General features: G+C 39.2%; 2 protein-coding genes and 2 pseudogenes across 3 annotated transcripts; 3 read left to right on the top strand and 1 right to left on the bottom strand.

Moving 5' to 3' along the window:
* Positions 1-2,512: 2,512 nt before the first annotated feature.
* On the top strand, positions 2,513-28,806 carry NOX1 (NADPH oxidase 1). Its single transcript, XM_036840476.1, is given in 15 exon segments — positions 2,513-2,557; positions 5,885-5,945; positions 5,948-5,979; positions 9,138-9,191; positions 9,193-9,249; positions 9,492-9,579; positions 9,917-10,062; positions 10,166-10,347; positions 10,434-10,566; positions 21,458-21,552; positions 22,277-22,510; positions 22,726-22,888; positions 23,313-23,459; positions 23,655-23,779; positions 28,256-28,806. Coding segments are annotated over 15 exon segments (1,689 nt in total). The 3' UTR covers positions 28,383-28,806.
* On the bottom strand, positions 28,799-53,789 carry CSTF2 (cleavage stimulation factor subunit 2). Of its 2 annotated transcripts, XM_036840474.1 has the most exons (15): positions 53,689-53,789; positions 52,453-52,531; positions 51,942-52,111; positions 50,760-50,896; positions 50,145-50,264; positions 49,914-50,051; positions 47,443-47,566; positions 43,315-43,377; positions 40,728-40,787; positions 39,940-40,081; positions 38,976-39,151; positions 38,533-38,810; positions 34,965-35,075; positions 33,761-33,886; positions 31,377-31,586 (listed from the first exon to the last, which is right to left on the bottom strand). In XM_036840474.1, exons 1-14 carry the CDS (start codon positions 53,744-53,746, stop codon positions 33,764-33,766), a joined length of 1,779 nt encoding a protein of 592 aa, XP_036696369.1. In that variant the 5' UTR covers positions 53,747-53,789; the 3' UTR covers positions 31,377-31,586; positions 33,761-33,763. The 2 variants fall into 2 exon arrangements, with proteins under 2 accessions (XP_036696370.1, XP_036696369.1); XM_036840475.1 differs by lacking the exon at positions 40,728-40,787 and having other exon boundaries at positions 28,799-31,586; positions 53,689-53,761.
* Positions 53,790-55,224: 1,435 nt separating this feature from the next.
* Positions 55,225-68,066, top strand: LOC118888326 (annotated as a pseudogene).
* Positions 68,067-90,422: 22,356 nt separating this feature from the next.
* Positions 90,423-96,255, top strand: LOC118888324 (annotated as a pseudogene).
* Positions 96,256-121,896: the final 25,641 nt, after the last annotated feature.

The raw sequence follows: 121,896 nt of genomic DNA, 5'->3' as shown, positions 1-121,896 counted from the left end.
CTTCCCTCTCTCTCCTTAGATCAGAGGCCTCATCCCCCACCCCCCACCCCTCCATCAATACAAGATAACAATGGAATTTAATCATAGCCTCTGGGAGCACAGCTTTTTAATTCCAATGGTAAGAATTTCCTACCCTATGACAGACTAATGAAAAGGCTATTTTTTAGTAGGGTGGGGAAGAGGAATGTCATTTTGAATTTCTCAAAAAATTATACAACATAGGAGACTGCCTGCCTGACTTACTTATACTTTCTCCTCTACCTCTCATCTGCTTTGGTCTCATTAAAGGCAACATTTTATTATTTTAGAAGTGGAACCATGAATCTGTCATATTACCATCCATTTCATATTTATGTACAAAGAGTTGCAATTCCATAGCAAGACAAGCAACAGAGATCTGAGTGAAGGTTTCCCTGTTGATGACAGTACATTATTTGGTGCTTACAGAAGGTAAAAGGATCCTGATACTATTTGACCAATATTTCACCCAATAATTTTTCTATAATTTCCTCATTTAGGTAGAATTGAAACTAGTTAGCTAAAACTACGTATTTAAGCTTTCAACCCACAGCACAAAATACTTTATAGGGCAGCCTATTCTCATGCTCATTTTTTTTAACGTCTTTATTGGAGTATAATTGCTTTACAACGGTGGGTTAGTTTCTGCTTTATAACAAAGTGAATCAGTTATACATATACATATGTTGCCTCCTCCCATGGGCACACCAAAATTACAATTATTACAGAGAAACTATTGATTCGAAAAACAAAAGACTAGCAGAAAAGATCTTCTACAATTAAAGATATAGAGAAGGAACCATAATGAGACAGGACAAAAGATGAAACATCAAGAAAGAGAAGAAAAAAAGAAAGAAACAAGTTCATACTATCACCTTTCCAAGAGGGGCTGAAGCCAGGTTGAACTTCTGATTTCCAAAACTTAGTCTTTTGGTGTAAGGTGGCCAAACAAGGATGCAGAGCCAAGCACTGTGAAACCTACAGACACATTGAAGAGCTCAGGGAATACGACGTCTTTCCCACCATGTCAAAACTCCTGAAACCAATCTCCACATCCTCTGTAACCACACAATAAAGACTTGGGAAATCACACCAGAAAGAAAGGAAAAAGAAAGGAAGGAAGGAAGGCCAGAAACTAGACTAGGCACTTCTCAAAGAAGAAAACTCACTCAAATGGCCAACAGTTGAATTAAAAGATGCTCAACTGGGAGTTCCCTGGTGGCCTAGTGGTTAGGATTCCAGGCTTTCAATGCCATGGCCCGGGTTCAATCCCTGCTCTGGGAACTGAGATCCCGCAAGCTGTGGGAACTACACGTGCCAACATGTATGAATCTCAGAGACACAATGCTGATTGAAAGAAGCAAACCACAGGAGCATATATACATACAAACAGTTAGATTCCATTTATTTAGAGGTTCAAAAACAGGAAAAACTAAACAATATGTTGTTTAGGAATGCATTTAGTTAGTGAAACTGTAGAGAAAAACAGGGCAACGATTACTCCAAATTTCAGGATAGTAGTTACATCTGATGGGGGAGAGACTGGGGAAGAAGGGAAACCGTGATCACAGAGGGACACACAGAGGACTTTAAGATACTGGAAGTAAATATTCAATTTTTTAAACCTGGGTACTGAGTACATAGATATTCATTCCTTAAAATTATTTTTAAAATTACATATATATGTTTTATACATTCTTCTGTGTATATTTCACCATTTTAGAAAAGGAAAAATATCAGTGCCCAGAACTGAACACACAACTCTAGCTACTCCATCATACTAGAAGACAATCACCTCTCTCGTTTGGAATACTTTGCCTCTGTTTTTTTTGAACCGAGGTGTTCATTTGTACCTGCTAAATTTTCTTTTATTCTATGTGGCCATTCTTTTCACTTGTCCTTCCAACCAGTCAAGCGCTCCCCAGAGCCAGATCATCTTCCAGGACAACTGGAAAACAAAGTTTCTGAGCTAGCCAGGCTGAGGTCCAAATTGCAGCAGGCAGCTGCAGCAGCTCTTCTGAAAGCCCACCTTAAAGCAGCTTCCTTAACCTGCGTGCGTTCTGCCCTGCTTTTCCTGAGATCATCTGTTTATAGCCTCAGCCTAAAATCTTCCTTATGAGAAACCTTAGCGAATGTCTTATCAAGGAAGACAATGCCTCACATTAAATCATGTTGATAAGTTGATGGGAGAGAACATTCTCACCCAAGAAGATTGTCATTTCCTGAAGGGATAAAACCTCACCAGGGAAAACACCTGTGGTACTTATAGGTAGGGCTGGTCTACCAAAGCTGATAACATAGTTCTGACCAGAGGAGGAAGGCAGAGTGCATTTATTCATTCCTGAAAGCTTTGTGGGTAGGTGTGCATCTTTCACATCGTAAAGATTCACAGCCCCTGAGCTGGACAGAGGTGCCAACCCTGAAGAATCTCTCCAGAATCCAAGTTGCTGAATCTTCCCTGCTGCCTACAGAGGCTCCAAACCACCACTTGACAATGGGAAACTGGGTGGTTAACCATTGGTTCTCAGTTTTGTTTCTGGTAAGTGATGTTTCACTTTCTAATAATTACTCTTAGAGTAAGGAGACGTTATGTTTGTTAATATTTGCGAAGTTACTTGAAAGGGAAAGATTCCATGCCAATATTGAGCTCATCAAGGCCAGTTATCAGCTGAAAGGTCCAACTCTAGGATTACATATATATGTTTTATATACTTTTCTGTGTATGATATATTTCAGCGTTTTAGAAAAGGAAAAAAAGTCCAACTCCAGAAATTGATTGGTAAAGAGACAAAAATATAAACCACAAATATTTGGAATTTCAATCTGTTTTCATTTTTTGTGTTCTCTTTTTCTCTTCCATTTCACTTCTAACTAGTGCCATGGAGCATTCATTTCTCTCCATTCTTATATTGCTCACATCAAGAAATAATAAAATTGAATATTTGAGATAGAAGTGATCTTAGAGATTATGGTCCAGTGCTGTCCACTAGAAATATAATGTAACGTCACATATGTAATTTTAAAATTGTCTAATACCTAGACAATTGAAAAAGGTAATAGGTGAAATTAATGTCCAGTAATATATCTTTTTTAACCCAATATATCAAAAAGTTATCCTTTCAACCTGTAATCAATATGAAAATATTAATGAGATAATTTATATTCTTTTATTTTTACTGTCTTTGAAATCTGATGTGTATTTTATACTTACAGCACATCTCAATTAAAACTAGGCATATTTCATGTGCTTAGTAGCCGCATGTGCTTAGTGGCTACAGCTTTGTCTAGTGCAAAACCAAACCAACTCTTTGATTTTATAAGGGAAAATAAGACCCAGACGTCACACAGTGAATTGATTGCAGAGCCATCACTCAAATCTAGCTCCCCAGGGTTCAAGCCAGAATGCCTTTACCACACCACATATGCACAATCCCCTTCTAATGCACTCTCTAACTGAACTCTAGTTTCAGTTCTGCTATTAATTGAGTGACCTTGTTCAAATTATTTATCCTCTCTAGCCTTCAGGTCACCTGTGTGTGTATGTGTGTGGGGGTGGATTAATGAAAACTAGATTAGATATAAGTGTGTTTCTAGCTCTAAAATCCTCTGCATTTTTTTAATAGATTTCCTAAGCACTAATTTATTTATTTATTTATTTATTTATTTATTTATTTATTTTATGGCTGTGTTGGGTCTTCGTTTCTGTGCGAGGGCTTTCTATAGTTGCGGCAAGCGGGGGCCACTCTTCACCGCGGTGCGCGGGCCTCTCACTATCGCAGCCTCTCTTGTTGCGGAGCACAGGGCTCGAACCCGTGTCCCCTGCATTGGCAGGCAGATTCTCAACCACTGCGCCACCAGGGAAGCACCCCTTCTGCAGTTTTTATTTCTCTCTTAGGTTTTGCTTGGAGAGTTCATCACCCCTGGTGGTGATGATGATGTAACTAGCTTTGATTTCCCACCTTGCACCAATCCCCCTGGCAGGCTCACACTTCTTGTTATCTCTGACATACACTCCTTTGAACTATTTTTTTTAATGAAAAATAAATTACCCCCAAAATATTTTTACTCTTCCTGCCAGGTCTTCTACTCTTTCTTTTCCATTCATAGTGGAGGAAATTATAGTCAAGGTGGGGAATGGAATTCCTTACTCTCAGATGTCACTGTATTTCATCATTCATCTTACCTACAGTTGATGATGGGCCGACACGGAGGTCTTTGCCTCTGTGTCCCTCTCAGATTCTGAAATATTTCTGCTCCCTCTAAATAAGCTTCTCTCCTTTGTCTTCTGAACTCTTGAAGTATCTGTGGCTTTCACCTCTCTTTTTCCATTAAGGTCAAATGATCTCTGGAAGACACACAACTCTGGAAAGGGTGTGTGGGCAAAGAATGCAGGAAGAAATTGATTGGTAAAGCCAGTCTGGTGATGACACAGGCAGAATTTATTGAGCTTCTACTATGCACCAAGCATTGTATTAATCACTTCACATACATTATTTCATGTAAGCCTCACAGCATTGCTGTGGGGTAGATATAGTTATTGTCCTCATTTTATAGGTGAAGAAATGGAGGTCCAGAAAAGTTAAATCACAGATCTAAGGTTACAGAGCTAGAAAGTGGTGGAGCTAGAATTTGAGCCCAAGGAGTTTGACTCCAATATCACACTTCGAATCACTATGTTATGATGCCAGAGGTGTGTGAGTGGTCCAGACCTAGGGAATCTGAATGGGCCATGTTCTAGGCTAAAGGCCCTCTACCTGTGGGGCTGAGATGGTTCTGGACCATCCTGGGGCCATGGATATATATCAGAGGCATCCCAGTGCCCTAGAGTCCTGATCAATTACAGACTAGCACCTTCAAGCTTGGGCTAAAGCCCACCTGGTTGTTCTCCAAGGCAATGGGCGGTAGGTTCCAAATTTCCCCCTTTGCCAATGTAGAGACAGATCTTGGGACAGACAAAAGAAGTCTTAAGAGCTCAAATGAGTCCAAAGCAATGATAAGTTAGTTTGAAAAAAGAATCACAATCTAAAAACAGGAAAGTGTATGTCAGGAAAGTGTATTAAAGAGGCAGGCCCATCTGGAATGGTTTAGTCCCTTCAGATGGGTATTGACACAGATGTTAAATTTATTTTCTATTTCTTTAGAAATCCATTTATTCACATATTGCCATCTTTTAGGTGCAATAGTTTGAACGCTCCAATCCATAAGTTGGCAAATGTTTTCTGTAAAGGGCTAGGTAGTACATATTTTAGGCTTTGCAGTCCATATGTTCTCTGTCACAATTACTCAACACTTCCATTGAATCACAAAAGCAGTTATAAACAATACAGAAATAAGTAGGTGTGGCTAAGTTCCAATACCACTGTATTTATAGATACTGAAATTTGAATTTCATATAATTTTCACATGTCATGAAATATATTCTTCTTTTGATTTTTTCCAACCATTTAAAAATGTGAAAACAACAAAATATAAAAACCATTCTTAGCTTGTAGGCTGTACAAAACAGGTGGTAAGATAGATTTGGTCTATGAGCCTTGATTTGCTGACCCTGGTCATTAGCATCTAATGCATGTCTTGAAGTCCTAACTGACTCTGAGAGTAAGTTGACTCATTTAAAATGAAAACAGATATGGGAATTCCCTGGCGGTCCAGTGGTTAGGACTCTGCACTTCCACTGCAGGGGACACGGGTTCTATCCCTGGTCAGGGAACTAAGATCCCACATGCTGCGTGGCACACCCACCGCCCCCAAAATGAAAACAGATAAACACAAGATAGCCAAATGGTAACACTATTTTCTACCCCTTATCTACTCTTTCCCGTACCCAAATTTCACTTTATCCCTTGCTTAATTTTTCTTCCTCTAGGCTGCTTGGTTGGGGCTGAATGTTTTCCTGTTTGTGCATGCCTTCCTGTCATTTGAGAAGGCAACAAGTACTACTACACAAGACAAATCCTGGGGGTGGGTATCACAGTTGTGATGTGGGAAATCTCTGTTTTTTCTTATCTCTGACACTGGCTTCTTTGAGACCCAATGCACTCATTTCGCCTAGAGTTAGGGTTGCCAGAAAAAAAATACAGGATGCCCAGGTAAATTTGAATTCCAGAAAAATAACAAATATTTTTTTTGGGGGGTATAAGTTATTCCACATATTGCATGAGACAGGGGCATATTAGAAAATTATTCATTTTTTAAAAATCTGAAGTTCAAATTTAGCTGGGTATCTGTATTTTTGTTCTTTAAATCTGACAGCCCTATCCAGGGCACACTCCCCGGATCCAATAATGAAAATACACAGTAAAGAAATATTGAGCAATTTTCAAACTGGTTTCCACAGAAATTCAGGTATCCCTACAGGGTGTGAGGGGAAGGCTAACTGGGCAGTGTCTCTACTTCAACCAAAGCAGCCTTTATCTGTCTTATGGATTCCTGCTTATGATTTTAAGAAAGAGTTTGGTTGAAAACAAATAAACGAACAAGTTGAAAACCACCGCTGTGGACTGATCTCACAGAAGAATACCTATCAAACAAGAGGGCTACTTGGGGTGGGGGGTTTTGTGAAGTGGGTGGTGTTGCCAAATTCAAAGCCTGTAGAAAGGTGGGGTCAGGTCAGAGTAACAGGATGGAGAAGGCTGGGGAAGGAGCAGATCAAGGACAGAAGAGGAAGGGTGGGGGTGGGTATGGCACGTTGGTGTATGGCGGTTCCTTAAAAACTGAAAATAGAACTACCATACGACCCAGCAATCCCACTACTGGGCATATACCCTGAGAAAACCATAATTCAAAAAGACTCATGTACCACAATGTTCATTGCAGCTCTATTTACAATAGCCAGGACATGTAAGCAACCCAAGTGTCCATCGACAGATGAATGGATAAAGAAGATGTGGCACATATATACAATGGAATAGTACTCGGCCATAAGAAGAAACGAATTTGAGTTATTTGTAGTGAGGTGGATGGACCTAGAGTCTGTCATACAGAGTGAAGTAAGTCAGAAAGAGAAAAACAAATACCTTATGCTAACACATATATATGGAATCTAAAAAAAAAAGGGTTCTGAAGAACCTAGGGGCAGGACAGGAATAACGATGCAGATGTAGAGAATTGACTTGAGGACATGGGGAGGGGGAAGGGTAAGCTGGGACAAAGTGAGAGAGTGGCATGGACATATATACACTACCAAATGTAAAATAGATAGCTAGTGGGAAGCAACCACATAGCACAGGGAGATCAGCTCGGTGCTTTGTGACCACCTAGAGGGGTGGGATAGGGAGGGTGGGAGGGAGACGCAAGAGGGAGGGGATATGGGCATATATGTATACGTATAGCTGATTCACTTTGTTATAAAGCAGAAACTGACACAATATTGTAAAGCAATTATATTCCAATAAAGATGTGTTAAAAAAAAAAGGGCTTCCCTGGTGGCGCAGTGGTTGAGAATCTGCCTGCCAATGCAGGGGACAGGGGTTCGAGCCCTGGTCTGGGAAGATCCCACATGCCACGGAGCAACTAGGCCCGTGAGCCACAACTACTGAGCCTGCGCGTCTGGAGCCTGTGCTCCGCAACAAGAGAGGCCGCGATAGTGAGAGGCCCATGCACCACGATGAAGAGTGGCCCCTGCTTGCTGCAACTAGAGAAAGCCCTGGCACAGAAACGAAGACCAAACACAGACAAAAATAAATAAATAAATTAATTAATTAATTTAAAAAAAAAGAATTCATCCCATACAGATAGCCTCCACAGAATATGGAACTGTGAAATTGTAGTCCTATGTTCTTCAATTCACTTGTCAATTTTAGCTTTAAGGAACCTCTGTGACTCAAATAAGCAAGCAGTGGGAACCAATGTGGAAATGCAGGATCTTTGAGATGAGCAGAGAAAATTTACTCAGAAATAGAACAGGGCATCTCTACCAAAAACAGTTGGAGTGTGACTCAGCAGAGGGAGAAAACACAGGTCATGTGGAAGAGTCAGAAATGGAAAACAGTAGGGTAGCTCATGTTCATTGCACTGCCTGACATTGTAAGCTATTATGGATGGTAGGCAGATCTTGACCTGGCTTATTAAACCAATGTCACGTTGTCCCAGGTTTAGGTTGTATGGAAAAATAGCTTTTGTGCTGAAAAGATAAAGAAAAGGCCGAGAAATTGTTAACTCTATCTCATATTCTTTTAGCAAGTCATTGACAGGCACACATGTAAGGCTGACCAGTCAGCTGAAGTGAACAAAAATTGCCTGGTTGCTGTCACCACTTTCACTGCTGCTGTGAAACTGTCACACTCCATTGTCTGCAATCCCAAGGAGCTGACTCAGAGACCAGTTGTACAGCTGAGGAGAGAAGTCAGAATTAGCTACCACAGAGTTGAACATATTCTGTCTAGCCTATACCTAATCAAGCCTATTTCTGGGCTCAATACTTCTTTGAAGCACTGATTCCTTGTCTCCTTTTCTAGCAGCTTCTACTGTTGGATCAGATTGATCTTGATGTATGCTGCCTGGCCACCCAAGGAAATCAGGTTGGAATTTTGTTCTTAGAAGTTCTCCCTTCTCAAATCTCTACCTAAGTTTAAAATTTTTGCTCTGAGGGGTTCATTCATTTTGCCAGTTTTATTCAATTATTAAAGAGATCTTAAATATAAATGGTTAATTTTTTATTGTTTTTATTACATGATTATTACATGCTTATAATTGCAACATTAGAAAATATAGAAAAGAGGAAAAATAGTTACCGTCTGTAATTATAACTCAAAATATCTAAGCTTTATTTAAAGTGCAAATAAAATATATATGATCTTCAAGATTGTTTTACAAGTGACAAACTAAAATCATAATTGAGTGTATTAAGCAAAAATCCTCATAAAGTATTACATTCATAGAATTGATTTGTTAACATTAAATCTTGTTCTCTTTCATATTGATAAATATATAGTCAAACATTTCCAAACCACTGTCATGAGGATTTCTCAATTCAATGTTAAGTTCAGCAAATTTTCTGTCATTTGTAAACAGAGATTTTGGACTGATTGTCCAGGTCTCAGGCAAGGGGACTGGGCCCATGCTCACCTGCAAGATGAGGAGATGAAGCAGCTAATGGTTTCTTCTCTCCTCTGTTCTAGTCGGCATTGTCCTGGGCCCGAGCCTCTGCTCGCAACTTGCATTTTAACAGCATGCAGCAAGATCCTGCTTCCCGTGTGTCGAAATTTGCTGTCCTTCCTGAGAGGCACCTGCTCACTGAGTCCCAGCCACTTGTAGGTCAACTTTCACATTAAAGACAAGAGACTCTTGACGTCTCAGTAGGACAGCTCAACACCAAGCCCCTAGGAATGGAAGCCAGGGGTCTCCTTTGGTAACCAAGGGGGTGAACAAGAGTGGGTGTGTATTGGCATACTCTATGTAAGACATGTTGGTTATGGGTTAGCAAATTTCATAAAGCTGCCTGGATACACCTCATCTTGATCATTTTACATTTGTCGTTTTGTAGGCGCACCCTGGGAAAGCAACTGGATCACAACCTCACCTTCCACAAGCTGGTAGCATATATAACCTGCCTACACACAGGTAACTGGGCAAACGATGAAACTGCAGGCTCCCGGACATTCAGAATCTAGTTTCATTCATCCACGCATATAAACATTCAAAATATATTTATTGAACACCTGGCACTATTTGCCAGGCACTATTCTAAACCTGCTTTCATGGAATTTACATTCTATTCCTTTGGGGACAGAGTGAGTATAAAAAAGATCTTGATTCTCTCTGTAATCATTATTGGCCACCTTCTGTGTACTCACCATTCTGCTTGGCACTGTATATAGGATCCTCCTCTTCTAGTGGGGCATGCCTGCCATGATGTTTCTGAGACAACTCTCACATTCCTTTCCATCTTTTCATTTAGCTATTCACATCACCACACACCTGTTTAACTTTGAACGATATAGCAGAAGCCGACAGGCCACAGATGGATCCCTTGCTTCCATTCTCTCCAACCTATCTCATCAGGAGAAAGATTCTTGGCTAAATCCCATCCAGTCCTCAAACACGGTGAGTTGACTCAAGGGCAAAGCACCTGGAATCTGGTCATGAGCAGGAAAGGCATGGTGTCCCTGGTGGAAATAGTGTCAGGCTGAAATTTCTCCTTTCATAGACAATGGAGTATGTGACATTCACCTACACTGCTGGTGTCACTGGAGTGATCATCACAATAGCTCTGGTTCTCATGGTGACTTTAGCTATGGAATTTATCCAGAGGAGTTATTCTGCGGTCTTCTGGTATACACACCATATTTTTATCATGTACTTCATTGGCTTAGGGATTCATGGCCTTGGGTAAGGTCCTCAAACTCCCATTTTCATGCCCCAATTCCTGACCTTGCGTAATTCTTTGCCACATATTGTCTTTTTGTCTGTCTCAGTGGACTTGTCCGGGATCAAACAGAAAAGAACATGGATGAGAATCATCCTCACAAGTGTGCAGAGTTTCTTGAGAAGTGGAGCGATCCTGACTCCCACTGCAAGCCTCCCCAATTTGAAAGGCTCCCCGCTGAGGTAAGACCAGGACAAGGATAGTAGATTCCTGTTAGGAGCTGTTATTGTTATTGTTATTATTACTCTTCTTATTATAACCATTATTAGCTCAGCCTGGTGCTGGCTCCTATGGAGGACATATGCTATACGTTATTCATCTTCTGACTGAAGGCTTGTACCCTTTGACCAGCATCTCCCCATTTCCCCCACCTTCCAGCTCCTTACTACTTTCTGTTTCTGAGTTCAACTTTTTTTCTTTTTTTTAAATTGAAGTATAATTGACTTACAATATTATATTAGTTTCAAGTGTACAACAGAGTGATTTGGTATTTTTATACATTACAAAATGATCACCATAATATGTTACCATCTGTCACCATACAAAGTTATTAAAATATTACTGACTATATTCCCCATGCTGTACATTACATCCCTTTGACTTATAACTGAAAATTTGTACCTTTTAATCTCTCTCACCTATTTCACTCATTGCCCCCCTCCATCTCCCCTCTGGCACCACCAGTCTCTTCTCTGTATCTACGAGTCTCTTTCTGTTTTGTTATGTTTGTTCATTTGTTTTGTTTTTTAGATTCCACGTGTAAGTGAAATCGTAAGGTATTTGTCTTTCTCTGACTTATTGCACTTTGCATAATACCCTCAGGATCTGTCCATGTTGTTGCAAATGGCAAGATTTCATTCTATTTTATGGCTGAGTAATATTCTATTATGTATGTACATATATATAATATTCCATTATATATATATATGTCACATTTTCTTTATCCATTCATCTATCAATGGACACTTGGTTGCTTCCGTATCTTGGTTATTGTAAATAATGATGCAATGGACATAGGGATGCATATATCTTTTCAAATTAGTGTTTTTGTTTACTTTGGAAAAATACAGTTGACCCTTGAACAACTCAGGGATTAGGAGTGACAATCCTGGAAAGACAAAAGTCTGTGTATAACTTTACAGCTGGCCTTTATCCATGTTTTGGCATCAGCAGACTCAACGACCCACAGATCTTGTAGTACTATAGTATGTATTTATTGAAAAAAATCTGCATATAAATGAACATGTGCAGTTCAAACTCATGTTGTTCAAGGGTCAACTGTACCCAGAAGTGGAATTGCTAGCTCCTATGATAGTTCTATTTTTAATTTTTTGAGGAACTGCCATACTGTTTTACATAATGTCTGCACCAATTTACACTCCCTCCAACAGTGCACAAGGATTCCCTTTTCTCCACATTCTCACCAACACTTATTTGTTGTCTTTTTTATAATAGCCATTTTGAAAACTGTAAGGTGATATCTCATTTTGGTTTTGATTTGCATTTCTCTGATGATTTAGTGATATTGTGCATCATTTCATGTGTCTGTTGGCCATCTGTATGTCTTTTTTTGAAAAATGTCTATTCAGGTCCTCTGCCCATTTTTTAATCGGGTTGTTTGTTTGATGTTGAGTTATATGAGTTCTTTGTATATTTTGGATATTAACCCTTTATTGGATATATCATTTGCAAATATCTTCTCCCATTCAGTAGGCTGTCTTTTCGTTTTGTTGATAGTTCCCTTCACTGTGCAAAAGCTTCTTATTTGATATAGTCCTATTAGTTTATTTTTGCTTTTGTTTCCCTTGCCTGAGGAGACGTATCAAAAAAATATTGCTAAGACTGATGTCAAAGAACATACTGCCTGTTTTCGTCTAGGAATTTTACGGTTTCAGGTCTTACATTGAAGTCTTTAATTCATTTCGAGTTTATTTTTATTTATAGTGTAAGAGAGTAGTCCAATTTGATTCTTTTCCCTGTAGCTGTCCGGTTTTCCCAACACCATTTATTGGAGAGGCTATCTTTTCCCCATTGTATGATCTGGCCTCCTCTGTCATAGATTAATTGACCATCTAAGTGTGGGTTTATTTCTGGGCTCTCTATTCTGCTCCATTGACCTATGTGTCTGTTTTCATGCCAGTATCATACTTTTTTGATTACTGTAGCTTTATAGTGTAGTTTGAAACCTGGGAGCTCTAGCTTTGTTCTTCTTTCTCAAGACTATTTTGGTTATCCAGGGTCTTTTGTGTTTCCATACATATTTTAGAATTATTGTTCTAGTTCTGCAAAAAATGCCATTAGTATTTTGGTAGGGATTGCATTGAATCTGTAGATTGCCTTGGGTAGTATGGTCTTTTTAGCAATAATAATTCTTCCAATCCATGAGCACGGTATATCTTCCCATGTATCGTGTCCTCTTGAATTTCTTTCATCAATGTCTTATAGTTTTCTGAGTATAGGTTTTTTATACCTCTTTGTTTAGATTTATTCCTAGGTGTTTTATTCTTTTTGATGCCATTGTAAATGGGATTGTTTCTTCATTTCTGTCTCTGATAGTTCATTTTTAGTGTATGGAAACACAACAGATTTCTGTATATTAATTTCATACCCTGAAACTTTACTCAATTAATTTATTAGTTCTAATAGTTTTTTAGTGGGGTCTTTAGAGTTTTCTATATATATTATTATGTCATCTACAAACAGTGACAGCTTTACTTCTTTCTTTCCAATTTGGATACCTTTTATTTATTTCTCTTGTCTGCTGTGGCTAACAATTCCAATACTATGTTGAATGAAAGTGGCGAGAGTGGGCATCCTCATCTTGTTCCCGATCTTAGAGAAAATACTTTAAGGCTTTCACCAGTGAGTATGATGCTGGCTGTAGATTTGTCATATATGGCATTTATTTTGTTGAGGCATGTTCCCTCTATACACATTTTGTTAAGAGATTTTATCATAAATGGATGTTGAATTTTATCAAAAGCTTTTTTGCATCTATTGAGATAATCATATAATTTTTATTCTTCAATTTGTTAATGTGGTGTATCACATTGATTGATTTGTGGATATTGAACCATTCTTGCATCCCTGGGATGAGTCCCACTTGACCATGGTGTATGATCCTTTTAATGTGTTGTTGGATTCTGTTTGCTAGTATTTTGTTGAAGATTTTTGCATCTATGTTTATCAGTGATATTGGCCTGTAACTTTCTTTTTTTTGTGGTGCCTGGTTTTGGTATTAGGGTGATGCTGGCCTTACAGAATGCATTCAGAATTGTTCCTTCTTCTGTGATTTTTTGGCATAATTTGAGAAGGGTAGGTGCTAACTCTTCTTCAGGTGTTTAGTAGAATTCACCTATGAAGCCATCTGGTCCTAGACTTTTGTTTGTTTGGAGGTTTTTTTTTTTTTACTACTGATTCAATTTCATTACTGGTAATCAGTCTGTTCATATTTTCTATTTCTTCCTGATTCAGTCCTGGGAGATTGTATGTTTCTAGGAATTTATCCATTTCTTCTAGATTGTCCATTTTATTAGCATATAATAATTTTTTTATAGTAATCTCCTATGATCTTTTATATTTCTATGGTATCAGTTGTAAATTTTCTTCTTTCATTTCTGATTTCATTTACTTAGGCCCACTCTTTTTTTCTTGATGAGTGTGGTTAAAGGTTTATCAGTTTTGTTTATCTGTTCAAAGAACCAGCTCTCAGTTTCATTGATTATTCTTCAGTCTCTATTTCATTTGTTTCCACTCTGATCTTTACTGGTGCTAAGCTCTTTTAGCTTTTGCATGACTGTAAAACTCTTTATCTGTTCTTCAAATCTGAATGATAGCCTTGTCAGGTAGAGTATTCTTGGTTGTAGGTTTTTTCTTTTCATCACTTTGAATATACAGTGCCACTTCTTCTGGCCTGCAAAGTTTTTGCTGAAAAGTTAGCTGCTAGTCTTATGGAAGTTCCCTTGTACATAACTAGTTCCTTTTCTCTTGCTGCTTTTAAGATTCTCTCTTTATCTTTAATTTTGCCATGTTAATTATAATGTGTCTTGGTGTGGACGTCTTTGAATTCATCTTGTTTGGGACTCTCTGTGCCTCCTGGACCTGGATGTCTGCTTCCTTCCCCAGGTTAGGGAAGTTTTCAGCTATTATTTCTTCAGATAAGTTCTCTGCCCCTTCCTCTCTCTCTACTTCTCTGAGACCTGTATATTGCAAATGTTAGCATGCTTGATGTGGTCCCAGAAGTCTCTTAAGCTCTCCTCATTTTTTTATTCTTATAGGCTTTTTAATATACATACATATTCAGACATATGTATCTAGTTTTTTGTGGCTTTTAATAATGGAACAATTCTGTAGTACTTGTTTGATTCCTGATTTTCAAGAAAACCATATATCTTGAGCATCTTTTCAGGTCAATATAGACCTATATCATTTTTTTCTCCTCATTTTTTAAAATTCTTTTTTCTGTTTAGCTTCAGTGATTTCCATTACTCTGTCTTCCAGTGTGCTGATCTGTTCCTCTGTATCATCTAATCTACTGTTGATTCCTTCTGGTGTATTTTTTATTTCAGTTATTTTATTTCAGCTCTATTTGGTTCTACTTTATATTTTCTAACTCTTTGTTAAAACTTCTCAGTGTTCATTTTTTATTTTCCTGAGTGTGTTGAGCATCTTTGTGATCATTACCTTGAATTCTTTATCAGGTAGATTACTTATCTCCACTTTGCCTAGTTCTTCTGGGGTTTTGTCTTGTTCATTTGTCTGGAAGATATTCCTCTGTCTCCCCATTTTGCCTAATTGTTTATTTCTGTGTATTAGATAGGTCAGTTACATTTCCCGATCTTGGAGAAGTGGCCTTATGTAGGAGACATCCTATGGGGCCCAGTAGCACACTCCCCTCTGATCACCAGAGCTATATGCTGTATGGGTGCCACCTATGTGAGCTGCATGGGCTCTTCTGTTGTGATGAGGCTGACTACTGTGGGCATACTGGTAAGCATGACTGGCCTCTGGCCACATTGGCTGCCAGGCCCTGCCTCTTGTAGTGGCTGCCAACCTGCTGGGTGGCTGGGTCCCTGTGTGGCTGCCTTCATAGTCTGGGGGTCCTAGGGCTGGTGCCAGATTGCTGTTGGGTGGGACCATGTCCCAGTGTGACTGTCTTTGCAGCTGGGGGAGCTCCAATGCTGGCCCACTGGTGGGTGGGTAAGCTCCCAGCACTAATAGGCTAGAGGGAGGACTCCAAAATGGCACTTGCCAACACCAGTGTTCTAGTGGTAGAACGAGCTCCCCCAAATGGTTGCCACCAGTATCTATATCCCAGAGGTTGGGCTCCAATGACCTCCTGCCTCTCCAGGAGGCTCTCCAAGATCAGCAGGTGGTCTGACCCAGGCTCCTTTCAAACAGCTGTTTCTGCCCTGGGTCCTAGAGCATGTGAGATTTTGTATACACCCTTTAAGAGTGGAGACTCTATTTCTCACAGCCCTCTGGGCCTCCCAAAAAGTAAGCCCCAGTGGCCTCCAAAGCCAAAATTTCAGGGGCTCGTGCAAAACCGCAGTCTGGGGAGCCCAGTGTGGGCCTCAGACCCCTCCCTCCTTGAGGAGAACCTCTGCAATTGTAATCATCCTCCCGTTTGTGGGTCACCCACCTGGGGGTATGGGTCTTGACTATAACACAACTCCACCCCTCCTAGCCATCTCGTTTTGGTTATTTCTTTATATTTTTAGTTGTGGAAAATCTTTTCTGCTGGTCTTCAGGTCATTCTCATAGATAGTTGCTCTGTAAATATTTGTAATGTTTGTGTGCGTGTGGGAGGAGGCAAGCTCAGGGTTTTCCTACTCCACCATCTTGGCCACAGCCCGCTGCCTTGTGATTTTATAAAATACCAACAAGAACCCTCTGAAGGAAGGTCCTCTCCTCAACTCCTGGATGGGGAACCTGAGGCTCGGGGAGCTTAGTGCCCTATTTTGCCATATGTCATTGGCAGAGGTCACACGGGAAGCCCCCTCAATTTATTTTTAAAACCATTCTTGAAGTTGGCTTTCTTTGGTATTGTAAGAACATGCCTGGAAATTATTGTTAGATAATGGATGATCAATAAACTGGATTCCAGGGAACTTAAGGTGTGCCTCAAGGTAATTGCCATGGATATTACGCTTTACCTTTGCTTGTTCATAAAATATGTTAGATTGAGGAAGAAATGGAAGGGAAAGGTTGATTTGTGGTGTCTTAAAGTGCTCTGAGGATGATTAAAGTCTTTAAATCATATGCAGAATTAAGAGCAATAGCTCTGTCCTCATGTAGAAAGAGAAAAATGTTTTTTGAAAACCCCCTGTGACTTCCTTGGTGGTGCAGTGGTTAAGAATCCGCCTGCCAATACAGGGGACACGGGTTCAAGCCCTGGTCCGGGAAGATCCCACATGCCGCAGAGCAACTGAGCCCATGCACCACAACTACTGAGCCCGCGTGCCACAACTACTGATGCCCACGTGCCTAGAGCCTGTGTTCTGCAACTAGAGAAGCCACCACAATGGGAAGCCCACGCACCACAACTAAGAGTAGCCCCCGCTTGCTGCAACTAGAGAAAGCCCACTCACAGCAATGAAGACCCAACACAGCCAAAAATTAATTAATTTTTAAAAAAAGAAATAAAGAAAGAAAGAAAATCCCCTAAAGTTGACATTGCAAATCAGTTGGGAAAAAAGATACATTATTCAATACTTTTCTTTACAATAATAGGATAGACATCTAGGAAAAAAAGCTGTCTCTTTATTCCACACTTTACAGTAAAATATGGTCAAGGATGCATGGATCAAGGATTTAAATGTTGAAAAAAAAGAAAGAAATCATAAAAGCACCCTAAGACCACATGCGAATCTTTTTCTAATACTGGAGTGTTAGTATAAATACTCTAAATAATATTTTTAGAAAGCTCGAAGCCAGAAAAGGAAAGAAAATATATATTTTTATTCAAATTTATTTATTCTCTCCCTCTCTCTCTCCATCCATCCATACATATATATTTTTTTATGGCAAAAAAAAAAACCATCATAAATAAAGACAGGTAACAAATTACTGAGTAGGAAAAGTATTTACAGTTCACAGACCGTGAATTAATTTCCTAATATACAAATATAGAGGTCAATAAGAAAAAGTCTAACAACCTGATTTAAAAAAAAGATGTAGAAGATATGAACAGAGTGATCACAGTAATAAACCTAACAGATTAGCAAAGATCAAAGAGTTTGCTCATGTGCTGTGTTGGTAATGCTCTCAAGCATTGCTGGTGAGCATCTAAAATATGCTTGCAAATGTGTTAAATTACATGTATTATGTTATTCATTGAAGCATTGCTTGATAGAACAAAAGATTGGAAATAAGTGCCCATCAATAGGGGACTAGTTAAATTACAGGACTTTCCTACAATGGCATACTCTGTAACCATTGAAAATAAAAAAGTAGCTTTCTAGATGTGAATATGGACCAGTCTCTAAGATGTTAAATGAAAAAATGTCAGGGCAGTATGTATGCTCTGCTACCATTTGTACTTAATGTAATATTATCATTTAAATGCATATTCTCCAAAAGGATTCACAAAATAATAATACTGACTGCCTTGGGGAGCTGAGGGGAGCAGTGGAAGGGAGATTTACTTTTTATTGTATACCCTTTTGTACTTTGAAATTTTGTGACATATACGTGTATTACCTATTATAAAAATAATTTTAAAAGGACATACCTGATATATGTTAATAGCACATTTCATTTCTAAAGTCAGTGGAACTTGCAGGCTATGACCAGACACCTTTTATATTATTTGATCAGTAAGAGGTCCTTAAAGACAAGAAGCTATAACGCTTGACTAGTCCCTTACTAGCTAAGGCAATTAATCCCCTGTCTTACCTTGCACATCAGCTTCTATCCCTTTCCCATCTATTACCTGAGATAAAGGTATAGTTGGCCTATTTGGAGGTATACTTAGAACTCAGGGGTTGCTTTGAATAGTCATGTAATACCACAAGGGAGAGAATACCAGTTTTGCCATCTGTTTGAATGTATTGGTTTGTTTCTTCCATAAACACACACAAAAATACTCTCTCCACATTCTCCCCATTTAAAAATTATAAAAATAATACATGCTTATTGTAGAAAGTTTGGAAAACACAGAAAAATATTTAGAAGAAAATTAAAATTTCACAGAATTTTATCACCTAGAAGTAATAACTTTTTCCTTTAGTCTATATCATGGATCCTTTCCTATATTGTCAAGCATTCTACTGAAACTTTTTTTTTTTTTTTTTTGCTGCACCACACAGCATGAGGGATCTTCAATCCCGACCAGGGATTGAATCCATGCCCCCTGCATTGGGAGTGTGGAGTCCTAACCACTGGACCACCAGGGAAATCCCTGAAGAATTTGTTTTAAAAATGCCATATGTTATACCATTTTTGTCATTTTTTTCTACATGATCATTTTTAATGACCTTGAGGGTATTATGCTAAGTGAAATAAGTCAGACAGAAAAAGACAAATACTGTATGATCTCACTTATATATGGACTCTAAAAAAAAAGGCTCATAGATACAGAGAACAGATTGGTGGTTACCAGAAGCAGGGATTGGGGTGTAGGCGAAATGGGTGAAGGTAGTGAAAAGGTACAAACTTCCAGTTATAAAATGTCCTGAGGATCTAATGTACAGCATGGTGACTATAATTAATAATACTCTACTGCATATTTGAAAGGTGCCAAGAAAGTAGATCTTAAAATTTCTCATCACAAGAAAAAAAATTTTTTTGTAACCATGCATGGTGAGAAAGGTTAACTGGAATTATTGTGGTGATCATTTTGCAATATATACAAATATTGAATCATTATGTTGTGCACATGAAACTAATATATGTCAGTTATATCTCTATACAAAAAAATAAATAAAAATTAAGAAAAGACAGTTTGGTATTAGCCAAAAAAATCTGTATGATATGCCACTTTTTTTAAAAAATAAATTTATTTATTTCTTTATGGCTGCGTTGGGTCTTTGTTGCTGCACGCGGGCTTTCTCTAGTGGCGGTGAGCAGCAGCTACTTTTCGTTGTGGTGCGCAGGCTTCTCACTGCTGTGGCTTCTCTTGCTGCAGAGCACGGGCTCTAGGCACGTGGGCTTCAGTAATTGTGGCACACGGGGTCAGTAGTTGTGGGTCGCGGGCTCTAGAGCGCAGGCTCAGTAGTTGTGGCGCACGGGCTTAGTTGCTCCACAGCATGTGGGATCCTCCCAGACCAGGGCTCGAACCCGTGTTCCCTGCATTGGCAGGTGGATTCTTAGCCACTGTGCCACCAGAGGAGTCCGATATGCCATTTTTGTCATTTTTTTCTTAGTAAATAAGGGGTCATGACTATACTTATATACTTTGTGCACACCTTAATTATTCTTTTATGCTCCATTTCCTAGAAGTAAAATTCCTGTGTCAAAGAGAAGGAATGCTTTCAAGGCTGTTGAGATATTTTGCCAAATTGCTCTCTGGGAAGATGCTACTTATTTGTACTTCCCCCAGGTGCACATGTGAATGTGTCTATTTCCCTGCATCCCACTTAATGGTGGGCATTATTGTTTGAAACTGCTTTCCAATTTGAGACGCTAAAATGCTATTTTGTTTTAATATTCATTTTCTCTGATTACTTTCAAAGCTAACATTTTTTTCCCACATTGGTGATTAGCCACTTTTTAAAAAAATTTATTTTTGGCCACACCCCACAGCATGCAGAACTTCCCCGACCAGGGATCAAACCCGTGCCCCCTGCACTGGAAGCACAGAGTCCAAACCACTGGACCACCAGGGAGGTCCTAGCCACTTCTTAAATATATTTCTTTCATGTCTTCTGAATTCAGCTGGGGATTTTTTCCAAATAAGAAGTAGCATCAAATTGTATTATACCCAATCTCCGATTTACTGGCCGCGTCTCTGCCCCTTTCCTCCCCAGAGATACCCAAGAAAGTATCTTGCCTGAAACAGCATAAGAAACCTCATTCCACACAGTTCCAATGTATTGTGATTGAGCAGTTGGGCAAAAAAGAACATGACTTAGCACTGCTAGGAAATACATTTTTAGTAGCTCCTGTGCATATAGAAGCAAACTGCTGCCTTTGAGAAGATCTCAGGGATAGAGAGGCTGCTTTAAAAAAAAAAGTATACAAGATAAAAAGTGTTTTACTATGTTAGATGTTTTGAGCACCTGAAAAAAGAGGTGATGGATAAATACCAAGTTTTATATATTACTGTTACCAATAGTGTCAGCCACACCCTTTCCCTTTTTTGTTTGTTTTGTTTTTAATCATCTGCTGCTATTTCACATCTACCTTCTCTGGTGGTTTTTCAGATTGGACAAGTTGTCCTGGAAGATAGTCTTAGATTCTTAAAATTAAACTTTAAATATAATTTAAGAATATATATAATTACCATGTATTTTATTTCTGTGCTCTTCTCTTGCTTCCTGGTGAGACCTGTAAGATTTCAGGAAATGATCTGCTTTATGAGTAACAGATTAGCAAACAAAACCATTGTGGATTACTCCTTGCCATTTCCGGCTTCAAGCTTTGGTGAAATTAGCGGCTTAATAATGATACACATCAGAGAACTCAGTAAGTATTTATTGAATGAAGGAACGAACTGCTACACAAACAAATCCTAGAGAAGAGATTAATGTGTAACCTCACTTTTTTTTTTTTAAATTGGGAGGGTTTGTTTTTGTTTTTGTTTTTTAACTTTTGGGTTTTATTTATTTATTTATTTATGGCTGTGTTGGGTCTTTGTTTCTGTGCTAGGGCTTTCTCTAGTTGCGGCGAGCGGGGGCCACCCTTCATCGTGGTGCGCGGGCCTCGCACCATCGCGGCCTCTCTTGTTGCGGAGCACAGGCTCCAGACGGCGCAGGCTCAGTAGTTGTGGCTCACGGGCCCAGTTGCTCCGCGGCATGTGGGATCTTCCCAGACCAGGGCTCGAACCCATGTCCCCTGCATTGGCAGGCAGACTCTCAACCACTGCGCCACCAGGGAAGCCCTAACCTCACTTTTTATTGTCTCTGTGTGCAGTCTCGGAAGTGGATCCTTACACCAGTCATTATTTACATCTTTGAAAGGATCCTCCGATTTTATCGCTCCCAGCAGAAGGTTGTGATTACCAAGGTAAAGAATATGCACTTTCTTCTTGCTCTGCTAAGAGTTGTGTTCTTCCTGATTATAGAAATAAATTGCCACGTTGTCACCTTGACGGGAATAAAAAAGAATTTGAGGGCAATATATTTGAGTTCCTCCAGAGCTGGACAGAGCTGGAAAGAGAGGTTTGGCAGAAGTCATCAGCATGGGTCTATGTCAGAAGCTGCAAACAGGCAGTCTGCGCCATATCTAGCCCACAGACATATTTTGTTTGGCACACACCCTGATTGTTTAGAAAGTCAAATTGGTTGCTAACATTTAGAAATCTGGATGGAGGCTTTCACATTTAAAAAATGGCATTTCTTGTTGCTTTTCCAGCCTACCCAGTTACAGCACAGGGAATTATATTCAATATCTTGCAATAACCTATAATGGAATATAATCTGAAAATAATAACTGAATCACTATGCTGTACACCTGAAACTAACACAATATTGTAAATCAACCATGCTTCAATTTTTAAAAGTGGCATTTCTGGCTTCTCTTGAAGAATCAGGCAACCTGATAATGCTGAGTCTTGGCTCCGTAGTGCGACCATTGTCTGGACTTGGTAACTGCTGCCCCCTTTAGAAAAGACTTGTGTTCGCAATTTACAGCCATCACCAGCTCTCCAGCTTTACTTATTTACTTTATCTGCCTGCCCCTGTCGCCATTTGAATTTGCCTCCTTTGGCCTCTGTGCTTTATTCATAGGATGAGTCATGCACCCATCCAAAGTTTTGGAATTGCAGATGCACAAGCATGGCTTCAGCATGGAAGTGGGACAGTATATTTTTGTTAATTGCCCCTCAATCTCTTACCTGGAGTGGCATCCCTTTACCCTGACCTCTGCTCCAGAGGAAGACTTCTTTTCCATTCATATCTGAACAGTGGGGGACTGGACAGAAAATCTCATAAGGGCTTTTGAACAACAGAATTCACCTGTTCCCAGGTAGGTCCTTAAGAGCAGCAGAGACCCAGACCAGAACACAGACAAGCAGAGAAGAGAAAGCAATTCTGCATTGAAACTTAAGTCTGGTACAATGGAGTATGATTAAAATAAACAGGTAGCAATCAGCTGTGGAACAGCTCTGCCTCTGGGAGGATTTTTGAGGTTGTGGGTGGAGGTGAGACTTCACTTGCCCTTTGTTTTTTGCCTTCTGCCAGGATCAAGGTGAATGGTCCCTTTGGCACTGTCAGTGAGGATGTCTTCCAGTATGAAGTGGCTGTGTTGGTCAGAGCAGGAATTGGGGTCACCCCCTTTGCTTCCATCTTGAAATCCATCTGGTACAAATTCCAGAATGCAGATCACAACCTCAAAACACAAACGGTATGCTCCCGAACACCACTTATCATCTGGTCTGGGCCTGATAGGTCCATTGCTTTCATGGGCTAAGCTCTTTACAACTGGTAAGAGAGTAACCCCTCCCTGGAGTTATGAGAGTGAGTGATCACTTCTCCCTGCCAAGGCATCCGCTTCTACAGACTTACCATAAGAACTGGGTCTTCATTTTCAACTGGAGTTTAAAATCACCTTGAACTAAAGCTGACGTTGGAGTTCTCTTTCCATAAGGGGAGTTGTTAGGACTCTGGACATTAATGCCACCTGAGGTCTGCTGTACTGTAGAGGTGATTTTTTCAGGTCACTCTTAGACTGGATCAACAAATATAGTGTATACGTACATAATCATGTCACCATAGTGCACATTGTAAAGGGCACTTAATAAGGCTATATTCTCTCTTGCTGATTCCAGATCTATTTCTACTGGATCTACAGGGAGACAGGTGCGTTTGCTTGGTTCAGTGACCTATTGGTTTCCCTGGAACAGGAGATGGAGAAATTAGGCAAAGTGGGTTTCCTAAACTACCGTCTCTTCCTCACCGGATGGGACTGCAACTTTGTGAGTTCAAACAACAGACTAATTCCCAAGATGCAAGATGAATGTCACACGAAACATAATGCATGCTGATTAGAAATAATCATTTCTTATGATTTCCTACCTGTTCTCACCTTCACACCCAAGTTTAAAAGTGGCTGAAGGAAGAGGCAGCTATCAGGACCTGCTTTTTCTAACTTCCTATTTCTCTGACTCCAGGCTGGTCATGCGGCATTAAGCTTTGACAAGGCCACTGATATCCTTACAGGTCTGAAACAGAAAACCTCCTTTGGGAGACCTATGTGGGACAATGAGTTTTCTACAATAGCTACCGCCCACCCCAAGTAAGTGTATTCTCCTCCAGTTACAGAATTGATTTTGCAGCACTGATTGATTTTGCAGATTTAGGTTTAGGAAATGTATTACAGCATGTTGAACACTCTTGGGAAAGATCTCTGGGGCCAAAACTATTTGCACCAATCTTAGATTCTTGCTTAAAAGTGAGGAAATTTCCTGTGGCGTTTCAGCGAAATAAGGGTCTTGATCTTGTAATTGATGAGAAGACATTTGTTGTCCCCACATTCATTCAAACAGTGAGGCAAAGAGACTCAGTTCTGGTTGTATTACCAAACAAAATAGAGAACGGGAACAATTCAAATGCACTGTTTTGGGCCAAAGCAATTCTGAGGAAAAAGAACAAAGCTGGAGGCATAACCCTCCCAGACTTTAGATAATACTACAAAGCTGCGGTAATCAAAACAGCTTGGTACTGGCACAAAAGCAGATATATAGATCAATGGAACAGAATAGAGAGCCCAGAAATAAACCCACACACTTACGGCCAATTAATCTTCAACAAAGTAGGCAAGAATATACAAAGGAGATAAGACAGTCTTTTCAGCAAGTGGTGTTGGGAAAGCTGGACAGCCTCATGTAAATCAATAAAGTTAGAACACTCCCTCACACTATACACAAAAATAAACTCAAAATGGCTTAAAGACTTAAATATAAGACATGACACCATAAAACTAGAAGAGAACCTAGGCAAAACATTCTCAGACATAAACTGTAGTAATATTTTCTTAGATCAGTCTCCCAAGGCAAAAGAAATAAAAGCAAAAATAAACAAATGGGACCTAATCAAACTTAAAAGCTTTTGCACAGTAAAGGAAACCATAAACAAAATGAAAAGACAACCTACAGACTGGGAGAAAATATTTGCAAGCAATGCAGCTGATGAGGGCTTACTTTTCAAAATATACAGACAGCACATACCACTCAATATCAAAAAAAACAAAACAAAACAACCCTATCAAAAAATGGCCAGAAGACCTAAACAGACATTTCTCCAGAGAAGACATACAGATGGCCACCAGGCACATGAAAAGATGCTCAACATCGCTAATTGTTAGAGAAATGCATATCAAAACTACAATGAAGTTTCACCTCACACCAGTCAGAATGGCCATCATCAAAAAGTCTACAAGTAGTACATGCTGGAGAGGGTGTGGAGAAAAGGGAACCCTCCTACAGTGTTGGTGGGAATGTAAATTGGTGCAGCCCCTATGGAAAACAGTATGGAGGTTTCTTTAAAAAACTAAAAATAGAGTTACCATATGATCCAGCAATCCCACTCCTGGGCATATATCCAGAGAAAACTCTAATGTGAAAAGATACATGCACCCCAATGTTCACAGCAGCATTATTTACATGGAAGCAACCTAAATGTCCATTGACAGATGAATACATAAAGAGGATGTGATACACACACACACACACACACACACACACACACACACACAATGGAATACTACTCAGGGACTTCCCTGGTGGTCCAGTGGTTAGGAATCCACCTTCCAATGCAGGGGACGCGGGTTCAATCCCTGGTTGGGGAACTGGGATCCCACATGCCACGGGGCAACTAAGCCCGTGTGCTGCAACTACTGAGCACGCGGGCCACAACTAGAGAGAAGCCTGAGCACCGCAATGAGGAGCCCCCATGCGCCGCAGTGGAGGATCCCACAAACAGCAACGAAGATCCCGCATGCCGCAACCAAGACCAGACACAGCCAAAAAATAAATAATAAAATAAATAATTAAAAAATAATAAATTTCTTTCAAAAAAAAAGGAATACTACTCAGATAATGCCATTTGCAGCAACATGGATGGACCTAGAGATTATCGTACTAAGTGAAGTAAGTCAGACAAAGACAAATATTATATAATATCACTTATATGTGGAATCTAAAAAAATGGTACAAATGAACTTATTTACAAAACAGAAACGGAGTCACAGACATAGAAAACAAACTTATGGTTACCAAAGGGGAAAGGGGAGGGGGAGGGATAAATTGGGAGTATTGAATTAACAGATACCACTATATATAAAACAGATAACAAGGATTTACCATATACCACAGGGAAGTAATAACCTATAATGGAAAAGAATCTGAAGCTGTACACCTGAAACTAACACAATATTGTAAAAGTCAACTACAATTAAATTTTAAAAAATGCATTGTTTTGGGCCTTAATGACCTCTACTTAAAGTAACAAGGGTTTGGAGTGTATTAACTAGTTAACTGATGACCTGACCTCAGTTTTCTGAGGGGTTCTGAGACATGCTAGAGCATGAAAATCAGTCATAAAATCAGCCATTCCAATGGGAAGATTAAGCTGATCGTATTAGGTAAATCCCTGGAACAAGTTGGCAGGTGAAGATCAATTCCACAAACATTATTGGTTACCTTCTATAGGGTACAGCACACACTATTCTAAAAGATTTGGAGGTTGAAAGAAAAATAGGATATGGTTCTTGCCTTCAAGGAGCACACATTTTAACAAGAGATGCATATAATCAACTCAAGCAGAATAATGCACTCCATGAAGCAGGTACATGGACACGGAGGAAAAGTCTATGCCCATATGGGGTGATCAGGAAAGGCTTCAGGAAGGCAGTGGAGAGAACACTTAGTGACTCGGATTCAGATGATCCTGGGTCCTACTGCTAGTTCTGACACTTTCTAGTTCTGGGACCTTGAGCTACAAAGCCCTCTGATCTTCAGATTCCTCATATGTAAAATGGGGGTTTATATTAGCAAGCGCCTGCTCTACTCACTTGCAGGATTGTCGTGAATAATAAGCAAGACAATACATAAAAAATGTTCTGTAAACTGTAAAACAGCATGTAAACAAAAGAGATGATGTTAATTATTGTGTCGGGTTGATCATAGTTGAAGTTGTATTAAGGAATGCATACATTATGTGGGAAGGGAGAAAGATGAGCCAGGGAAGAAGTAGGAGAATGTGTAGAAGCAGTATCACAGAAGCCAAGGGAGGAAATATTAGAGGAGCATTGTCAACAGGGTTGGAGGAGTGGCAGGGTCCAGGAAATGCTTATTTAGTTTAAGGATGATCTAAGCATATTTATGGACAGATCAGGAGCCAGTAGATAGGAATAAAATAAACATACAAAAGGGGAGAGAGGGCTAGGATGGCCATAATAAAAGGGCAATAACAAGAGTTGGCGAGGAAATGGGGAAATTGTAGGCAAGTTCCTCCCACGTTGCTTATGGGAATGTGAAACAGTGCAGCACTTTAGGAAAACTCTGGCATTTCCTCAAAATGTTAAACATAGAGTCATCACATGACCCAGCAATTTCACTCCTAAGTACATACCCAAGAGAAATGATATGTCCACACAAAAACTTGTATGTGAATGTATGTAAAATAGCCAAAAAGTGGTAACAACCCGTGTCCATCAACAGATGAATGGATAAACAAAACGTGGTATATTCACACAAAGGAATATTATTCAGCTGTAAAAAGGAATGAAGTATATTACATGCTACAACATGGAGGAACCTTGAAAACAGTATGCTAAGTGCAAGAAACCAGACACAAAAGGCCACATATTGTATGATTCCATTTATATGAAATGTTCAGAATAGGCAAATCTAGAGACAGAAAGTATACTTGATTGTCTAGGGCAGGGAGTGGGGGCGGTTGGGAGGAAATGGGGAGTGACTGCTGATGTGTATGGGCTTTCATTTTGGGAAGATGGAAATGTTCTTGGATTAGATCGTGGTGATGGTTGCACAACTTTGTGGTTATACTAAAAAGCACTACCTGCACACTCTAAAAGGGTGACTGTTAAGTCATGTGAATTATGTCTCAAGTAAAAAAGAGGGGAGAGGAAGGTATGAGGGAAGGAAGGACAGGGTGAGACCCAAAGCCTAGTTAGAAAGATTATCCTTGGCAATAAGAACCACCACCTCTTCAGTGTGAGAAAACACTGGATGGATTTAATGGCAGCTAACATATGCACTTGCTATGTGCCAGGCATTTTTCTAATTGCTTTACATATATTATTTTTGTTTAAACCTTCAAACAACCCTGTGAGGTGGATACTATTTTTATCCCATTTTACAGGGGGGAATATTGAAACACAGAGAGGTTAAGAAACTTGCCTAAAGTCACACAGCTGGGACAAATGTCAGAACAGGGATTGGAACCTAGACAGCCTGGCTCCAGAGTCTAGTACTCCATCAGTGCACTGCACTCCATCTCCTGAGTGTCTGTGCTCAATAGAACAGGCAAGGCTGAGTGCTGAGAGGGTTAAGGGTTGGGAGCATATTTGGGGCTTGCAAGCGGAAAAGGTGAGAAGACGAACATGAAGAACATGAAAAAGTCAATAACTGAATTTTTATGTAAGGTTGTTGGGAGTAGTAGAGGCCTAGCAGAGGCGGAAACCATTCCCACAAACATTGTCAGCAGCCTTTGCTGCATTCTAACTCTGGCTACCATTCTATTCTTGCAGGTCGGCGGTGGGAGTCTTCCTATGTGGTCCTCAGACTTTGGCAAAGAGCCTGCGCAAATGCTGTCATCAGTACTCCAGCCTGGATCCTAGGAAGGTTCAATTCTACTTCAACAATGAAAATTTCTGAATTATAAGAATAAGGATGGTAATCTGCATTTAGCCTCTGTATCTTCAACAATTTACTTGGTCTGGTCAGGTTTGGGCAACCACTTAAGGACAGTAACATGTTTCTTTCAAGCCTTGACTCCCTGGTATTCTTTTTTGATTGGGCTCAACTTCTGTCATCACTGAGCTTCATGGACCTAAGAACTTCAGAAGTCACAATAACTGCAAAGCCCATGGATCCTTTCTTGGGAAAACAACTGTAAATCCTTCTGGAATGCCATGATTGAAGCAAGGCTTGATAGGAGACGTGGTTGACAGTTACACAATTTAACCCCAGGTGATTTTGTTGATTCCAAGTGTTACTGTCTCCTGGACTCTGGGTCACATTCTCCTCTCCCTCCCACCCGCAAAGAAGATTTCTAAGTAGGGTGATTTTTTAAAATAAAAATTTATTAAAGAATTAACGACAAAACATAATAATAAGCATAAATAGTAAAACAACGAACATAGAATTACCAAGAACCCAATCCCTATATAACACTATGTACATTCTTACTGCTAAACATGGTCTTATCCAGTGTGAACAGCAATTTATGCTTTACTTATTTTTGCTTGTCAAAAAATGAAGGATTTTCTTCTTTGCTTAATGAATAAATCTTTTGTTACTTTACCTAGGCTCTCCATTTGGGGAAGAAAATCTTGAAAGTATGCTAATCGTAATTGAAATGGTATTATAATTGAAAGTCAGTTATGTTGTCATTAGCTTGCATTGTTCTGTTGGAAATAATTGTGAAAACCTGAACTCCATCTTAGGATGATTATTTAGTCAACAAGGACTCTTTATTGCCATTTTTATCAAGGGGGTTTATTAATGTCTAGTCTTCAAAAAAGATAATTTAAAATTTTGACAACACATTTTTTGGCTCGTACGTACCTATTCATTAAGGAATCATTCACCTAATGACATCAGCAAAATGCCTTTTCTTTCTCCTATCGAAATGCTTTTTATTTCTTCCATCCACCTGGCTCTGGGATGTCAGTAGTCACAGTGAAACAGTAGAAGGAAAGAAGATCGGGGCCCTTACAAGAGGAAAAATAATCCACATTTTGTTGTGCCCAAAGACAATTCAAATCACTGGATTTACAAGAATGTTTTTACTGAATCAACATTATAGCACCTATTTCTCTACCATTAAGTGAGCAAAAATGAATAAATGACTGTTTCTAATTATCCAGAAACCTACATGACTTGAAAGATTAGTAAAACCAATTTTTTCAGTCACTAGTTTGAACAAAATAAAGGTAGGTCATGAACTCATGGTAGCTAATTGTGTTTCATTTATTAACTGGACATCAGGAAAAAATACTAATGGATGTTTCCATGGGAATAGATTGGGATACCCCTGCTGTTACCAATTTCCCGGATTTCAGCTAATTTAAATTTAATAAGGCTTTAGGAACATGCACAATGGAACCTTGATGATATGGTTCCTACTAGACAACTGCTGACCAAATTATAGTTTGATCTTCAGTGAGTCTGATTTGGAATCTTAGTGTTCTTGAAACTTATAATGAGTTCCTAAGGAGAAAGGCTGTACTCTTAGTCTTAATGTCTAAATATATTGACACTTCAAGATATGACTGCTGCTAAAATCAACAACATATCAAGGCCTAGAATATTCATGGAAGTAGGCAGAAAAGGTAATGATAATAAATCCTACACATAATCAACATCTAAGCCTGAACTGGGGATGAGCAGGATACCCAGAAAGCTCCTCAGCTGTTTTGAGCAAGTTTTTCTTCCTAGGTTGTAATATCAAGTATCTTATTCAGCAAATTTTTGTTGCAGTAAATGTTTATATATCAGAGTAGAAAATCCCTCAATTTTAATGTCTCTCATAAAGTTGATTATCTTTGCATTCTTTTGCTTCACAGGTAAGCAATATGCTATTACATTCTCTAAGCCTATGGCAGGCTTTTAATTCACTTGACCATAATCCTAACCCAGAGGCTAGGACTCTGAGAACATAAATAGGCTCAGGAGTAGTTCCAGTGGAACTTTACTAATTATTAAGGCACCTCTTAACCTCTTGAGGTTGGCCTGATGGAGAGAAATCATGTTTCTCTTTAATGCCACTATGAGAGAGAGAATACTAGGCTGGAAGAGCAATAGGTTAGAGCCAGTGGCACTGATTATGTTCACACCTATTTGAAAGGAAGCAGGCAGGGGCAGGCCTAATGGGCAATCTGACAGCTCTGACAGCTTATGCTCTACATTTGGTCCTCTTAAAATAAATGAGAAAAATGTAAAAGTTTTAGAGTTTCTATGTTTTAGTTTCCTAGAATAAATTTGGTTACTGGGTAGGGCTGTAGGTTAGTAATTATTTAGAAGGCAGGATGAAATGTATTTTGTTTGATTTCTGTTCAGTGTTTATTTCACCTTGAACATGTGAAAAATTAGTGGCTTTCTTAACTTTTAAGGTTGACTACCCAGACTGAAGAGTTTTAAAACAGACAAGAAAATGTCAACAGTCTCTTGTGTTGTTGACACACTCAAACCAGTGATCATACATCATCTTTGTCTTAACTCTGAACTATGCGTGTGAATAGACTTGGTACTGACCAAAAAATACATTTTGATACTTGGATTTTTCTAAACTAAATACACTGCTCTCCTAGGTAGGCTCTTTGCATTGTTGGCCTTCTGACCATTTTACAGCTCTAAGCACATGCTATTGTCTCCCAGTAGACTCAGAAGTTCTAGCAAGCTCTCAAAGGGCAAATATTATTCCTGTTGGAAGCAAACTAAGCAAAAACTAAGTTCCAGAAAACACTGTTTCTGAGAAATTCTCAAATATCATCAAGAAGAATAAATGGTTAACTTAAAAGGAAAAACAGAGCTATGGCAACATAATATTAAAGTACAATACTGCAGTAAGGGTAGAAAACACATGTTAAGGTTTCACCCTTTTAAAAGCAAAAAGGTCATGTATATCAATTTGCAGTATACTAAAATTGTGTTCAAAGTTTATTTCAAGTCACAGAAAACATACAAACTAAGACAACAGAATGAACTGATTTTGTTCTGAGAGAAGGTGATGGGAGTCCTCCACCTGGCACCAATTTGAGTCATTCAAGGGTTAGGATGAAGTATCCATCTTTTTGCAACATTTCAACAAAGGTATGGAATTAATTTCCAGATTTGTCGCCAGGTAGTTTTGAAAACCTGTAAGGAAAAGTTGGGAGAAAGCCATCAGAAGTGGAGACAAAGTTCTCTTCCCCAAACATCAGGAAAAAAAAATTTAAAGGTGGGGGAGGGAGGCTACACATATGAGCAAATCACCAGGGACAGATCCCTAAGGTGTCTGCCTCTTGCTTCCCCAAAGTAATCATCCCTTACAGCGGAGTTTCTCAACCTCAACACTACTGACATTTAGGGCCAGAGAACTCTTTGTTATTGGGGGATGTCCTGTGCATTACAGGATGTTTAGCAGTATCTCAGGTCTCCACCCACTGAAAGCCAGTAGCACGCCATACCCCCTAAAGCTGTGATAACCAAAAATGTCTCCAGACATTTCCAAATGTCGTGTAGGGGGCAAAACTGCCTCTGGTTGAGAACCACTGACCTGATGGTAATGGTACATAAGCCTGTCAGTGACAGCAGAGCTGGATCACAATGAGCAAGGTATAGGACGGAGGGAGAGCCAACATCTCGGCTACAGTATGCACAAATACCAGCAAATACACATTAAAACCTTCCCTGCATAGAACTACATACACAGAACTGCACAGAACTACGTGTGCGTACACACACACACACATACACACACACACACATATTAATGCAGGTTTAGTAAAAATGGTAAAAGGTGAATAAGGTCTGTAGTCTAGTTAACGGTAAGGTACCAAAGTCAATTTCTTCCTTTTGCGCTATAAACCAAAAAGGTATGTGTACAACAGCTTCCCAAGATGTTATCATTGCGGGAAGCTAGGGGAAGGGTACACGAGGTTCTTTGTAGTACTTCCCCAACTTCCTGTGAATTTTTAATTATCTCAAAATAAAAGATAAAACAAAAAACCTTGCCCTGTGGTTTATGTGCAAGGCTTTAAAATGAGATATCTTATAAGCAAGAATACACAATGAAAGAACTTTCAGAAACATTTTTACCTCTACTATCCCAAAACATAATTTCCTCACATTGTAGGGAATGCCTTCTCTGGCATAAATACATTAGGAAAAGTAAAAGAGAGGAATAGTTGTTTTTTTTTATATATCTATTCCTCTGAATATAACAGGTCTATACTTTTATAGGTCTATAATAGTCTATACTTTTACTGAAGAAAATTGAATGCCTTGGGTATCTGGACTAAAAGTGCTGGTCATACTGAAAGTCTACTCCATCCATCTACAACAGCTTCCCATTAAAGTTCAGTCATTTAAAGTCTAGATACAGATATAATGCACATTTCCAGTTTGGATGTTTTAACAACATTACAAATATGGATTAAAATACAATATATTTAGTAAAGACTGCTAGTTAGTGTAAATGAGTTCACTGTCATATCATATGATAATACATGGATGGGAATTATAATAAAGATGGAATAAAAAGCAGAAATTCAAAATGTGATATTCCAACTGATATTGGGACAATGTACATTTTAAACTGTTCTTAGAAAGCAGAATTGTTTATGAAGTACAAGATGTTGGGGAAAAATTTTTTAAAAAGAAACGCCAATACATGTAATCAATTTAGGTCACATGACTATGTTCCTTTTTACCTGACTGATGAGCAAGAAAAATAAGGGCAGCAGTGTACAGCAACCTCTAAAATGTACAGGGACTGATGGCGATGGTGGACATTCACTACCTTAAATTATGTGCTGTAATAGTTTAACCTCAAAGTATTCAATGTAAAATAAATACTGGAAACTGAATGCTTATACGTTTTATTGAAATGGTTTGTATTTTCTTCATTTTGATGGGGAAATATTTTATTTATTTTATTTATGTTATTTTATTTTGGAATAAAATAACAACTGATTCTGGAGGAACATACGATCAAACTATATTTAGGGGTTATGTCTAGGGAATGAGATTGAGAGGGCAGAGCTTTTACCCTGAACTTTCTACATTTCTGTATTTGATTAATTTGGTTAAATTGATCATACGTCACTTTTGTCATTAGGAAAGAAAGGTTAAATTAGATTACAATCCATTCAATAACTGAACAAATGCCTATTGCCTTCCCCTGTCATGATAGGGACTGAGCTACTGAAGGGTGAAGGGTCTAGCCAAGAGGAGTGCAGGCCTTGGAGAGTCCTGTTGGTTAAGCTTGAAAGTATATATCCCAAATGCACGAGGAGCTTGTCTGACTCAGGCAGGGTAAGTCTGCTCACCTTTTAAGGCGCTCCAGTAGATTTCTGTATTTGTTCCTTTAAGATCAGGATACTCTGCCTCTGCTCAGGAGGCAGCATGGCGATCTGGTCTGCAGTTAGTTGAAGAACCTGCATGATCAAAGCAGCCTGTGCAGAGGAAAAAAAGGTAGTGAGTTTTAATGATGGCAGCTAAAAAAACACCACCAGCTTCTGTCCAAAAAGGAAGGATAGAGGAAGGATAGTTCACACACAAAAAACAGCAGGCCAAAAAAAAAAAAATCAAACCAAACCAAAGAAAAAACCAAAACCAGCTGGTGAGAAAAGGCACGATGAAAAACACAAGTACAATGCCTAAGATCAGAAGACTCAAAACAGACACCCTCATGAACCCCAAATTCTTACAGACTAAGGTGACACCTGTGAGCCCTGGGAAGTCTACAGTTTTTAATCCTGCTTTAAAAGTTTCTCCTGGGACTTCCCTGGTGGCACAGTGGTTAAGAATCCGCCTGCCAGTGCAGGGGCCATGGGTTCGAGCCCCGGACCGGGAAGATCCCACATGCCATGGAGCAACTAAGCCCATACACCACAACAACTGAGCCCGTGCTCTAGAGCCCACGAGCCACAACTACTGAGCCTGCGTGCCACAACTACTGAAGCCCACGTGCCTAGAGCCCGTGCTCTGCAACAAGAGAAGCCACCGCTATGAGAAGCCCGCGCACCACAACGAAGAGTAGCCCTCGCTCGTGCAACTAGAGAAAGCCCGCGCACAGCAACGAAGTCCCAATGCAGCCAAAAATAAAATAAATTAAAAAAAAAGTTTCTCCTTTTCACAAGTTTTAGCTTTTCCATCAGATATGAGCTCCCTACAATGGTCAAATATAGAAACAGAAAGATATGCTCATGGGGAATCTGCTATTGTTTTTAGGGATAAGGTAAAAAAGGGAGGAAGAAAGGGATTTGGATTTCCAGGTCAATCAGGCCTGCACACAAAAAATCTACTGGCAGATGAGTCGAAATGTAAGATAAGCTGCCATTCACATACATCCATTTAAGAATTTTAGGACCAAGCCCACAGATTTTCAGGTGACAAGATCATAAAGAGTTCTAAGAGTAAAAACATCATTTCCAAAGGGACTCTGAAGACCCAGGACCTCCACATGGTGACTGTGAAAAGAGGACTCCAAAAGACTTGTGCATATGGAGGCAGCTGGACAGCATTACTTACCTTCTCATGGTCCTGCGGAGTGACTTGGTTCTGGCCAGGACTAAAGCCACCAGGCTGGCCTCCACCCTGAATGCTCGCTCCTTGCATGCCTGCTCCCTGCATGACTGGGACCTATGTGCACAGAGAGAGATGAAGAGAGATTTTCGGTACTTCTCATTTAGGTAACCAGAAGCCAGTAATAACAGCAATGTGAAAAAATACCTGATTGTGGATATGAGTTAAAAAAGCAAATTAATGACTCTGAAGATCATTTCCTACTGTTAGCATCAGCAGAAGGCAGGGTTTAGCCAGAGATCAACTAGCAAGTTGACACATTTCTTACAATAGCTCCAGCATCATCAACAAGTATCACACGGCACAAGTGGATACCATCGAATCAAGCAAAATTCAGCCACATAAGCACAGCGGAAACTGAGAGCATTCTAGAAACTAGCACACAGTGGAAACAGAAACGAAAGCCGACAGAGTCTAGAATAACGTATGCTGGTCCACTGGGGAAGCTACATTCACAGGGATACCGCCTACCTCTAGTTCAATCAGACACAGGCCCTATGCCACAAGTAAGGCAGAGATGATCATAAGGGCAGAGGCAGAGAGGAGATGCGAAGGCCTCCAGGGAAAGGACTACTATTAGCCCAACATTTGCTTTTTATAACTTTCCTCAGAGAATATGCAGCAGTTGCTTTCTGTTACATACAGACCAAGAAGCACGACTGACCTGAGTTAACAAAGTGCAGTTATATCATGCTTACTGGTACTTAAGATCTTCGACGGGTTCAATGTTTTGGAAGACAACCAGAACCCAAGGAAAAGGCCTCAGAGCACCTAGAATAACTGTTAAAAGGTCCCTATGCTGGATTTATGTTCACACTCAGGCATTCACCCAGAGCTTAGGTGGTACTCTTATTAAATACAAATTGTTAACAAACATGTTACCTGCTTCCCCAGCAGATGAGAAGCAGCAAAGCATGAAAGAAATGTGGATAAACCATTAGGAGCAGATATGACAGCAATGTGAAGAGCCAGGTGACAAACTGACAGTGAAGGATACCAGAAACCAAAACAGGAGATGCTATGCTTTCTATCATAGCCTATACAATAATGGGTACATTTAATGATGACCCTGAGTAATCAAAAATGATCAAAATAATTTTTTGTATCCTGTTTAAGAAGAGAAGGAAGTATAGTACACTTTATAAATGATTTTTCATTACAATAGTTTAAAAACTTGGTTGAATAATTCTATTATCTGGAACATTCATTTGGATGCATTAACTAATTTCCCAAAGACACCAGAGACATGAAGCATTAGTACAGCTTTGTACAGATTGCTAGAATATTATCACTTTCTGTTCTTTATCAATACTGAATCCGGAGACCAGTCTGAACCTTAATGAGCTGTTACAGACCTGAAAAATGGATGAGAATAACCTTTTTGAAGCTTCAGTCAATACTAATTTGAGGTACTGTAATGTGATCTAACCATTTAATAATGGCCATTTAAAGTTTCCAGAAGAGCCTGTTCTAGGCTCTCAAGTAATAATACAGCTGACCACATATCCAGGTTTGCTAAGACAGTCCCAGTTTAAGCTTCTGCTCCACAGTAATTACTAACAGCACTCTCAAATGTGTCCCTGTTTGGATAGTAAGTTATATAATCACCCTAGTAATAATAAGCCTTTTACCAACAAGTTTCCAACAAGGTGGACTGAAGTTAATTTCAAAATTTGATTTAAAATTATGAGTTAAGGACATAGGTTAAAAAACAAGGTGCAGAACAGTGAAAGGAGGAAAAAGTAAGAATACATGTATATTCATATTTGCAAAAATAAGAATATATATCCTTATTTGCTAGAAAGATACATTATAATAAAAGTGATTATAGGAGATGGGGGTCACAAGGGAGACAGGTATGAGGAGGAAGTGAGGTTCTTACTGTGTATCTTTTGTACATGAGTGAATGTATTTTATATATTTATTTATAAGTAAACATATTAAACAATTTTTAAAAAGTTTGAAGATAAAATTATTTTCTCTACCTCAGATCTAATTGGCTTTATAGAATCTACTAATGAAAACTATAATAAACGTAATATTAGAGTAATGAGTTCGAGTACTAGCAGATAAAGGAGCAAGAAATTATTGATACATGGTCTTCCAACCATTATTTTCGACATCTTTCTCCAAAGAATTATTGACAGAACTATATAAGGACATCATGTAGTTATTTGTTATTTATCTCCCCACTAGAATATAAGCTCCATGGGGGCAGGACTTCGTTTTGTTCACACTGCTATATCCCCAGTATCTATAGCTCTGTCTGGTACATAGTAGGTGCTCAATAAATATGTGTTGAACGACTGACTGAAAGCATAAAACCCATTTTTATTATGAGGCTACTGACCATAGAGGGTATGATAAAAATCAAAGCCCACAAACACATTTTTTTTTAAAGTGAAACTTGAAAAACAATAGAAAACAGTTTTTTCCTACACATACCAGAAAACAACATATTCATATTTCATATTAGAGAGGAGGGATAGACACACATATACAACGTGCAGATAACAAGACAGAGTAAGAGTAGCATAGCGGAAAAAATAGTGGGTTCTATTCCTTGCTCTGCCACTTTTTAGTTGTGTGAATTTGGATAAGTCACCTGAATTCTTGGGTCTCAGTTTCCAAACCTATAAAATGAGAGAACTGGGTGACTGACATGTTCCATTCCAGCTCTGACAATACAGTTCTCTCTCTTGCGCATACACACACACACACACACACACAAGGGGAAGTAAGGCACAGAAGCATATGGAAGAGAGAAGAGATAAAGAAGTACATAGAGGAAGGAGGAAGTCACATCGAGGAAAAATGAAGGTGGAAGGGTTAGAGTGAAACGAAGGTGTTAGCGGAAAAACAAAACAAAACAAACCAAACTCAGAGGGAAGATACACATGTACTACCTCCCCACAACCAACTGGAGGGTAAAAAGGATGGAGATGAGAACACATAGACAATCATAGACCACCATTACACGTAGCTGGAGAAAGCCAAATAAAGAGAAAGAAGAGATAAGAATTTAGTTGCACAGCTTTTAAGACAAGCATTAGTAAATTGCCTTTCAACTCCACTGTTCACTTTAGGCTATGTGATGAAAGTAAATTAAAATAGATTTCTGCAAACCTAAGATCAGCTAAATGACCACTAATAGCTCTTCATATGCTCTAATGCAGTGGTTCTTAGGGTTATACATTTGAATCATTTGGGGGAGATTTTTCAAATTATCCATGCCTAGATTCTACTGATGTGCTCTCTATCCCCTAAAATCAGGGATTCTGCTCTGAATGGAATTTGAAATTGTGGGACAAGGTTACACTTTCGGACTATAATCCTGGTAGTCAGAAAACCACCACCCTAAGGAACAGAGAAACTAAAGGAAGGGAGATTCTAATCTTCCCCAAAGAGCTGAGAAAACAACCCAAATCAGAAAGCAGTAATAATCAGCCTCAATAATCAATTCCTGAATAGATCAAGATTTCACACAGAAGTGAGAAGTGAGTGTTACATATACCTGTCTGGATCCCTGGGGGCCAACTGTCCCCATGTTAATTGGACTGGGACCCTGGATTCCACTAGGTATAGGGCCTCTAGGGCCTGGGACTGGGCCCCTTGTATCCATGTTTCTGGCCTCCATCCCTCTGACGTCCATTGCACGGGCCTCCATTGCACGGGCCTCCATTGCACGAGCCTCCATCGCACGGGCCTCCATCGCACGGGCTTCCAATCCTCTAGCATCTAATCCTCTTGCCTCCATCCCTCGTGCATCTATGCCTCGGGGATCTCTTCCACCTATAAAAACAGTTGCAAGAAAACCACTGGGTAGCTACCCACCTTTACTGCAAGAATAACCAACAATCAAATAAAGCATTCTGTATCCCAGATTGGAGCCTAAGACAGCACGTTCATCATGAGCCCACAACTACCAGTCAGTCTTGTGACGTGGTTTCCCCTTACCTCTGCCATCCAATGGTGGACCCCTCTGATCTAGCATGGGTCCTCTTGGCTCTGCCATTAAAGGTCTGGGCTCAGCTAATGGCCCTCCCCGCATCTCATGTGGGGGTGGGCCACGGCTGTCATGGCCAGGGACATGGTGCATGGGCGGACCCTGATGAGGTGGTCCCAGGTAACCTCTAGAGACGGAGAAAAAAATGTTATATTTCAAAACAGAACAAAACAATAAGAAAAAAGTGTCAACCAGAAGATCAGTACAATTAGATAAAGAGCTGATGCAAACATCAGTCTACAAATGCTAAGAGAATAACACAAAACAGGTCAAAGAAAAGCTACTGAGATGTAAATCCATGTATTCTAGAATTTCGTATTTGGTCAGGGCACTCAAATTAAGGAGGAATGAATGGATATCCATTATATATAATGAATACACAGTAGGGTGCTTAAGAACATGGGTTATTGTATGGGTTCAAATCTAGGCTCTATCATTTATTAGCTGTGTGATCTTGGGCACATTTGCTTAACTTCTCTAAGTCTCAGTTTCTTCATCTGTAACATGGGACTGATATCAGTATCAATCTCACAGGGCTGTTGTGTGGATTTAGTGAGATGATCTCAGTAAAGTACTCAGAGCAGATTGAGAGGCATAATCCCCACTAATATCAATTATTATTATTATTGCTATTACTAGTATTACTACTAACAATAAGCAATATGAGTTTTTCCTGTTTAGACATGTGTGCTAGAATTTCCAATTTCTGAGGATGGAGTAGCAATGGTTAGTTCAAAATGACATACTCAACTACATAGTTCTGCCCAGGAAGTGCTTCATCTTGGACAGTGGCCATGAATATTTATTTATCTTTTGAAGTAAGCAAACAGGCACAACTGGTATGAAAAGACTTGGTTCTCAAAGCAAGGGGAAATTCTGATTCCTCCAGTCTTTTCCTTCTGTGTCAGTGCTTACCTAGGCTCTACCTCTCCAGTTACAGAAAGTAAAGTGCCTCCGCGTGGGTCATTTGGAGCATCTCCCAACAGACCTCGAGGAGTTGGGACGTTGGCAGGCAAGGGCCCACGCTGCATAGCTGCTCTGGGGTCTTGCATCGGCACTGACAGGGAAACAAACGGGGAGGTACTGCTGTGAAGGACATGTAAGGCAAGAAGAAATGACTCTATATACCACTGACAACATAGTTCAGACCCCTTAGAGTGGGTGAAACCTCACCACAACAGACTTCTCTTGCAGCTCAAGAACAGAACCAGGGTGTAGGCAGAATCTGTTCCATGTCAGAGGTATGGATGGAATTATGTAAAGAATAAACTGGGGAGCAACCTGCCAAGGCCTAGCACTGCAACCTGAAGAAACTTAGGCTTCTGGCTTTGCTTATAATCAATCTTACTTCAAGGACCAGAGTCACAAAAGAGAGGTAGGGTCTTGGCATATGTGAACACTGCCATGGCTCTGCAAGAACCTGCTGTCTCCTGACAGACTGCTATTCCATCCAAGCCTCCTGACACCAGTAGGGAGGGAGTACAGCCTCAGACAGATGCCCATATCATCCATGTTCTCTGCCCTGTGTGAAGAGGTCAATCTTAGGCTTGTGGCCCCAAAAGGAAAAAATGAAAAAACAAAAAACCCAAAACACTACCCTTTTGGGTTCCGAACGTGAGGATGACTGCCAAGCAGCCCTTGACCTCTCAACGTCCCACCCTGAACACCACAAGCAAAAGGAAACCCGCAGATACAATGGGTACCTTGAACTCGCTCAATTGATGCAGGCCCGGTGGGTCCCACGGGCGAGTGCTGTAGGGTTCCTAGGTGAGCAGTAAGTTCAAAAGGAGAAAGAACAGACACTTAAAATAGCTTGCGCACACATGCAGAGGCACACAGACACTGGAGATTTACACATGTAAGTTAAAGAGCCAAGAGTTCATTAGCTTGCCCTGGGCTACAAAATCTTCCTAAACTATATGAGCTTCTTTGGGATCTGAAACTGTTCTGCTTTGATGAGATTGCTTCCTAAGGTAAAACGTGTGGGCCACTGATTTTATCTGGGCAGGAATAACCAGCCACTTTCAATTTACACCTCTCCTACTAGGATTCCCCTTAAATCTTATGATACTATGAAAAAGAGAAACAAAATATAAAAAGGATGCTTCTGAAACTCCAGTTAGGCAAAGAAGGTAAACATATTTTCATAAGCAAAAAATGAAAGAAATTGCACTGAATCTGGAAGGCAAGATTTATTCTGGAAAAGCCCATTAACAGAAGTGGCACAGTATTATTTTTGTCATAATTTAAAGCACAAAAATTTCTGCTATCAAATGGGGAAATGCAGTGAATGAACTTTAGACAAAGAAAGAGAATATTACTCCTCAAGAAGTACTCTGCCACTGTAAGTTTTTGATAAACAAACATCATGACATCAGCAAATAAAGACTAATAAGATGACAAGGGCGCCAACACTAAACAAAGGTGGCAGAAGGCAAGAAAAAGTCTCTTCTTAAGCATCTCATTGTCTCTTTTCAACATTACAAATGTGTAAAAGAAGCATGGATTGCAGGAAAAGAATGACAAACTGGGTACAAATGAAAGATTCTTGCTTCCTCTGCTGGGTACTAAAGGAAAAGTATAAAAGAAAAGTCTCATTTTGTCTCTTCATGAAGACATCCTTGATATACCTTCAAAACTCAAGTCATTTCCCTTTGTTAACTTTTGACCAGAAAGGTGAAGATAACTGTATCAAGAAGGAAGATGTCTTTTGGAAGTATGTATTAAACAAAGTTTGATTTATTGATGGCTGGGGGAGAGGTAGAAGTATGGCTGAAACTTCTAATTCCTTCTCACTACTGCAAAAATACTTTGGGGCACATACACGATCTACTGATAGCGGCCAAGGGGGGTGGGGCACAACAGCATAAAAGCATGGTCTGCTCAGATGAGATGTCTGGACGAAGAGCTTGTTCCACTGTCAATTGCCTGACAAGATTATTAGCTCTGTCACTTAAGCAGCCAATATCAGTATACAAACCATAGACAAGGAGTATAGTGCATAGGCCTATATCTTAGTATTTTGCTTAAAAAAAAATGGGTTTTGGGGAATTCCCTGGCGGTCCAGTGGTTAGGACTCAGCACTTTCATTGCCGTGGCCCAGGTTCAATCCCTGGTTGGGGAACTAAGATCCTGCAAGCCACATGGCGTGGCCAAAATAAATAAATTTAAAAAAGTTTTTTTAATGGGTTTTACTTATAGACCATATGCTAATAAGAAGTAACTTAAGCTTCCCTACACTTGTCCAAAGCAGTTCTTTCTCATCACAAGGACACAATGAATAAGAACAGAAGACATTGGAAGGAAACAGAAGCAGTGTGATTGACAGAAAGAGGATAGATTTCAGAGTCACAGACTTTGGAATCTTAGCTCTGCCACTTATTAGCTGGAAAAGAAGACGAATGCACCAAGCCCAGGCCACGTTACTCAGATACCAGTATTTACTTACCATGTCCCCTTGAGGAAGTAACTCAGAACTCTGAGCTTCCAGCTCTTCACCTGAAAACTGAGGTGCTGCCACCTAACTCACAAGGTTGTTTATGAAAATTAAAGTGCATGGCCTATAAGATGCACTCAGTTTTACTGTTAGTTCCTTCTGTTTTCTCACTCTCTCTCTTCCTGATGTTGGTTTCAACCGAATCACTGCATTTTCTTTTCTTCAAACTCCAGTAACATAGAGAAATAACGTGGACATTTTGGAGCGGCTGCCACTGTGGTATCCAGTGTTACTGCCACAGTATAACATACACTTACCAAGCAGGCTTCACAGATCTTTGACCCCCTCCCAGTTTTCTCTGGGGTTGAAATTTAGTCTTCCACATACCCAGTCACATATTACATGGTCATAATTAAAATTCCTTACTCAGATCTCCATAGAGGGAGTGAGAACATGTTAAGTAGAGGCATTAAACTATCAGGAAAAGGCGACATAAATTAAATAGAAACAAAGGATCCATTTGCTTCATCATCAATTCTTGTAGAGCTGGGCTCTGAATCACTAGAAGTCAAGACAGTGCTGCCCAACAGAATTTTCTGCAATGATGGAAGTGTTCTATATCTGCAATATCCAGTATGGTATCCACTAGCCACACGCGGCGACTGAGCACTCAGAATGTGGCTACTGTGAATGAGGAACTGAGTTTTACATTTTACCTAATTTCAATTTAATTCAATTTAATTAATTTAATATTTGAATAGCCACATGTGGTTAGTGGCTGCCATATCTGATAATGCAGATATAGAACATTTCCAAGTCTAGTCCACATTAATCGGACATTAATATTTATTTACCTTGTCCCCGCTCCATGGACACTGGTCCATTTCCTGGCATTCCAACCTGGGCCTGCATTCCTCCTAGAAGATAAAGGGCAGGAAAGAAAAACAGAAATTAGGACAGTGGGGAAAAAATCTGGACAGTGGCTGAGTTAACAAATTTCCTCTTTCTGCCCCACAAGCAGAAACCTATAAAGGAAGATCATAACTACCACTAAACAATGCAGTTATACAGAAGATGGAGTTTGTTACTGTACTTTAGCCTTTGATGACAGAAAAGTGAGTTAAAGAAGAACTCGCAATCTCACTAGTTACCAAAACCTTGGCAGGGAGTTCTGTAATATAGAACAACGGCACTTACCCACGTACCTCCTCCCACAGGAGGCACTAATGTTTCCAGTGTACTTTGTAAATGGGTGGGTATACTGTTGCAGTTTTGACAAAGATTTGTGGGGGCACGCCTGGCATTTTATGAGAAGCCGACAGGGATACTAGATGTCCTGCAACATATGAGACAGTTCCGCAAAATCAAGGATTACCCTGTCTTGCAAAACTTTCAAACGTCTTGCTAAACATTCACACAAATGGAAACTTTTTTATAGTCATCTGAACTTAAAACTTGTCTGTTTTATTTGTAAACAAAGCGCTTTGCCCAGTTTTTACACACACACACACACACACACACACACACACACACACACACACATTGAATTTTCCAAGAATGCAATTACTGAGTAAATTATGGGTATTGTATCTTGTTTTGTTAAGAACTTTACCAAGAGTTTTCATTTTCACCATTCAGAAAATCACATCATCAATGTCAACAGTCCTTGTGGTATCTGAATTGCCAAAACAACATACCTGGGTCTGTCTTTTAGTTTTATAGTATTGGTGCAAGCATCTGACTGCTATTTATTGTTTTCTAGTGTAGTTTTGCTTGAGTACTTGCGTATTTATAATATTCTTTTACTATAAATTAATTTCCTTTTACTTCTCCTTTATATTATAGTTAGGGTAACTATACTGATTTTTTTTGGAAGCCATGTTAAGTATGCTATGTCACCTGTGCATTTCATTTCAGGATAGTAAAGGGTCACTGCAAGATATGTTACAAAAAGGAGCCACTGGGTCTAATAGTGTTGAGAATGACAGGTCTACTCTAACCAGCAGGGGAATGATTGCTATACAAAGACTAGACATGTACCATAAGTCCTTGTCTGGTCCTTCCCACATAGCAATAATTCTGTTTTCCTCAAAGGAACAATATATGCTGCGAGTGGGGAGAAAAGACAAGCTGAACTGTTTGCAGTTCATTAATACTCACCTAAAATACCCAAGTACAATACATGTCACATTCTCTTATCCCACTTAACATGCCAGGAACCAAAGAGCCATGAATTAAGAACCTGAGTCTCTGCTAGCCCTACCAATGCTACTAAGTAATTGTCATTTTGAACAACTGATTTGATAAAATTAACATACCCTCAGGCTTCCGCATCTGTAAAGTGAATGAGTTTATCTAAACAGTGTTTTCTCAGAATGTGGTCCGCAGACCAGCAGCGTCAGCATCACCAGAGACTTGTCAGAACTGCAAAGCTCAGGGCCCTACCTCAGACCTGCTGAACTGGAAAGTCTGGGTGTGGAGACCAGCAATCTGTGTTTTAATAAGCCCTTCAGGTGATGCTAATACACACTAACATTTGAGGTCTAAATGATTTCAAAGCTCTCTTCTAGCCATAACATTCTATGATTTATTCAGACCACTCATCAAAACAATACAAAAATTTAGGATCTGAGGAAAGCAATGGCAGAAGGCAACATAGGTAATTTATCATACTACACTATCACATAATGGCACTTTTATCTATATGGACTAGCTTCCCAGAAGTGGAATTGGTGGGTCAAAGTGTATATGAATTTTTAATGTGAGACTACTTTCTTAAAAGGCTGAAAAACTTCACATTTCCACCAGCAATGTATACTACCACTCTCCCCACCAATATTAAGTGTCATCTCTGAAACTTTTGCTAGTATGATGGGTTTAAGTAAAGTGAAATCTCATTATTTAATTTGAAATCCCCTGAATATAAATGAATGTTTTTGTTGCCATTTGGATTTGCTCTTCTATGATGTGCTCTTCTATAAAGTGCCTACTCATTTCCTTTGCCTACTTTTCTACTAGTTTGTTCCCCCTTCTCATCAACTGCCAAAGAGCTTCGTACAGGGTATCTCAAAAATTGTAGTGAAGTTTTAAGTTTCGATAACTTCAGAACTATAAATGCTACAAACGCATAAAAAATATCACTTGAAAATTCAATTATTTAAGTTCCTTTTACACTTACTTTCAACTTTTGTATTTATTAATTCCCTCTTCTTGGTACCTTGGTTTTTTTAAAAAATTATTTTTCTAATACTTTAGAACGAGTAGAGTTCCTTTATTCTTTAATAAGGCACTTAAGGGTATTCATTTTCTTTTAAGTACTTCTTTCACTATTTCCTGCACTTTTTTGTATGAAGTGTACTACTTTTTGTTGTCTTTTAGATAATTTATAAATTTTTTATTTCCTCTTTAATTCAAGGATTACCAAGAATATGTTCCTTAACTTTACAAGTAAAGGTTTTTTCCAGTCACCTTTTAATTATTTATTTCTAACTTTATTGGCTTATAATCAGAGAATGCAGCCTGTAAAATCTCTACATTTTAAAATTTGTTTTTATTTTATGGCTAAGTACAAGGTCGTTTTTTAATGGGGGGGAGTATATTCTCCAATCAGAAGATATAAGGCTCTCTCTCTATATTAAATCAAGCTTATTGATTCCATTATTTTATTTCTCAACATTCTTACTTATTTTTTGTCTACAGATTTTTTTGTCAAAGTGTGGTCTACAGATGACAATGATCCACACTGTATGTTAACAGTTCGTGACTGTTAACTACAGAAATGGAGAGTAGACACTTTTATAGCAACTTGACATTGCTGTGACATCCAAGTGCATGACGTGTACTTGTCTCACTGAACAGGGTATAGACCAGTTTGGGTGTTTTTCAACTCATGTAATGAGCTGCATATGTCATGGGTTGCACACTTGTCATGTGTAGTAGGACCACATTACAACTTCTGATATTTTAAGGTAAGCTAGGTACCTATAACACAAAAAAATGTATAAAACACAGAATCTATTTCTTTCAATGAAAGATAATTTAAGTTTAATGGTAACTCTATAGGATAAGTGAAAATCGTGAGTTTGCTGAAATTTATTTGAAAATCCCTTCTCCCATTCCCTGTCAACTTAGCTCTTTAGACTGGTTTCTCTATAAACCAGAACAATTTAAGGCCAAATTATTGCCCATTAGTTGTGTTGTAGTCAATCTAACCCAGATTAGATAAATTAACAAGAAGTGAGTTTGTTGTACAAAAAACTTTAAATACTGATACACGTCATATGTTCATACTGGTGTTTTATATGAGGAATCACTTATTTCACCCATAACTTTTTAAGTTATGATTGTTAAATGACGAAAAGCTACAAGCGTAATATTAATTCCTATATACACAATTTTAGTGAACATATTAGTTTTTAGAATTCTTTGCTCCTTTTGTTGTTTGGTCTAATTATATTTCATGAAATCCAATGTTATGTTTGTTACATATAATAACAAATGTGACCAGGCATTTTGCTTCTGGTTTTTTTCCCGCATGTATTTTTTAACCTAATCTGACAGTCTGGCTTTTAGCGGGAGAATTCAGTCCATTCACATTTAGCAGAATAATGACTATATGAGATTTTATTCCTTCTACCTTAACTCTATGTTTATTATTACTTACTTCACAATGTCATTTCCTTTTCTCTGTATTTGCTGGCTTGGTCTAGTTTCCATTCATTCTATTTTTCCCCTCGTTAACTTGGAATTTTACTGTACTTTTCCAATTTACTGTTCTTTCCTCTGCTCTCATAATCAGACATATAGGATGTGTATATGAGAAATCAACTATTTCTTCCACCTAGGATATATACTGCCTAGCTATACATTAATTTAATATCAAGATCTCGTTGCCACATAATAATTTGGCTACACTATGCCATTTGCTATAACAAAACTCTAGCAAAATACCAAAACGGTGAAAATTCTAAATGAAAACGTACCTCCAGGAGCTAAGGAACCAGGCCCAGGTCCTGTTACAGTGGCTGGTATCTGCCCTGGTGCTGCAACTCCAGCCTGCAGAGAAGCTTGCATCAGAGGAGGTGCGCCATTGACATGCATTCCACTCTGACCAAGAGAAAAACCAGAGTATGTATATGCCTCTGTGAAGACTCAACACACAAAGTCTATGACCTTAAACAACTCTTCAAATTGACATCCCCAAATATTCTACCAAATACCCTTTTCTGACAGCATGACTCATGCAGCATTAGATTTATAACACACTTTGAACAGAAGCTGCAATACATGCAATGAGCCTGGTTACATAGAGCACGATTACGATAGACCATATTATAAAAGCAGAGATTGACAAGTCTTATCTGTGTGGTGAGGCCATATATAGCACCTATTTGTTGACTTAGAGACGAGGGCCTGGCATAAAAGTTTTTTAAAAAAATGCCTTGAATGCAAGAAGAAAGAAATGAGGACTTTAAAAAAAAAAACCAGAACTGCTGGTAGTCTACATTTTTAAGATGGAAAATTTTCTTTGACCAATCTTTTCTCATCGCTGTCCTCAGAAATAATTCTAGTTGGGAGGGGGATGTAAAATTTTTCTAATGCTACATTAAAGCTCCTGGAGAAAAAGGGAATGTTATGTTTTCATTTGTGCATTCCCAAAAGAACTGAGCAGTCCCTTGGAATAGAAAAATAAAAACTAAGATATATATAAATGTTTTAAAAATCACATATATTCTCAGAGAACACAAACAAAACTCTAGAATAGAAAAGAGGAAACTGTATAGTGAGGTGGTTAAGAGAAAACAGGCTATGATGTCAGACAGAATCAGGTTCAGATACTGGATTTGCCACTTAGATTGTTATTTTTGGAGCAGTTAACCTCTCTGGACCTTAATTTATTTCCTTTCTATTTCTGAAAAAGTATTTATTGAATCAGAGCAGGGGATGGTAAACTATGACCCATGGGCCAAATCTGGCTCACTGCTTGGTTTCATAAATAGTTTCACTGGAACACAATCATGCACATTTGTTTATGTACTGTCTGTGGTTCATTTCACACTCCAATGGCAGAGCTGAGTAGTTAAGACAAATTCCACGACCTGCAAAGCCAAAAATTATTTACTATTTGGCCATTTAGAAGATGTTTGCTGACCCTCACCATAACTTTGTATGAGCCATCCAAGTTGTTTACCTCTGCCAATCTAACAGGTGAAAAATGATAGCTTATTGTACTCATTCACATTTATCTTATTTTGAGGTTGAGTACTTTTCATACATTTAATATATATTTGTATTTCCATTCTTATGAACTGTTCATGTCCATTGCATAGTTTTCTACTGGGTTATTGGTAATTTTCTTACTAATTTATAGGAGGTGTTTTTTAATATGAAAAATTTCAGACATATTAAGTTGTATAGAGAATAAAATAACCATACAGCTTAGGAAACAAATCACATATATAATTGAAATCTCCTGTATGGTCTTCCCCATTGCATCCTGTATCCCCTTCTTAGACAACCACTTAAGAATTCTTATAGATGTTTCGAAATTTTATGTAAACCATTACATACTAAACTTATTCTTTGCAACTCACTCAACATGTTCTTGGGATATGTACAGACACATACATCCTGTATTTTGGAAATATTTCCACATTCACTTATTTTCACTTCTGTATGGCATTATGTTTTTGAGTTACCTGTGTTGATACCATGTATCCTAGTTCATCTTAACTGCTATATGAAACTACATTTTTGAAAGTCATTCATGGTGACACATGTAGTTTATTTAACTGTTGTAGAGTATTTCATTGGATAAATATACCACATTTTCTCCATTCTTTCATTGCTGTACATTTAGGACGTTTCCAATTTTTCACTATTAAAATGTGGCAATAAACATTCTTGAATATGACTAACGGCCCTTAGGTAATCAGCCTGCTGTCCATCACGTGTGTGGCAAATACTTTTTCCCAATTTGTCATTTGTCTTTGGTGTTTATTTCTTTTTCTCTGTACAGAAATTTTTCAGTTTTCAAATATACCAATTTTTCATGGCTTCAGGGTCTTGTGTCACACTTGGAAAATAAGCTTTACTTTCTTCATCAGTAAGAATGGAGATGTGAAGAGTGCCGACCTCATACAACTGCTCTAAGTATTAAATGAGATAATGTATATGGAATAACAAAGTGCCAACCACAGTGCCACACATGCACATACACACAAAATCAGCTTATAAAAAAAGGGCATAAAGGAAGGATCTCTGTTTTACAAACTTGGCACTAAATCTGTATTCATTCAGATGTCATGTACTCTGCAACCCTGTTAACTGCTTTTATGCCTGGAAACTGAAATTATCATCTCTGGCTGCTCACCATTCTTCTTCCAATATATCCTCCTAAAATGAAAATGACATTTTCAAGGCAGTTAAAAAATGTTAAGGGATAAAGTCCTACCAAAGACTGGGCCTGAGGGGCCTGAGGATTCTGCTGGTTCATCGACACATTGGATCCTGAGCCAGGTCCGGCGCTGTGGACTGTCTGAGGGTTGCCTGCAATCAGTGTTGGGATATTTGTCTGGCGGTGCAGAATTTTCTAAAAAGTGAAAAGACAAATCTATGAGCTGTCTGTTTCCACCCCACTCAAGGTTTACCCTAGCATTTCCATAAAAGAACCAGAAGCACTCACCAAGGCAATTTCTGGATCCACAATTCTCATCACTACCTGGGCCTGTAGCAAAGCATAAGCCAGTTGAGGGTTCTGAAGCAACATGTTTCGTGCTTCCTGAGGACTATTCTGGACACAGAGCTGTGAAGATAAACAGATTCATCATCAGGTTCAAAACTTATTACTCAGAAATTGACAGTGATTTAGAGCTATTCCCATCTGAGAAATGTAATATTCAAGAGGCTTTTAAAGCTATTATCAGTTTTTACATAGCACACAAAATCTTGGTCATGGCAGGCAAGAGAAGGAAGAGGCATTTCAAATACCATAATACCACCATTTAGGAAAAAAGCCACATTTTAACATCTACATTTGATATCTATGGGCCACAAAAACCCTGCCAGATTGTGTAGGTGTGTCTGTGTACAAAAAATGGAAAGCTCTTTGTACAAAATATACAATACACTGTGCACATATGGAATACTGAAGGTGCAAGAAATGTTGGTCAACAGGCACACTTTCTATTTGAGCTCAGGAAATCATTTCCATTAACTCAATGTTAATTTCCATTAACATCAATGACTCCTTGAAGAGTTGATATGTTATGATTTTCCATAACCTAATGCCTCCTCTTACCTTCATTTGTTTCATCAGCTCAAACATCTGCTCTGGTGGAAGACTGGCAACTGCTTTGCTAATGGACTCAGGGGCATCCTCAGGACTGATGGTCTCTCCATAAGGTGACTCAATGACAGGGGCACCAGTGCCAAGGCCTGATTGGGAAGAAAGTACAATAACATTAAAGAGGCAAATTAAAGAGCTAAATCATTTCAAGTATCTACTTTCCAGGGTTGCTGTAAGGACCTGTTGATAACTTTAAATTTTCTGGAGCTTAGAAATAAGTGACTTCAGGACTTCCCTGGTGGCGCAGTGGTTAAGAATCCGCCTGCCAATGCAGGAGACACGGGTTCAATCCCTGGTCTGGGAAGATCCCACATGCCACAGAGCAGCTAAGCCCGTGTGCCACAACTACTGAGCCCACGTGCCACAACTACTGAAGCCCACATGCCTAGAGCCTGTGCTCCACAACAAGAGAAGCCACCACAATGAGAAGCCTGTGCACTGCAACGAAGAGTAGCCCCCGCTCAGTGCAACTGGAGAAAGCCCATGCGCAGCAACGAAGACCCAACATGACTAAAAATAAATAAATAAATAAATATTTTTAAAAAAGAAAAGAAAAGAAATAAGTGACTTGCAAGTCTTTTATTTCTGTGGAGGAAAGTGACAAAGTATATTTTCTACTCTCAAAGGAAAGCTGAGACCAGGATTGTATAGGTGAGCAATGTTAACATAAATTAGGGACTAGGGATATCCATTTCCTTTCACAAGTCATTTCAGAAGCAAAAGTTTCAAATAGAAAAAAATTCTAATTTCAAAATGGAATTTCTGGATCTATTACCTCATGAAAAAAGCCATGAGAATGCCTCAGTATCCCCATCAGTTACAGATCTGGCAACATAATTACAGGAGTGGCAAACACTAATGACAGACATAGTTAACATAACTAATGGCGTGGTAAACCTGTAACTCATCTTCAACTGGAAATGAACTCCTTGGCAATGGAAGGACTTAAATCAACTTTACCTTATTTCTCAAAGATACACACTTCCCTAATACAGGCACCTCAGGTGGGTCAGGTAAAGAAGCTGTGTGGCTGATAACCATTTCAGCAGATGCTAAAACATATCATTAAGTGGAAAATCTTCATTGTTACATCTTTACTAACTCATGTTGCACACAGCTTGGGTTTATACTCACTCTTCAGCTCTTCTTTGTTCTTTTCGCTGGCAGCATTGTCCACTCGAAGTGCTCTCCCACTGAATTCACGCCCATTTAGGTTTCGCATGGCACTAAGTGCTGTCTCCTGGTCTTGGTATTCACAGAAGCCATAACCTTTTGGCTTTCCTGTCTCCCTATCATATACCAACCTGGAGAGCAGAACCAAGTGTCAGGCACAAATGTTACATACACACAGGGTTCCCACTAACGTTGCCATGTTCTAATTTGATCTACCGTAAGACAAATAACCTTATCGCTCTGTCTCACTGAAATATTTTTCACACATCTTTTTAAGTGAAAAATATGTATCTTTTAGTAAAAATGAATGTGAACTGTATGGTATGTGAATTACATCTCAATAAAGCTGTTACAAACAAACAAGAAGAATGCATGTGAAAACTCACCAGTAAAAGCCTTGCCATTATTACTAAGGGCCAAATTTCTGGTGATTTTAAAGAAACTCCCACCAAGTGGTAAAAGGGGATCTCACCTGAAACTAACAACAGGTCCAACCTCAGAAAAGATGTCCTTTAATTGCTCTTCAGTAGCCTCATATGGAATGTTCCCCACTAAGGAAGAAAATAGATAACATATCAAAATTCTGAGTTTGTAACCTAGATCTTTAGTGAGAAAGTATCTACATATATCACTGCAAATTTAACAACTGGTTCAAATACAGTTGTTACAAATACAGCGTTCCTCCAATCCTGGTTCCAGGGTACTCCCTTAGGCAAGATTTCAATCCTGTCTGCTGACTTTGTTTACAAGAGAAATAAACCACTTAGACTAAACACAAAAGGTGTAGGCACTCCTAAGTGTCAGTTCTCAGACTTAACTGACATGTGTTAGATTTTCCTTAACTATGGTGAAAATAAATACTTAGGCATTAGTATTTACCTGAAGGTGTTTAAGTCTTATCAATAACTACTAAAAATGTCAATATTATAATTTTTAAAGCCGGCTCATATGTCCGTATTTCTACATATACATGCACTCAAAGGAGAATGACCATGAATGTACTGGAGGATGTTTAAAAATTGTTGTAACTCAACTATACTTCTGTAAAAAAAAATTATTCTGAACTGTTTTGTCATGTTCCTTCCAAAAGATGCTTTAAAATCACCACACATACTTTAAAATAAACAACTTATTTTGGTTGAAAAGATTACTCAGAATAGACTCCACCCTCTTTAAAATTTCTTCCATGAGGTCTTAGTCGTTCATTCATTCATTTATTTACAATCCACCTTAAGACGCCGGGTAGTCGCTACCACTAATGACGAACTAAAATGTAACGGGTAAAAAGCAGAGGATGAAAGCCCTTATGAGAGGGCGGGAAGTGGACACAAGGATCTATACCCTCAGCACACAACCTGTATTCTGGGACAGGGGGTGAGAAGTAGTACGGGACAGTTGCCATGAGCCCTCACTTCTGGATAATAATTGAAGCTCATGAAGAGAAACGCATATAAGCTGAACGCTGGTTTAACTTCCTCAGCCACATGGTGAAAAGGCTGCGAAACCTCGGGGGAAGGGGAGCATCACTTTGCCCACGAGTCCACCAGGCTGGCCACCCCACGGGATAGGCAGGTCGAGCTGCAAGCCCGACCCATTACCAGCTCCCGCGGAGATTTGTGAGGTGCAGGGGAGCATTGCTCGCCGATCCCTGTCTTTTTCTGTCCCTCCCCGATGCTTGGCTCCACCGAATTCCTCTAATTCCTCTCACCGAACACCGAACGTAGAGAACGATCCACCGCAGGGTCTCTCACAGTCAAACCCGCCATCGCTCTCTCCCAGTGGCTTCCGGTGCGCCAGAGCACACTTCCGTACGGCGCGTGAGCCCAGCGCCAAACACGCTTCCGTACGGCGCGTGAGCCGGAAACTCCTGGGCCAGAGGGACGCAGGGTCCCTCCCCCGGCGTTATCCCGTCAGCAGCCGGCACGCGTTACGTCCACGAGAGCGCTACTCCCCCAGCTTCTCCCGCGCTGGGCTCCCGCCTGAGAATAACTTGGTTCTGAGCTGGAGCTCGGCTGATTTGAAGGCTTTTAGTATGTAGAATTTCTTATTACTCATTTTTTTCTTAGGCTAACGCAAGTAATTGTCGACCACAATAATGAGGCGGCGGCGGCTTTACCATGGTAACAGGGAAGTCATATGATAAACAACCATGGCATTTTCACTTTAGTCCCGCCCTGTTACGGGAGGGAAACGCTTGGCCCCGCCCCAGCGGCGTGCGTTTTATTCTTTTGCAAAAGCTGTGAACCTTCGGGGCGACATGAGGAAAGACAGTCGCGGCAGCCTAGAGAATGAGGGGCGCTCAACGTCAAGGCGCCTACATAGCTGAGGAGATGGGGAGGTAAACGCAGAAGAGACCCCTAACCTGCTCTCGTGCAGCCTCGGGGCTCCAAGTGTTTCGTGGTGGTGAGGGGGCGGGGCGGCGGAGGACGTTGGCAGGCAGGGTATCAGAAAACTTCGGAACAGAAAATATCTTTGACCGGTTATACGCAGGAAGCAGCTAAGACATGATTTTAACTCGGGTTGCTTTGGCTCCAGAGGCTGCATGTTTAAGTGCTGTATCTACTGCCTACCAGTATAACTCAGAATTTTTAATGGCGTAACTTTTTTTTTTTTTAACCGTTTTTGGAAAAGAACTTAGAGCATAGGGCCTGGTGATGGTGGATCACTGTCTCATAATAATGAACCACCGAAGAATAGGTTGAGGCGCTTAGCCAGGGCTTGTTATGCCATCAGCCATTTGTGGAGAATGGACTGTTGGTTCTATCACTTCATCAACCACCCCTACTGGTTATAAAAGAAGACATGTGTACAAGGGGTATTTCCTAAGCTTTTGGTTTTTTATATGTGTATTTCAGTTATAGACCATGTGCCTGTGACCCCATGTCTCATTGCTGTTGTCCATGAGGGTCTTTCCCCTTAATTGCTACGCTCCCAGAGTGACACATTCCTTTTGCCTCCAGGTTGTAGCAAAATGAAGACAGAAGGTGTTGTCTGATGCTGTTGTAGGTATTATGACTGAACCTCAGTTAACACAAGGAAATAGGTGCTGTATGAAGAGGTAGGGGAAAAACTAGGAAAGATGCATTTCTACACAAATGGGACTAAGTGTTATTTGGGGGCTTTGAGCAGAAGAGAAAGGGTATGTAGTGGAGAATCAAAGAATTTGGGAAACCACAGGCAAGATTTGTGGGGCATTGGCAGAAAGTTTTGTGGTAAAGTCCTGAATTCTTATCCAGTTTTGTTAATGGCACTAAGAATATTGGATAAGGTACCAGTGAAGCAAGCAAAGACATTCAAGATTGTGAGGGCACAGAGACTTGGGTTATTTCTCCTGGCCATAAAAGGTCATACTTCCAAGGCTGGAGTAAGTGCTGCTTATGTTTGGTCCACATTTAAATTTCCTCAGACAGTCATGGAATGAAATCTCCCTTTGAAAGGCAGAAACCTATGGATAGACAACATTTCACAAAAAAGATTCCAAAGAGAACTGTAGCATTACCCAAGTTAGGAGGAATCCTCAGTGGTGCCTGCAAGACATAAGGTAACTTGGGGCCCTCAGAGAGCACGTGAATGTTGACACAGATCCTGGTCAGTATCTGGCTATAGGTACCAATTGGCTAGCTTTCCAGAAAGAAACATCATTCCTAGGTTTTGCACTACTGCATTATCACACTGGTTCTGCACCAATATTTATACTTTCTGAGAATGTTTGAGGGTTCAGCTTTGAGGCTACTCTACAGATAATTGTCTAACCCATCAAAGCTGGTTGTTCTGGTCTTTCAGCTTTAGCATTTTCATTTTTTATTTCTTATGTAACTACTTCTGTTCTCAATTCATGCTCAGTGAATATATTTCCTGTATTCCTTTCCCAGAATCCTGTTCCTTCAAAGGAGGTTCAGGATTGTTCACCTGCTCAAAGGCTGCCTCATTAAATATGTTGCTTGGTAGCAGGCCAGGGAGTTGGGTGGTCAGTTGAATTGGAGGATTTCCTTTGTTCTTGGCAGTGGCATGCTGACCTCTTGCTGCTGAATGAGGACTGTTTCCAAACCAAGCATTGGGGAAAACTGAGTAAGAGGAGGAAGTCTTTTGAATTTTTTCTCTAGGAACCACCAGGCTTGTCTGAAACTTGTCTATTTGGGGGCTTGTTCTATTTCAGAACCAGAACTCTGGGAGACCATTGCTTTGGCACGTGGAATTCAGGGCCTAGCAAAATGAAGGTGGATATCACTGGATAGCACTTAAACCCCAACAGTATGCTGCTAGGTGAGCATGGCTCGGTTAAGCATGTGGATAATGGCATCAGGCTGGGGTAAACAGGGTGGTGATTAAAAAGAGCTAATATTTGTGAAGGGCCATATAGATTACAAAGCTTTTTTACATAGATCTCACTTGATTCTCACAAAACCTGGGAGATGGTTTTAGTATGCTATCTTTTTTATTGTGGTAAAATATACATAACAAAATTTACAGTTTTAACCATTTTTAAGTGCATAGTTCGGTGGCATTAAGAATATTCACATTGTGCAACTGTCATCACTATCCATCTCCAGAACTTTCGTATTTTCAAAAACTGAAACTCCATACCCATCAAACACTAATTCCCCATTCTCTCCTCCCCCCCAGCCCCTGGCAACCACCATTCTACTTTGTCTCTATGAATTTGACTATGCTACATACCTCATATAAGTGGAATCATTAACACTTTTTCTTTTTGTGATTTGTTTATTTCACTTAGCATAATGTCTTCAAGGTTCATTTATGTTGTAGCATGTATCAGAATTTCCTTCCTTTTTAAGGCTGAATAATATTCCACTGTGTGTACATACCACATTTTGTTTATCCATTCATGCGTTGATGAACACTTGGGTTGCTTCCACCTTTTGACTATTGTGAATAATGCTGCTATGAACATGGGTGTACAAATATCTGTTTGAGTCCCTGCTTTTAATTCTTTTGGATATATACTCAGAAGTGGAATTGCTAGATGGTGTGGTAATTCTATGTTTAATTTTTTGAGAAACCATCATACTGTTTTCCACAGTGGCTGCACCATTTTACATTCCCACCAGGAATGCACAGGGGTTCCCATTTCATCCTCACCAACATTTGTTATTTTCTGGTTTGTTTTTTGTTTTTTTGATAATAACCACCCTAAAAAGTATGAAGTGGTATTACATTGTGATTTTGATTTGCATTTCTGTGCTATACTGGAAAAACCTACTGTTCTCCTCTCCTGTGTGTCTCCTTTACTTTCACATAGAACACTTTACTTTTGACACTTCTGGTCACCAAATGTGTGGTGGGGGATTTTCCCCACAACAAGCAATTCTCTGCGACACCAGCTGGGTGTCGTACAGTTTAACTCAATTCTGACACTATCTACCTGGAGATAGCATCAGATTCACAGGTTAAGGGCTCAGTCCCACAAGACTGCTTTCCACCCCCACTTATGCCAATCGCAAGCCCAGGTTATCACCTGTGTTTTTGACCAAGTGGCTATAAATCAGAGGTTCCAACGACTCCCTCCTTGGGTTCAGTTAATTTGCTGGAGTGGGTCATAGAACTCGGGAGAACAGTTACTTTTATCAGTTTACTAAAGGATATGACAAAGGATACAGTTGAACAGCCATTTGAAGAGATATATAGGGTGAGTTCTTCAAGGGTCCCAAGTGCAGGAGCTTCTGTCTCTGAAGAGTTGGGGGTGCATCATTCTCCTGGTATGTGGATGTGTTCATCCACCTGGAAGCTCTTTGAACCCCCTACTTTGGGGATTTTTATGAAGGCTTTATCACATAGGCATGATCAATTATTACTCCATTTCCAGCTTCTCTCCCCTCTCTGGAGGAGGGGGAGGGGGCAGAGCCAAAAATTCCAAGCTTCTGATCATGGCTTGGTTATTCTGGTGACCAGCGCCCATCCAGGAGCTCACCCAGAGTTGCCTCATTAGAACAAAAGATGCTGCTAGTGCTCTTATCATTTAGGAATTTATGAGGCTTTTAGGAGTCCTGTGTAAGGGATGGGGTCCAAGACCAAATATTAGAACAAGAGATGCTCCTAGTGCTCTTAGGAAAAGGTTTTAGGAGCTCTGTGCCAGGAACCAGGGACATAACCAAATATATATATTTTCTGTTATCTAACACCTAAAGATTAATGAGGTTGAATGTCTTTTCATGTGCTTATTGGCCATTTGTAGATCTTCTTTGGAGAAATATCTATTTAAGTCCTTTTCTCATTTTTTAATCTGGTTGTTTGGTATTTTTGTTGTTGTTGAGTTGTAGGAGTTTTTAAAAATACATTCTGGGGACTTCCCTGGCGGTCCAGTGGTTAAGACTCTGTGCTTCCACTGCAGGGGGCACGGGTTTGATCCCTGGTTGGGGAAGATCCCGCATGCGGCGTGGCCAAAAAAAAAAAAAAAATATATATATATATTTTGGATCCTAATCCCATATCAGATACATGATTTCCAAATATTTTTCCCATTCTGTGGGTTGTCTTTTTACTCTGTTGGTAGTGTCCTTTGGATACACAAAAGTTTTAAATTTTGATGGAGTTCATCTTATCTATTTTTTTATTTGTTGCCTGTGCATTTGGTATCATTTCCAAGAAATCTTTGCCAAAACCAGTGTCATGAAACTTTTCTCCTATGTTTTCTTCTGAGAGTTTTATAGGTTTAGCTCTTACATTTAGATCTTTGGTCCAGTTTGAGTTAATTTTTGTATATGGTTTAAGGTAAAGGTCCAACTTCATCCTTTAGCATGTGGATATCCAGTATTCCCAGCGCCATTTGTTCAAAAGACTGCCCTTTCCCCATTGAATGGTCTTGACACCCTTGTTGAAAATCATTTGACCATTGACCATATATGTGAGCGTTTATTTCTGGACTCCCTGTTCTATTCCATTGATCTATATGTCTGTCTTATGCCAGTGCCACACTGTTTTGATTATCGTACAATAGATTTGTAGTAAGTTTTTAAATCAGGAAGTGTGAGACCTCCAACTTTGTTCTTTTTCAAGATTGTTGTAACCTCAAAATCCCTTGGGATTCCATGTGAATTCTAGGATAGATTTTTTTAAAAATTTCTTCCAAAATGTCATTGGGATTTAATAGGGATTGCTTTGAATTTGTAGATTGCTTTTGGTGGTATTGACATCATAACAATATTGAATCTTCCAGCTCATGAACATGAATGTCTTTCTATTTATTTGTGTATTCCTTAATTTCTTTCAGTAACCTTTTGTAATTTTCAGCATAAAAGTCTTTCACCTTCTTGGTTAAGTTTAATCCTGAGTATTTTATTGTTTGATATATATATATATGTATATATATTTGACATGTAACATTATATTATTTTCAGGTGTACAACATAATGATTCAATATTTGTATATATTGCAAAATGATCACCACAGTAAGTCTAGTTAACAGTCATCACCACACATAATTACAACTTTCTTGTCTTGTGATGAGAACTTTTAATATCTACTCTCTTAGCAACTTTCAGGTACACAATGCAGTATTACTAACTATATTCACCATGCTTTACATTACATCCCAGGTCATATTTATTTTATAACTGGAAGTTTGTATCTTTTGACCACCTTCACCCTCTGGCAACCACCAGTCTGTTCTAACTATGAGGTTTTTTTTTTTTTTTTTTAGGACTCCACATGTAAGAGAGCTCATATGGTATTTCTCTGACTTACGTCACTTAGTGTAGTGCCTTCAAGGTCCATCCGTGTTGTCACAAATGGCAAGATTTACTTCTTTTTATGGCTGAATAATATTCCTTTGTATATGTATACTACATTTTCTTTATCCATTCATCCATCCATGGACACTTAGGTTGCTTCCATATCTTGGCTACTGTAAATAATGCTGCAATGAATATTGGGGTGCATATATTTTTTAAAGTTAGTGTTTTTGTTTCCTTAAGATAAATACCCAAAAGTGGAATTGCTAGATCATGTAGTAGTTCTATTTTTAATTTTTTGAGGAAACTCCATACTGTTTTCCATAGTGGCTGTACCAATTTACATTTCCATCAACAGTGCACAACAGTTCCCTTTTCTCCACACCCTCACCAACACTTGTTATCTCTTGTGTTTTTGATAATAGCCATTCCGACAGATGTGAGGTGATATCTCATTGTGGTTTTTGATTTGCATTTCCCAGAAGACTAGTTGTGTTGAGCACCTTTTCATGCATGTTGACCATGTGTATGTCTTCTTTGGAAGAAAGTCCGTCCATTCAGATCCTCTGCCCATTTTTTAGTCGGATTGTTTGCTTTTTTCCCTTTTGATTGTTATGAGTTCTTTATATATTTTGGATATTAACCCCTTATCAGATATATGATCTGCAAATGTTTTCTCCCATGCAGTAGGTTACCTTTTCATTTTGTTGATGATTTCCTTTGCTGTACAGAAGCTTTTTGGTTTGATGTAGTCCACTTGTTTATTTTTGGTTTTGTTTCTTTACTTACTCTTTTTGATGCTATTATAAATGGAATTGTTTTCTTAATTTCCTATACAGATTGTTCATTCTTAGTGTATAGAAATGCAAGTGGCTTTTGTATGTTATTTTTTTATACCTTAAATATATATATTTTTTAATTAAAAATGTGTAAAAACATTACTACAGAAACATTACCTAAGTTCAGAAATGAACTGAGTTATTATTTGTAAGTGGGTCCTTCAATATGATTTTAATATTTGGGAAAATATAAATATGTTTTAGTAATTCTGATGAAATTTAGAATTCCAGTATTTTGGGGTTTTTTTGTTTGTTTTTGTTTTTAATTTTTATTGGGGTATAATTGATTTACAATGTTGTGTTAGTTTCAGGTGTACAGCAAAGTGAATCTGTTATACAAATACATATATCCACGCTTTTTTAGATTCTTTTCCCATATAGGCCATTACAGAGTGTTGAGTAGAGATCCCTGTGCTGTACAGTAGATGCTCATTAGTTACCTTTTATATATATATAGTGTGTATGTGTCAATCCCAATCTTCCAATTTATCTCTTCTCCCCCCTTACCCCCCAGTAGCCATAAGTTTATTTTCTACATATGTAACTCTATTTTGGTTTTGTATATAAGTTCATTTGTAGGCTTTTTTAATTTTAATTTTAATTAATTAATTTTTTAAACATTTTTATTGGAGTATAATTGTGTAGCCTTTTTTTAGATTCCACATATAAGCGATATCATATATTTGTCTCTCTCTGTCTGAGTTACTTCACTCAGTATGAGAATCTCTAGGTCCATCCATGTTGCTGCAAGTGGCATTATTTTGTTCTTTTTTATGGCTGAGTAATATTCCACTGTATATATATACCATATCTTCTTTATCCATTCCTCTTTTGATGGACATTTAGGTTGCTTCCATGTCCTGGCTATTGTGAGTAGTGCTGCAATGAATATTGCGGTACAAGTAACTTTTCAAATTATGGTTTTCTCTGGATATATGCCCAGGAGTGGGATTGCTGGGTCATATGGTAGCTTTACTTTTAGTTTTTTAAGGAACCTCCATACTGTTCTCCATAGTGGCTGTATCAGTTTGCATTCCCACCAACAGTGTAGGAGGGTTCCCTTTTCTCCACACCCTCTCCAGCATTTATTGTTTGTAGGTTTTTTGATGATGGCCATTCTGACCGGTGTGAAGTAATACCTCATTTTAGTTTTGATTTGCATTTCTCTAATAATTAGTGATGTTGAGCATCTTTTCATGTGCTTTTTAACCATCTGTATGTCTTCTTTGGGGAAATGTCTGTTTAGATCCTCTGCCCATTTTTTGATTGGATTGTTTGTTTTTTTGATATTGAGCTTCATGAGTTGTTTGTATATTTTGGAGACTAATCCCTTGTCGGTTGCTTCGTTTGCAAATATTTTCTCCCATTCTGAGGGTTTTCTTTTTGTTTTGTTTATGGTTTCATTTGTGTGCAAAAACTTTTAAGTTTAATTAGGTCCCATTTGTTTACTTTTGTTATTTTGTACTCTGCAAGTTTGCTGAGTTCATTTATTAGTTCTAATGAGTTTTTTCAGGGGGAGGAATATTTAGGCTGTTCTCCATATGAGATCGTGTCATCCGCAAACAGGTAATTTTAGTTCTTCCTTTCCAATTTGGATGCCTTTTATTTAATTCTCTTGCCTAATTTCTATGGCTAAAACATCCTTTTCGATGTTGAATATTATTTATCTGAGAGTGTCTTAATTTCTCCCTCATTTCTGAAGGACAGTTTTGCCAGATACAGAATTCTCAGTTGACATTTATTCTTTCAGCCCTATAAGTATATTATCTCACTTCTTCTGGTCTCTGAGGTTTCCACTGAGAAATTTGCTGATCATCTTATTGAAGATCCCTTGCACGTAAGAGTAGCTTTTTCATGCTCCTTTCAAGATTCTCACTATAGCTGTTGACAGTTTGATTATAATGTATCTTGGCGTAGGCCTCTTTCAGTTTATCTTACTTAGAGTTCATTGAGATTCTTGGACTTGTGAATCCATGTTTTTCCTCAAATTTGAGAAGTTTTCAGCCATTATTTCTTCAAATAACCTCTCTGCTCTTCTTTTCTTTCTTTCAACCTCTGGGACTCTCATAATGCATATGTTGCTTGATTATGTCCCATTAGTCTTTTAATCTCTGTCCACTTCATTCTTTTTTGCTCCTCAGACTTGATAATTTCAAATGATAACTTCAGCTTCACTGATTGTTTCTTCTTGTCAGTCTATTGTTGAACTCCTCTAGTGAATATTTTAGTTGAGTTACTATATTCTCAGCTCTGGAATTTCTTTTTTGTTCCTTTTTATAATTTTTGTTTCTTTGTTGGTATTCTCATTTAAAAAATATATTCCTTTCCTCATTCCTTTGGTTCTTTGTGTTTTCCTTTAGTTCTCTGAGCATATTTAAGATAATTGTTTTAGTCTTTGGTACTTCTGGTGCCTGTGCCTTTTCAGGGACAGTTTCTGCCACTTTATTTTCTTCCTTTGAATGTGGCATATTTTCCTGTTTCTTTGTATGCTTTGTGATTTTTTAAATTGAAAATTGGGTATTTGAAAAAACAGCCTTGCAGGTAGGCTGTGTGCTGGGGAAGACATTTACTAATTAGCAAGGCTTGCTCTGGGCCTTGGAATCAGCCTCATGTGAAGGCTTAAAGTCTTCTTGGACCTTTTCTAGGCGTACATCTCGCCTAGGCCATTGTGTGTGCTTTTTCAATTCCCTTAAATACGCATCTGTTTTTAAGTGTCTTAATTTCCAAAAGACTGTCACCACTGCTTCTTCTGGGGGCCATTGATGTTCTGTTGTGTTCTTCCACCTCTAATCTCTTGCCCCAGATGTTGCGAGACTGTAGTCCCTCTGCAGCTTTCTCGAGTGGTGTCCACCATTTCCTGTCTTTTCCTAGCCTGAGATCCGAGCTATACCACTTTTCTCTTTCTGAACTCTAAGAGACCAGTACCTCAGGCAGCCCCTAGACAGATTAGAACGTTGCAAAAAAGGTCTGCCTTCCTCTTTCCAGTTTGAGGGAGGGAATTGACAGCCAGGCCACTGCATCTCCCAGACTGTGCTTCCGTGCACTACAGGGTAAGGAGAGGTGGGGTACAAGTAAGTAAAAATACCATGGAATTTCCTTCCATTTCCTATGTGGCTTTTTCTTGATTAAGGTTTCGCTTGGTTGCTATAGACTGTTTTCCAGATCTCCTGTAAAGTTATTTTTTGCTAATTTCTAGTTGATTTTTTAAAAATGTTAATGTGGGTGGGGGGAAGGGGAACCTGGAGTTTCTTAGTTTACCAACTTGCAGATGTCACTGAAATAAACAGTATTCTATCTGTTTTATAAACAGAGATACCAGTGTTTAGATAGTGACTTATACAAGGTTCACAATTAATGAGGACAAAAGCTGGGCTTTGATTCTATTTCTTTTTCCAGGTTTTGTGATTTTTTTAAAAATAAACTTTGTATTTTAGGATAGTTTTAGATTTACCAGAAAGTTGCAAAAATAGTACAGAGAGTTCCCATATCCACCCACTCCCTGCCCTGCACACAGTTACCCCTTTTATCAACATGTTACATTAGTATGGTACATTTGCTACGATCAGTGAACCCATACTGATGAACTAAAGTCCATACTTTTTTCAGATCTCCTTAGTTTTTACTTAATGTCTTTTTCTGTTCTAGGATCCAATCCAGGACACCACGTTAGATTGTTCTCATGTCTCCTTTGGTTCCTGTTGATTGTGACAGTTTCTCAGAATTTCTTTGTTTTGATGACCTTGACAGTATTGAGGAGTACTATTCAGGTATTTTGTAGACTGTGCCTCAATTGGGATTTGTCTAATTTTTTTCCTCATGATGAGAATGGGGTTATGGGTGTTTGAGAGGAAGACCACAAAGGTAAAATACCATTCTCATCATGTCATAACAAGGCTTTGATGAGCTGACCAGCCTTTGCCAGCTTTTTCCTCCATAATGTTATTTTCCCCACTTTCTCTACTCTATTCTTTGGAAGTTAGTCACTAAGTCCAGCCCACTTTCAAGAAGGGTTGGGGAAGATTAAGCTCCACTTCCTGGAGGGTGAGAATCTACATAAATTATTTAGCATTCTTCTTTTTTTTTTTTTTAAATTATTTATTTATTTATTTTTATTTTTGGCTGTGTTGGGTCTTCGTTTCTGTGCGAGGGCTTTCTCTAGTTGCGGCAAGTGGGGCCACTCTTCATCGCGGTGCACGGGCCTCTCACTATCGTGGCCTCTCTTGTTGCAGAGCACAGGCTCCAGACGCGCAGGCTCAGTAGTTGTGGCTCACGGGCCTAGTTGCTCCATGGCATGTGGGATCTTCCCAGACCAGGGCTCGAACCCATGTCCCCTGCATTGGCAGGCAGATTCTCAACCACTGCACCACCAGGGAAGCCCCTTAGCATTCTTCTATAAGGAAGAATTATTTATTTTGTTTCTCAAATTGTTCCAGCTTTGTTCATTAGAAACTCTTTCACGTTGGACCCTATATCCCTTTGGCACGTCCCCATTGTTTTGTTCTTTGAGCACTTCCTTACTTTCTGGCACTACAGGTTGCTCATTTTATATATTCCCTGCCACAGCCATGGGAGAACCAGCCATTTCTCCAAGGAGACCTGGTTCCTTTTAGTAAATCAGAATGTCTTCCAGAATATGAAAGATCTAGATGACTGTAATAGAACCAGTGGAAACCCATTTGGAGGGGTATGTGTGTGTAGGAGGTGGTTAACAGGAGCAAAAGAAAAAGGGAAATCTGGAAGGGTCATAATCCAATTCTCTTGAATGATAGTTTACTATCCATTTGGAGGCAATTTAAGAGCACAAACTAAGAGATACCTTGGGTTCAGATGCCAGCTCTGTCACTTTCTAGCTGTGTGTCTGTGAACCTCAGTTTCCTCATCTGTAATGTGGATATAATAACCTCATGAGGTTGTTGGGATGATGATGAAGTGATTTATTTATTTATGTATTTATGTACTTACCACACTCTGCAGCATGTGGGATTTTAGTTCCCCGACCAGGGATCGAACCTGCGCCCCCTGCAGTGGAAGCACAGAATCTTAACCACTGGACCGCCAGGGAAGTCCTGATGATTAAGTGATTTAGAACACAAGCTTTTGCACAGTGCCTTGCACATGGTAAGCATTCACATCTTAGCTATTATTCTTAGTTTCAGTTCTTGTCTGAACTAGATACTGTAATGTCACGAACAACTGTGAACTCTCACTTTTTAAATTTGATGCCTTTGTTATTCAACTTCCTTCTTGTTATATTTCTTTCCCTAGGAGTGATTTTGGTGGGACCCAGTGCATCTTCTCATTTGAGATATCACCGAGAAGCTGTGAGTGATGTCATTGCCCTGTACTGGAGAAGCACTGGTGTAGGGGGGTCTCTATGCAGGTGATGATTCTAGGGACCATGGGCTTGAAGTAGTAGCCTATTCCCCAGACCCCTATTCAGGTCCAGTCTACTCTTGAAACTCTTGAATCAGTGTTTTTCTTCAAGGCCATGAGAAAATTGTGTTGTTCAAATATGGTATATTCCTATTAAAGTGCAGTGAACTCCAAATCTGTTTTTGTTAATAGAATAAAAATTCTTTATTACCTTCCCGGCAAATTTAATGTCCCCTTGTCAGGTAAGCTCTTTAAAATGTAAGAAGAAATTGTCTTCCTTTTGACCATGCGATTCTCCTCCTAAAGGTTCTTCCTGTTTCACCGTGGATGAAGTCTAAAGTCCTCCTCCTGAATGTCAGCACCCCCTATTAGATTGCCACATTTTTTATAACCGTGAACCTTCTCCCATGACTCCCATGCCTGACACGTTTTCTCATCATTTCCTTCACTAGACTGTCATTCAAATAACCTTTTAAACTCTGCCCAGAGTAATGTAAAGAGTGCTAATACCTCCCTATCGACTGTCTTTTGAACACTACTGTTCAGTTATTACCTAGAATGCACTGGCCTTTGGTAAGTGTATGGTATAAATACTCAGACTACTCAATGTTTGGTTGTGTTTCTATGTATCTTCTAAATATTTGTATTAATGTTGTCTTATCCCTAAAGAACAGGTATGTAAGTACCCCAGTCAATATAGTACTAAGTATCTGCTTATTGATAATGAGGAGGAAGATAAAGATAGGTCTAGAGTATAGTCATCGACAAATTTGAATAAGGGGACTTCTTACATCTGAGGTAGTCAGTGTCTCTGCCTTCTTAAGTCCCTTGGCTGTGATTATAGGAAATTAACTCCCAACTCAGTCCACAGCTGGGTGTTCCTTCAAGGAGATTGCTATTTCTGAGTCTTAGAGCTTGGAACCTATATTTATGGTTGGCCACTTGGGACCCATAATCTCAACCAGTGTCTAATCTTCCTGTAGGGATTGACTATTTTACATTACCATTCCTAGTTTATGCTGATGCTGCCTTCATCCATGCCTGTGATTGGAATCCTCATGCTGTACCTGCTCTGAGAAAAATATCTAGAGATAAATGGAGTAGCAGATCGGTGCCAAATATACTTTGAGGATAACGGGAAGGTAAGTACAGGGGAAATATATCTTTTGAGTGACTTTCCACATATACTACCAGGCAGTGACTTTCAGAAAATATCCAAAGTAAGACCAACTGTGTTGTTTACCTTCATCATCTCACTATACAAAGTACTGTTCTTATATTGAATGATTTCACTTATAGAATTTGAGTGATACATGTAGATAGTTAGTTGCATGTAATTGGGTAAAGGAGGAGATGGGTAAGCAGCCAAGGTCTGGAACTAGTACAGAAAGATAATAAAATGGTTGAAATAAAACTATGGGACTTTAGATTTTTAATGCTGTTTAAAGATGTGGATTGCCTGCTCTAAAAGAAATTGGAGAGGAAAATGATGGGAGAAATGTTAAGTTGGAGTGAAAACTCATGAAAAATGAGTCTTCCTTATTTCCTACAAAATAAAGTGGAGAAGCATTTGTTTCTTTGTTTTTTGTCTTTTCAAAATACACAAGTGGAAAAGAGAATTCGGAAAATCTTCATAGTCATTTTCCCTCTTGCTGTGCTATGGCTATGTCCTATTTGAAAGTACTGCTGTTGTTCCTCATTTCATTTTCTTTACACCTCTTGTAGCTGAAACTGTTGCACATTGCTGACAGGGTAGTTCTTGGGCTGGTCCTTAGCTCTGAAGAAGGCTGGTTCATTGCCTGCCAAATGTTACACCAGGACACTGGAGGCATTTTGCATGTCCACTGAAATGTGGAACCTTTCCTGAAGAAGAATCTAGCTTCCTGGAAGCAGGGACATAGAAGAGAAGCAGCACTGTTAGTATCCTCAGCAAATTATCAATGACAAGCGGAAATATAAAGCTACTAGGGTGTCTGTGAGGGAAATGCTGGTGGTAGTCACCGAACCACAGTGGCAAAGGTGGGCTCAACCTGTAGAAACTCACGTTGCCGTTCTCTACCAACAAGAGCACAGTAAACCATGGAAGACACAGATCTTGCATATTCAGCTAGTAAAATCCTGTGGTGCCCATGTGGATCACAGAGTTCTGGATATGAACCGCCACCCCTGTCCTCTAATTGACTAGAGGAGGTGAATCCAGGGGCACAAGGGTTCCATCTGTGAGTAAGCTTCCATAGTTGATTCCCTTAATTTATTAGTTCAACTCAAGTTGTAATCTCCTTGTCTCCTAGTGATATGTTTTAATTTTTTTTAAAGAAAAAACAGCTTTATTGAACTATAATTCACACTTAAAGTATACAATTCAGTGGTTTTTAGTATACTCACAGAGTTCTAGAACCATCACCACAGTCAATTTTAGAATATTTTTGTCACCTCAAAAGAAACCCTATAACCTTTAGCTATAAGCACCCCAATCCCCTCTTCCCTCAAGCCCTGGGCAACCACTAATGTATATTTTGTCTCTGTTTGCCTATTCTGGATATTTCATATAAATAGAATCATATAATATGTGGTCCTTTGTGACTGGCTCCTTTTACTTAGCATAATGTTTTAAGGTTCATTCATGTAGTAGCACATATTAGTACTTCATTCCATATGTATGTGAGAGAGAGAGTGTGTGTGTGCACGTGCATGCACGCACATAACAGCTATATTGAGACATTATTCATATAACATACAATTCACACATTTAAAGTGAACAATTCAGTGGTATTTAGTATAATCACAGAGGTATGCAAATATCAGTCATTTTAGATAAATTTAGAACACCTGTTTTCAGTTCTTTTGGGGCATGTACCTAGGAGTGGAATTGCTAGGTCATATGGTAATTCTGTGTTTAACTTTTTGAGAAAGTGCCAAGCTTTCCGGGGTGGCTGTACCATTTTATAGTCCCACAAGCAATGTACAAAGTTTCCATTTCCTCCACATCCTTTTTTTTGTTTGTTTTGTTTTATTTTGTTTTGTTTTTTAAAAAGTATTTATTTATTTTTGGCTGCATTGGGTCTTCGTTGCTGCATGCGGGCTTTCTCTAGTTGTGGCGAGCGGGGGCTACTCTTCGTTGCAGTGCGTGGGCTTCTCATCGCGGCGGCTTCTCTTGTTGCAGAGCATGGGTTCTAGGTGCGTGGGCTTTAGTAGTTGTGGCCTGCGGGCTCAATAGTTGTGGCCCGCGGGCTCTAGAGCGCAGGCTCAGTAGTTGTGACGCACGGGCTTAGTTGCTCCGCGGCATGTGGGATCTTCCCGGACCAGGGCTTGAACCTGTGTCCCCTGCACTGGCAGGCGGATTCTTAACCACTGCGCCACCAAGGAAGTCCCCCTCCACATCCTTATCAACACTTGTTACTTTGTTTTTTTGCTTATGACCAGCCTAGTGGGTGTGAAGTGGTATCTCCTTGTGGTTTTGTTTTGCATTTCTCTAATAATGATGTTGAACATTTTTTCATTTGCTTGCTGGCCATTTGTATAACTTGTTTGGAAAATGTCTATTCAAGTCTTTTGTCCACTTTTTAATTGGGCTGTCAATATGTTGTTGAATTGTAAGAGCTCTTTATATATTCAAGATGTTAGAACCTTATTAGATGCCTGATTTGCAAATATTTCCTTCCATTCTGTGGTGGTTTTTTTTTAAATTAATTAATTTATTTATTTTATTTTTGGCTCTGTTGGGTCTTCGTTTCTGTACGAGGGCTTTCTCCAGTTGCAGTGAGCGGGGACCACTCTTCATCGCGGTGCGCAGGCCTCTCACTGTTGCAGCCTCTCTTGTTGCACAGCACAGGCTCCAGACGCGCAGGCTCAGTAGTTGTGGCTCACGGGCCCAGTTGCTCTGCAGCATGTGGGAATCTTCCCAGACCAGGGCTCGAACCCGTGTCCCCTGCATCGGCAGGCAGATTCTTAACCACTGCACCACCAGGGAAGCCCTGTGGTTTTTTTTTTAAGGCTTAATTTTTTTGTGTGTGTGGAGCAGTTTGTAGGTTCATAGAAAATTCAAGAGAAAGGTACAGAGATTTCCCATGTACCTCCTGCCTCTATACATACATAGCCTCCCCCATTTTCAACATACCCCACCAGAGTGGTACTTTTATTACAACTGATGAATCTGTATCAACACGTCGTAATTACCCAAAGTTCATAGTTTATCTTAGTGTTCACTCTTGATGCTGTACATTCTGTGGGTTTGGGCAAATGTATAATGACTTATGTCAGTCATTGTAGTATCATACAGAATATTCCACTGCCTTAAAAAATCCTGTGTACTCAGTACCACCACTCACCCCACAACCCCTGGATACCACTGATCCTTTTTACTGTTTCTACAGTTTTGCCTTTTCCAGAATGTTATATAGTTGGAATGATACAGTATGTAGCCTTTTCAGTTTGTGTTCTTTGCGTAATAAGCATTTAAGGTTCTTCTATGTCTTTTCATGGCTTGATAGCTCATTTCTTTTTAGCACTGAGTAATATTCCATTGTCTAGATATACCACAGTTTATTTAGCCATTTACCTACTGAAGGACATCTTGTTTGCTTTCAAAAGTTTTGGCAATTGTGAATAAAGCTACTATACATACTTGTGTGCACATTTTCATGTGGACATAAGTTTTCACTTCCTGTAGGTAAATACCAAGGAATGTGATTGCTGGATTGTATTGGAAGAATATGTTTAGTTTTGTAAGAAACCACCAAGCTGTCTTTCAAAGTGGCTGTACGAGTTTATATTTGTACTAGCAATGAATGAGAGTTCTGCTCTTCAACATCTTTGCCACTATTTAGTGTTGTCAGTGTTCTGGATTTAGGGCATTTTAATAGGTGTATAGTGGTATCTCCTTGTTATTTAATTTGCAATTCCCTGATGACATATGGCGTGGAGCTTCTTTTCATATGCTTATTTGCCATCTGTATATCTTCTTCAGTGAGGTGTCTGTTAAGGTGTAAGGCCCATATTTTAATCGAGGTACTTGTTCTCTTATTGTTTTTATTTTAATCATTCATTCTTTAATAATTAGAGCTCAGTTACAAAAGCACTGGCTCTTTTAACATGATTTTTCATTAAGGTATTGTTGATTTACAATATATATAAGTTTCAGGTGTACAACATAGTGATTCGCAACTTTTAAAGGTTATACTCCATTTATAGTTATTATAAAATATTGACTATATTCCCTGTGCTGTGCAATATATCCTTGTAGCGTATTTATTTTATACATAGTAGTTTGTAACTTTTAATCCCCTACCCCTATATTTCCCCTTCCCACTTCCCTCTCCCCACTGGTAACCACTAGTTTGTTCTCTATATCTGTGAGTCTGCTCCTTTTTTTTGTTATATTCACTAGTTTGTTTTATGTTTTAGATTCCACATATAAATGATATCATACAGTATTTGTCTTTGTCTGATTTATTTCACTTAGAATAATGTATTCTAAGTCCATCCATTTTGTTGTAATTGGCAAAATTTCATTCTTTTTTATAGCCAAGTAGTATTCCATTGTATATATATACCACATCTTCATTTTCCATTCGTCTGTTGAAAGACATTTAGGTTGCTTTCACATCTTGGCTATTGTAAATAATGCTGCTATGAATATTGGGGTGCATGTATCTCTTCGAATTAATGTTTTTGTTTTTGTTGGATATATGCCCAGGAGTGGAATTGCTGGATCATATGGTAGTTCTATTTTTAGTTTTTTGAGGAACCTCCCTACTGTTTTCCACAGTGGCTGCATCAGTATACATTCTCACCAACAGTATTCCAAAAGGGTTCCCTTTTCTCCACATCTTCTCCAACATTTCTTATTTGTGGTTTTTTTTGTTATGATAGCCATCTGACAGGCATGAGGTGATATCTAATGGTTTGTTTTTTTGTTTTTTTTTTTTTATCTAATGGTTTTGATTTGCCTTTCTCTGATGATTAACAATGTTGAGCATCTTTACATGTGCCTGTTGGCCATCTATATGTCTTCTTTGGAAAAATGTCTATTCAGGTGTTCTGCCCACTTTTTAATTGAGTTGTTTGTTTTTTTGATGTTGAATTGTATGAGCTGTTCATACATTTTGGATATTAATCCCTTATCGGTCATATCATTTGCAAATATTTTGTCTAATTCAGTAGGTTGTCTTTTTGTTTTGCTGATGGTTTCCTTTGCTGTGCAAAAGCTTTTAAGTTTAATTAGGTCCCAAGTGTTTATTTTTGCTTTTGTTTCCTTTACCTTAAGAGATAGATCCAAAAAAATATTGCTGCAGTTTATGTCACAGTGTTCTGCCTATGTTTTCTTTTAGGAGTTTTATGGTTTCTGGTCTTACATTTAGGTCTTTAATCTATTTTGAGTTTATTTTTTATATGGTGTAAGAAAATATTCTAATTTCCTTCTTTTACATGTAGCTGTCCAGTTTTCCCAACACTACTTATTGAAGAGACTGTCTTTTCTCCATTGTATATTCTTGCCTCCTTTGTTGTAGATTAATTGACCATAGGTGTGTGGGTTTATTTCTGGGCTTTCTCTCCTGTTCCATTGATCTATATGTCTGTTTTTGTGACAGTACCATGCTGTTTTGATTACTTTATCTTTGTACTATAGTCTGAAGCCAGAGAGCATGGTACCTCCAGCTCTGTTTTTGTTTCTCAAGATTGTTTTGGCTATTCGAGGTCTTTTGCATATCCATACACATTTTAGAATTATTTGTTCTAGTTCTGTGAAAAATACCATTGGCATTTTGATAGGGATTGCATTGAATCTGTAGATTGCCTTGGGTAGTATGGTCATTTTAACAATACTGATTCTTCAAATCCGTGAACACGGTGTAGCTTTCCATCTGTTTGTGTTGTCTTCAATTTCTTTTATCAGTGTCTTACAGTTTTCTGGGTACAGGTCTTTTACCTCCTTAGGTAGGTTTATTCCTAGGTATTTTATTCTTTTTGATGTGATAGTAAATGGGATTGTTTCCTTAATTTCTCTTTTTGATCCTTCATTGTTAGTGTACAGAAATGCAACAGATTTCTGTATGTTAATTTTGTATCCTGCACCTTTACTGAATTCATTGATGAGCTCTAGTAGTTTTTTGGTGGTGTCTTTAGGATTTTTTTCTATATAGATCGTGTCATCTGCGAACAGTGACAGTTTTACTTCTTTTCCAATTTGGATTCCTTTTTTTTCATCTGATTGTTGTGGCTAGGACTTCAATACTCTGCCCATTTTTCAATTGTATTTTTTTGGCTGTTGAGTTGTATGAAATCTTTATACATTTTGGATATTAGCCCCTTATCAGATATATGATATATAAATATTTTCTCCCATTTGGTAGGTTGCCTTTTCATTTTGGTGATGGTTTCCTTTACTGTGCAGAAGCTTTTTGGTTTGATGTAGTCCCACTTGTTATTTTTGCTTTTGTTGCTTTTGCTTTTGGTGTCAAATCCAAAAAATTCTTACCAATATCAATATCAAGGAGATTACTGCCTATGTTTTCTTCTAGGAGTTCTTTTTAATGATTTCAGGTTTACGTTCACGTTTTTAAGTCATTTTGAGTTAATTCTTGTGTATGGTGTAAGGTAGTTGTCAAGTTTCATTCTTTTGCATGTGACTGTGCAGTTTTCCCAGTACCATTTATTGAAGAGACTGCCCTTTCCCAATTGTATATCTTAGCTCCTTTGTCATAAATTGACCGTATATGCATGGATTTGTTTTTGGGCTCTCTACTGTGTTCCATTGATCTATGTGTCTGTTTTTATGCCAATACCATACTATTTTGATTACTATGACCTTGTAATATAGTTTGAAATCAGTAAGTGTGATGCCTCCAGCTTTGTTCTTCTTTCTCAAGATTGCTTTGACTACTTGGGGTATTTTGTGGTTCCAAAGAAATTTTAAGATTATTTGTTGTATTTCTTTGGAAAGTGCCATTGGAATTTTGATAGGGATTGCACTGAATCTGTAGATTGCTTTGGGTGGTTTGGACGTTTTAACAACATTAATTCTTCTAGTCCATGAACATGGAATGTCTTTCCATTTATTCTTCTTTCATAAATGTCTTCTAATTTTCAGTGTACAGGTCTTTCACCTCCTTGGTTAAATTTATTCTTAAGAATTTTTTTTGATGCAGTTGTAAAAGGGATTGTTTTCTTATTTTCTCTTTATGATAGTTCATTATTAATGTATAGAAATGCAACATTTTCTGATTTTGTATCCTGCAACTTTACTGAATTTGTTCATTAGTTCTAAGAATTTATTGATGGAGTCTTTAGGGTTTTCCATATATAATATGTCATCTGCAAATAGCAACAGTTTTACTATTTCATTTCTGATTGGAATGCCTTTTATTTCTTTTTCTTGCCTAATTGCTGTGGCTAGGACTTCCAATACTATGTTGAATAAAAGTGATGAGAGTGGGTATCCTTGTCTTGTTCCTAATCTTAGAGGAAGGTTTCAGTTTTTCTCCACTGAATGTGGTGTTAGCTTGGGCTTTTCATATATGGTCTCTATTATGTTAAGGTATGTTCCCTCTATGTACACTTTGTTGAGATTTTTAAAAATCATAAATGGATGTTGAATTTTGTTATATGCTTTTGCTGCATCTATTGAGATGTTCATATGATTTTTACCCTTCATTTTGTTAATGTGGTATATATCACATTGATTAATTTGCAGATGTTGAACCATCCTTGTTTCCCTGGAATAAATTCCACTTAATCATGGTCTGTGATTCTTTTATAGGGTTGATTTCATCTTGCTAATATTTTGTTGAGGATTTTTGCATCTGTGTTCATCACGGATATTGGCCTGTCATTTTCTTTTTGTGGTGTCCTTGCCAGGTTTTGTTACGAGGATAATACTGGCCTCGTAAAATGAGTTTGAAAGTGTTTCCTTCTTTTCTGTTTTTCTTTGGAAGAGTTTGGAAGGATTGGTGTTAATTTTACTTTAAATGTTTGGTACCATTCACCAGTGAAGCCATCTGGTCCTGGACTTTTGTTTGTTGGAAGGTTTTTGAATACTGATTTAATCTCCTTACCTTGTAATCAGTCTATTCAGATTTTCTGTTTCTTCATGATTCAGTTGTCATAGGTTGTATCTAGGAATTTATCCATTTCTTCTGGGTTGTCCAATTTATTGGCATAGTTGTTCATAGTTGTCTCTTATGATCCTTTTTATTTCATAAATTTTAAATTGAATGATGAAATCTCACACCATTCCACTCTGTTCCACCTGGAATCCCCAATCACTGACATAGTCTGCTCCTGACACACAACCACAGACCTCTCTTCATCTCATCATGTAGGTATTATATTACCTCACATCATCACAAGAAGAAGGGTGAGTACAGTACAATAAGATATTTTGAGAGAGAGAGAGAGAGAAAGCACATTCATATAATTTTTATTACAGTATATTGTTAGAATTGTTCTATTTTATTATGAGTTATTGTTGTTAATGTCTTATTATGTCTAATTTATGAATTAAATTTTATCATAGGTATGTATACATAGGAAAAAACATAGTATGTATATATATGCTTCTATACTGTGCAGTTTCAGACATCCACTGGGGATCTTGGAACATATCCTCCATGGGTAAAGGGGGACTACTGTATAGCTATCCTTGCTTGCTTTTGATTTCCATTTGAATGGATATCTTATTCCAGGCCTTCTCTTTAATCGATATATGTCCTTAAAGTTGAAGTCAGTCTCTTGCAGGCATTATATAGTTGGGTCTTGGTTTGTTTGTTTTTTTAATTTGTGCAGCCACTCTTGGTCTTCTGATTGGAGAGTTTAGTTTACATTTAGAGTAATTATTGATATGTATGGTCTTATCACATTGTTAATTGGTTTCTGGCTATTTGTAGTTCATTTATTCCTTTCTTCCTCTCTTTATCTCTTCTTTTGTGGTTTGATGACTTTCTATTTTTAATTTTTTTTATTGAGTTGTATTTGACATATAACACTGTGTAAGTTTAAGGTGTACATTATATTGATTTGATACATTTATTTTGCAGTATGATTGCCATTGTACCATTAACACCTCTATTGCATCACATAGTTATCATTTCTTCTAATATTGGGAACAATTCAGATTAGTTCCTTAGCAAATTTAATGTTTAATACAGTTTTGTTGTCTGTAATCACTGTACTGTGTATAGGTCTCTAAGAATTATTTATCTATTTGAAAGTATTTACTCTTAAATGACATCTCTCCCATTCTCCCACCCCCCAGCGCCTGGTAAAGACCATTTTATTTTCTGCTACTATGAGTTTGGGTTTTTTAGATTCCACATATAAGAGATATCATAGATTATTTATCTTTCTCTGTTTGACTTATCTCACTTAGCATGATGTCCTTAAGGTCCATCCATGTTGTTGCAAAGAGCAGAATATCCTTTTTTCATGGCTGAGTAGTATTCCATTGCATCTATATATATCACATCTTCTTTATCCTTTCATCCATTAATGGACAGTCAGTTTGTTTCCATATCTTGGCTATTGTGAATAATGATGCAGTAAACATAGGAGTTCATATATCTCTTGTTAACCTGCTTTCATTCCTTTGGGTGTATACTGAGAAGTGGAATTGCTGGATAATATGTTAGTTCTATTTTTAATTTTCTGAGGAATCTCCATACTTTTCTCCATAGTGGCTGAACCAGCTTACAAATCCCACTAGCATTGCACAAGGGTTCCCTTTTCTCCACATCCTTGCCAACACTTGTTATCTCTTGTCTTCTTGATGACTTCTAGTCTTACAGGTGTGAGGTGATATCTCATTGTAGCTTTGATTTACTTTTCTCTGATGCTTAGTGATGTTGAGCACCTTTTCATGTGCCTGTTGGCCATTTGGGTTTCTTTTTTGAAAAAATGTCTATTTAGTTCTTATGCCCATTTATGGATTTTTTTAATCATTGAGTTGTATGTATTGTATAAGTTCTTTATATATTTTTGATATTACTTCCTTATCTGATACATGGTTTGCAAATATTTTTTCCCATTTTGTAAGTTGCCTTTTCATTTTGTTGATAGTTTCTTTTGCTGTGCGAAGCTTTTTAGTTTAATGTAGTCCCACTTGTTGATTTTCACTTTTGTTGCTTGTGCTTTTGGTGCCACATCAAAAAAAGCATTGCCAAGACCAATGTCAGGGAGCTTCTTCCCTGTGTTTTCTTCTAGGACGCTTATGGTTTTAGGTCTTATGTTTAAATCTTTGATCCATTTCAAGTTAATTTTTGTAAGCGGCGTAAGATAGGGGTCCAATTTCATTTTTCTGCATGTGGTTATCCAGTTTTCCTGACAGCATTTGTTGAAGGGACTATCCTTTCCCTACTGGATGTTTCTGGCTTCTTTATCAAATATTAGTTGACTGTATATGAAGGGTTTAATTATGAGCTCTCTATTCTGTTCCATTGGTCTATGTGTCTATTTTTATGCCAGTACCATGCAGTTTAACAAAAGAGCAAAGACAGCACAATGGACCAAAAATAGTTTTTTCAACAAATGGTGTTGAAATCACTGAGCATCCATATGCGAAAAAAAAAATCTAGATGCAGACTTTATACCCTTCACAAAAACAACTCAAAATAGATTAGAGACCTAAATGTAAAAAAGTGTAAAACTTTGAGAATATAACATCGGAGAAAATCTAGATGACTTTGGGTTTGGCAGTGGTTTTTTAGATGCAACACCAAAGGCACAGTCTATGAAAAAATGGATTGATAAACTGAACTTAATTAAACTTAAAATGTTCTGCTCTACAAAAGGCTTTCAAGAAAATGAAAAGACAAACCACTTCCTGGGAGATAATATTTGTAGAAGACATACCTAATAAAGGGACTGTTATCAAAATATGCAGAGAACTCTTAAAACTCAACAATAAGAAAATAACACAATTAAAACATGGCCAAGAGGCCTTAGCAGACCCCTACCAAAGAAGATATATAGGTAGAAATTAAGCATATGAAAGAGTATTCCACATCATACATCATAAGGGAAATGAAAACTGAAACAAAAATGAGATACCGGGCTTCCCTGGTGGCGCAGTGGTTGGGAGTCTGCCTGCGAATGCAGGGGACACGGGTTCAGGCCCTGGTCTGGGAAGATCCCACATGCCGCGGAGCAACTGGGCCCGTGAGCCACAACTACTGAGCCTGCGCGTCTGGAGCCCGTGCTCCGCAACAGGAGAGGCCGCGATGGTGAGAGGCCCGCGCACAGCGATGAAGAGTGGCCCCCACTTGCCACAACTAGAGAAAGCCCTCGCACAGAAATGAAGACCCAACACAGCCAAAAATAAATTAATTAATTAATTAAAATACATTAAAAAAAAAAAAAAATGAGATACCACTATACACCTATTAGAATGACCAAAATCCAGGACACTGACAACGCCAAATGCTAGCAAGGATGTGGAGGAACAAAAACTCTCATTCATTGCTGGTGGGAATGCAAAGTGGTACAGCCACTTTAGAAGACAATTTGTCAGTTTCTTACAAAAGTAAACATACTCTTAGCATATGATCCAGCAATCATGCTCCTTGGTATTTATCTAAAGGAGGTGAAAGCTTATGTCCACACAAAAACTTGCACTTGGGTGTTTATATCAGCTTTATTCTTTTTTTTTTTTTCAAAACAAACAACTTTTTATTGAAGGGTAGTTGATTTACAAGGTAGTATTAGGTGTACAGCAAAGTGATTCATATATATATATACACATACATATGTATTCTTTTCAGTTTCCTTTCCATTATAGGTTATTAAAACATACTGATTTTAGTTCCCTGTGCCATACAGTAGGTCCTTGTTGTTTATCTATTTTATATATGGTAGTGTTAATCTGTTAATCTCAAACTCCTAATTTGTCCCTCCCTGCTCCTTTCCCCCCTTGGTAACCATAAGTTTGTTTCTATGTCTGCAAGTCTATTTCTGTTTTGTAAATAAGTTCATTTGTATAATTTTTTTTAAGATTCCACATATAAGTGGTATCATATGATATTTGCCTTTCTCTATCTGACTTCACTTAACATGTTAATCTCTAGGTCCATCCATGTTGCTGCAAATGGCATTATTTTATTCTCTTTTATAGCTGAGTAATATACTATCGTGTGTGTGTGTGTGTGTGTGTGTGTATATATATACATACATACATACGTACATACATACACACCACATCTTCTTTATCCATTCATCTGTTGATGGACATTTAGGTCGCTTCCATGTCTTGGCTGTATATCAGGTTTCTTCTTTTTTTTTTTTTTAAATTTTATTTATTTATTTATTTATTTATGGCTGTGTTGGGTCTTCGTTTCTGTGCGAGGGCTTTCTCTAGTTGCGGCAAGTGGGGGCTACTCTTCATCGCGGTGTGCGGGCCTTTCACTATCGCGGCCTCTCTTGTTGCGGAGCACAGGCTCCAGACGCGCAGGCTCAGTAATTGTGGCTCACGGGCCTAGTTGCTCCGCGGCATGTGGGATCTTCCCAGACCAGGGCTCGAACCCATGTCCCCTGCATTGGCAGGCAGACTCTCAACCACTGCGCCACCAGGGAAGCCCCCAGGTTTATTCTTAATTGCCCAAACTTGGAAACAACAAAGATGTCCTTCTGTAGGAGAATGGATAAATAAAATGTGGTACATCCAGACAATGGAATATCACTAAATATTCCTAAAAAGTGCTAAAAAAAAAAAAAGAGCTATCAAGCCATGAAAAGTCATGGAGGAAACTTAAATGTGTGTTACTATGTGAATGAAGTCCATCTGAAAAGGTTACATACTATATGATTCCAACTTTGTGACATTCTGGGAAAGGCAAAGCTATGAAAACAGTAAAAAGATCAGTTGTTGTCAGGGATTAGGGAGGAAGAGGGGTGAATGGGCAGAGTACAGAGGATTTTTAGTGCATTGAAACAACTCTGTATGATTCCATAATGGTAGATACATGACATTATACATTTGTCTAAACCCATGGAATGTACATCAAAATTGAACTCTAATGTAAACTATGGACTCTGGGTGATAATAATTTGTCCATGTAGGTTCATCAGTTGTAACAAATGTACCACTCTCATGGAGGATGTTTTTATTTGGGAAGGCTATTCATGTGCGGGGGCAAGGGGTATATAGGAAGTCTCTGTATCTTCTACTCAATTTTACTTGAACCTAAAACTGCTTTGAAAAATAAAGTCTATTAAAAAGTATAAGACATACTTGAAAGAAGTTAGGTAATATCTACATCAATGAATGGCATCCCATGTACATAGACTGGAATATTTAAGATTTTTAAGATGGCTATGCTCCCCAAATTCATCTATAGATTCAATGGAATTCCTATAAAAATCCCATCTGTTTTATGGCATAAACTGGAAAGCAAGTGTTAAAATTCATATGGAAATACAAAGAACCCAGAATGACCAACAATATTGAAAAAGAACAAAGTTGGAGAATTCACACTTTCCAATTTCAAAATTTACTGTAAAGCTATGGTAATCAAGATAGTATGGTACTGCAGTATTTATATAAGGATAGACATAGACATCAATGGAATTCAATGAGAGTCCAGAAAAATAACCCCTAACATTTATGATCTATTGAAATTCATCAATAGTGCCAAGACAATTCAGTGGGGAAGGAACAGTCTTTCCAACTAATGGTGCTGGAGTTACTGTATATCCACATGCAAAAGAATGAATTGGGATCCTTACATCAGATAATGCACAAATGTTAACTCAGAATGGATCATAGACCTTAATATATAAGGGATGAAAAGTATAAAGAAGTCTTCATGACTGGATTAGGCAATGGTTTCCTACACATGACACCAAAAGCATAAATGACAAAAGAATAGAATACATAAATTGGACTTCTCAAAATTAAAAACTTTTGGGATTCAAAGGACACTATGAATAAGGTGAAAAGACAACCCACAAAATAGGAGAAAATATATTTAAATCATATATCTGATGAGGGATTTATATCAAAAATATAAAAATTCTTGCAACTCAATAATTAAAAGACAGTCCATTTGAAAATGGGCAAAGATTGAATATTCACCAAAGGAGATTTGCAAATGACAAATAAGGATATGGAAAGATGGTCAATATAAACAGTCCCTAAAGAAATGCAAATCAAAACCACATTGAGAGGGCTTCCCTGGTGGTACAGTGGTTGAGAGTCCGCCTGTCAACAAAGGGGACTCAGGTTCGAGCCCTGGTCTGGGAAGATCCCACATGCTGTGGAGCAACTGGGCCCGGTCACCACAACTACTGAAGCCGGCGTGCCTAGAGCCCGTGCTCCACAATAAGAGAAGCCACTGCAATGTGAAGCCCACGCACCACAAGGAAGAGTAGCCCCCGCTCGCCACAACTAAAGAAAGCCTGTGCGCAGCAACAAAGATCCAACACAGCCAAAAATAAATAAATAAATAAAATTTTTAAAAAATATATTGAGGGATTGATCAAGATGGCGGAGCAGGAGAACATGGAGCTCGCCTCCCCACACAAACACATCAAAAATACATTTATATGTGGAACAATTCTCACTGAAAACTAGAAGCTGCCAGAAAGACTCATGTACAACCAGGGCCGTAAGAAAGATCCACACATAATCAGGTAGGAAGGGAAGAGAAGTGATCAGGTCAGGACCAGTGTCCCTGGCAGGGGACTCAGAGGAAAAGGGAGACTCCATGGGTGGAGATTCACCCTGGGAAGTGAGTGGGTCAAGTCACAGATTGGATGCCCCAGTCCTGGGGTCCTACACAGGGGAGATGAGCACCCTTGACTGATTGGGACCATTGGAACTAGCAGGAGGGCTAGGGAAGCCTGGACTCCACTCCTGAGGCATGCATATGTGCTGGCTTGCCCCTGAGGCAGGGCGGAGAGGCCAGAGTAAGGACTCCTCAAGTGGCTGCCAGTTTCCTGCGACTGTCTCAGCAAGTGCCCCAGCCTGAGCCATGTGAATGCTCCAGCCCCCCCCTTACTCCACATTGCGGCACGGGACTGGACTTAGGACTGCCATGGTCTGGGAGAAAGCTCAGAAGGATGCAGAAGTGACTCAGTCCCAGGGCAACGTTTGGGTGGGATGGCAGTGGCCATTGTTGGCGCTTACTCAAGCAGCACATCAGAAGCAGCCCAGAACTCTGACAGTGGCCAGTCCACCACAGCTCACCCCCAGATACATGCTGAGAGTCCAAATGGGACCCCCTGCCCTGTGGTGTGGCTCCACAATAGGGCAGGGGTGGCAAAGGCTAGGGGGAGTGATTGGCTGTGAGGGGCAAAGGGGACTTGGACCCAATACTCCGTGTGAGCAGAGTGAGGGAAACAATGGATACCTGCACAGGTAGTGCATCAGAGACAGCTTGGACCATTGTTTGTGGCTGACGTGAGCTGAAAGCACTAGTGGGCCCCCCTTGCTTCAGCACTCCTCCTCCTCTGGGTCAGGGGTCCCAGTGCTGGGAGAGGGGACAGCACACACTTAAGGGAACAGAGCCAGCTTGGGCCTGACCCTCAGGACTTCTGCTCTAGCAACTTGGGAGCAGACCCTGTCCCTGATAGGGCAGTGATGGCCACTGAGCAGAGGGGAAACCCTACCTCACACCTGGCTCCAGCACTAGCACCTCCATCTCCAGCCCCACCTCCTACCAAGGCAATAGCTGCCAGCACGCCCTGAGGGAAGACGTGACTTGCATCCACGTTAAATCCAGCTCTCCTACCAAAGGCATTGGGCACACGTAGCCTGCATAAGGATGCTCCCACATAAGGACACCCCTTTAAGACCACAATAGGTAACTGTTTCACCTAAACTCATAGAGGCAGAGAAAGTTAAGCAAAAGGAAAAGGCAGAGGAACTGGTTTCAATTGAAAAAGCAAGAGAAAATCCTGAAAAGGCAAATAATGAAAAACAATTTACCAGATAAAGCATTTATAGCAATTGTAGTAAGAATGTTAATTGAATTAGGAGAAAGATGAACACAGAATTTTAACAAGGAACTAGAATATATAAAAAAGACCCAATCAGAAATGAGGAATTCAATAACAAAAAACACCCTAGAAGGAATGAATAGCAGACTAAATGAAGCAGAAGAGCACATAAGTGATCTGGAAGTTAGAATAATGGAAATCATCCAACCAGAACGTCAAACAGAAAAACAAGTTAAAAAAATGGGAACAGTTTAAGAGATCTTTTGAGATAACATTAAGCATACCAACACATTATTGGGGTCCCAGAAGAAGAGAGAGGAAGAAGGGGATCGAAAATGTATTTGAGGAAATTATCACTAAAAACTTCCCAAACCTGAAGACAGAAATAGATATTGAGGTATAGCAAGCACAGTGGGTCCCAAACAAGATGAACCCAAACAGATCCCACACCAAGACATACCACAATTAAAATGGCAAAAGAGAATTTTAAAGGCAGCAAGAGAAAAAGAGTCATATACAAGGGAATCCCCATAAAGCTATCAGTTAATATCTCTGCAGAAACTTTGCAGGCCAGAAGGAAGTGGCACGATATATTCAAAGTGCTGAGGGAAAAAAACCTGCAACCTAGGATACTCTACTCAGCAAGCTCATTGTTTAGAATAGAAGGAGAACTTCTCAAACAAGCGAAAGCTAAAAGAATTCAGCAATACTAAACATACCCTAAAAGAAATGTTGAAGGGTCTTCTCTAAATGGAAAAGAAGAATCTATAGGAAAAGGAAAATCCCAGTAGGAAAAGCAAATATACAGTAAGAATTGAAGATCATTTAAAGAAGCCAGCATGTAGATTAAAAGACAAAAAGTTGTAAAAGCAACTATAACTACAATAAACAGTAAAGGGATAAGCATGAAGATGTAAAATATGACATCAAAAACAAAATGTGGGGGAGGGGAGTAAAAAATGTAGATGTTTTAGAATGTGTTTGAACTTAAATGACTACCAGTTTAAAAGAAGTATATGTAGTAGTATTCAATATATGTGAAGCCCATGGTAACCACAAATTAAAAACCTACAGTAGATACACAAAAGCTAAAAAGAAAGGAACACATACCACTAAAGAGAATTATCAAAATAATGAATGTAGACACAGAACTTACACCCTTCACAAAAATTAACTCAAAATAGGTAATAGACCTAAATAATTTGGTTCTGTTGTTTCTGGAATTGGCTTTCTAATGTGATCAGATTTAAAGACACTGATGACTCTATTTCCAGTAGTAAAGAGAACATTAATAGTCCATGATGGGAACTGTTTATAGAGATACACAAAATATATACTCCTAATCAACCACTTATAAGAAGCAAGAGGCTAAGTGACTCAGTGAATGATACTTTTCAACGTTTTTTGAAGATTAATGAATTAAATGATGTGGTTGGTTGCTTCTAATGTTGCTGGACAAAGTGGTGTAAGAAAAGGATAAGCTCAGGGATTTGAATACCTAGCTCAAGTGTCATGTAAATGACCTGAGAGCTTCTCTATGTGCCTTGAAGAAGAGTCTTATCGCCTGTAGAAGCAGAGCTAAAATTGCTGAAAATCAAACACAGCACTTCACCTTGTAATTGGCTGAGTTACAACACAAATTTAACTCAGCCTTGCAGAGTGTCTACTGTTAAAGTGAAGGCATTGATTAGGAAATAATGGGATCCTGCAAATTGGGATGGAAATGTGTGGGAAGATGCTGATGAAACTGGAGACATTGAGCCCCTAAATACTGATAAATCTTCTTTGCCAGTGGAAGAGGTCTCCCCACCCCCAGTGGAAGCGGCCTCCCCATCTTCAGTGGAATCGACCTCCTTACCCCCAGCTGAGTTGATATCCTCAGCCCCAGGAAAAGTGTCTTCCCCAACTATAGAAAAAGTAGCCTCCTTACCCCTACCGGCAGCAGCATCTCCACTCCCAGTTTCCCTTCCCACAGTGATATGGTCCTCTCCACCTGTCTATGGGGATTAACATAGCATTGCTTGAGGAAATGGTAATTGCCTCCCTTTAGGCAGTTGCCATACAAGATCATGGTGAGACCCCTCAGGATCCACTCCCATCACCCTTCTCTGCTTCTAGACCTATAACTATACTCAGGTCCCAGCAGGCCTCTAAAGATGAGGTACAAAGTGTGATCCATGAGGGAATGCACTACACTCCAAATGAACTAATTGAGTTTTCTAATTTATATAAGCAGAAATCTGGGGAAATTGTACGAATGTATACTAAGAATGTAGGGTAATGGTGGAAGGAACATTAAGTTGGATCAGGCCGAATTTACTGATATGGGCTCATGTTAGTTTGCAACCTTGGGAGTCCCTGGGTGAAATTTGAAACTGGCCCCCATACTTGGAGTACAAGGAGAGACCCAAGAAAGAGACCACTCCAGATTGGTAGGTGGCAGTTTTAATAAGCAAGGGAACTTACATATGAGGTTTATCTTGGGTAGTCACAAGACAAGCGGATCTCTGCACCCACCAGCCAGCATCTTAAAAGTTTAGTCATGTGCACAGTCCAAATTGTCTCAACAATACGTTACTCTCTCAAGGCTGCATCCTTGAAACAGCTCGTAGTGTGGGAATGGTGGGCAGAATGTACATTCCAAGGACAGGGGAACAGGTAAGCAGCCATCGATTGCCCAGGTCCAGCTTGCAGGTCAACTGGAGGTCAAGTCCTCTCAATAACCTCTTCTAATACTCCATCCCTGGTGACCAGCTCTTACAATCTTATACATCCCCCTCTTCTGCAGTGTCTCTAAGTAATCAGCAAAGAGTTTTAATACCATGGACGTGGCTCGATTGGTAGCTCTCTGGCTACATTGGAGGTAGACACCTCAGCAACAGTATAAGCACATGCAAGAGAAAACACAGATAAAGATAATGATTCTCAATATAAGTAACAATTTTTTTCCCACCAAGAACCCCATGATCCAAAACATTGATTTACTAAGTCCCCTAGTGAGATTGCATCACTCAGGGCATTCACTTGTGTCTTCATGTGATTTAATAAAGATGATACATTAGTAGACTCATCAGGTATGAACATACAACATTCTGTTTGGGTAATGGCATAGGTGCCTCCTTGTGAGTCAGTAATACTGTCCAAGGCCATCCTATTTTAGAGGATGGTTTTTCTCATTAGATACTTGTCAGTGTTCAGTAAAGAAAGGCTTTGCTGGCTATCATTTAAGTCTTGTTTGGTGAATCTAGTAAGGGATTCTATGTGTGCTATAATGTCCTCTAGGCTAATGTTAGGAATAAAGACAATGGCCAAATGACCCTGGCAGTGGAAACTGTGCCCATCCAGTGACTGGACACCACAGGACAGGGACAGCAGAAGTCTAAGGTTGGAAAGACATATTTAGCAGGAACTTGTATGGGGAGGTCTTCTCATATAAGAATAACACTTGTTGTCTGATATGTAGATGTTAACATGACTGCAGCTTTAGGAATCTGACCTGGTTGTGCATACCATACACGTTGCCAGGGGAGGCAGCACTGTCAGGCATGAGGAGATAGACGGGGGGTGGGATATGCTGACCAGGACTTCCACCTTCTCCCCTCTTTCAATGGTGTGTGTTCCATTCCAGGTATGTTGTGCTTCAGTAGGTCTGACTTGCAGTAGGACGGTGGGATCCCAGTGGAGATTGAGTAGTTCTCCTTCATCCAGAGGTGCAAAGTAACTCACCCATCCTGGTGGGATGATTGGGATTTGCAACATTGCAAATTTCAGTAGATAACATTTTCCCTAGGCGTGATGGGGCTTGGTGTTCTCAGCAGCATAGCATGTTGATCCATGATGAGAGTCGAAGCAATAGTTGTCTTCTATGACTTCCATACCTTTTTATACCTTCACGGCGTTGGGTGTATCAACCAGTCTGGCATATGGGGAAACAGGTCCTACTGTTTGATCTGTCAAATGTAATAAAGCCTGGGCCCATACTTTAGTCCATTCAGCCAGGGTCATTTTACCTGTTAGTAATTTAATCTGCTGTTTAATATTCCATTTTTCCTTTCTACCAACACTGCTGCTTGTGGGCTATAGGGAAGATGGAACCTCCACTGAATGTCATGTACTTTTGCCAGTCTTGCATACCATGACATTTGAAATGTGAACCCCCAGTTACTGTCTGTTCTATGAAGGTGTCTGTACATGGTACTCAGCTTCTCTAGTCTCCTAATGGTGGCAGCCTAGTTTGCATGGCAACAATGGAAAGCTTGGGTTAAGCCAGATGCAGTGTCCACACAAACCAAAGTGTATTTAGCACCTTCAGTGAGATAGAGGAGGCTAATATAATCAATGTGCCAGTGCCTCACCGATTGGGAACTCTTGTGGATGGCCCCAGACTCCTTTGGCAGTTGCCTTGGCTGTTGTTTAGAACAAACAGGACATGTTGTTGCTGCATTAGCCAAGTCACTGTATTACAAGGGCAATCTGGCATCCTTGGTAATACACCATCACACCTGAGTGCTACAGTGGCCACTCTTTCTATGCACCCAGTCTGCTGTGGAGGACAGTGAGGACTGCCTCAGTCTCTTGCAGATGAACTTAAATGTCTTTCTACATATCCTGACTCCATGAGGGCTTATTTGTGATTATTCATCCCTTGGTTTCCCATTGTCCAAGACATAAGGTTAAACCCTTTGGAACAGCCCAACTGTCAGTACAAAGGGCTAATAGCCAGGGCTCATGAGCGATCACCAGCCAAATTGTTGAGTTCAGCACATAGGCTGCTATGGTTCATTCTTGTTTCCTTCCAGATGGTGTCAGTTTGGGCTGAATAGCCACTGAAATGCATGTGGGCGGGTTGCCCTGACTAGATCCATCTGTACACCAGGCATTAGTGGGAATTTCTTCTATTACCTCTCTACAGGACCCAGGGGCCGCGATAGGAATAAGGGCAGAGGCATTTGAAGGATCTACATGTTCCACAGGCCTAGTAGCACCTGCATTTCCAGAGACAGTGGGCTGATGGACAGGGTGCTCCTCTGCTGCATACAGGCATGAAACTTAGTCAGAATAGGAGTTTGAGCAATAACAGAGGTGAGTTGATAGAACATATTCTCAACCCAACTCTTCATGGGAAGGGAAGTTCTTACCATAATATGCTGTTCATTAGAGCTGTCTGGTCATATCTGATTCTATGCACATTTTAAAATATGACATTCCAATCAAAGCCTTGGTAATATAACCAAGTTTCCAATTGTGTCCTGTTTCAATGAAAACAGATTCTTATTGAACTTATGCAAATAAGTATGTTGCCATAAAATAAGACTACTCACCAAGAGTTTCTGAATCCTGGAGGGATCAGGTAGGGAGAAAAAGATAAACGTTTCATCTTTGTTTACAAAGGTATATGTTAGCAAATTGCTAATAACTTGAGGAAAGAGATAAAGATTATCTTAAATACGGAAAAACAAAGCATAAAAGAACCAACAATGTTTCAAACAAAAACATGTAAAAATTATAATCATCCTCATCAGTTCATTTAGTCCAATATAATTAATTCTTGTTGATCTTGATCTTTGGTTAGCAGTTTTATAAATTCATCCTTTTTTTCCTTAGAGTTCTGTGAATTCTTATTCAGTTCAATGGTATAATCTTCTTTATCAGAAGCCTGTATGTGTCAGTCTTTTCCATGAATCTCCTTGAATATGAAGCACTTTTGCAGGAATACTTTTGCAAAAGCATCAGAGTAAAAAAATAACTGTCTGTAAATGACAAGACTTTAAAATGGCCATGGTTAAAGATCTGATGAGAGTTCATTGTAATGCAATTGACAAGGGAATTTGGTTATTTCTGTAACATCATTTTTAAAATAACTAGAATTATTGTTGATGGAGGTCATTGAGAGGACGTGACCACTGGTTGACCCATGAGCTGGACCTGGGCAATCAGAGGCTACTCACCTCTTCCCCTGTCCTTGGAATGTACATTCTATTCACTGTTCCAACACTAGGAGCCATTTTCAAGGATGCAGCCTTGAAAGAGCAATGTGTTGTTGAGGCCATCTGGACTGTGTATGTGACTGAACCTAGTTAATGCCTCTATATAAACTTTTAACATTCTGGTGGACTGGTGCAGAGATTTACTCATCTTGCAGCTGCCCAAGACAAGCTTTGTATGTAAGTTTCGTTGTTTATTAGAACTGCTACCTACCAATTTGGAGTGCTCTATCTCTTTCTTCAGTGTCTCCTTGCCCTCTGTGTATGGGGGCCAGTTTTTGAACCAACAGTTGCTGAGCCGGCCAGGAGACCTGAGAAATGGGTCTTGGTAAAGAGGCATCTGTGAGGGAAAAGAGGTATCTTGAGTTGGTCACGACTTCTGTGTGGCCAGGGGTGGTCCATATATTAGATGCTTGTGGATCACTGCTTGAGTACAGGGGCCTCCTGAAAATGCTGGCTGGTTTGACACGCTTGTTTGGAAACTACACATAGTGCACTGTGGCAAACAAAGAAAACAAATGGCTTCTGCAGTGGGCTGGTCTCTACTGTGGTCAGTAGAGTAATTTAACATATCAAATTTAACACATCAAATAAGTCTAATTAGCTTAATCTCTCTCTCTCTCTCTCTCTCTCTCTTTCTTTATTTTTGGCTGCATTGGGTCTTTGTTGCTGCACGCGGGCTTCCTCTAGTTGCGGCAATCGGGGCTGCTCTTTGTTGCAGTGCGCAGGCTTCTCATTGCGGTGGCTTCTCTTGTTGCAGAACTCAGGCTCTAGGCACGTGGGCTCAGTAGTTGTGGCTCATGGGCTCTAGAGTGCAGGCTCAGTAGTTGTGGCGCACGGGCTTAGTTGCTCTGCAGCATGTGGGATCTTCCTGGACCAGGGATTGAACCCTTGTCCCCTGCATTGGCGGGCAGATTCTTAACCACTGCGCCACCAGGGAAGTCCCTAATATCTCTCTTTTATCAGGAGAGAGGACAAATCTTTCAGATGTTCCAGGGACCCTCTGGAAAATCCCGAAGTTAGTTTGAAGTCAAAAAGACTTCATTTAGAATTTGATTTTGGGGAAGTTTGTCAAAAATATCAAAAAAGGTTTTAAAAGACTTGCTTAAATAGGATAATAGGTCACTGTGAAATAATATTTAGTTATCTACTTAGCCAAAGTGGCAATTAAGGACTTTGAAGGCAAAATCAGAAAGTTACATAGTCATAAAAAATCTTAGCTCTTTTAACAGAGAAGACTCAGTTTTCTTAAGTAATGAAAGAACTGATAAAGACAACATGAAGCACAGAAAATTATTTTGATAAAACACAGAATCTTTGTTTTCTAGGAAGATTACTTAAAAGGTAAAGAAAAACTTTTCATAATCTTATCAAGAACAAACCAATAGTTCAAGGAAACTTTGTTCTTCTCAAAGATGAAAGAAAATTTAATTATAGTTTTACCTAAGTACACTATTGATATTAAAGCTTTTTTTCCTTTACCAATTAAATAGAGCTCTTTTATAAATTAATTTTGACAATACCATTCGGATGTAGAAATATATCATATATAACAGGTAAAAATAGACATACAAAAGCATACAGACAGACACAAACAGAGACCATATAGCTTTCATTTCAAAATTTTAGCCATGAATCAGGTACAGCAATACAAAACTCGCTAGTTTATAAATAATAGTTGAATCCAAATGTGACTCGCAGACAGAACAAGTTAAGATTAGCCACTCAAATGGATAAAGCTTTTTACTAATATTTGTGGAGAAGACTTTTAAGATTTGTATTTGCCCTTGACCTATAATCATATAGAGGCTGTGGACTGATTTTGGGCAAGGGAGCTTCTGTAGCAGTATGTGTTTTAAAAAGCCTCTTCTGCCTTTTTCCCCCTCCAGTCTCGAGCAATCCTGGGCAGTGTTTTAGTTAGCTCCTGGGGTATTTACATTTCAAAGACATTATAAGATTTACAACTTCAATGGGCAGAGAAAGAATGCAAGTTTTTCTCTTAGGAGTTTTGGGGTATATTTCTCTATTATCAGAAATCTGGGTAATTACTATTTAAATTTTTCATTTGCATTAGGGGTCAGATGGTGTATGGCACTACGTCTGTTTCATTGTCAATAACCACAACACTCTCCCCTTTGTTCTCCTCACTTTCCCAGGGATTCCACGTCTTAGTGTCTCAGGCTTTGTCTCAGACCTTAATCTGCAACAGCTTGTGCCCTCCTAGCTTTTCAAAACGGGCATGCTATTGTCTTCAACTTATTATCCTGCTCTGCCCCAAAGCTAGCAGAGCAGTGAACAATCACACATCCTTCTCTACCCTCAGCTCTTCTTCCAGCTGTCTAACTTGAGCTTCAGCTTCTAGTTGGGCATCAGTGGCCAGATGAAGTGCCAACAGTAGAGACCAACCCACTGTTGCAGCCATTTGTTTCCCTTCTTTGCTGCAGTGCACTGTGTGTGGTTCCTCAAACACATTAAACCAGCCAGCGTTTTTGGGATATCCCTGTAGTCATGCAACAGTCCACAGACATCTAACTATGCACCACCCCTGCCCACAAAGAGGTCAGTGGCCAACTCAGGATTTCCCCTATGGATGCCTCTTTCCCAAGACCCATTTCTTCCACCTCTGGCTGGCTTGCCAATTGTTGGTTTGCAATTCTTGGGAGTTCCCTGGGTGATATTCAAAACTAGCCCCCATTTAACAGAGGGCAAGGAGAGACCAAAGAAAGAGGCAGAGCACTCCAGATTGGTAGATTGTGGTTTTAATAAACAACGGAACCTATATATGAGGCTTGTCTTGGGTGGTCGCAAGATGAGTAGTTCTCCGCATCAACCTGCCTTAATGGGGGTCAGTCACATACACAGTCCAGATAGTCTCAACAACACATGAACAGAACGCACATCCCAAGGTCAGCAGAGGGGGGTAAGGAGCCTCTGATTTCCTGGGCCAGGTCGTGGGTCAACCAGTGCTCACATCCTCTCAATTACCTCCTCTAACAGCTCACTAAGCAGAGATTCTGCATTTAATGTAGCTGAGGAAGTTAGAAAGGCCTCTAGTTGTTTGGTTGGTTATCTGACTGAAACGTGGACAAAAAATTTCCCACAGTATGTGAATTGGAAATGCCTGACCTCCTTTGGTTTAATGTAGAGGAAGGGTTCAGAGATTTAGAAAGATTGGAATGTTAGAGTGGATTTGTCATTTAAGACCTACTCATCCACACTGGGAGTGTCTAGAACAGGGGTCCCCAACCCCCGGGCCTTGGACCAGTATCTGTCCACAGCCCATTAGGAACCAGGCCACACAGCAGGAGGTGAGCGGCAGGCGGGCAAGCAGAGCTTCATCTGCGGCTCTCCATCGCTCACATTACCGCCTGAACCATCCCCCCCAACCCCATCCGTGGAAAACTTGTCTTCCACAAAACCGGTCCCTGGTGCCAAAAAGGTTGGGGACCGCTGGTCTAGAAGACATACCTTTCACCAATACTTTGAGAAATAATTTGGTGAGTGGAGTCCTAGCATCCTTGAAGATCTCCATGATTGCTCATCTCTGTAAGTGAGACATTACCGTGGGAACTGCAGCCACTCAATGGAAAAACCTAAATGCAGTAGGAGTAATTTGATCCTGACATGGCAGGGGCCAAGTGGCAGCATTCAATCACCAAAGGGAATGTGGGTGTGGTTACCATAATGGACAGCAGAGACAAAGCAGCAGTCAGAATAGTCAGATTCATGCAGACTTATGGTGCTGGCTAGTTAATTATGGTGTTCTAAAAAGTGAAATAAATAGGAAGCCTACTAGATTTTCACTTGATCTGTATAAGCAGAAAAGTTCTAGATCAAGTGAACAAAAATCTAACTCAAATCATAAAAACAGAGAGTCACAGCCCCTTGATCAATTCCAAGACTTAAGACAGTTTGTAGACTTAGAACCCCTTGAATGAAGGGGGGGTTGGGTCCCCTTGAAGAAGGATCCCAGTACACTAGTGAAAATTTATACTGTTAATGTTTCTCCCAAAGGGACCTGCAGCCTTTTACCAGAGTAACTGTACATTGAGAAAAAGGAAATAATCAGACATTTCGGGGACTACTGGCCACTGGATCTGAACTAGCACTGATTCTAGGAGACCTGAAGCACCACTGTGGCCCTCCAGTCAGAGTAGGGGCTTATTAAGGTCAGGTAATCAATGGAGTTTTAGCTCAGGTGTACCTCACAGTGAGTGTAGTAGCTCCCCAAATCCATCCTGTGGTTATTTCCTTCATTCCAGAATGCATAATTGGAATAGATACATATAGCAGCTGGAAGAATCCCCACATTGTTTCCCTGATCTGTTGAGTGTGGGCTGTTATGGTGGGAAAGGCCAAATGGAAGCCATTATAATTTCCTCAACCTACAAAAGTAATAATAAAAAATAATACCACATTCCTGGAGGGATTGCAGAGATTAGTGCTACCATCAAGGACTTGGAAGATGCAGGGGTGGTGATTTCCACCACATCCCCCTTCAACTCTATTTGACCAATGTAGAAGACAGATGGATCTTGGAGAATGACAGTGGATTATCACAAGCTTAACCAGGTAGTAATTCCAATTGCAGGTGCTGTACCAAATGTGGTTTCATTGCTTGAGCAAATTAACACATCATCTGGTACCTGCTATGCAGCTGTTGATCTGGCAAATGATCTTTTTCTCCATATCTGTCCATAAGGCCCACCAGAAGCAATCTGCTTTCAGCTGGAAAGGCCAGCAATATTCCTTCACTGTCCTACATCGGAAGTATATCAACTCTCCAGTTCCGTGTCTTAATTTAGTTCACAGAAATCTTGATTGCCTTTCCCTTTCACGAGGTATCACAATGATCCATTACATTGATGACATTATTCTGATTGGACCTAGTGAGTGAGAAGTAGCAACTAATCTAGACTTATTGGTGAAACAGTTGCATGTCAGAGGGTGGGAAATAAACCCAACTAAAATTCAGAGACCTTCTACCTCAGTGAAATTTCTAGGGATCCAGTGGTATGGGGCATATCGAGACACCTCTTCTAAGGTGAAGGATAGGTTGTTGTATTTGACCCCTCCTACAACCAAGAAAGAAGCACAATGCTTAACTGGTCTCTTTGGATTTGGTGGCAACATATTCTTCATTTGGGTGTGTTATTCTAGCCCATTTACTGAGTGACCTGAAAAGTTGATAGTTTTGAGTGAGATCCAGAACAAGAGAAGGCTCTGAAACAGGTTTGGGCTTCTGTGCAAGCTGTTGTGCCACTTGGGCTACATGATCCAGCAGATCCAGTGGTGCTTGAAGTGGCAGTGTCAGATCGAGTTAGTGTTTGGAGCCTTTGGCAAGCCCCCGTGGGATGAATTACAGCATAGACCCTTAGGATTTTGGAGCAACGCCCTGCCCTCATCTGTAGATAACTACTCTCCTTTTGCGAATCAGTTCTTGGCTTCCAACTGGGCCTTAGAGACTAAACACTTGACCATGGGCAACAAAGTTACCATCAAACCTGAGCTGCCCCTCATGAACTGGGTGTTATCTGACCCACCAAGCCATAAAGTTGGGCATGCACAGCAACACTCCATCATCAAATGAAAGTAGTATATATATGATCAGGCCTGGGTAGGCCCTAAAGGCACAGGTAAATTACCTGAAGAAGTGGCCCAAATGCCTATGGTCCCCACTCCTGCTACACTGCCTTCTCTTTCCCAGCCTGTACTTGTGGCCTCATTGGGAGTTCCTACAATCAGTTGACAGAGAAAGAAAAGACTTGGGCCTGGTTTACAGATGGTTTTACAAGATATGCAGGCACCATCTGGAAGTGGACAGCTGCAGCATTACAGCGCCTCTCTGGGACATCCCTGAAGGACAGTGGTGAAGGGGAGTCCTCTTGGTGGGCAGAACTTCAGGCAGTGCACCTGGTTGTTCACTTTGCTTGGAAGGAAAAATGACCAGATGTGTGATTATATACCAATTCATGGGCTGTGGCCAACGGTTTGGATGGATGGTCTGGGACTTGGAAGGAACATGACTTAAAAATTGGTGACAAAGAAATTTAGGGAAGAGGTATGTAGATAGACTTCTCTTAATGCGAAAAAGACATGAAAATATTTGTGTCCCATGTGAATGCTCACCAAAAGGTGACCTCAGAAGAGGAAGATTTTAATAATCAAGTGGATAGGATGACCCATTCTGTCGGTACCATTCAGCCTCTTTTGCTAGCCACCCCTGTCATTGCGCAATGGGTTCATGAACAAAGTGGCCATGGTGGCAGAGATGGTGGTTATACCTGGGCTCAGCAACATGGACTTCCATTCACCAAGGCTGACCTGGCTACAGCCACTGCTGAGTGCCCAATCTGCCAGCAGTGGAAACCAACACTGAGCCCCTGATATGGCACCATTCCCTAGCATGATCAACTAGCTAGCTGGTGGCAGGTTGATTGCACTGGACTGCTCCCATCATGGAAGGCAGTGTTTGTCCTTATTGGAATAGACACTTACTCTGGATATAGATTTGCCTTCCCTGCATGCAGTGCTTTTTCCAAAACTACCATCTGTGGACTTAATAGAATGTCTTATTCCCCCGTCATGATATTTCACAGAGCATTGCTTCTGATCAAGAGCAACCCTTTACAATAAAAGAAGTGTGACGGTGGACCCAAGCTCATGGAATTCACTGGTCTTACCATGTCTCCCACCATCCTAAAGCAGCTTGCTTAATAGAACAGTGGTATGACCTTTTGAAGATTTAGTTACAGCACCAGCTAGGTGGCAGTACCTTGCAGGGCTGGGGCAAGTTTTTCCAGAAAGCTGTATATGCACTTAATTAGTATCCACTATATGGTGCTGTTTCTCAAGTAGCCAGGATTTACAGGACCAGGAATCAAGCAGGTGGAAATGAAAGTGCACCAGTCACTATTATCCATAGTTGACCCACTAGCTTCCTGTTTTCATGACTTTATTTTCTGCTGGCCTAGAGGTCTCTTAGTGTCAGAGGGAGGAAAGCTTCTATCAGGAGACATAACAATGATTCCATTGAACTGGAAGTTAAGACTGCCACCCTGCCACTTTGGGCTCTTCATGCCTCTGAATCAACAGGCAAAAAAAGGAGTTATGGTGTTATCTAGGGTGATTGATCCTGACTATCAAGGAGAAATTGGACTACTACTACATGGTGGAAGTGAGGAAGAGTGTGTCTGGAATACAGGAGATGCCTTAGGGCATCTCTTAGTATTACCATGCCTTGTGGTCAAAGTCAATGGAAAACTACAACAAACCAATCCAAGCAAGACTACTAATGGGCCAGACCCTTCAGGAGTGAAAGTTAGGGTTACTCTGCCAGCTAAAGAACAATGACCAGCTGAGGTGCTTGCTGAAGGCAAAGGGAATACAGGATGTGTAGTAGAAGAAGGTAATTATAAATACCAGCTACAATCACACCACCAGTTACAGAAATGAGGACTATAATTGTCATGAGTATTTCCTCATTTTGTTATACATGTGTTTGTGTGTGTATATATACATAAACTAAGCAAATATTTTTGTTTTATTTCCTTTATTATTCTCATCATATAAGATAAGCTGTATTGACTTTACATCAGTAATTGAGTATTGCTAATTTTACATCATAGTATTTAAGTTATAGGATATCAGGAGAAGAGTAAGCATCACTCAAGTACTCTTCCTCCTCTTCTGGGGAAGGGATTAGTGCATTTTCAGTTGTTTGTAGGATAGCTGTATCATGTCAGTTGGAACTATGACCTTGTTATTGTCTTTATTTGGAGATCCAGTATGGTTTAAGGAGATATGTATGGGTACCAAGCTGACAAGGGGCGGAGTTATGATAGTTAATTTTATGTGTCAACATGATTGGGCTAAGGGCTGTCCAGAAAGCTGGTAAAACATTATTTCTGGGTATGTCTGTGAGGGTTGTTAAAAAATAAAATTCAACTGAGTAAATCTGAAGATCTAATTGTACCTTTTCAAAGATTCATGAATCAAGCAGCATCTCATCTAGCAAACAGAAAGGAGCTCTGAGGAGCTGCACCAAATGGAAGGCTTTTATAGACAGAAGGGGACAGGAAAAGGAAGTTTCTAGCCAAGAGTGGACTGTCTCAGGCAAAATCACCTTCCTATGGGGGACAAAAATGGTCTATCGAGTGGATTACCTCACTGGTGCTGACCAGGTAATTCCAGATTGACTTGTTACAGGTCACATTCTTGGGAGAGGCTGAAATTGCAATTAGATTAGGTATTAAGTCTTGGTTTGCTGATGTGGGGCTTAGCACAGGTGACTCCATTTGAAGCCTATTGTTTCTTTTTTAACAGGGTGTTCCCAGAAGAGATTAACATTTGAATTGGTAGATTGAGTAAAGAGGATCACCCTCACTAATGTGGGTGGACATCATCCAATCCATTGAAAGCCTGAATAGAACAACCAGGCAGAAGGGCAAATTTACTCTCTTTACTTGACCTTGGACATCCATCTTCTCCTGCCCTTGTACACAGGCATTCCTAGTTCTTGGGCCTTTATAGACTCAGACTGGAACTTACACCATCTGTCCCCCAAATGTCAGGCCTTTGGACTCAGACTGAATTACACCATGACCTTTCCTGGTTCTCCAGCTTGCAGTGGCAGATCTTGGGATTTCTTGGCCTCCTTAATCACGTTGGCCAATTCCTGTAAGTCTCCTCTTATTTATATCTATGTCTATATCCATGTTATTGATTCTGTTTCTCTGAAGAACCCTGTCTAATGCAATATGGAATCTAAAATAGTCAAAGTCATAGAAGCAGAGAATAGTATGGTGGTTGCCAGGGGCTAGGGTAAGGGGGAAATAGGGAGCTGGGAAAAGGGTACAAAGTTTCAGTTATGCAAGATAAATAAGTCTTAGAGAACTAATGTACGGCATGAAGACTATAGTTAGCAATACTGTATTGTAAACATGAAATTTGCTAAGAGGTGTTCTCACCACACACATAAAAAAGTAATTATATTAGATGATGGATATGTTAAATTAGCTTGATTGTGGTGATAATTTCACAATGTGTGTGTGTGTATATATATATATAAACATCAAATTGTATGCCTTAAATATATATAATTTTTATTTGTGAAGTATACCTCATTAAAGCTGAAACAAACAAACAGAAATAAAAATGTCCAGATTGGATGGAAAGAAGTAAATATATATATATATTGTATTTCTTATATACACCCCCACACACAATTAGAACTAATAAATGAATTCAGAAACATTTCAGGAAACATGATCAGTGTAAAAAATCAGTTAAATTTTATACGCTAGCAATGAACAATCCAAAAATAAATTAATAACTTTACTTAGAATAACATCAAAACGAATAAAATACTTAACAATAAATTTAACCAAAGAAATGCATGTCTTGTATACTGAAAATTACAAAATATCTTTGAATGAAATTAAATAAATGGAAAGACATTCCATGTTTATGGATTAGAGGGCTTAATATTTTTAAAATGATAATACTTTCCAGAATAATCTACAAATTCAATTCAATACCAATCCAAATTCCAGCTTCTTTTTTTTCTCCAACATTAATAATCTAAACTTAAAATTCATATGAAAATTCAAGGGACCCAGAATAGCCAAAAGAATCTTGGAAAAAGAGCAACAAAGTTGAAGGACTCACATTTCCCTATTTCATGACTTACTACAAAGCTACAGTAATTAGAGCAGTGTGATACTGGCATGAAGATAGGTATATAGATTAATGAAATAAAATTGAGAGTACAGAAATAAATCAGTACACCTATGGTCATTTGACTTTCGATAGGTGTGCTAAGACAATTCAATGGAAAAAACCAGTTTTGTCAACAAATCTTGCTGGAACAACTGGACCCCTGTCTCATACCATATGTAAAAATTAACTCAAAGTGTATCAGAGACCTATATGTAAGAGCTAGAACTATAAAATTATGATAAGAAAGCATAGGTGTACATCTTCCTGTACTCAGATTAGGCCATTTTAAAAAATATATGATACTTACAAGCAACAAAAGGAAATAGAGATAAAGTATACTTCATCAAAAATTTTAAAAAGTTGCTTCAAATGACACTATCAATAAAGTGAAAAATAAATTCACAAAAGGAGAAAATATTTGTGTCATATATTTGATGAGTCTAGTATCCAGAATATATGAACTCTTACATGAGTGTAAGAGTTCTTACAACTCAAAGTAAAAAGACATATGAGCCAATTTAAAAATGGACAACGGATTTGAGTAGACATTTCTCCAAAGAAGATAGATAAATGGCCAATAAGCACTTGAAAATTGCTCAACATCCTCAGTCATTAGAGAAATACAAATCAAAACAACAGTGAGGTTCCACTTCACACACATCAGTATGGCTATAATGAAAAAGACAGAAATGTTGATGAGGATATGAAGAAATTAGAATCCTCATACATTGCTGGTAGGGTTGGAAAATGGTGTAACCTCTGTATAAAACAAAACCTCAAAAGGTTAAGCATAGAATTAACATAGAGGAATTCCACTTGTAGGTATATACCCAAGAGAATTGAAAACATGTGTTCGCACAAAAACTTGTACATGAATGTTCGTAGCAGCATTACTGATAGTAGCCCAAAAGTGGTAACAACCTAATGTCCATCAACTGATGAATATATAAACAAAATGTGACATATCCATATAATGGAATATTATTCAAATGTTAAAAGCAGTGAAGTTTCTCAGCACATGACACAACATGGATGAACCTTAACAACATTATGCTATGTGAAAGAAGCCAGTCACAAAGGACCAAATATTTTATGATTCCATTTATATGAAATGTCCATAATTGACAAAAACATAGAACTACAAAGTAGAATATTGATTGCATAGGGATGAGGGGATGGGGTGGGCAGGAGAATACCAATTGGCATGGACTTTCTTTTAAGGGAGATGAATATATTCTAAAATTAATTGTGGTGATGGTTGCACAACTCTGTAAACATACTAATTCACAGTTGTACGCTTTATAAGGTTGGATTTTATGGTATGTGAATTATATCTCAATAAAATTTATCCCCATAATGAGAAGCCCAGGATCACATCACTTAACTGGTGAATCCTACCAGTCATTTAAAGAAGAATTAATATCAATTCTATATAAATTCTTCAAAAAATAGGAGGGAGCAGTTCCAACTTTATTTTATGGTACCAGTATTAACTGGATGCCAAACGTTTCCAAGCACATCACACACAAAACATAAAACTAGAGAAAAGCATTCCTTATGAATATAGACGGGGAAATCCTTAACAAAATAATAGTCACCTTCTATTCTTAGTTTACTAAGACTTTAAAAAAATGGCTTTATTGAAATTTGCATATGGGTGTTGAATTTTCTCAAGTGCTTTTTCAGCATGAATTGATATGTGAGTTGTTTTCTTTAGCCTGTTAATATAATGGATTACATTGATATTCAAGTACTGAATAAACCTTGCGTAGTTGGAAGAAACTGCTCCTGGTATATAATTATTTTTATATATTCCTGGGTTCAATTTGTTATTTTGTTGAATACTTTAATTAAATGAGAAATATTTGTATGTAGATTTCATTTTTTTGTGTATGTAGTATAACCACACAATGGAATATTATTCAGCCATAAAAAGTTATGATGTACTGATACAACATGGATGAAGCTTGAAAACATTATGGTAAGTGAAACAAGCAAGTCTTAAAAAACCACATATTATATGAGTCTATTCATATGAAATGTCCAGAATAAGGAAAGCTGTAAAGACCAAGTAGATTGGTGTTTACTTAGGGATTGGAAAGATGGCAGTAAGGGGGGGCAGTACTAGCTAAATTGTACCGGGTTTCTTTTTGAGGTGATGAAAATGTTCTAAAATTGATAGTGATGGTGACTGTACATATCTATGAGTATATTAAAAACCATTGAGTTGTACACTTTATATGGGTAAATTGTATGGTATGTAAATTATAATCCAATAAAGCTATTTAAAAAAGAATGACTAGAATCATGGGGAATGTCATCAGCAAGATGTCAGAATAGAAAGCCCCAGAACCTGCTTCCTCCACAGAAACACCAACTTAACAACAATACACAGACCAATTGCCTTTGTAAGAAATGAAGAAATCAGTTAGAAGGTTCCTGCAGCTCGGCAAGCATGAAGCCAACTGCATCAAGGACTGGTAGAGAAATTCATGGCGCACACTCACTAGAGCCCCTCCTCCCAGCACAGTAGGCATTATTCGGAGAAAACTCCCAACTCCCTACATCTCCCTGGGGAGAGAAAGAGAAGAGTAGAACATATCCAATGTTCTGACTTTTGAGGGGGCTACCAAGAGACTGGTTTTTATCTTACTGAATCTAAGCTCTGACAAGAAAAGGGTACCAGGTTGGGAGACTCTGAGAACAAGAGATCAACATGCAGTACCACAAACAGACGCTAGATGTCACTCCAGCACAGTGGCTTAGTATACTACCAAAGAGGCTGCAGTACCATATATTGACACCAGGTGGTGCTTGTGGGTAAAACCCGTCAAATTTCAATTAGGAGATTACACACACAAACCCAGAGAAAATGTATCCCCAAAAAAGTTTTAGAAGGTCTCCTGAATCTCTACCTGGGTGATTGAGGAAAGTCTTCCATGTACAAAACCAGATCACAAAGACTGGGAGAGGTGGCTGATTTTTCAAACACCAAAGTCCTAATGGGACATAACAAGGTATACAAAGAAACAGGGAAACATGGTCCAATCAAAAGAACAGATTAAACATCCTGAAACTAACCCTAAAGAAACAGATATATGAATTTCCAGACAAATATTTTTTTTTTTTAGAAACTGCCATAACAGGCTTCCTTGGTGGCACAGTTGTAAAGAATCCACCTACCAATGCAGGGGAGATGGGTTCGAGCTCTGGCCAAGGAAGATCCCACATGCGACGGAGCAACTAAGCCCATGCACCACAACTACTGAGCCTGCGTTCTAGAGCCCACGAACCACAACTACTGAGCCCGCATGCTACAACTACTGAAGCCCACGTGCCTAGAGCCTGTGCTCTGCAACAAGAGACGCCACCGCAATGAGAAGCCCACACACCGCAACGAAGAGTAGCCCCCGCTTGCCACAACTAGAGAAAGCCCGCGTGCAGCAACGAAGACCCAATGCAGCCAAAAATAAATAAATAAATAAATTTATTTTAAAAAAACTGCCATAAGGATGCTCAACAAATTAAACGAGAGCATGGATAGATAGCTAAAACAAAATCAGGAAAAAATGCATGAAGTAAATAGAATAACAACAAAGAGTTAGAAATTATGAAGAAACAACAAATAAAATTGGGGAACTAAACAATACAATTACTTAACTGAAAACTTCACCAGAGATATTAAGCAGTAGATTTGACCAGTCAGAAGGAAGAATCAGTGAAATTAAAGAAGGACTTTAAAATTACCCAGGCAAAGGAGGGGGAAGGAAAAAGAAGAACGTGAACAGAGTCTAAGAGACACCATTAAGTAGAACAACATATGCATTATGGGAGTCACAGAAAGAGAAGAAAAAGAAAATGGGACAGAGAGCCTATCTGAAGAGCTAATGGCCGAAAACTTCCCCAGTCTGAGGAGAAATGGACATACAAATTCAAGAAGCTCAAAAAAACAACAGCTAGGATAAATATAAAGCAAACTACACCATGACATATCTAATTGAACTGTCAAAAATCACAAAGAGAGAACCTTGAAAGAAGAAAGAGAAGAGCAGCTTATGACATACAGGCCTTCCTTGTTTTATTGCACTTTGTTTTATTGTGCTTCACAGATAATTGCATTTTTTACAAATTGAAGGTTTGTGGCAACCCTGCATTGAGCAAGTCTATTGCCACCATTTTCCCAACAGCATCTGCTTACTTTGTGTCCCTGTGTCACATTTTGGTAATTCTCGCAATATTTCAAACTTTTTCGTTATTATTTTATTTATTATGGTGATCTGTGATCAGTGATCTTTGATGTTACTATCGTAATTGTTTTCAGGCACCATAAACCATGCCCGTATAAGATGGCAAACTTAATTGATAAATGTTGTGTGTGTTCCGATTGTTCCATTGCCCAGCTGTTCCCCAGTTTCTCTCCCTCTCCTCAGGCCTCCCTATCACCTGAGACACAACAGTATTTAAATTAAGCCTAATAAGCCTACAATAAGTGTTCAAGTGAAAGGAAGAGTTGCATGTCTCTCACTTTAAATCAAAAGCTAGAAATGGTTAAGCTTAATGAGGAAAGCATGTTGAAAGCCAAGAGGGACCAAAACCTAGACCTCTTGTGCCAAACAGTTAACCAAGTTATGAATGCAAAGGAAAAGTTCTTGAAGGAAATTAAAAATGCTACTCCAGTGAAGGCAAAACAGACTTATTGCTGACATAGAGAAAGTTGTGATAGTGTCCACAGTGATCTGGACAGAAGATCAAACCAGCCACAAAATTCCCTTAAGCCAAAATCGAATCCTGAGTAAGGCCCTAACTCTCTTTAATTCTATGAACCTGAGAGAGGTGAGGAAACTGCAGAATAAAAGTTTGAAGCTGGCAGAGGTTGGTTCATGAGGTTTAGGAAAAGAAGCTGTCTCCATAATTTAAAAATGCAAGGCAAAGCAGCAAGTTATCCAGAAGATCGATCTAAGATCATTAATGAAGGTAGCTACGATAAACAACAGATTTTAAATGTAGACTAAACAGACTTCTATTGGAAGAAGATGCCATTTAGGACTTTCATAGCTAGAGAGGAGAAGCCAATGCCTGGCTTCAAGACTTCAAAGGACAGGCTGACTCTCTTGTTAGGGACTAATGCAGCTGGTGACTCTTGGTTGAAGCCAATGCCGTTACCATCCTGAAAATCCTAGGGCCCTTAAGAATTATGTTAAATCGACTCTGACTGTGCTCTATAAATGAAACAACAAGGCCTAGGTGATAGCACATCTGTTTACAGCATGATTTACCGAATATTTTAAGCCCATTGTCCAGACCTACTGTTCAGAACAAAAGATTCCTTTCAAAATATACTGCTCATTTGACTATACACCTGGTCACCCAAGAGCTCAGGTGGAAATGTACAACAAGATTCATATTTTCATGCCTGCTGATACAGCATCCATTCTACAGCCCATGGATCAAGAAGTAATTTTGGCTTTCAGATTTTATTATTTAAGAAGTACATTTTGTAAGGTTATAGCTGCCATAGATAGTGATTCCTCTGATGGGCAAATGAAATTGAAAACCTTCTGGAAAGGATTTGCCATTCTAGACGCCATTACGAACATTTATGATTCATGGGAAGAGGTCAAAATATCAACATTAGCAGTTTGGAAGAAGTTGATTCCAACTCTCATGGATAACTTGGAGAAGTTCAAGACTTCAGTGGAGGAAGTCCTTGCAGATGTGGTGGAAATAGCAAGAGAACTAGAATTAGAAATGGAGCCTGGGAACTTCCCTGCTGGCGCAGTGGTTAAGAATCCATCTTCCAATGCAGGGGGTGCATTTTCGATCCCTGGTCAGGGAACTAGATCCCACATGCATGCCACAACCAAGAGTTCACGTGCCACAACTAAGGAGCCCACCTGCCACAACTAAGACCTGGCACAACCAAAATAAAAAAATAAAAAAATAAAAAGAAATGGAGCCTGAAGACGTGACTGAATTGCTACAATCTCATGATAAAACTTGAACAGATGAGGAGTTGCTTCTTACGGATGAGCAAAGAAAGCGATTTCTTGAGATGGAATCTACTCCTGGTGAAGATGCTGTGAGGATCATTGAATTGACAACAATGGATTTAGAATATTACATAAAACTTAGTTGATAAAGCTGCAGCAGGGTTTGAGAGGATTGACTCCGATTTTGAAAGAAATTCCACTGTGGGTAAAATGCTGTCTAACAGCATTGCATGTTACAGAGAAATCGTTCATGAAAGGAAGAGTCCATCGATGTAGCACACTTCATTGTTGTCTTATTTTAAGAAATGTCCACAGCCACCCCAACCTTCAGCACGCATCACCCTGATCAGTCAGCAGCCATCAACATCAAGGCAAGATCTTCCACCAGCAAAAAGATTGAGTTGCTGAAGGCTCAGGTGATGGTTAGAAATTTTTAGCAATAAAGTATTTTAAAATTAAGGTATGTACATTGTCTTTTTAGACATGATGCTATTGCACACTTAATAGACTACGGTATAGTGTAAACATAACTTTCATATGCACTGGGAAACAAAAAAATTTGTGTGAATTGCTCTCTTGTGATATTCACTTTCATGTGGTGGCCTGGAACCAAATCTGCAATATCTCCAATGTATGCCTGTAAAAGTGAGCTGTTATTAAATTATCAGTGGATTTCTTAGCAGAGAACTTGCATGCTAGAAGGAAGTGGGATGATATATTCAATGTGCTAGGAAAAAAAAACCCCTTCCATCTAAGAATACTATATCCAGCAAACAGTCCTTCAAAAATGAAGGAGAAATTAAGACTTTCCCAGATAAAAGCTGAGGAAGTTTATCACCACTACACCTGCCCTACAGGAAATGCTGAAGACAGGGAATTCCCTGGCTGTCCAGTGATTAGGACTTGGCGCTTTCACTGCTGGGGCCTGGGTTCAATCCCTCATCAGGGAACTGAGATCCCTCAAGCCGTGTGGTGCGGCCAAAAAAAAAAAAATGCTGAAGGCAGTCCCTTCAGGTTGAGGTGAAAAAATGATAAACAATAACACAAACCCATATGAAAATATAAAACTCCCAGGTAAAAGTAAATACATAGATAGAGAATCTTAATAGTAATGTAAATGCATAAATCATTTTTAAAACTAATATGCAATTTAAAAAACAAAAGCATAAAAAGTAATTATAAATCTATGTTAATGGATGTGCAGTATAAAAAGAGATCATTTGTGTCATCAATAATGTGAAGTAGGGGGGGACAGAGATTTAAGATTTAGAGTTTCTATGTATGATTGGGAATTAAGTTGTTATCAGTTTAAAATACATTGTTATAATTTTATGATTTATGTAAATGCAATGGTAATCACAAACAAAATGTATCTATAGAATATACACAAATGGCTCATCTCATGAATCCATTGAAATAGAGTGAAATAATATTTATACAGAGCTTTTCTCTCCTAGAAAAGAAAAAAGGTTGCCAGTTGTTACTTCACAGGATCAAAATAATAGGAATTCAAATAATTTTCTTCTGCTCTTTTAAAATATCTTTCTATCCTGCAGATAGAATGGCCTCTGATGATGAAAAGAGAAACCATATCTCTAAAATGGTTTTAAAAATTAGCTGAAGATAAAATTGATGAAATATTCAAACTATTGAAAACTATGAAAAACCCCACAGAGAAATCAATTTGAGAGGCAAGTTTCTGAAAATCATTTAAGTGTTTTGAAATGAAAAGATGAGAAATAGCAAAATTAAACTATTTTACAATCATTATATAGAAATTTTATTTTAAAAATATATATTATATGTATATATCCCAAAGGATAATATTAAAATCTGAATCTTTTGTAATAAATCATACTCTATGTGAGGAAAAAAAAAAGAATATACACAAATGGAAGTAAGAAGGGAATCAAAACATGTTAGTACAAAAAAATCAACAAACACAAAAGAAGGAAGCAAGGGATGAAAGAATGACAAAAACTAAGACATACAGAAAACAATGAACAAAATGGCCATAGTCCGTTTTTCACTATCAGTAATTACTTTAAATGTAAATAAATTAAACACACCAATTAAAAGACATGGATTGGCAGAATGGAGTGAAAAACAAGATCTAACAAGATGTTGTTTACAAGACACTCATGTTAGGTCTAAGGACACACGTAGACTAAAAATGAAAGGATGGAAAGGATATTGCATGCAAACAGGAACATAAAGAGAATGCAGGTGACCATACTTAGACAAAATATTTTAAGACAAAAATTGTTAAAAGAGACAGAAAAGGACATTATATAATGATAAAAGGGTCAATTCATCAGGAGGATGTAATGATTATAAATATATGTGTACCTACATTTGAGCTCCCCAATATATGAAGGAAACACTGAGAGCTGAAGAGAGAAATAGACAGTAATACAATAATAATAGAAGACTTCAGTACTTCAATTTCAGTTATGGATAGAAGAACCAGAGGGAAGATCAAGGAAACAGAGGACTTGAACACCACCATAGAACAAGTGGACCTAACAGACTGTTGGGCTGCACCCCGAAGGCCTACAAAGTCTTGTAGTTGCCCAGCCTCGAGACTGAAGAAACAGCCCAGAGACTGCGACAGAGACATCAACAGTTTATTGGACAAGGGGATCTTACACAGAGGGTCCTGGAGTGACAACCCACTGTGTGCAGCAGACTGCAGGCAGAACGTGGTAGCAGTCTTCACTACTCAGGGGAGAAGGAGGCTACCATTTATAGGGGGAATTGACATCAAGTTGGCTCATCGGTTACCAGGGGCTAACTAAGCCTTATAATTAAGAGGATTGGATAGTCATGTGAGTGAAGCAGGGACTGGTCAAGCAGGAGATGTACAGAGAGCAAGAGAGCAGCCGTCTTGAATGGCCTAACCATACACAGACATATACAGAACATTCCATCTAACAGCAGCATAATACACATTCTTCTCAAGCACGCAAGAACATTCTCATGTCAGGTCACAAAACAAATTTAAGAAGACTGAAATCATACAAAGTATCTTCTCTGACCACAATGGAATGAAACCAGAAATCAATAGCAGAATGAAAACAGGAAAGTCCACAAATATGTGGAAATTAAACTACTCACTCTTAAACAATCAAATAATCAAAAGAAATCACAAAAGAATTTAGAAAGTATCTGAGACAAATGAAAACAAACCCACAAAATAACAGAACTTATGGGATTCAGAATGACATCAGCAAAATGATAGAATGGGCATTTTATACCATCTTCCCCCCCAACCCCGAACACCAATTTTTCCAATCTTCCGCAGATGAGAGTGCCTTTGTGGAAGCCCAGGAGTCCAGCGAGAAGTTCCAGCACACCACTGGAGCAAAAATAATCTAAATTGGACACATTGAAAAGGGTAAGAGGAAAAGCTTCACTTCACTTGCATAACCCTTTCCCTAAGGTGGAACAGCTTAGTACCAAGACCCTCTCCACCTGTGATTTCTCCCATGGGGAAAGTAAGAGTGAGTGAAAGACAAGATTCCTCAGCTGTGTGGAATGCTGCCTAAGAAGCCCACTTCTTTCTTACCCCATCCAGAATACTGAAGTGTGCTGCATGTTTGGACAGTAGGGAAGGGCTGGCAGAACAGCAGCCAGGGTTCTTGGAGGGCATCAACAGGACACAGATCCTACTAACACTTCCACTGATTCCATCTCGAAGCCCACCCACAAGCTGCTGGGGATGCCTCACTTGTGGATCTCCCCAACTGGTCCACAGTCACCCTCAACTGTTTCATGCTCCTCATGCACACACACCCTCGCCCAGTGTGGCTGGCTCCCTGCATGTACCCCCGAGGGAAACACATATGAGTTTTGCAAATGGTTAATGAGCACACACAGAAATCTGTCCTGTCTCTGTGGGACTGTGAGAAAGCACACAAAATTGAACATTTGGCATTGCCATAGGGAAAGCAAATGGGAAGCTGTCAGCACCCAGCCTGGCTTTGTAGGATTGAGGGAAGGCATACAATCTTAATAATTACCCCTCCTCGCCCGCACCAGGGAACAAGAAGTGTGGAGTAGGCATATTTACAGAAAAGGTCTGAGAAAGTCTCAGAATCACTAGCACAGATGACAGATAGTATTTGTCACCTGAAGCCAGTCAGTAAAGACTGGAGGATGTGACTGCTTCTTCAAATATGAAGACAGCAACATAAGCCTTCAAGGAACATGAAAAATCAAGGAAATAATGACACCACCAAAGGGACACAATAGTTTTCCAGTAACTGACCCCCCCAAAAAAAGGAGATCTGTGATTTGCCCAATAAGGAATTCAAAATAGTTGTTTTAAGGAAGCTCAATAACCCATAAGAAAACACAGAAAGACAAAAGAAACCAGGAAAAAAATATAGGAGGTAAATGATAAGTTTCACACAGAGAGAAATCATAGAAAAGAGCCAAACAGAAATTATGAGCTGAAGAATACAGTGAATGAAATGAAAAATGCAATACAGAGCATTAAAAGCAGATTTGATCAAAAACAAGAATCTGTGAAGTCAAAGGCAAGTTATATGAAATTATCCACTCAGAGGAGAATGAAGAAAAAAGAATGGGAAAACATAGGTGGAACACTCTTTCCAAAGAGAACACTCTTTCCAAAGAGACGTAAATTGTAGCAATATTTTTTTGGATCTGTCTCTTAAAGCAAAGGAAATAAAAGCAAAAATAAACAATTGGGACCTAATTAAACTTAAAAGCTTTTGCACAGCAAAGGAAACCATCAACAAAATGAAAAGACAGCCTACTAAATGGGAGAAAATATTTGCAAATAATATGACCAACAAGGGGTTAATATCCAAAATGTATAAACAGCTCATACAACGCAACATCAAAAATCAAACAACCTGGTTAAAAAATGGGCAGAAGATCTGAACAGACATTTTTCCAAAAAAGACATACAGAAGGCCAACAGGCACATGAAAAGATGCCCAATATCATTAATCATCAGAGAAATGCTTCACAAAGACCACCAACATTTTTATTCAATGGGCTACCCACACACTGGGAATCAGAAATTGCTGGACTTGTCATACGGTCTTCAATTGCTTTACCCCACCTTAAATGCTTACTCTGCTGATATATTCAATTTCAGCCAACTCCAGGTAACAACAACATCTTTGCCCCAGGGCTTCCCTTCAGTTGGATGCCCCACCCATATTTCTGCCCTAATTGCTCCTCAAGGAGTGATTTTGGAGTAGCCTTCAAGGCCACCTTGGTTATTCTGTGCCCAGGGACAAACAGCTCTTGGCTCACAGATGCCTTTAACCACACCACTAGGACTCATATAGCAGAGATAGCCCATGAATGGGTACAAATGCCTGGGTTTCTCGCGGGAGGTTCTGATGAATACTTTACACTGGGAACTTCTGCCTTTGGATTTTATTGTGGGGCCCATATCACAAGGCTCTCATCTAGTACATTATTCTCTCTCCCAGCTATGGGGTGCGGGGGTGGTGGTGGTGGTGGTGCACAGAGTGCTGGGGGCATGTGTCACCTAGTGGGGTGTTCTGTAGGTGACACACCCCATGGGGCTCGCGGATGGGCCTCCTGGTGGAGTCCATGAGCTGGCTAGTAGGATCTGTCAGTTGTTGAGTTCTCTGCACTGGCTGCTGACAGCCCTCACTTTTTCTTGCTCCTAGCTGCCCCCAGATGCTTCAGCTGTGCTGATCCCCCTCAGTGTTCTTGGTGGGAAGAGAAAAAGTGGGCCTCCTGGGCATAGTGCCACAGGCTGTGGAAATTGGGCACTCATTTTCCCCTTACTTTCCTTTGAGGGAAAAATCGAGGGCCAAGGAGGTCTCTCTTGGCACTGAGCTGTGCCACACTGAGGGAAGGGTGATGTGAATAAAGTGAAACTGTTCTTACCCTCTTCAATGCATCTGTTCTGATTTTTTGCTTCACCATGGTGCTGAAACTTCTCCACTGGCCTCCTAGACTCCTATAAAGGTGTTTTCGTCTGTAGTTGGTTGCTAAAATTAATGTTTCTGTGGGGGGTTGATGGCTGGAACCTCCTATTCTGCTGTCTTGCTGACATTCTTTTCTAAGCTATTTTTTTTTTATGACTGTATTGTTTGTCCTGTGTGGCCAGTGAAGTCTTTGTTTTGTTAGGTGGTAAGCTGGTGTTTTGACAGGGTTTCACTAAATGTCTGGAGCCTAGAAAAGAAAAAAAAAGAAAAAAAAATACTCTCCCAGTCTTTGCAAATTGGTACTGTTTTTGGGCACTCCTTCAATGCTTAGCTGGACCATTTACAACTCTTTCTTAGCCTTCATGTCTTGCTTCTGTGGAAACTGAAGGTCACCCTGAGGTGAAATCTTAGAGTCTTCTTAGGCCCTTTTCTGAGCTTGTGTCTACACTTGGTCATCCTCATGGACTTCTCAATTCCACAGTATGCACAGCAGTTTTAAAAAGCCTCATCTACCTAGCCCACCATGTATCTCCTCCACATTCTTTGCTAGTCTTTTTGAAGTGTCTATTGCTTGTCCTGACTGTTCTTCCTTGCCCCAGGCTGCTGTGTCCAATACTTTTGCCATTAAATGCTTTCTATGAAAGCCACCCTATAAGCCACACAAGGCCTGGGAATGTTCTGAGTCAAGAGAAACAAAGGCAAACCTTTGCACCAGTCCTTGAGGAAGCCATCAGATGGACTGAAATACACAACCATAATTCTTTGTGAATAAGGTTCATACTGCTGTCTCTGGCACTAGCAACCTGCACCAGGAGTGTGGGCTGCTGCCTTCACAGCCACCAAACTGATGAGTGGGGAGATGGTAGGTAGGCAAAAAAAAGCTGCAGTGCTCTCTGACTGCAATGCAAAAGCTCCTTTCTTCAAAAAGTACTCTCCTGGTTCTTGTAAGTTTTACACTAGATTCCAGAATTTTACAAAATTGATTCTGACAGTTTTTGCCAGCTTATAAATTGTTTTTGTGGAAGGAATGGAGCCCTGGAGTTTCCTATACCACATTTTCAATAACATTGCTCAATTTATTCTTCATTCCTTTTTTTTTGTTTTTTTGTTTTTTGCTGAGTAATATTCCTTTGTATGACTATACAACACTTTATCCATTCAACAGTTGATAAACGTTTGTGTTTTTTCCACTTTTTAGTTATTATGAATAATGGTGCTATGAACATTCATGTATGATTTTTTGTGTGAACGTATGTTTCCAGATCTCTTATGTATATACCTAGGAGTGCAATTGCTGGGTCATCTGGTAACTCTATGTTTAACTTTTTGAGAAACTGTTGAACTGTTTTCCAAAGTGGCTGCACCATTTTATATACCCACCAGCAATGTATGAGGGTTCCAATTTCTCTATATCCTCACTGGCACTTGTTATTATCTGTCTTTTTTATTGTAGATACTTCAGTGGGTATGAAGTAGTATCTCTTTGTGGTTTTGATTGGAATTTCCTTAGTGACTAATGATATTGAGCATTTATTTGTGTTTATTGACCATTTGTATACCTTTTTGAAGAAATGCCTATTCAGATCTTTCACCTATTATTTCTTAGTTATTTGTCTTTGTTTTGTTTTTATTTATTTATTTATTTATTATTTTTGGCTATGTTGGGTCTTCGTTTCTGTGCGAGGGCTTTCTCTAGTTGCGGTGAGCAAGGGCCACTCTTCATCGCGGTGCGCAGGCCTCTCACTATTGCGGCCTCTCTTGTTGCGGAGCACAGGCTCCAGATGTGCAGGCTCAGTAGTTGTGGCTCATGGGCCCAGTTGCTCCACGGCATGTGGGATCTTCCCAGACCAGGGCTCAAACCTGTGTCCCCTGCATTGGCAGGCAGATTCTCAACCACTGCGCCACCAGGGAAGCCCAGTTATTTGTCTTTTTGTTGTTGAGTTGTAATAGCTCTTTATATATTCTAGATGCAAGTCTTTTATCAGAGATATGATTTGCAAATATTTTCTCCTGTTCTGTATATTTTCATTTCGCTTTCTTGACATTGTCCTTTGAACCACAGATTTTTAAATTTTGATGAATTCTTATTTATCTATTGTTTTTTGTTGCTTTTTGGTGTCATATCCAAGAGACCATGACATGATCCAAGGCCATGAAGATGTATGACTATGACTTCTAAGAGCTTAAAAATTTTAGTTCTTACATTTAGATATTCGACCCATTTTGAATTAATTTGTATAAATGGTGTGAGGTAGGGGGGTCTGACTTCATTGTTTTGCATGTGGATATCCAATTGTACCAACACCATTTGTTAAAAAGACTATTCTTTTTTCATTACATTTTCTTGCCATCCATTGGTCTATATGTCTGTCTTTATGCTAGTACAATACCGTCTTGATTCTGTAGGCTTGTAATGAGTTTTAAAATCAGTAAATATGAGTCGTTCAATTTTGTTCATCTTTTCCAAGATTATTTTGGCTATTCTGAGTCCTTTGAATTTCCATATGAATTGTAGAGTCAGCTTGTCAATTTCCTCCAAGAAGGCAGCTTAGATTTTGACAGGAATTGTATTGAATTTGTAGATCAGTTTGGGAAGTGTTGCCATATTAACAATATTAAGTCTTCTGATCCATGAACATGGGTTGTTGCATTGGTTTCCTATTGCTGGTATAACAAATTTCCACAAATTTAGTAACATAAAACAACACAAATTAATTATCTTACAGTTCTGCAGGTCAGAAATTTGAAATGGGTTTCAAGATGTTAGATGGAGGGGGTGGGGGATACATTTTCTTGCATTTTCTAGCTTCTAGAAGCTACTTCCATTGCTCATGGCTCATGGCTTATGGCCCTTACGCCATCTTGAAAGCCAGCAATGTAGCATGTTTTAATCCCTCTCTCTAACTCTTACACTCTTGCCTTTATCTTATAAAGAAAACTTTGAATCACATTGGACCCAACCAGATATCCAGGATAACCTTTCCATCTCAAATTCCTTAAGTTAATCACATCTGCAAAGCCCCTTTTTTCATGTAAGGTAACATATTCACAGGTTTTGAGGATTAAGATGTGGACATCCTTGGGGGCCATTATTCTGCCTACTACAGATATCTTTCCATTTATTTAGATCTTCTTTAATTTCTTGTCACAATGTTTTACAGTTTTTAGAGACTAGGTTTTGCACTTCTTTTGTTAAAATTATCCCCAAATAGTTTATTCTTCTGGTTGTTTTTGTAAACAGAATTGTTTTCTTAGTTTCATTTTCAAACCATTTATTGCAGAAATATAATTGATTTTTGGATTTACAGAAATACAATTATATTTACAGAAATACAATTGATTTTGTATATTGCTCTTGTATCCTGAAACCTTGTTGAACTCATTTATAGGTTTTTTTTGGTGTGTGGATTCCTTAGAGTTTTTTATATACAAGATCATGCCATCTACAAATAGAGTGTTTTAGTTCTTCATTTCAAACTGTATACCGTTTGTTTCTTCATCTAGCCTAATTGCCCCAGCTAGAACCTCCAGTACAATGTTGAGTAGAAGTGGCAAGAGCAACATCCTTGTCTTGTTCCTGATTTTAGAGGGAAAGCATGCAGTCTCTCATCATTAAGTATGATGTTAGCTGTGGGGCTTAAATTGCTCTATAGTTCAATCCAAATAAATTTGGGCTCTTTTGTAGGGATAGTTTTGAGGCACATGTTTGAGGTCTGCTCTGATCCCTGGAAGGTTAGTCTTAGCCTTCTTTTTTCCTGCTTCTTTCTGGCAAATTTATTGGCCTACGGTTTACCTTGCTCTCATGGAGTTATCAGTCTCTTCTTAATTGCTTGCTACCAAAATGGCCATTGTTTCTAGGAGCACCCTTAGTCTTTCCACATACTTTTTCAAATTAAATCAGTTTCTTTAAGGAGTACTTTGGAACTCTCAGTTATTATGGCTGGTCTCTTCCCTTGGGAAAATTCTCTGAGTCATTCTTTGGGCACTGTGTGGGTGTAGTACCCTCTGGTCTTCTCAGCTTGCTTTTCCTGACATGGAGCCCTTACTTTTAGAGTGAGCTAGAGCAGGGGTGATTGGGGCCCCAGTGTTCTGGCATGCCATGCTTGATGTAGAATGTCTGCCCTGTGAGTGGAAGCTGGGTAAGGAAGGGTGTCCCAACTTCTCGGCCATATTCACCAGGAATTTGCCTTCTTCAACCTGGAGTGGTAGGGAATGAGAAGTGCTGGTGGCTTGCGTCTCCCAGTGAGATACGGTAACCCTTGGTTTGGAGCTGAGGGGTAAGAGAGACCTGTCTTCTTGGCCACATCCTCCTGGAGGGAAGCTTCCATTAAACCCAGGTGGGTGATGGGGAAGGAGGGAATGGGTCTTGGCTAAACTGTCATGGATCCTTGCTATTCTTACTGAGTTTTAGTAGATTTTCTTGAAGAAATGTTTCTGCATTTGCTCTTTGCCCTAGGACAATATCAAGGGACTTTAAACCATTGGCTCTTTAAATGATTTTCATCAGTTATGCTTGTTTCACTCTGGAGTAGATCTACAGTGCTCCTCGCATGTCATTATGGATGTGGAAGTCCTTCATTTCTATCTTCAATAAAATGCTGCTTTGTGGGGGAAATTTTATGGTTTGGTGGATCAGGTAGCACTCAGTTCATGAAGACAAGTTTGGTTTGTATAATCCCTTTGTGTCCTATAGTCAGATGTTCAGTCTCTATCAGGGCCCAGTAATAAACCAGTAGTGATTTTTCAAATGAAGAATAGTTGTCAACAAAGGAGGGCATGGCCTTCCTCATGAGCCATAGTGATCTTCACGGTGATTTCTTATTGGGGCTTTGCCAGAGGTTTCATACTACTTCTCTGCCTGCCACAGACATATTTTGAATACCATTGGATCTGTTGGGTCCTAAGACCCAAGTGGCAGATCAGCTTTCATTGCAACCAGCACCTGCTGCAAAGTCACTACTTTCTCTGAGATTCACTCAAGAAAGTGGAGCCTTACAAGGTTCCTGATAAATGAGTCAGAGGGGCATAATCAAATATGGTAAATGTTACCTTCAAAATCCAAAGAGGCTCACCACACTTTGTGCCTCGTCTTCATGGTAAATGGTACAAGTGCAGGAGCTTATATCCTATTTTATAAGGAATATTCAGAAATGCCCCATACCACTGGACCCTTAGAAACTTCACCAATGTGGCACGCCCTTGAACTTCTCCAAGGTTCATCCCCTATACTCTGGCATACATATGTCTTGCTAAGGTATTTATTTATTTATTTGCTATTTCCTATTCACTGTGTTTGCTTAGCATAATATCATCAATATAATGGACCAGTGTTATGTTCTCTGGGATATCAAGATGATCAAGCATCCTCTGGTCTATGACAGTTTGCAGAAGAGTTGACATAGCCCTGGGGCAACAGTAAAGGTATACAGCTAATCTGTTGTCCTTGCCCTGTAAATGTAATCTGTTTCTGATTTTGCTTGTTGACTGAAATGAAAAGTATACATTTTCCAGGTCAATAACTGCATACCAGTAGAGATGGCTCATATGGAACCTCAGCTGCAATTGGTATCACTTGATTAAATTTGTGATAATTTACTCTAATTTTCCACAAATCATCTGACTTACAGTAGCCAAGCAGGTAAGTCAAATGGGAATTTGGTAGAAAGTGCCTTTATAGCATCTCTCAATTTTTGATATAGGTTATCTCTGCAGTTCCCCCAGGGAAACGATATTCCTTTAGGTTTAACTATCATGGTAGGGGTAAGGGTTGTTCCAGGGGCTTCCACTTGGATTTTCCTCCCATAATAGTTCTCACTCCATAGGTCAGAGGATCAATTTGGGAATTCTGTCAGTTAATATCTATTCTCATTATATATTATGAGTCTTGGGAAATAACCATAGGATGCGTCCTTAGTCCCAATGTAAGACATGTTCAAGCCAAGACTCCATCTATCACCTAAACTCCATAGGTTCCCTATTATCAGAGGATAATAGTGGTTATTCCAGTTGTTTAGGGATCAGCATACCTTCAGAGCCAGTATCTAATAATCCCCAGAAGGTCTGAGTATTTCCTTTCCCTGAGTGCAGTTACCCTAATAAATTGCCACAAAACCTTTGGGGGAAGAGTCATGATACATATCTGTGGCTGCATTGCAGGATCCCTCCTCCGTCAGAGGACTCTGTGCCTGTGAACTGGCTTACGACTGGAAACTGGGTAAGATGCCATGAATTTTCTTTATGATGACCAAAGGAAGTTAGGTTTCTGCCCAGAAGACCTATAATTTTTCCTTCTATGTATGTAAAGCAGCACTTTAGTAGGCTAACCATATATTTCATTTTCAGGGACTCTATGAAAAATTAGCCATTGCCACAGATCTTTGTGGGTCAAAACATGGGTCAAAACACTGAGATTACCATTCTGTCCTTGTGTGTTATTGTGGTAAATGTTCTTATTTTGTGGTTAGGCTGCCACCTGAGCTTTATCACTTTGGGATCCCATTAGGTCCCATCAGAGATCAGGGAACCCAATTCCATCGTGGAATCTCCCATCATCATCTTGGGCCTTCAGAGTATGGCCATTACTTAGCTTGTTAAGGATGCAGGTGCTCCCCTTACCCAATGCATATTTTTATAAATTTTTTGGGAGACAATCACAGGTGTACAGAAAATGTATAGAAAAGTGGCAAATACAAGTAACTTTTCCTGGAACCTTTAGAGGGTTAGTTGGCAAATTATTGCCCTTCCACCTCAAAATACTAAAGTATGAATTTCGCCAGATACTTAAGTGTGTATTTCTGATAAACAAGGATGTTCTCCTATATAACCACACAACAAACATCAGTATCAGGAGATTAACACTGATACATTATTATCATCTAATCCTCAGACCCCATTCAAGTTGTGCCAATTGTCCTTCAGTGCAAAGGGATTCAGGAATTGTGCATTGCACTAAATTGTAATGTACCTTTAGTTTCCTTTAGTCTGAAATGATTCTTCAGTCTTTCCTTAACTTTTATGATCTTGAAACTTTTGAAGATTACAGTTATTTTGTAGACTGTCCCTCAATTTGGATTATTCTGACATTTCCTCATAACTAGGTTCATGTTATGTATCTCTTGTGGCTTTATAATGTGTCAACTGGTTAGGGTGAGCTGCATTTTCCAGAACCCCTTTTCTGTATGTTTCTTGCTGAGGTGCACCACGAAAGACATTCTCATGGGAAATTTGGAGGGTAGAAGTGAAACAACGGCCATTTTGTAGTTTACACACATTATTGCTTATCTGTTGGCTTAGCGCGTTGGTGTGGGGCACCAGCTGGGCCCGCAACTGCCCCACCTTCCCCTAGATCTCCCTTCAGCTTCTCTGGGTCGGGTAGGTTTAGCTTCACAATGAAGGGCCCAGCTTCTGTGGGATACACATACCACTAAAGGCAGAGACAACAAGAACTGCCAGCTAATGCTTGTGGGTTCCAATTTGTCTTTGCTTTCCCCTTGCCTTCCATCTATCTTACCTTTCCAACTGCCTGACCTGTGGATTGCAAGCTCCAGCATTAGACACAAAGACAATAGCCTTGCATACACTTCTTAACCAAGTCCCACAATTGCATAAGGTAAAATTTCTGTGACAGATTCCTTGTGGTTCTGTTTCTCTTATTGAACCCTGACTGGTAGAGCATCTTTAGTAGGAACATCACAGAAGTGATGCTGCATTCTTCTTATCATGTCCTACTGGGTGGTGAATAATTTCTGTTTGTCCAATTACTAATGATGTTCATTTTGATCACTTGATTAAGGTGGTATCTTCCAGGCTTCTCGATTGTAAAGTTACTCGTTTTGTCTTTTGTAACTGATAAGTATTTTGTGAGGAGATACTTAGAAACTACATAAATAACCCATTCTTCAAGCACTTCCTTCCTTCCTTACTTAGTTTCTGGCACAAAAAGGGGTTCCAGGCTCATCTTATCATTTCCTGGTCTAGCCCTTGTAATAAGCTAATTCTCCAAGGAGCTCTGATTTCTTTTAGCAGAAAATGGTATTTAGAAAACAAGATCTGGGGCTTCCCTGGTGGCACAGTGGTTAAGAATCCGCCTGCCAATGCAGGGGACACAGGTTCGAGCCCTGGTCTGGGAAGATCCCACATGCCGCGGAGCAACTAGGCCCGTGAGCCACAACTACTGAGCATGCGTGTCACAACTACTGAAACCCACGCGCCTAGAGCCCGTGCTTTGCAACAAGAGAAGCCACCTCAGTGAGAAGCCCACACACCGCAATGAAGAGTAGCCCCCACTCGCCGCAACTAGAGAAAGCCCGCACGCAGCAACAAAGACCCAATGCAGCCAAAAATTAATAAATAAAAAATAAATAAATTTTTTTAATAAAGAAAACAAGATCTGGAGTACAGGTCTTTTGCCTCCTTAGGTAGGTTTAATCCTAGGTATTTTATTCTTTTTGATGTGGTGGTAAATGAGATTGTTTCTTTTTTTTTTCAAAAAGAATTTTTTAATTTGAAAAATTATTTGCGATACAAACTAGATAGTGGATCAATACCTCTAAAATAGAAAGTACTTATAAATTCATAAGAAAACAATATCTAAGTAGAATATCAGCAATTTATAAATGTAGAAATACAAATAGTCAAAATGCAAATGAAAGTACATTTAGAAACAAAAACTATTATTCCTTGCCTGTACATTGGTAAAGAAAGGAAGATTAATAATTCCCAATATTGGTGAAGGCTTAGAGAAGGCAGCACTGCAAGGGAGTGGAAAGCAGTTTGACGGGATATATTTTTTTAATTTTAATTTTATTGGAGTATAGTTGATTTACAATGTTGTGTTAGTTTCAGATGTACAGCAAAGTGATTCAGTTATAATATACATATATTCATTCTTTTTTAGACTCTTTTCTCATATAGGTTATCACAGAATATTGAGTAGAGTTCCCTGTGCTATACAGTACGTCCTTGTTGGTTATCTATCTTATATATAGTAGTGTGTGTATGTTCATCCCTGTTTCTTTAATTTCTCTTTCTGATCTTTCGTTGCTAGTGTATAGAAATGCAACAGATTTCTGTTATTTGTTTTGTATCCTGAAACTTTACTGAATTCATTGATGAGCTCTAGTAGTTTTCTGGTTGCATCTTTAGGATTTTCTATGTGTAGTATCATGTCATCTGCAAATAGTGACAGTTTTACTTCTTCTTTTCCAGTTTGGATTCCTTTTGTTTCTTTTTCTTCTCTGATTGCTGTGGCTAGGACTTCCAAAACTATGTTGAATAAAAGTGGAGAGAGTGGGCATCCTTGTCTTGTTCCTGATCTTAGAGGAAGTGCTTTCATCTTTTCACAGTTGAGTATGATGTTAGCTGTAGGTTTGTCATATATGGCCTTTGTTATGTTGAGGTATGTTCCCTATATGCCCACTTTCTGGAGAGTTTTGATCATAAATGGGCATTGAATTTTGTCAAAAGCTTTTTCTGCATCTATTGAGATGATCATATGCTTTTTATTCTTCAATATGTTGATGTGGTGTATCACACTGTTTGATTTGTGGATATTGAAAAATCCTTGCATCGCTGAGATAAATCCCACTTGATCATGGTGTATGATCCTTTTAATTGTTGGATTTGGTTTGCTAAAATTATAAGACACTGATGAAAGAAATCGAAGATGACACAAACAGATGGAAAGATATACCACATTCTTGGACTGGAAGAATCAGTATTGTCAAAATGACTATACTACCCAAGGCAACCTACAGACTCAATGCAATCCCTATCAAATTACCAATGGCATTTTTCACAGAACTAGAACAAAAATCTTAAAATTTGTATGGAGACACAAAAGACTTCAAATAGCCAAAGCAACCGTGAGAAAGAAAAATGGAGCTGGAGGAATCAGGCTCTCTGACTTCAGACTATACTACAAAGCTACAGTCATTAAAACAGTATGGTACTGGCTCAAAAACAGAAATGTAGATCAATGGAACAGGATAGAAAGCCCAGAAATAAACCCACACACCTATGGTCAATTAATCTATGACAAAGGAGGCAAGACTATACAATGGAGGAAAGACAGTCTCTTCAATAAATGGTGCTGGGTAAACTGGATAGCTACGTATAAAAAATGAAATTAGGACGTTCTTTAACACCATACACAAAAATAAACTCAAAATAGATTAAAGACCTAAATGTAAGACTGGTTACTATAAAACTCTTAGAGGAAAACATAGGCAGAACACTCTTTGACATAAATCACAGCAGTAGCTTTTTCAATCCGTCTGCTAGAGTAATGGAAATAAAAACAAAAGTAAACAAATGGGACCTAATTAAGCTCAAAAGCTTTTGCACAGCAAAGAAAACCATAAACAAAACAAAAAAGGCAACCCACAGAATGGGAGAAAATATTTGCAAACAATGCAACTGACAAGTATTTAATCTCCAAAATTTACAAACAGCTCATGTGCCTCAATATCAAAAAAACAAACAACCCAATTGAAAAATGGGTGGAAGACCTAAATAGACATTTCACCACGGAAGACATACAGATGGCCAAGAGGCACATGAAAAGATGCTCAACATCGCTAATCATTAGAGAAATACAAATCGAAACTACAATGAGATATCACCTCACACCAGTCAGAATGGTCATCATCAAAAAGTCTACAAACAATAAATGCTGGAGAGGGTGTGGAGAAAAGGGAACCCTCCTACACTGTTGGTGGGAATGTAAATTGATACAGCCACTATGGAGAACAGTATGGAGGTTCCATAAGAATCTAAAAATAGAACTACCACATGACCAGCAATCCCACTCCTAGTCATATATCTGGAGAAAAACATGGTTTGAAAGAGTGCATGCACCCCAATGTTCATTGCAGCGCTATTTACCATAGCCAAGGCATGGAAGCAACCTAAATATCCATCGACAGGTATATGGATAAAGAAGATGTGGTTCATATTTACAATGGAATATTGCTCAGCCACTAAAAAGAATGAAATAATGCCATTTGCAGCAACATGGATGGACCTGGAGATTATCATACTAAGTGAAATAAGTCAGAGAAAGACAAATATCATATGATATTGCTTATATGCAGAATCTAAACAAAAATGATACAAATGAACTTATTTTTAAAACAGAAACAGACTCACAGACTTAGAGAACGAACTATGGTTACCGGGGAAAAGGGTCAGGGGAGGGATAGACTGGGAATTTGGGATTGACATGTGCACACTGCTATATTTAAAATAGATAACCAACAAGGACCTACTGTGTAGCACAGGGAACTCTGCTCAATACTCCGTAGTAACCTAACTGGGAAAAGAATTGGAAAAGAATAGATACGTGTATATGTATTAACTGAGTCACTTTGCTATACACCTGAAACTAACCCAACATTGTTAATTAACTATAATATAAAATAAAAATTTAAAAAATAGCCAAAAAAAATAGAAAA

The sequence above is a fragment of the Balaenoptera musculus genome, chromosome X, assembly GCF_009873245.2.
Source record: "Balaenoptera musculus isolate JJ_BM4_2016_0621 chromosome X, mBalMus1.pri.v3, whole genome shotgun sequence".
NCBI classification, from domain to species: domain Eukaryota; kingdom Metazoa; phylum Chordata; class Mammalia; order Artiodactyla; family Balaenopteridae; genus Balaenoptera; species Balaenoptera musculus.
The sequence above is the reverse complement of the archived record's forward strand: the minus strand, read 5'-3'. Positions and strand labels throughout refer to the sequence as shown.

Coding starts and splice junctions, on each gene's coding strand:
- CSTF2 (XM_036840474.1), bottom strand. CDS start 53,746: ATGGCGGGTTTGACTGTGAGAGACCCTGCGGTGGATCGTTCTCTACGT. Junction 40,788..43,314: donor GTCCATGGAGCGGGGACAAG/GTAAATAAATAT, acceptor CTGCTCACCTAG/GAACCCTACAGCACTCGCCC. Junction 35,076..38,532: donor GCCCCCAGGGATCCAGACAG/GTATATGTAACA, acceptor CTGTGCACATAG/GTCCCAGTCATGCAGGGAGC.